Raw genomic sequence first — 144,179 nt, forward strand, 5'->3', positions numbered from 1 at the left:
ACGAACGATCGAGTAAGAGCAAATAACATTTTACCTCTTGCTTCCTCATCCACCTCTAAGCTCAATGACTCCTCGAAATTTTCCTCCTCTTAATGTTATCATTGGCGGACTAAATTTACAATGCCGGAACGATGGCCGTTTCATGACCTCGCCTCCCAGTGCACGGGGAAATTCTCTATCTTGCGTGGGCTGGTGCGTGACTCGGGAACTGACATCTTTCTCACAATTTCACTGTTACTGCGGTTCCCCGCATTGGTCGCACATCCTTCCGACGTTCTCCATTCCTAAGTTGCTGAGAATGCAGCAACATAACACTTCTTTGTAACCGCTCCTTGTGCGTGGGGCCTGGAGAGTCTTGTGTTTCTGCTTCGCCTAAGAATCTGCTGTAGTTTGTGGTTTATAAGCGTCGTCCTTCCCGTCCAGATAACGTCTTTTTAAGCAGTGTGGCGTGCAATGATATCGCGGTGTTTTGCTAATCTCGAGCAGGACTACAACAAAACCAATTACTTATTATTAGCGTAACGTGAGGTTTCATTTAATCGCTGCCTCTCCCGGCTAAAGATAGGTATTCTGTTAAAGAAGTCTCCACCGGGGAACGTGTAGCAATGTTGTCTGTTAAGCATTGTAAATAGCACTAAGTTCATGCACAAAAGTGATCTCATACAGTTTACCGCTACTGTTATTTAAGATGGCAACACTTTTCTTTAAGCAAAATGAACAGTTTTTACACACAATACCACACGCGCACAACACTAATGTACTCTTTCCTGTCAAAAATATTTCATAATAGTTGTTACGAAATACTCAGGCTCCATACATTAGCAGACAACAATTTTTATCACGAAAGATGCTGTTTGCACTATATTTAAAGATTACTCACAATCTAAGAGGAATTTATTACCTCTGAGTATGTTCTGGGACACCAATACACAATTATTATCGCAATAACTGATCATCAAGATTTATGTCTGTTTAAAAATTCAGTTTAAAACTGCCGCTGCATTATTTCACTAACAAGATGGCGGCTAACATAAGACAATCACTTCTCGAATCTGGTTCAAGCATTGTTTTACTATTAACAGATAATATATATTAAATCTTTTCGGTACCTTTACTATATCCATCCCCCCACGAACCATGGACCTTGCCGTTGGTGGGGAGCCTTGCGTGCCTCAGTGATACAGATAGGCGTACCGTAGGTGCAACCACAACGGAGGGGTATCTGTTGAGAGGCCAGGCAAACGTGTGGTTCCTGAGGAGGGGCAGCAGCCTTTTCAGTAGTTGCAGGGGCAACAGTCTGGATGATTGACTGATCTGGCCTTGTAACAATAACCAAAACGGCCTTGCTGTTGTGGTACTGCGAACGGCTGAAAGCAAGGGGAAACTACAGCCGTAATTTTTCCCGAGGGCATACAGCTTTACTGTATGATTAAATGATGATGGCGTCCTCTTGGGTAAAATATTCCAGAGGTAAAATAGTCCCCCATTCGGATCACCAGGCGGGGACTACTCAAGAGGACATCGTTATCAGGAGAAAGAAAACTGGCGTTCTACGGATCGGAGCGTGGAATGTCAGATCCCTTAATCGAGCAGGTAGGTTAGAAAATTTAAAAAGGGAAATGGATAGGTTAAAGTTAGATTCAGTGGGAATTTGTGAAGTTCGGTGGCAAGAGGAACAAGACTTTTGGTCAGGTGAATACAGAATTATAAATACAAAATAAATTGGGGTAATGCAGGAGTAGGTTTAATAATGAATTAAAAAATAGGAGTGCGGGTAAGCTACTACAAACAGCATAGTGAACGCATTATTGTGGCCAAGATAGACACGAAGCCGATGCCTACTACAGTAGTACAAGTTTATATGCCAACTAGCTCTGTAGATGATGAAGAAATTGATGAAATGTATAATGAGGTACAAGAAAATATTCAGGTAGTGAAGGGAGATGAAAATTTAATAGTCATGGGTGACTGGAATTCGACAGTAGGAAAAGGAAGAGAAGGAAACGTAGTAGGTGAATATGGATTGGGGCTAAGAAATGAAAGAGGAAGCCGCCTGGTAGAATTTTGCACAGAGGATAACTTAATCATAGCTAACACTTGGTTCAAGAATCATGAAAGAAGGTTGTATACATGGAAGAACCCTGGAGATAAAGGGTTCAGATAGATCATATAATGGTAAGACAGAGATTTAGGAACCAGATTTTAAATTGTAAGACATTTCCAGGAGCAGATGTGGACTCTGACCACAATCTATTGGTTATGAACCGTAGATTAAAACTGAAGAAACTGCAAAAAGGTGGGAATTTAAGGAGATGGGACCTGGATAAACTGAAGGAACCAGAGGTTATAGAGAGTTTCAGGAAGAGCATAAGGGAACAATTGACTGGAATGGGGGAAAGAAATGCAGTAGAAGAAGAATGGGTAGCTTTGAGGAATGAAATAGTGAAGGCAGCAGAGGATCAAGTAGGTAAAAAGACGAGGGCTAGTAGAAATCCTTGGGTAACAGAAGAGATACTGAATTTAATTGACGAAAGGAGAAAATACAAAAATGCAGCAAGTGAAGCAGGCAAAAAGGAATACAAACGTCTCAAAAATGAGATCGACAGGAAGTGCAAAATGGCTAAGCAGGGATGACTAGAGGAAAAATGTAAGGATGTAGAGGCTTATCTCATGAGGGGTAAGATAGACACTGCCTACAGGAAAATTAAAGAGATCTTTGAAGAAAAGATAACCACTTGTATGAATATCAAGAGCTCAGATGGAAACCCAGTTCTAACCAAAGAAGGGAAAGCAGAAATGTGGAAGGAGTATATAGAGGGTCTATACAAGGGCGATGTACTTGAGGACAATATTATGGAAATGGAAGAGAATGTAGATGAAGATCAAATGGAAGATATGCTACTGCACGAAGAGTTTGACAGAGCACTGAAAGACCTAGGTCGAAACAAGGCCCCGGGAGTAGACAACATTCCATTAGAACTACTGACAGCCTTGGGAGAGCCAGTCCTGACAAAACTCTACCATCTGGTGAGCAAAATGTATGAGACAGGCGAAATTCCCTCAGACTTCAAGAAGAATATAATAATTCCAATCCCAAAGAAAGCAGGTGTTGACAGATGTGAAAATTACCGAACAATCAGTTTAATAAGTCACAGCTGCAAAATACTAACCCGAATTCTTTACAGACGAATGGAAAAACTGGTAGAAGCCGACTTCGGGAAAGATCAGTTTGGTTTCCGTAGAAATGTTGGAACACGTGAGGCAATACTGACCCTACGACTTATGTTCGAAGAAAGATTAAGGAAAGGCAAACGTACGTTTCTAGCATTTGTAGACTTAGAGACAGCTTTTCACAATGTTGACTGGAATACTCTCTTTCAAATTCTGAAAGTGGCAGGGGTGAAATACAGGGAGCGAAAGGCTATTTACAATTTGTACAGAAACCAGATGGCAGTTATAAGAGTCGAGGGGCACGAAAGGAAAGCAGTGGTTGGGAAGGGAGTGAGACAGGTTTGTGGCCTCTCCCCGATGTTATTCAATCTGTATATTGAGCAAGCAGTAAAGGAAACGAAAGAAAAGTTTGGAGTAGGTATTAAATTCCATGGAGAAGAAATAAAAACTTTGAGGTTCGCCGATGACATTGTAATTCTGTCAGAGACGGCAAAGGACTTGGTAGAGCAGTTGAACGGAATAGACAGTGTCTTGAGAGGAGGGTATAAGATGAACATCATCAAAAGAATTTAGTCGAATTACGTCGGGTGACGCAGCGGGAATTAGATTAGGAAATGAGACACTTAAAGTAGTAAAGGAGTTTTGCTATTTGGGGAGCAAAATAATTGATGATGGTCGAAGTAGAGAGGATATAAAGTGTAGACTGGCAATGGCAAGGAAAGCGTTTCTGAAGAAGATAAATTTGTTAACATCGAGTATTGATTAAAGTGTCAGGAAGTCGTTTCTGAAAGTATTTGTATGGAGTGTAGCCATGTATGGAAGTGGAACATGGACGATAAACAGTTTAGACAAGAGGAGAATAGAAGCTTTCGAAATGTGGTGCTGCAGAAGAATGATGAAGATTAGATGGGTAAATCACATAACTAATGAGGAGGTACTGAATAGAATTGGGGAGAAGAAGAGTTTGTGGCACAACTTGACTAGAAGAAGGGATCGGTTGGTAGAACATGTTCTGAGGCATCAAGGGATCACCAATTTAGTACTGGAGGGCAGCATGGAGGGTAAATGGAGGGTAAATATCAAAGAGGGAGACCAAGAGATGAATACACTAAGCAGATTCAGAAGGATGTAGGCTGCAGTAGGTACTGGGAGATGAAGAGGCTTGCACAGGATAGAGTAGCAAGGAGAGCAGCATCAAACCAGTCTCAGGACTGAAGACCACAAGAACAACAACTATATCCATTAACATTTAAAAGTAATTTTCAGTGTTAAACACTTATTATTCAGCATTTTACCAAATAACTGCGCTGTAGATCAATAGCCGCTAATGCCAGCGCTCCACTGTAGCTGAACAAAAAAACTTACCATTTATATACGACGAGAATCATATAAAAATAAAATTTCAAACACACGAATTTTTTTTTCAAATATTATTTAACAACATGATAAAATTTTTACAGACCTCCGTGCTACAAGACATCAATCACGTCCGATCAGTAAAACAGTTCGAACAAGAAGGAAGATTATTCTAGAAGAATCATAGATAACAAAAGACGGAGATTTTCATTATCTTTTTCCATAGGCATAGTCTGAGATACAGGTTTTCACAGAATATTAAATTATGTCACTGACAATAATTACTTATTATTTTAGTAACGATGAAGTCCTTTCTTATTAATATCACGAGGATGTTCACTCAGATGCCACACACAATGGTGTCGTATTTTCTGAATAAATATTTGCGTGGATATTACAGCAGGCTGACTTCTTATGTAGTTCTTTAGTCTCAGACATCTCCCTGTGTGATTTCTTGGCGCTTTTGTGTCTATGCCCTGTCCCAGTGGTTGCACGGGCCCATCAGTTTTCGGCACGTTTCTTACTGTCCACCAGACACTTTGCAAAGTGTCCAGTCTTAAGCATCCTCCCTCCTACCCCATGAGTGTTTGCAGAATGACTGTAGTGTCCGTGTCTCGGGTGTTCCTCTCGTGGGGTCCATTTTTCTCCTCGTCCTGGGCTGCTGGTGCTGTGAGTTGGCGAAAGTGGTCACCAACTGGGATATCACACAGCTCTTGGTCATTACTTTTAATCTTTTGGTAAGGAAGGTTGAGAGTCAGGCAAAGTGGCGTATCTGTGTTTACCTGACCTGTCACACATCCTCTTCGAAAAGGAAAACAAAAATTTCGCTCCTAATAGTAACACTAACGCTTAACTCACTAATATGGGGTTTTGCAGGGATATTACATTTTCAGTTGTGCCCTAGCGTATCAAGTCACTCGACTATTTACACAAATGGTTGCCTTTAATAAACAGATACAACACATTCACAAATACACAGTTTTGAAAACAAGTAAACAGTACATGAGGAACACAAATCAAATTTAATGTACTGATATCATCACAGATATATATGAGATATATGCAAATAAGCGTGGAACAAAGACATTTGAAAATAAATATGAACCATACACAGTAGTACCGTTCATTATGGAGATATGTGTCACAAATGAAAAAAACTCTTCATATTCAAGGCGCATTGGGTTAAGACATGTGAAACAAAAATTAACAATGCACTGCAATAACGAATATCAATGTGTTCTATGTCACAAGTACCTACGTGGAAAACACACAAGACACTACTAGTACATGTGGCACAAAAATTAACTTTACACAGTAGTAACGTTCACCAAAGAGCTTTGTGAAAAGGATATAAAATGGATGTCAGTTCAAATACTTGGTCACATGAAACCATAAGTTTTTGATGGCATACGTTATTGGGCAGCCATGGGCCAAACCGGACAAAATTGGCTGACTGACACCTTAACATTTTTACCAACAGAGCACAATATTCCATCTCAGTGAGTTTTGTAGTTTTAATACATACAACAATAAGATCAGTACCTTCTCTTCTACCACAGAGCCTACAATCATTAAGTATGATGTACTGTAATGCCGGAAATGCATATCCTCCTATTTCCATTTATTGTACTACAAACTTTTTACTTATTTTGTCACCTGAAGATATGACATCTCTGTCTCTTTATATATTGTAATTGTTTTACTGTTTGTATATATATATATATATATATATATATATATATATATATATATATATATATATATGCATTTACGTCGATGTATAATTGGTTTGTTTTGTAAATATTATTTGTATTTTTACGCTGGGTCTTGCCTAGGGAAAACTATGCTATCGAACGATTACATCGATAGGTCGTGTGGAGAACCAAAGTGTTTACGATCTTTGAGAGTGTTAACTCTGCCGCGTGGAGCGCAAGCAGAGGAGAGTCTGGCGGGAGTAGGGCAGTGGAGAAGGTGTGTTGTGTGACGCTCCCGCGAGTTGCCGCGCTTTCGGTGTTTGGCAGCATGTAATTGCGCTCGACTTGCTATGTTCGTTTCTGACACGGTGTCGCGGACGGGAAGCATTAGCTGGCGCACATCAAGAGCCCGTTTCGCCAGGTGACCGTGTCAAGAAGAAGGCGCGCCAACATACAGCTTTTGCAACAGCGACGGCCGACAATGAGTGACTGTCGCCATCTCCCCGATCGACGACTTCAAACCTTCAATCAACCAACAAGGAAGACTGGAAGCACGTAAAGTTTTAGAACTGTATGGCAGACCTCAGCTTTTCAAACTGTTCAAATCACAAAATTACAGCAACATAGCATGAACCTTTGTTGCTCATTGTCCCAATTGCATTACCGAGCAGGGTCCCTTCCTTTTCCGGAATGAACCCGAGTGTCGTTGAAATTCAAACGCCAGCTATAAAGTAATATTATTCGATTTCACTGCTTTAATTCCAAAGTTCAGTTAAGGTATTCCTAGCTGGCTACAATATTTAGATTACACAAGCACAAATTAAGAGTGTGAGTTTTGTTACCATATTTTAGCTTACCTGTGACTGCAGCTCAGCTTGGTATGTACTAAATTTTACTATTGTTAATTGTTCAGAATCATTTAATTCAAGTTCAAAGTTAAATCTCTTATTTCTAAATTCTGTAGATTCAAGTAGCTTTAGAAATGATTCTTGAGGTAACCCAAGACTAACCTTATTTTATTGAATTTTGTAGTGCTTCAGAAACAAAGTTCACTGTTAATTTCAGTCACTAAATTAACTTTCAATGTTCTGGTTTTATTAATTCTTTTGCTAAATTAAGTCAGAGTCTAGCGAAAAACATTCAGTTTTCACACAACACATGTCAACCTTCAGTTGCCACGCTTTTAGTGCTAATTATATGTGCATTAATCTTTCATTTTCAGTTATTATAGTAGTTGTCCATAGGATTGGCGACCATAATTTTCCCCAAATTTGAAATATCTAATTAACGCCAATTAATTGTTAATGTAACGACCGCACATTTACTTTCTTTATTAATTTTACCCTTTTCTCAAGATTATTTTCCACCAATTTCATTTGCATTTTTCCTTTCATTTAGATGTAACCTTTTCCTCCCTCTTTACCGACAAATTAACTTCGGTGACGATTGCTTTTCCCAAATTTCCACTAGGTGTACACGGTTCAATTTTTCATTGTCATTAAGGTCGGTAAGTGAGGGGGAGGTTACACGTGGTGACCTGGTGACAGGACAATCTTCGGATTTGAGGTTGTTCTGGACACGAATTTTGCTTTGTGCATATCTCGTAACAAAATACTGGTTACGAACAGGTCGTTACATCAGCGAGAATAAGTAGTGGGAGGAATCCTTATTAGATTTGAGATTTGTCATTTATATTGAAAATTTGTAAAATGAGTGAAGGCAACAACTACCAGAATTTGGTAGACTTAGGTACGGAACAATGGGTCGAACAGTGGGAAACGCGCACCGCGGAACCCATTGTTCAGGGGCAGGTGGCTAGCATGAAAGACGCGACCGCCGAAACGCAACAAAGAGCAGAAATGGAATTCCAAACTTTAGAAAATGTTTCGGAATCGGAAGTGAAAATCAAATCGGAACCCCTTGATGACGAATACGGGGGGACAATTAGAGAGGAAGCCGCTACGGAAGTAAAACCGGTAGTTTCCGGGAATTTAACTGATTTATTGAATGTTTTGATTAACGAAATCAAGAGTCAATCGGCAGAAATTAAAGCTCAGTCTGCCAAGCAAGAAGCACAGTCTGAAAAAATTGACAAGAAGCTAGACAATCAGAACAAAGCTATTAATGTTGTTAACAACAATGTTGGAGTTGTTAATACAAAAGTTGATAAAATCAAAGAAGGTATTGTTGTAATTAATACCGAAATCGGTAATCTTAAACAGGAAATGATAGGCGTTCAGGCGGAAATTGCGAGCATAAATACTCGTTTTGATTCCGAAATTAGCAGAATCGAGAAAAGTGTAGGAGAAGCGGTTGCTCCGATCATCGAAAATAAGGTGACGGAACAAATTCAATTAGTGAAAAAAGAGGATCAACAGAAGGTGGAAACTTTAAAGGCTTTGGCGTCCGAAGTAGATACTAAAGTGAGGAAGCAGGCTAATACCTGCGAAGAGAAAAAGAGGGAAGTGGAAACGCTTGCGACAACCACTTGCCAAGAAATTGCGAGTATGTCGGAAGTAGAAAAGGAAATTGATGAAAAACAGAGCTATGTGCCAATTTGTGCACATAGTTCGGAATTGTTGACGAAAGAGGAGCGGTTCGACCCCTTGAAAAAAGGCGGTGTTCACGCGACGGATTTCATTAAAAATTGTGAAATAGTTTTACCCAGATCATGGACTAATGTGAGAAAAATTAGTGCGGTTATTGACGTGTTGGCTAGTGATGCCAAGCGTTGGGGCTTAAACCTCAACATCACGAACCTGACTTTCGACGAGCTTAAAAATTTGTTTTTGGCTGAATACTGGTCAGAGCAAAAACAACAAAGTGTCTGGCGCGAATTTGTCGTATCGAGGCCTTTCGATGCGAATTCGCGTGGCTCGATGAAGGAGTTTTGTGAGGGCTGGATCCGCAAGTTGGAATATTTGCGTGATCGCCGCACGGAATCCGAAATAGTCTGGGAACTCTACAAGACGCTTCCAGATGATACAAAACGCTACGTATGATGCAATTACAAGACAATCAATGATTTCCTGGAAAGAGTTGAGGACGAGGACAATTGGTGCAATAATCGCGATAGTGGTAGAGGCCGTGGCAACAACAACGGGTACCACAACAACCACAACAACGATAACCATGGGAATAATGCATACCGCAACCATGGCAGCAATACCAATAATGGTTCGGACGGTAATAACAATCGGTACAATGCAAATAATAACAGGAATGACGGAAACCAGTATCATACTAACGTGATACGGGCTTCACAGAATAGTAATAACGCCAGAGGGAGCAGATCTGCTGGGACGAGACAGTGAAACCATTAGCCGCGCCGGTGAGGGGCCGACCGGGCGTGGAGAAATTTTGGCGGCCCAATAACAGGAGAAAACCCAGGTGTCGTTATGAAAATTCCGTATGGAATAAGCAACGGCGGGAGAGTGTGCCAGTGTTAGGAGAAAGGGGTGCGCCCACAAGTAGTAGATCAGTTGTAGACACGGCAGTAGAAAATACATTCAGTCAGTGAGAACAATTTAAGTAGTGTTCCGAAAATCGATTGTAAAGTGGCAGCTGTAACACCCACAGCGGAACTGGAGATTGAGTTTAAGAATGATTCGCAAGTGTTGAGAGAAGATCAGATGTCGGATAACACGTCCGTCATCAAGCGAGGGGATGCAGAGAGGGATGAGGTCTGGTTAAGGCAGTTCGGTCGCTTATACGACGAACTAGGAGAGTATAGGGGCCTGTGTGGGAGAAGTGTTTATGGGGAGCGCGTGCAGGATTTTCCGCGTCTCGTCCCGCAGGAAGATAGTGTTTGTGAAGTGATAGAAAGTTCTGGCCCTAACCGGCAGACTTTACCAGAAATAGTTGATGTTAATGGGGAGCACGAGCAAGATTCGTCGTGTTTCGTCCAGCAGTAGTTGGATGTTGAAGTAGTAACGGAAAGTTCTGGCCCTGACCGGCAGACTTTACCGAAAGTTATAGTGGTAGAAGTGGCCGACCCATCCGACGCAAAACTCCCATTTAAACATTGCGAGAGTATTAAGGAGAAAGATTACGAGAATTTTAGTGATAGCCGGACACGCTTGGTAGAAAAGCACGTAGATTACAGCGTGTATGAAGTTGGAGCTGGCGTTATACGGTCGGGCGGTAGCAGTGTGGGTTGCGCAGATCCAGAGGAAGTAATTCGAGATACTACTGGGCCCATTCCTCCAGGTAGATTGGCAGATGAGATCAATCTGGCCAAAGAGGAATCAACGAAGATGACAATTAGTGGATTGATAGCACAGCAAGACTCACTAGTTGACGAGTTACAGGAAAAGGTTTCGGTATTGGAGGCGAAGCTACAGACTGAGCCTCAGGACAAACGTATTGAAATTAAAACTGTATGTGAACAGAGGCTGAAAATGCCGCCAGATAAGCCGGATTTAGGATCAAAGCCGGATGGTTTTTTCTGGAATGACCTGGATATAGACGAGGATTTATTGTGGGAAAATAAAGAAAAAGTCGAGGGCAAGTGTAGACAGATAGTAGTGTCTGTTAATATGCACGACCTACAACTAAACGTGTTGATTGACACCAGTGCAGAATTGAGTGCTGCATCTGGGAAAATATTTCAGTTACTGAAAGACAGACCTGATATCGTAGTTATGCCAGTAACAGGAGTGAAAATTATCGGTGCTACTGGGAAGGCCAGTAAACCGGTCACAAAACAAATTTTTGTCAACTTCGAGATACGTGGGGCACGATTTGAACAAGAGTTTGTCGTCGTGCCAGACTTAACTACGGAAGTAATTATCGGGTTAGATTGGCTATTAAAGTACCATGCAGTGATTAATTGCGAAAGCAAAACTTTGACATGTACACTACAAGATAAAACAATAGTAGTTAGTTTTGACGAGGCAGGAGATAGTTTACATAGGCAATACCAGCCGATACACATTATTAACTGGCTGGATGCCATTGACGTAGGTATGAATTTGAACTACTGTAACGTGAGGAATCTCGGCATTGACAATAGCGTAGAAAGTGAACTGGAAAGTATTGTAGACGGTGTGTCAAACGTAACACACGAACAAAAACGAGGCCTGTATGAAGTAATAATGAGGAATAAGAGTGTGTTTTCAGACAAACTGGGACTTGTGGAAGGATATAAATGCAAGTTGCATGTAATTCCGCACGAACCATTCTTCGTGAGGCCGTATGCTATACCCCTGTCCAAAAAGGACAGTGCAACGGGAGATAGATAAGATGATCAAATGGGGAGTGACTGAAAGAAGTACAAGTCCATACAATAACGGTTTGGTCATTGTAGCAAAACGGGATGGTAGTGTGCGTATTGTGATTGACGCACGCACGTTGAATAGGGTCGTTCAACGCGAGACAGACAGACCAGAGAGTATGGAGGAGATTTTGCAACATTTTCATGACGTTAAGTTCATGACTAGCCACGATCTGACGGCTAATTACTGGCAAATAGAACTTGAAGAAGAATCTAGGCCATACACCGCCTTCTTGTTTGCAGGCAGATGTTATCAGTATAGAGTACTGTCGTTTGGACTTAATATATTTGTGTCTGTATTCATCAGGGCCCTAGATAAAGTGCTAGGACCAGCTTTGAGTTCAAGATTAACTGTATATGTTGACGACCTTTTGTTGGCCAATGCCATTTGGCATGACCAGTGTGACCTGTTATATGAAGTTTTTAGAGCATTGCACCGTGGCGGAATGACTCTAAAGCTAAAGAAATGCGAATTTGTGAAGCAGGAACTAAAATTTTTAGGGCATGTAATTACCACTGCTGGTATTACGAAAGACCCAGAGAAACTAGAGGCAATAAGGAATTGTCCTCCACCCAAGTCTAGGAAACAGTTAAAAAGTTTTCTAGGGCTCACAGGATTTTACCGTAAATTTGTAAAAGGACAAGTGTTTAATGATGAAAATTTGAATAACCTCTTACGCAAAAATGTTCCGTTTGTGTGGACTGACGGATGTCAGGCCGCTTTCGAGAGATTAAAGATCTAACATACTATTTCATCCTGATTTATCGCTGCCCTTCCATCTGGGAACGGATTCGTCGAATTACGGGGTGGGGTTAGAACTGTTCCAAGAAGTTGGTAAAGGAGAGGATAAGGAACACCGGACGATAGCGCTCGCGAGTCGAACTTTATCAAAAAGTGAGCGAAACTACACGATTTCTGAGAAGGAGTGTCTCGCTATCGTGTGGGGATTCAAGAAGTTCAAGGGTTACCTATGGGACCGTAAGGTGATTATTCATACGGACCATAAGGCGCTCACTTATCTGAAGGATTGTAAACTACTTCACGAAAGACTGACTAGGTGGTCGCTGTATTTACAACAATTTAACTATGACATCTGTTACGTAAAAGGGACCGACAATTGCGTAGCGGATGCGCTGTCGCGGTTGCCCGAGTCTAATCAAGATGTATTGAAAGATGAGTCAGATGGAGTGGTCAAATTATACTATTTTAAAGAAGCTGAGGCACGTAAATTAATAGTGAACATCTGTAAGAATCTACGTCGTCATCAGAACGAGGACGGTTGTTTAAATATGGTGAAAACCCGATATCACGAAAGGAGTCCAGAAGGAGAGAAATTAAGGAAGTATTACAAGATATACGATCATATCTTGTACATACATAAGGGCGTATGGTCACTGTGGACCAAAGAAATGTACGGAAAAGCTGAGTGAAGTAGTGCATTTTAACAACATGTTAAAACGCATTACTGACAGAGTGAAAACTTGCGATTTGTGTCAGAAGGTGAAGGTTACCAACTGCACGAGTCGTGGTCCTATGCAAAGTATGGCCTAACGACACCTTTGAATTACTGTGCGTGGACTTGTACGGACCTTGGCCAAAGTCATCAGGAAACTTTGCCTACATTTTAGTAGTGCTAGAAGCTTTTTCCAAGTTCATCAAACTATACCCGATTAGGAAAGCTACAGCCAAAGCGGTCTATAGCAAGCTTGTGAACGATTATTTTGTTCATTTTGGTAAGCCCAAGGCGATTCTATCAGACAATGGGGCACAATTTACTTCTAAGTTGTGGAATGAAGGCATGGCAAGTAATGGGGTCGAAGTGATCCATATTTCAGCTTACTGTCCGGCTGGAAATCCCGCTGGGAGGTATATGCGCGAGCTAGGCCGACTTTGCCGTACCTATTGCCATCACAACCATAGGGCATGGGGCAAATATGTAGCAAAATTTGAGAGAATTATAAACACCTTCAGACATGAGTCTATGGGATTTTCTCCAGAGGAAATCCTGTTACATGACAGCAGTAAAAGTTTAGTGGAAGAGACAATCAAATTCCCTCCACGGATTGACATTTGTATTGGTGTGAAAAAAGATAGTTTGCGAGAAATAATGAAGCTAAAAGTCGATGCTCGCATACGTCGTCATGACGCTAAAGCGCGTTTTGCTAAGTTTGCAATCGGAGACTTAGTACTTGTAAAAGCTCATGAGAAATCGAGCGAGATAGACAATGAAATCTCTAAATTTAAGTTTGTTTATGATGGACCATATAAAGTCATTGGTATACCTCACACAAATGCTTATTGCTTAGAGTATCCAAGCTCTGGAAAACTATTAGGTATACGGAATATTGTAGACTTGAAATTGTACCAACCTAGGATTGATTAATACCACAGAATGGGTAATTTGTACAGTATGTAGATATAGAGTGTGAGATTTAAGAATTTGCTAGATTGCCATGCTTTTGCCTGACCAAGAGGTCATTAAAGAAGTTGTAATTAATAAGTAATTAATTTTGATTAAATGATTTAAGAGTAACTGACTATTAATCAATGGAAAAATCCAAGCTGCTAGTTAAAGTTTTCAGATGAGTCACAGTAGATTAAGGAATGTAAATATGATTTTATAACTAGCTGTAAGATTTCATGAATATGTGGTTTACTAGTCATTGCCGATGTACTTAGACGATGTTTTAAGTTTCAGGCTAGTACATGCGTGTGATGATGGACAGTGTTGAGTTATCCACTGTGATAGTGTTAATGGACTCCTTGGGATTACTCGGGAGTGAGATTTTCCGAAAGAATTCAGAGAAACGGACGTTCTGGAAATGCCGTTAGACAGGCGAGTGAGATCAAGCGTGCCGCACAGGCGGGCGCAACAATACTGGCGAGGCGGAGCCGCTGTCGGCTCTTGTGCTGTTGACGGCATTCTTTGTACTTGCGGGTACGGAAGGCGGAGTAGTTTTTCTTCCTGGACAGCTGATGTGAAAGAATTCTGCTGTCAATATTTATGTTTTTTCGATCTGCTGAATATTATTTTCTTGTTTAGCGTTAAGTGGACTCTCACGGCGAGAATTTTAATTATGAAAAGGTTACATAAAAATGTGTATTCTAGGTAATTAATTATTAATTTGCGTATTTTTATGTACCTGTTTTTATGACCATATATTCTGGTTAATTTTGTAAATAGTATTCCATTTCTTGATACTGTTAGGAATTTTATGTTTTCTATGAATTTTAATATGTTGTCAACCTGTTTTCTTTCGTGTAAGATGACAGACTGGAATAACGTTAGGAGTGTCTCCACTCAATTATTATGGTCTAAAAATTGGTTTATGGTTAATTAGCCTAATGCTAAATTTTCTTGATATTTTGAGCATATGCATTGCCGGTGCTTTTTTTCCTTTTTGGGACATTATCTGAGTCTATTTAGGTTACACGAACATCCGCAGACAATGTGGGGCACATATAACGCCGGAAATGCATATCCTCCTATTTCCATCTATTGTACTATAAACTTTTTACTTATTTTGTCACCTGAAGATATGACATCTCTGTCTCTTTATACATTGTAATTGTTTTACTGTTTGTATATATATATATATTTATGCATTTAAATCGATGTATAATTGGTTTGTTTTGTAAATATTATTTGTATTTTTATGCTGGGTCTTGCCTAGGGAAAACTATGCTATCGAACGATTACATCGATAGGTCGTGTGGAGAACCAAAGTGTTTACGATCTTTGAGAGTGTTAACTCTGCCGCGTAGAGCGCAAGCAGAGGAGAGTCTGGCGGGAGTAGGGCAGTGGAGCAGGTGTGTTGTGTGACGCTCCCGCGAGTTGCCGTGCTTTCGGGGTTTGGCAGCATGTAATTGCGCTCGACTTGCTATGTTCGTTTCTGACACGGTGTCGCGGACGGGAAGCATTAGCTGGCGCACATCAAGAGCCCGTTTCGCCAGGTGCGCGTGTCAAGAAGAAGGCGCGCCAACATCCAGCTTTTGCAACAGCGACGCCGACAATGAGTGACTGTCGCCACCTCCCCGATCGACGACTTCAAACCTTCAATCAACCAACAAGGAAGACTGGAAGCACGTAAAGTTTTAGAACTGTATGGCAGACCTCAGCTTTTCAAACTGTTCAAATCACAAAATTACAGCAACATAACATGAACCTTTGTTGCTCATTGTCCCAATTGCATTGCCGAGCAGGGTCCCTTCCTTTTCCGGAATGAACCCGAGTGTCGTTGAAATTCAAACACCAGCATTGAAGTAATATCATTCCATTTCACTGTCTTAATTTCAAAGTTCAGTTAAAGTATTCATAGCTGGCTACAATATTTAGATTACACAAGCACAAATTAAGAGTGCGAGTTTTGTTACCATATTTTAGCTTACCTGTGACTGCAGCTCAGCTTGGTACGTACTAAATTTTACTATTGTTAATTGTTCAGAATCATTTAATTCAAGTTCAAAGTTAAATCTCTTATTTCTAAATTCCGTAGATTCAAGTAGCTTTAGAAATGATTCTTGAGGTAGCCCAAGACGAACCTTATTTTATTGAATTTTGTAGTGCTTCAGAAACAAAGTTCACTATTAATTTCAGTCACTAAATTAACTTACAATGTTCCGGTTTTATTAATTCTTTTGCTAAATTGAGTCAGAGTCTAGCGAAAAACATTCAGTTTTCACACAACATGTGTCAACCTTCAGTTGCCACGCTTTTAGTGCTAATTATATGTGCATTAATCTTTCATTTTCAGTTATTATAGTAGTTGTCCATAGGACTGGCGACCGTAATTTTCCCCAAATCTCAAATATCTAATTAACGCCAATTAATTGTTAATGTAACAACTGCACATTTACCTTCTTTATTAATTTTACCCTTTTCTCAAGATTAATTTCCACCAATTTCATTTGCATTTTTCCTTTCATTTAGATGTAACCCTTTCCTCCCTCTTTACCGACAAATTAACTTCGGTGACGACTGCTTTTGCCAAATTTCCACTAGGTGTACGCGGTTCAATTTTTCACTGTCATTAAGGTCGATAAGCGAGGGGGAGGTTACAGTACACATTATTGATCTTCAGGGGGCCTCTTTCTTATTTACTACGTCACATAGTGTCAGCTGTGCGAGCCAACTCAATGGACTCGAATGTCCAAAAAAAAAATAAAAGTCTTGCATGCACCCAAATTTGCATATTCGAGCGATCCTAGCATGACCATAACTTCTAACATGCAAAATAATCTTATTTCATAAGTTTAATAGTGTCGGCTGTGTGAGGGTCACAAACTGACTGGAATGTCAACAACAGTTTAAAAAGGTCATGTGTGTACCTAACTTTGTAAAATCAAGTGATTTCAGCCTACCCTTAAATTCTGACATACAAGATAATCCTAGCATGCTTCAGACCACTTTTCATCCATTAATTTTCAGAGGTAAAATATCTTCACCGCCGACTGCAAAGCACGAGTAGTGTTTCTCTGTATACGGTGGTGCATCTCAACATGTTCTCTCCACGACCTGTCTCTGCTTCCGGCTCAACTCTGGGTCATCTTGTATACTCTTTGTGAATATTCCAATCGGACCAATCTTCACATACTCCACACCCACTTCTGTCTGATTGGATGTAGACACAGCATAATCTACCGTGTCCCTTGTTTCTGAGTGAGATGTGATCAGTTTATCTCGACACATCGAAGCGTGGAAACACCTTTGTTCCACCGTAAATCGTCTGACTTTTGCGTTTTTCCGACTGAGGACGGAACAACACTATTTTCTACTGCCGAAGAGTAGGTGTATACTGTACTCGTACTTTCGTGGCGCACCTCACTGTGCTTCTCAGCCACTCGGCAATTTCCTTCGCATTCCCCATGAGTTTCTCAGATGCTGTGGATCTTCACCTATAACATTTGCCATTGTCTCAGCGCGCTTGCTGTCTCGGCATTTGACTATGGTCGCTCTCTGCATACTACTATGTTTCTTTTGGAGCATGTCTTCTGAACTCGCATGAGCGGCGTGGGGTGTCATGGGAGCTTATTCCTTAACGGCCTGTGGCTCTCTTAAGCCCTAAAAGTACATGTGCCACGGTCTCTAACCAATGACCAGTCGCATCATATTCGTCAGATTCTCTTTCGTCGTCTGTGCATTTGGAAGTATCATCACAGACAGCAAACTAACTTCATGTGGAAACCGTATTCCCCCTAATAAATCACCTTTTAGCTCCCGTGGCTCATCTATGAAAATTTCCTTGTACTCCTTACATGTAACTAAATTAATTGTGCCCGAATTGCTATCTGCACCCCATGGTGACCTGATCTCCGAAAAAATTGAGCATGGTTTTAGTGGTCCAATCCATGTTCACTGCTCTACTTGAAAGTATAACACTATCGTTTGTAAAACGTAGCGACAACCCACAAATGAAAACTGCATTCTTCTGGAAGCCGTCTCTTCCGTTGCCAAGCGACATCAACATCTGTTTTTCTGCATTCTTCGTTTTCGGCCCAAAAGCGGGAATTGATGACATTCCTTTTATAGGTATTTCAGCTAATTTACTGCGACTTTCCTCCAGTTTTGAGTGAAAAGACGTCGAAAATGCTCACTTCCGACCCAGAAGTCAGACATGCTCCGGTCTTAATTCCTTCCACTGTTATCTCAAAGAGGGCACACCGAATGTCCGCTTTTTCCTGCAACTCTGGATCATCACAATACAATTCAGTATCAGCTTGCACTTACGATTGCCAGTACTGCACATTGTGTATGTGATTTCCTTACCTACTGATGCATTCCCTACGATATCTCATTGTCTTAAGTCATTCAGCACGTGATCTGACGCACCTCTGCCTGAGGCGGGACCTGTGGCGGTGAATCTCCATTACTCACTCGCTCTCTCTATCACTGCGCGATGCTTGCACGCAGTTCACGTGGCGTCTGTGGTCTGGCACTTCGTTCCTGCCCTGCTCTTCCTCGTGTGAAGTAGGGTGTCTATCTCGCTCTCGCCTGTTCCCTCATCCTCGTCCCTTCTTGTGCCATTTCTGCCTGTCATTGCGCTGCAGAGACCCTTGTGGCGACCTACTTTCTGTCCTCACTGCGCCAACGTATGCCGTTCTGTATTTCTCCTCCTTTCCAGTGTCGTCTAAGAATCTTAAAAATTGAGGAACTGTTCTCTCGACAGTGCCCCGACGAGTGCATGTTGTACGCGTACAGGTAAATGTGAGCATGTCACGGTACACTTCCTCATCTGTCACTTTGTCGTCTAAGTAGCCGTCCAGAATGACAAAATGAGCAGCATATGATGTCATGATTGCTGTGTCCGTGGCTCAAACTTTTCCTAATATATGCTCACCTTTTCGCTTGACTGTTGCAGCCGGGTTCCAGAATGTTGCCAGAAACTTAGTGCTGAAATCCTTGTAACTACCGTTCTCGCAAACCGTACGTCAAACCATGCAGTATCCTCTGTGTCGAGCGTCTGCCATGCAGCGAGTGAAGATTTATATTCTGTCAGTCCTTTCACACGAAGATACACGTCTAAATTCTTTAGGTATGCCTTTGGGTGGGTATTGCACGTTCTAGTGGTATGTCCACCCCCTACATCAGAAATGTTGTTGTTGTTGTGGTCTTCAGTCCTGAGACTGGTTTGATGCAGCTCTCCATGCTACTCTATCCTGTGCAAGCCTCTTCATCTCCCAGTACCTACTGCAGCCTACATCCTTCTGAATCTGCTTAGTGTATTCATCTCTTGGTCTCCCTCTTCGATATTTACCCTCCATGCCTGCCCTCCAGTACTAAATTGGTGATCCCTTGATGCCTCAGAACATGTTCTACCAACCGATCCCTTCTTCTAGTCAAGTTGTGCCACAAACTCTTCTTCTCCCCAATTCTATTCAGTACCTCCTCATTAGTTATGTGATTTACCCATCTAATCTTCATCATTCTTCTGCAGCACCACATTTCGAAAGCTTCTATTCTCCTCTTGTCTAAACTGTTTATCGTCCATGTTCCACTTCCATACATGGCTACACTCCATGCAAATACTTTCAGAAACGACTTCCTCACACTTAAATCTATACTCGAAGTTAACAAATTTCTCTTCTTCAGAAACGCTTTCCTTGCCATTGCCAGTCTACATTTTATATCCTCTCTACTTCGACCATCATCAGTTATTTTGCTCCCCAAATAGCAAAACTCCTTTACTATTTTAAGTGTCTCATTTCCTAATCTAATACCCTCAACATCACCCGACTTAATTCGACTACATTCCATTATCCTCGTTTTGCTTTTGTTGATGTTCATCTTATATCCTCCTTTCAAGACACTGTCCATTCTGTTCAACTGCTCTTCCAAGTCCTTTGCTGTCTCTGACAGAATTACAATGTCATCGGCGAACCTCAAAGTTTTTATTTCTTCTCCATGGATTTTAATACCTACTCCGAATTTTTCTTTTGTTTCCTTTACTGCTTGCTCAATATACAGATTGAATAACACCGGGGAGAGGCCACAACCCTGTCTTACTCCCTTCCCAACCACTGCTTCCCTTTCTTGTCCCTCGACTCTTATAACTGCCATCTGGTTTCTGTACAAATTGTAAATAGCCTTTTGCTCCCTGTATTTTACCCCTGCCACGTTTAGAATTTGAAAGAGAGTATTCCAATCAACATTGTCAAAAGCTTTCTCTAAGTCTACAAATGCTAGAAACGTAGGTTTGCCTTTCCTTAATCTTTCTTTTAAGATAAGTCGTAAGGTCAGTATTGCCTCACGTGTTCCAGTATTTCTACGGAATCCAAACTGATCTTCCCCGAGGTCGGCTTCTACTAGTTTTTCCATTCGTCTGTAAAGAATTCGTGTTAGTATTTTGCAGCTGTGGCTTATTAAACTGATTGTTCGGTAATTTTCACATCTGTCAACACCTGCTTTCTTTGGGATTGGTATTATTATATTCTTCTTGAAGTCTGAGGGTATTTCGCCTGTTTCATACATCTTGCTCACCAGATGGTAGAGTTTTGTCAGGACTGGCTCTCCCAAGGCTGTCAGTAGTTCTAATGGAATATTGTCTACTCCCAGGGCCTTGTTTCGACTCAGGTCTTTCAGTGCTCTGTCAAACTCTTCACGCAGTATCGTATCTCCCATTTCATCTTCATCTACATCCTCTTTCATTTCCATAATATTGTCCTCAAGTACATCGCCCTTGTATAGACCCTCCATATACTCCTTCCACCTTTCTGCTTTCCCTTCTTTGGTTAGAACTGGGTTTCCATCTGAACTCTTGATGTTCATACAAGTGGTTCTCTTCTCTCCAAAGGTCTCTTTAATTTTCCTCTAGGCAGTATCTATCTTACCCCTAGTGAGACAAGCCCCTACATCCTTACATTTGTCCTCTAGCCATCCCTGCTTAGCCATTTTGCACTTCCTGTCGATCTCATTTTTGAGACGTTTGTATTCCTTTTTGCCTGCTTCATTTACTGCATTTTTATATTTTCTCCTTTCATCAATTAAATTCAATATTTCTTCTGTTACCCAAGGATTTCTACTAGCCCTCGTCTTTTTACCTACTTGATCCTCTGCTGCCTTCACTATTTCATCCCTCAAAGCTACCCATTCTTCTTCTATTGTATTTCTTTCCCCCGTTCCTGTCAATTCTTCCCTTATGCTCTCCCTGAAACTCTGTACAACCTCTGGTTCTTTCAGTTTACCCAGGTCCCATCTCCTTAAATTCCCACCTTTTTGCAGTTTCTTCAGTTTTAATCTACAGGTCATAACCAATACATTGTGGTCAGAGTCCACATCTGCCCCTGGAAATGTCTTACAATTTAAAACCTGGTTCCTAAATCTCTGTCTTACCATTATATAACCTATCTGATACCTTTTAGTATCATCAGAAATGTGGCCTGCAAATTCGTTGGCGTGACGTGCCTTACATGGACATTACTTTGTCATATTGGAGACATTTCTTGCTCGAGGGCTGACACTCTTGTTTGTGTTTTATTGGATGACCTACATTCCTCAGCCATGCACGCAGAGATGTCAGTCATCTTTGTGTTTACCCGCGTTTCTAGGTAGTCAACCTTCGGTTCATATGCTTGTCTCGCCTTGTCCAGGCTGTCAGTGACCTCCGTCCGTATCTTTTTTATTTCAGTCCACAGTTCAAGGCTAACTTCAGAAATCCGTCCATCAGCATTCTGATTACGAAGTTTTAGCTCGGCTTCCAGTCTTTCAAATCATGTTTTATTCTCTGCCATCATGGCTGCTAACTGCGATGTGCAGTTTTCTAATATCTAGAAAATTCCATCCAGTGGACTCTGACTTTGTTTAAGGACGTGCCTTGTGTCTCCTCGATCACCCTCTAACTCTCCTCAACTGTCCTGACGGTGCCTAGTGTACTCCCCAAAGACGGGTCTGGCGTTTCCTCACTCACACTCGGCTTTCCTCCAGTTTTTTGTCGGTTTCCATATCTATCAATGTCCCAGACCTCATGCGAATCGATGCTGATGGCAACTCTGGTATCCACTAACAGAACATTGGACACGTGAAACAGAATATTCACAACAATGAACTATACGTTCCAATACTACTTCACAAAATACGAGGAAGGCTATAGGACTTGGAACTCTGCCTTATGCAAGACACCTTTTCAGTTTTGTTTTACCCAGACATGTTTCAGCACTTTTTGTACTATCTTCAGTGAGTTATTTTTTATTTTCTTACCTGTAAAACTGTTGTTACATATTAACATTTGGCGAAACTTTTGGTATATAATATTTACAATTATGAATGAATAACAGTTGTAAAATATTATACATCGTGTGTTCGTAGTTCACAGTTGATATATGTATAAACGATCTGATGCACTGTGTGTTGTTTATAACATTATGTCTAGTTATAGCTTAATTGGCAAAAGAGTGGATGTATGCTTTAGTTGGTACCGTCAAGTGGGGATAATTTGACTGCAGGTATTACTTTGTCCAAAAATAACGAATAACTTTGAGCATCTCTTTCATAAATATTACTGAACGTAGCTGTGCGCAATCTTTTCGTCGTAGTTCTCCACATCGTCGCTATATAGCAGCACAAATCCCATCACCAAAGAACATACGTGTGCAGTCATAAATGGCAGGCATATTGAACGTTAAATTTCGCTATTTTTTTTGTCTGTCTAAATTTACCTATATCAAGAATATCAGTGGTGATTTGCAGTCTTTGTGTATTGTAGTAAGTACTAACATATCTATTGACAATGTTTATATAATATCTTGCGCAAGAATTTCTCATAAACTTAAAAATAAACATTTTTTTTTGAGAACTGCATGTTTGTTAAGTTACGTGGGGTTACTTTGGCTAGTGGTCAAAGTATCCCCACTACACAAAAATAGCGATTTTAATAGCTTTTCTTCCGTTTTACAGTTTTTTTTTTTTTTTGCTCTTATGTTGTAGGTAGGCCATAACCAAGAGAAAATGACAAGAATTCATAAAAGACTCCCTTAAGCAAGAAGATATAACAGTGCTATTCCAGAAAATATCGAGTCAGCTTTAAATGAGGTTAAAAAAGGTACATTGTCAATCACTGCAGCTGCTAAGAAATACAGTATAGCGAAAGGAACATTAAGTAATAGGTTTCACAACAGGCATGAAAAACAGTCTGACAAGCCCACTGTATTTTCTTATTTAGAGGAGATAGCTTTGGTGCATCATGCTGTTGTTGTTAGTGAATGGGGTTTCCCTTTTGACAGCCTTGATTTACGACATCTCGCTAGGTCTTATATAGATATGCAGGGAAGACCAGTTAAATTATTTGACAGGAATGATTTGCCAGGAATTGATTCATTTCTTAACAGAGATAAAAATTGTCTTACATTTAGGAACTGAGAGAATATCAGGCATGAAACAGCAGTAATTACAGCAGATGTAATAAAGAAGTATTTCATTAATCTGGAAGTCAGTTCAAGACGAAAATGAAGTTACTGATGTACCTCCAGAAAGAATTTTTAATTTTGATGAAATGAACCTGTGTGATGATGCGGGTGTGAAGAAGTGCATTTTCAAGTAAGGGGTGAAATATGCAGAACAGGTGAAGGACTGTAGCAAAACCAGCATTTCTTTGCTGTTTTGTGGCTCTGCAGCTGGAGAGGTTCTACCTCCATACGTAGTTTATAAGTCTGAACATTTATGGCAGACCTGGATGGAAGGGGGTCCCAGCAAAACCAGGTACAATCGAAGTCATTCTGGTTGGTTTGATGCCAATATTTTTACTGACTGGTTTATGAAATTATTTCTTCCACATGCCAAAAAGCTTGGGGGCAAAGTTGTGCTTATTGGAGACAATCTATCTTCCCACTTCACTCCTGAAGTCATACAGGCAGCTGTAAGCAATAACAATGCATTTTTGTGCACCCCAAAACACACCACACACATGTGCCAACCACTGGATGTGGCATTTTATGGCCCCTTAAAAAAATATTTGAGACTGATTTTGGACAACTGGAAAAGTGGCTCAAAAAAGAGGTCACATATTTTGTCAATGATAAGATCAAAGGTTCACCTGAAAATGAAGCTGTAAGTCAGAATCTTATTTCAGGATTCAGAAAATGTTGTATCTGGCCTTTTAATCCAGAGCAGGTACTGAGCCGTATACCTGGTGAGAACAACTCTGGCTTGGATGAAATTAGGCCTACAGTGTCCAATGCATTGATCAATCTTTTGAAATCGATGAGACATGGAGAGAATGCTGAACCTAGCTGACAGTGTTCCTGAGTAAATGTCATAGCAGGAAAGAGTTTGTGTATGGAAGACCTTGTAGATGACCCAGACTGCTCTTCCAGTGAGGACAATGATCCAGATATTCATTTATTAAATGCAGGTAATATAATGTATGATTATGTAATCACTTATTAGCTTATTTCTGCTTTATCTTGGTTCTTGTTATTGCTCTTTGGAATCATCTAGGTTATTTTATTTTATTTCTTTTTCATGGCTGAAGATAATGTAGAAAGAATGGCTGGAGAGACTGCTGAAGGTCTGGGTAATTCAAGGATGACTCAACAAAGTGTAAAAACCAATGACTTTGTGATTGTTTGTGTACCGACAACACACAATACACACCAATACTTTGTGGGTGAAATCAAAGAGACAAATGGCTCAGAATTTCTTGTTAAGTTTCTAAGGAAACAGAAAAAAATTTTGTGTGGCCAGAAGGGTTGGATGAAAGCTTAATACCACTTGAGCAAATAGCTTTTGTGCTCAGCAAACCAGATATTTTGAAGTGTGGTGTTCGTTTCTCAGAAAAAGAATTTGAAGGTTTTTCTATAAATTGAGTGGTTTAAGGAGGTTACTGCTACATCATATTGCACTAGATTCAAATGTAATTCAATTAGCTTGTATAATATTTTTAGCTTAAATGGTGTACGACTAATGATAAATGTACTGCAGCTTCATTGCAGTTACTTAAAATATTTTTTGAAGTATAAATATACATTTACATATCATGGAGTTGGTCAATTTACACTCCAGCTGGGGATATTTTGCCCAGGTAAATATTTTTCATTACGTTTGTGGAAGTGGTCAAAGGAACCCCAACAATGGGGTAACTTTGACCAGTGAAAAAAAAATTATTTTGCTTGATGTACATCGTTTTAAATAAAGTTAGGTAAATTGATCATTAGCTCGGTCGCTAGCCCCCAAACTACAATATTCAGTTTCAGGAAACTGTTTGTGTGTGTTCCGATATCGCACTTAAATTGAAAATTTTGGTCAAAGTATCCCCATTTGACGGTATATAAACTATTGCATACATCCACACTTTTGACAATTGACCAAAAGAGTGGCTGTATGCATTACCGTAGTTGGTATGTAAACTAATTCATACATCTTGACGATGCAGTTTAGTAACATGATCGTATATATCTCCCAATGTCCTTAGGAAACCTAAGAAAAGACATGTGGCATATTTATCTTGTCGTTGCTGCAATTTATTGCGCTACGCTACGCTCCCATTTGTAAAAACCAATATAAACGATTACTATTCACTTTCGCTTTCACGATCGCGCCGAACTCAAGAGCTTAAACTTAGTGGCTGCTTGGCGCGCTGGAGGCGCATTAGGCAACAAAATCGAGGCGAAGTGTCGCGACTGGTATGTCAGACTGTGGTGATACTGCTGAGTACATACGCAATACATTACCAATATCTAAACGCAAAGAACGAACTAGTCAGGCCACATTCCAAAGATACATTCATCTCAAAAGACGTATGGCTGGTTAACTGCACACAAGAGATTTTCTCCCAGAGCGAAGTCTCCACTAGTGAGTTATAGTATTGACACAGTCTAACATAACAGTCGCGACACTCACTGCTACCATTTGACAGCTGGAGAGACATTAGCGCTCCAAGCGGCGAGTAAGGTGAACATCAGACGCGTCGTAAGCATAATGTTTGTTTAGCATCCATTTCCCACGTAATGTACGAAATATTTGAGTTATTTTCTTGCCTCCAAAGGTTTGTGTAGTATCAGAAGGCATATATGTTTCTAAAAATAATTCTAAAATAAGCGCAAGTATGTACAAAAACCATGAATCGAGTGGCAAGCTACAACACATTGGTAAAGAAACACTTGTGATGTTGGATAGAATTGCAGCTTACCTCATTGATATCAAAAGAATATAAACACACAGATTCACACGTAAGAAGCACAGACATGTACCTCTCCATGCAAAAGCGATCGACAACTCATTTATCGTTCTGTAGGCCTACTGTTTGTCATTTACAACCTTCATCTTTATATTATTCTAAGTGGGACAAGCAACTGCCAAATAGCGGGTGAAATATGTTGAAAACATTATAATGAGCTGATTACCTTACATTTCACGCAAAACCAAACATTTGAATAATTTTCAAACACACTGTCAGTGAACAAGGTGCTAACAAAATAGTGTCATCACACGAAGGAAGCAAGAAAAATTAAGTGACTAACAACAGAAGTGAATGAAATACATACCAAACATTACGCTTTGTAAGATACGAATAACTTCTCTTAATCTAACCACTTCATCGTCAAAGCAGGTCTGTGTTGACGATTCACACGAATCTGGCACTGATAACATGGAGAGCTGAATTGGCTGCTTCCGTGTCATAGGACTGTTTTACAGCTTTAGATGGATTGTCGAATCTTTGTGGCAGTTTGAGATGCCAAACAGTATGGGTACTGCATTCCATAGGAGTTTATTATTGTCTTCGTTCATGAACTGGTTTTAATCGAAATGTAGCGAACAAAACCTAATATTATTATACAGATAAACTGGATCTTTTTTCATAAGGTCTTCTCGTCTGTTATTAACTAACCATTTTCTGCTCCTAAAACGAAACATTAATCATTAATACACATGTAGTTTGCAAGTGAATCATGACAATACAGTTTAGTAACGTGGAGGTATATACCTCTCAGGATCCTTAGGAAACCTAAAAAAAACAGCTGTGGTGTCTTCTTCCTGTTTTTATTGCAATTTATTGCGCTACAAACGCTCCCGCTTGTAGAAACCACTGTAGAAATCAAATAAACAACCACTATTCACTTTCACGATCGCGCCGAACTCACAGTTTAAGTTACTGGCCGCTTGGGGCGCTGCTGGCGCGGTAGGCAACAAAATCGAGGCAAAGTCTCGCGACTGTAATGTTAGACTGTGGTATTGAGCTAACTGATTCTCTAAACTTAAATGTAAAATGTTCTGTGGACAAATAAATAATAAACCAAGTTAAACACATTCTTCATAAGACATTCGTCCAGCAGTCTTTATATGGCCTTAGTTCTCGTATCTGACAGTACTTCTCATTTGGTTACATGGAGAACACAAACGCAAATAACGGTGTTGGAAACCTTCATTATGATGTAGTTTATTTTATATTCGGAGTTAATTAATTTTATGTTATATATATACCCAGATTTTTATAAATGTTTCATTTCTAATATTTTATTATTCAATTAGAGACACAGCACCTTTGTGCAGGGTTACCACAACCCATTGCGTAGGAAGCTACGTACTACACAGGTTAGCCACATATTTAGTTATATCTGTGGCGTGGAAGTCGTGCCCTGTGAATGTACATGAAAGTGCAAAGCCGGTTTACGTATTTAATTTAGGAAAAAAATGAACTTATTTTTAACAAAAAACGGCATCGGATTTACACTTCTCTACCACATAATAGTAAGTTAAAACGTCATTTGTTAAATGCCAGCAAATTAGTGTAGCATGTTGTTGACACATTATAAATAATGTGCCACGACACAAGCATATCAGCAGCGAATAAGTGGTTTCATATGTCATGAAGTGCAGAGCTACATTTGAACAGCATTTAGTACATATTTTCATCGTATACTTCTCAGTTTAATATTTGCTTCAAATAGTTTCGAGTGAACGTGTCTTTGCAGCAGTGCATTACCTGGCGTCTAGTTTCGTGGACAGTAATAAAAATAGTTTGTTTACGTTGTGATTGTTTCAGTAATTTGTATGGCACACGACAGATATCTTCCGTATTGAGTACTATATAAAAGCAGAATGTGTTATTGATTCCTATAAATACTGATGTTTACATTTGGGAAAACAGGTATATTATGTAGCAAATAAGCAAAATCCGAAGAACAGCATCATCATGGAGGAATTTTTCGGTTTATAGTTTTTGAAAAGACTTATCAAAGTCGCATGTTTTTAGTACTAACAGTGGTATTCATGTGGTGAATACTGCCGTTCTTTAACAGAACTGCTTCGTTTCACAACGGCCGTTGCAGTGTTGCTGTAGAATGCATTAATAGGATGTAGGCCTACGTCTTGAGAGGCACGAATTATGATAAAACCAGGCGTGCCTTCAATTGTGCAAAAGGGTTTAAATTAGTATAATATCTTTCAGGCGTTAGATAAAAATGTTGCCAGTTGTTACATGGGATTAAATGCTTTTATATAAAAGTTAATTTGGTGAACCAAAGTAAACTTTAGTGGAGATGATCAAACTGGAATCTGAGTAGTGACATTAACATACTACATAACTACTGCATAGAGTTCTATTTTTTCCATGTCATTTAGTTCGAAAATCATAGAGGATTAAACACTGTCATAAAATATTTCCATTTACACTTCTCTCACCCTGTAACCTGTAAATTTATTTGTGATCTGTGCTCAGGTGTTATCTTTTCTTTGTTTGGCAGGTTGGCCTATTTGGTCTTGCTGACAGTGGTGCTCTACAGCTTACACAGGCAAATTTAGACATAACATTAGGTAAATTGTATTTTTATAATTATTTTTGTTTTTCTGTGTATGTAATTGAAAGTTTTCAAAAATGTGATAGCACTGTTTGAGACTGACTGCTCATCACAAATATCCAACGATTATTTATATAGTTAATCATTTACTTGTGAGAGATAGTGGTAAAGTCAGACAGTAAAGATAAATTTTATTGCTGTTGGCAGTAATTATTAAATTATGTTACATGGTCAAAACCAAACATTGTTCCTCTCTTTGAACTAATGTTGACTTAGACAGAAAACATGTTTTTTGTGTACATTTAACCATTTTCAGAGAAAATTCTGTGGCATACCAATTTATCATTATTCAGAAAATATTTTTTAAAAATTTTAACCACATCTATTTGTTCTTTGAAAATATAAAAGTAGTTATGGATAAGAAGTTGATGAGCTGTAATAAAGTGTAGATTGACAAGTCTGTTTAGCAACAATTAGTAATAGCAGAAAGCTTCATTGTTGGTTTCTTCTTTGCAAAGGACATTTCTAGCAACACTTCATTAAAGAAATATTGGTAGAAAGGAACGCTTGTGAGGTACCTGCTAAAACAAGAATTTGGTATTGGAAATGAACATTCCAAGGAGCACACTATGCCAACTGAAATTTTACTTTCTAAGACAGAAAAAGTGCTTATGCTGCAAAGGGAAAAAAGTTAATGTATAAGATATGTTTTGAATTAATTTGGGTGAAGAGGAGATATGCCATAATAGTCTTGTTGCAATTCCGTGAATCAGCTGTATTCTGTGATTTGCTTAGCCTATCTACATATATCCTGCCATTTATTATAAGTGCAGAGGATATTCTAAAATTATTCTGACACGTTGCTGTCAGGTGCCTAGAGTGCGTCCTTGTTATAGTTTTATTAAAACATAATATCATGTGCATTCCAGAAATTCTTCATGTCTCTGTCACCATGTTAATAGCATTGCAGGATACCAAAATTTACCCATCTGCCAAGAGTTTTACATGTGAAATTAGTAACGTAATTTTAATTAATGGTATGGCTATTACTGTTGATAATCATAAGTATGTAATGTACTTTTCCTCTGCTTATATCCCAGTAAGATCGTATGGCGACATGTACTGCCACCGAGCGAGGTGGCACGGTGGTTAGCTCACTGGATTCACATTCAGCAGAACGACGGTTCAAACTTGCGTCTGGCCTTCCTGATTTAGGTTTTCCATAATTTCCCTAAATTGCTACAGGCAAATGCTGGGATGGTTCATCTGAAAGGGCACGGCAGATTTCCTACCCCATCCTTCCCTAATCCAATGGGATTGATGACCTCGCTGTTTGGTCCCCTCTCCCCGATCCACCAACCAATTGACATGCACTGCCACGAAGTCATTGGATTGTAATTCAGATGAACTGGAGATGGTATTTATATCTGAAATGTAGATATGAAAGAGTAATAAAACCTAATGGGATTGCAACTGATTCCTGTGTGTCTCACTCCTTCCTGAGAGTCTGCAGTTGCTGTGCACAACAGTTCCTTATGGAATCAATGTTGGTTAAGTCTTGATAAAGCTTTCATGTTTACATAGGACACAGGTGGTATCACAAGAAGAGATGCTTCAGTTTTGTGTTATTAAGCATCATAACTTTGCAAGCTTTGGCAATACATGACACACCAAACTTAAAGCCTGTTTTACTTAAGTGATAGTTCTGAATTTTGTCAAATTGAAGTGTTTTCTGTATGAAGATGACATCATGAAATCTTTTATTGGGGTGTCTGGCACAGTCTGCTATTTTACTTTTAAATAAATATCAATACCATTGTTTTGGATGGCACTGACCACTGATGGCAGTTTCCATATAAAAAGACAGCTCATTTGAGGAAAGAACAACACATCTTGTATTCTAAAGCTAGACTGTCAGTGAATTAGTTATATCAATTTTTAAAGTGTCTGTTCTTCAGAGCACACAAATGCAGCACATTGTTTTCACCACCTCATTAGCCCTTTAACTGCTCTGGACGTGTTAACGCACACCTTTGTACCTGTCCCTGCATGCTCTGAACGTGTTTACACTTACCACCAGTCCTTCTACCTGGTACTCTGAACATGTCTAAGTATAGACACGATCAGAGTGCCAGGTAGAAGGCCCGGTGGTGCACATAAACATGTTCAGAGCACACAAGAAGAGGTACAAAGGCGTGCGCGTTAACATGTCCAGAGCAGTTGAAGGGTCAATGCTTGGCCTTATTCAGTCCACTACTCGACACATATGTTCTTTCATCATATTTAATGTCCCACCTGCAAAAAATTATTATATAATAGAAATGTTAGGATGGAAAAAATAACCAAAATTAAAACTAATTCACTATCAGACAAATGATGGCTAAGTCTCTCTCTCTCTCTCTCTCTCTCTCTGTGTGTGTGTGTGTGTGTGTGTGTGTGTGTGTGTGTGTGTGTGTGTGTGTGTGTGTGTGTGTGTGTGGCTTTTTTTTTTTTCCACGGTGCTTTGTTAGGCATGGTCCTGGGGCTCCCTCGCCTTCTTCCAACTCCTGAACTGAACTGACTTACTCAGCTAGTTGTAGGAGGACCTACAATATAACATGAACTGCAAACCATGGTTCTAGTCACCATTTTTTGCATTAACTAACATTACCAGACATGAAAGGAGTTGTAAGTGATGGATAAAAATCTTAGGACTGACCAGTCCCTAGACCCGAGATTTCTGGATTCACAGTTTGGCGCTTAACACCTTAACCACCAATCCACACAAAAGCATATAATTAGAAGACCCTATTAATTTTTTTAATATGCAACTATTTAGCTTTAGAGAAACCATCAGAGGTTTTTAAGTGGTTAGAGGCTGCACAGAAACAAAATTGAATCAGAGATTCATATAACTGCAGATGACCAGTTAATGGTAGATTACAGTACAATAAATTTGTGGTGTTTGTTGATAATGTAACAGTTGCTTTATTTTTTTCAGCTTCCAATGAGTTGGTTCTCATCAATTTTTATGCAGATTGGTGCCGTTTCAGTAACATGCTGGCACCAATATTTGATGATGCAGCCGATAAAGTAGCTGCAGAGTTTCCAGAACCTGGACAGGTTGTAATGGGGAAAGTTGACTGTGATAGAGAAGGTATTTCTGAGTAATAGGGTTAAATATTTTTTTGGCCATGTTGAGTAATGCTACTTGAATGTGTGTGGAAACTAATTGTTACATGTGGTAACTATGAGATAAAATAAATTAGTTCATAACACATTTTTACTTGGAGTTGTAATATTTTAAAGCTTTTTAAGCATGTAATGTTTTTGCAGTCTATTATTTTGTGTGTGTGTGTGTGTGTGTGTGTGTGTGTGTGTGTGTGTGTGTGTGTGTGTGCGCGTGTGTGTGCGCGTGTGTGGGTGTGTGTGTGTGTTCCGGTGAAACATATTTTTCTTTTTGTTGTAGGTGCAGTTGCATCAAGATTTCACATTACAAAATATCCAACACTAAAAGTAATTCGTAATGGCCAGCCCACCAAAAGAGAATACAGAGGGCAGAGGTCGACAGAGGCATTTGTTTCTTACATTAAGAAACAACTTGCTGATCCAGTCATAGAGTTCAAAAGCTTGAAGGACCTCCAGGACTTAGACGTATGTGTGATATGTTTTCATTTTGTTACATGCTTGCTGTTCTTGCTTTCATGGCTATTTTGAGAACTACTGGTTGCTATAATGTCTTTTTTGGTTTCTGGAAGATATGTTAAAAAGAGATTTCTGTGATGTTGGTGAAACAGCATTTGTTCACAGTTAAGTACTGTACTAAGACAAAGTGTTAGGGCATGGAAGCTTCCTTCTCAACATTTACTCAATACATTTTCATAAAATTTTTTATGATTTTCTGAAATTCTCAATGTAGGTAAAATGTTGTGCACTTTTAATTACTTAAGTTTCCCTTGGTAGCTGTCTTTAGATTTTAGTATACTTTTTGTGCAGTTTTTCTTAAGCTTTCTCCATTTATTCTCATGCAGTTGTACTGTTGAGAGCAATGGACTGAAACACATAACAAGATAATAATTTATTTAATAAATTTTGGCCCACTGCATTGTTCTTCTTATGCTTATATATACATAACAGCCATGCAGCTTGTGACCCATCAAAGGTAAATTTTCATTGTTGCCTTATTTGGGCAATTGCAAAATTCAGGTAATGAAATAATACTTCTATTAAAAAGTGCCTGTAAGGAGGTCATTTCAGAGTAACACCAAAATGACCAGAAGCAGACAACTACACAATAAAGAAAGGAGGAGGACTTGTAGGTTTATAAGCTATATAAGTGACTGACATAAAATGGTTTTTGACCTGCAACTAAATTTGGGTGTGTAATGTATTCTGTCCAGGAAGAGACTGAGAATATTATCCTGTACCATCTTTTCACTCTCATCCTACATGGCATTTTCCAGTCACTCCCTCTTCTGGTTACTAGCAGTAATGAAGCTTGTTTCACATGGGGCGCTGCCTGTTTTTGACATCGGGGAAAAATTGGTACACCTAGGATTTATTACTCTTTCTTGTCAATGTTGTATTTACTGTTTCCATTGACACCCTTAATGGGTGCTACAGTAACAAAATAACTGTTGACAAATGTGGACTACACACACACACACACACACACACACACACACACACACACACACACACACACACAGAGTCCCTGGCAGCTGAAGCCAGACTGCTAACAGCACCACATGATGGGAGAGGGAACTGAGTGGAGGTGAGGGGGGGGGGGGGATAGCAGAGTAGGAGTGGAGAACAATAAAGTACTGCTAGTGGGAGCAAGCCGGGAAGAGGTTGACAGAAGGTAGGGCAGCTAGGTGCTGTCAGGAGGTTCAACGGGGGTGAAGAAGAGAAGGGGGGTAATGGAAAAAGAGAGAAGTAAAACAACTGGTTGCATTGGTGGAATAGACGGCTGTGTCATACTTGAATGGGAACAGGGAAGGCGCTAGATGGGTAAGGACAATGACTAACGAAGGTTGAGACCAGGAGGTTCTGGGAACATTGGATATATAGCAGGGAGAATTCCCATCTGCGCAGTTCAGAAAAGGTTGTGTTCGTGGGAAGGAACCAGGTGGTGCAGGCAGTGAAGCAGTCATTGAAGTGAAGAACGTTGTGTTGGGCAACATATCTAGCAACAGGGTGGTCTCCCCCCACCCAGGGAGCTTGTCACTTTTTGGCGGGTTTGTGCTTGGCTACCATGGTGCCCCAGCCTTTGCAGCATCTTTTCCCTTCTGTGCTGCACGTCTATCATCTAGCTATGCTTTTTCTGCTACCTTGCGAACATGTCTGGGGTGTTTTTGAAAATGTTCCGCATTTTCCATAGCTGACAAAAGAACAATCTTCACGACTGTTCTTCATTTCTTTTTTTCCTTTCTTTGTTCATCTTCTCCTATCCTTCCTCTGCTTTGACATTTGAGACTTCTCTTTTTCTTCTTCCTCCTTGTGTGCTCCTGAAGGCAGCCCACACGTCTGACACATAACAGGCAACTGGGTAACGTGTAATTGCCAGCCCTGGGGTGACAGGTAGGGATCGCACATACCCTCTGGTAGCAGGCCATTTCCAGGGGGGGGGGGGGGTGATTCCCTGACCTGCTACCTACCCAAATTGCCAATTTGGTCCCCCTGTCAGGTGTTTTGGGAGGTGTGAACAATCCCCCAAGACGTGTGAGCCCCCCTGTGAAGGGTCCCCAGTTGTGTAAAGAATGAGCAATCGGAGACACTGACAATTACGGGGGATTTTCTTGCAATGAGCCAATCATCATCTATGCAGTCTACGTCTACCAAACATAACGGAATGAAGCTCCTGATTCAAAGACCCTCTCAACTGCACCATGGTTCCTCGTGGTTTCACGTACTGAAGATGGGCAGTCCTTTGCAACAGTAAATCCGTTTCTAATTCAGAAAGATGTTGATGCAATTGCCGGTCATGTGAAATCCTGCTCTCGTTTACGCAATGGCACTTTGCTTTTGTAGACTACTTCTGATTCTCATGAATAATAACTGCTTGCCACTTCGCTTCTCTCGTTTCTACCAGTGTCATCATTTCAACCACATTCGAATGACACCCAGCCTATTTTGTAATCTGTGTTAGGCATGCACATGAGGACAGTTGTCTGCCCCCTTGTCCCCACTGTATCAACTGCAATGGCTACCATGCTGCTGCCTCTCAAGATTGTCCCATGTATCTTGAGAGGGGGCCATCCAGGAGATCTGGATAAAGGAAAAAGTACCTTACCCAGTCACTTGCAAGTTATTGGCTAGTCGTAAACCCTGTGTTCTTCTGTCTGGCACTTGCAGTACTCTTCTTGCTGCATGTTGCTCCATGAAGGGCATGGCCACGCAGACATGTGATCTCAAATTCAGCACTTGAGGTTGTGAATCACCCAGTGTCATGGTAGCTCATTCAGCTGTGCAACAAGCCAGCAAACATTCTCCTCCCGGGGGGAAGTCACCTGCTGCCCCACTGCCAGGTTGGAAAGGACAGAAGAAATACTCTTGCGAAGACTTAACAAGTATCTTAGTTTTCTTCTGCCAGCCAGAAAGGATCCAGAAGTCAAACAAAGGTAAAGAGTTCTCCTTTGCCAACTTGAAGATCCTATCCGACGGTGTCGCCACATGAGGCCCTCACCCGGCTGACCTCCGTGTCACCCGTGTGCACCACCAACCGTTTTTTTTTTCCCCCCCTGGACTCTGCAGGCCAACAGAAGAAGAATGTGGACACTTTTGTAGACCTCATGGTGCAGGATTGTCCTGCCTATATGCCCTGTAGCAGCAAGCCTTCGAAGACACTCTCTCAATAGTCGCCAAGGTGATGCCTCTTCATTTTCCCCCCAGAGGGCTTGCTACTCTTTGGCATGTTAGTGCTTGGCTACCACGGGGCTCCAGCCTTTGCAGCATCTTTTCCATTCTGTGCTGCATGTCTCTCCTCATGCTATTCTTTTTCCTGTCCCATGGGGAACATGTCTGGGGTGTTAATGGGAATGTTCTGCATTGTCTGTCACTGACATAAGAACATTCTCACCACTGTTTTCCGTTACCTTTTCCTTTCCTTGTCTCCCTTCTCCTCTCGTTCCTCCACTTTGGCGTTTGAGGTTCCTCTCTTTCTTCTTCCTCCCTGTGTGCTCCTGAAGGCCAGCGCACACATCTGATGTGTAACAGGTGACTGGGTAATGTGTAATTTTCAGCCCTGGGTCGACAGGTGGGGTTCGCATGTACCCCCCTGGTACAAGGCAGGCCCAGGGAAAGGTGATTGCCTGAGCTGCAGCCTTCCCAAATTGCCGATTGGTCCCTCTGTCAGGTGTTCGGGAGGTGTAACCTGAGGTGTGAACAATCACTTAAGTCGGGTGCACCCTCTTGTGAACTTGCCCCCAGTTGGGAGCAGCACACCATCGGAGATGCTGGCAATTATGGACGATTTTCCTCCAATGTGTCAATCATCTACACAATCAACGTCTATGAAACATAAACATAATGAGGCTAATGATTCAAAGACCCTTTCCATTGCACCACGGTTACTTTCTGTCTCGCATACTGAAGACGGTCAGTCCTTCTCCATGGTAAATCTATTTGTTATTCAGAAAGGTGTTGATGCAATTGCCAGTGCTGAGAAATCCTGCTCTCATTTACGGAATGGCACTTTGCTTTTGGAGACTACTTGTGATTCTCAAGCACAACTACTGCCTGTCGCCTTGCTTCTCCATGGCTACCCTACTCGTGTTGAGGCCAGTAGAACTTTGATTTCTTCCCTTGGTGTTATTTACACTAGGCTGCTCAACAGCCTAACTGAGGCCGAAATCCAATCTTACCTCTCCGATCAGGATGTCATTGCCTTCCATTGTGTAATGAAAAAGTTAGATTCCTCCTTAGTGCCCACCTGCAATCTTTGTCTCACCTTTGATAGAGTGGTGTTTCCGTCCAAGATCAAAGCAGGCTATGAAATTATCACAGTGCGGCCGTACATTCCAAACCCGATGCACTGCTACCAGTGTCATCGTTTCAACCACACAAGTTTGTCTTGTTGACGCCCTGCCAAATGTGAAGCCTGTGGTAGGGATGCTCATGAGGGCAATTGTCTACCTCCTTCTCTCCACTATATCAACTGCAATGGCGGCCATGCCACCTCCTCTCGGGATCGTCTCGTGTCTCTTGATGAGCAGACTGTCCAAGAGATCCGGATAAAGTGCCTTACCCAGTCGCTTGCAAGTTATTGGCTTGTAGAAAACCCTGTGTTCTCCCATTTGGCACCTATAGTTCTGTTGTTGTTACCCCTTGCTCCATGAAGTATGTAGCCACACAGACATGCGATCTCCAATTCGGCTCTTGAGGTTGTGAAATCGTCCAGTGTCAAGGTAGCATCGCCATCCCTCCATTCACCTGTGCAACAAGCCTTCAAACTCTCGCCTCAAGGGGCGAAGCCACCAGCTGCACAACCGGTAGGCCAGAAAGGACAGGAGTAGTACTCCCTTGAAGATTTCCTGCTTCCCTCCAGCCCATAGAACTTTGAGTTCTTTCCGTGATGTTATCTACACTAGGCTGCTCGACGGTCTAACCCAGGCCGAAATCCAATCTTACCTCACTGACCCTAATCTCCCTCTAACCGGAAAGGCTCCCAGAAGTCCACCAAAGGTAAACAGTCTTCTTCTTCGCCGACTGGAAGATCCTGTTTGATAGTGTTGCCACAGATACCTTAGCCCGTCCGGCCTCCGTGTCACCAGTGCTCACCACCAACCATTTTTCAGTGTTGGATTCCACAGACCAACCACACAAGCAAGGCGACGCTTCTGTGGACCCCATGGAGGAGGATCCTCCTGCTCCTGTGCCCGTTAGTAGTAGCGACTCTTCACAGGCTGTCACTTGGCAGCTGCCGAGGTGACACCCCTACATCTCTTCCTCATCATGGCTTTCCTCCAATGTGACATTTGCGGCCTGTGGTCCCACAAAGAGGATTTATGGCTGCTTTTAGCATTGCAGTGTCTCCTTATACTCTGCTTTCAAGAAACGAAATTGCACCCTCACGACTGCTTTGAGCTTCCACATTTCTTACCGGTTCATTTTAACCTTTCCCCTGAGGTTGGCATTCCATCTCATGGGTTCGTCATGCTGCTCATACAGGATGACATTCATAGTCAACCCATCTCCCTGGCTACCCATCTTAAAGCTGGTGCAGTTCACATTTTCCTTTCCCATCTGACTTTTCTCTCTGTACCATTTATGTCCCTTCGTCATTCAATGTCACCACGGCAGGCTTCCTTCAGCTTATTGGGCAGCTGCCTCGGCCATTTTTGTTACTTGGTAACTTTAATGCGCATCATCCCCTTTGGCGTTCTCCCAGGACCTTTCAAAGATCCCCCTGCGGGTCCGGGGGTTAGAACAGGCCCGAGGTATTCCTGCCTGTCGTATGAGGTGACTGAAAGGAGTCTCACACTTTTCAACCCTATGAGTTCAGGCCCCATTCTGTGGTTTGACCTGCCACTTTCAAAATTCAACAGAAGTGTGGGCCATATGGGGAAGGATGCCTTACATGGTGCACGAGTTATAGTGCCCTTAGATTCAATCTCCTGAATCTCTTGTCATGGCTTTGCATCTCCACCTGCGGTTCATTTATTTGAGCAAGGACACATTACAGGGTATGTCATCTTGTTCCGTTGTCTCCTATCCTCTTTTGCCCCCATGAAAATATTGGATTTCTCTGCACCCATTATCCAGCATGGTAACCAGTCCGTTGTGGTGGGGCCATCATGTACCAATGTGGTGGTAGCCCCATGACAAAACAGAGATCGCACTGCTGATGCCTGAGCTGTAAATTCCCCACGTATGCCAAGGAGTAGATGCCTTGTCTTGCTGGGGCATCAGGACTCCCGGCAACAGCCATCATGCCAATTGGCCTTTGCTGTGGCTGGGTGGCACCCGTGAGGAGAGTTCCTGATCAGAGTGGGTGGCATCAGGGCAGATGACTCGCAATGAAGCAAACTAAATCATCTTTTGCTGGTGACCATACGGAACCAGCAGTCTCTAAGAATGGCAAGATGGGTTACAATGTCGACAGTTATGACCCTAAATCGTTTCCCCTCCCTCGCTACACCATGGAAGGAACGTAGAGCTACAGAACGGAGAGAGCCATATTCGCCTTGGTTTTTAGTCTGAAGCAGAACCGATGGGTACTCTTTTCTATCTACGAAGCCTCAGTTTTTTTGTTGAACACCTTGAGGATAAGTTTGGGGAAGTGACAGTGCTGCCCAAGATGCGAAATCGTGCAGTATTGATTCAGACAGCATCCCCAGCCCAATCCTGAGCATTACTCACCTGTGACAAGCTTGGTTATATTCCATTTTCCGTCACTTCCCATAAAAGCCTCAACATGGTGCAGGGGATTATTTTCCATCGTGGCCTCCTCTTGCAGTCTGACGATGAGCTCCGCGCCAATTTAGAATGGCGGGGTGTTATTTTCATCCGGCGCCTTTACAGGGGACCCAAAGATAACAGGGTTGCTACCGGTGCCTTCACCTTCTTGGCTTTAGAGGGTGATTCATTACCTGAAAAGGTCAAGGTGATGGTTTACCGCTGTGAAGTTAAACCATACGTCCCTCTCCCCATGCGGTGCTTTAATTGCTGGAAGTTCGGGCACATGTCTTCCACTGCACTTCCAGTGCCACATGACGAGGCTGCGGACACCCACTGCACCCATATACTTCCTGTGCGCCACCTCCCACGTGCATCAACTGTGGAGAGCGCCACTCCCCCTGCTCGCCAGACTGCCCAGTACTCCAAAAGGAGTGGAAAATCATGGAGAATAAGACCCTGGACTGGTTGACTTACACAGAGGCTAAACATAAACTCGAAAGATTACACCCCATTCGGTTGACGTCGACATATGCTGCAGCTACATCATAATCGCCATCTCAAGTGCCAGTGCCAGTGGTTCCTCACTCTGTGTCACAAACAGGGGGCGTTCTGGGCCACCAGAATACATCTGCCCCCTTGATGGTAGGGGGCAAATCGTCCTCCGTTACTCCCAAAGCACCTGCTTTGAGAGTGAGCCCTCCCCCCCCCCCCCCCCCCCTTAAGGCAGGGGACATCAGTTCCTTCCCCACTGCCGGAAAAGCAACAGCCTCCTCCAGCTCCTCTCATGTGGAAGGAGTCCCTTGGGGCCCTCTCTCGCCACAGCGGACACTTGCCAGTGGCTCAAGGTGCCAAAAGCTGCTGGACGAAGAGCTTCACGGTCTTCCTCCATGCCTGAGGCTGCTTAGGTGAAGTCTTCCCAGCAAGTCCCTAAAGAGAAGCGAGAGAACAAGCAAACTAAAAAGAAGTCTGCTAAGAAACAGGACCCTCTGGTGGCCCCAACTCCACCACTCCCTATCAATTCTGCATCTGAGGTTGCAGTGGAGATCTCAGTGTCCGCTGTGGACCTGGATCTCACTGACACCTCATCCACTGTAGGAATGGTTACAAATACTCAGTCGGAGGCAGCAGGTGACCCTGAGGCATAACCTGGCTCCTTGCGCGCTTCAAGCTTTCCCAGCCTCACAATATCGTCGTCCTCCAGTGGAATTGCGGCGGTTTTTTCCACCACCTCGCTGAGCTACAGCAACTGTTAAGCTTTACACCTGCTTTCTGCATTGCCCTCCAGGAAACCTGGTTCCCGACAGTGCGGACCCCTGCCCTCCGTGGCTATAAGGGATGTTACAGGAACCGTAGCGACTATAATATAGTGTCAGGTGGAGTTTGCGTCTATGTCCTGAACTCAGTATGTAGTGAACCTGTGCACCTTCAAACCCCTCTTGAAGCTGCGGCTGTCGGGATAAGGACGACATAGGAAATAACTTCCTCCAGATGTTGCAGTACCCCTGAACATAATGGCCGCACTGATTGATCAACTTCCTAAACCTTTCCTACTTTTGGGAGATTTTAATGCACATAACCCCTTCTGCAGTGGCTCCATGCTTACTGGCCGAGGTAGGGAGGTCAAAAATTTACTTTCACAACTCGACCTCTGCCTCTTAAATACAGGTGCCCCCACACATTTTAGTGTGGCACATGGTACATATTCGGCCATTGATCTCTCGGTTTGCAGTCCTGGCCTTCTCCCATCTATCCACTGGAGAGCACATGATAACCTGTGTGGTAGTGACCAGTTCCCCCATCTTCCTGTCACTGCACCAACGCCAGGCCCATGGACACCTACCCAGATGGGCTTTAAACAAGGCGGACTGGGAAGCCTTCAACTCTGCTGTCATCGTTGAATCTCCCCCACGTGGTGCTGTCGATGTTGTCATTGAGCAGGTCACTACATCAATCATTTCTGCAGCAGAATGTGCGATCCCTCATTCTTTACAGTGCCCCCGGCGAAAGACAGTCCCTTGGTGGTTGCCGGAAATGGCTGAGGCAATTAAAGAGCATCAGCGAGCTCTACAGCGATGTAAGTGGCACCCTTCCCTAGAGCACCTATAGCCTTCAAGCGGCTCTGAGTCCGCGTTCGCCAGCTTATAAAACATCAGAAACAGGAGTGTTGGGAGAGGTACGTGTCTACAATTGGGTGCCATATGTCACCTTCCCAAATCTGGGCGAAGATCAGATGTCTTTTTGGGTTGCATGCCTCAAAAGGTGTCTCTGGCATCAACATCAATGGCGTGTTATCTACCGATGCAAACGCGATTGCCGAGCACTTCGCTGAGTACTATGCTCAAGCCTCTGTGTCGGAGAGCTACCCCCTAGCCTTTCGCACACACTAACAGGGGATGGAAAGGAAAGTCCTCTTGTTCACTACACGCCACAGTGAACCTTATAATGCCCCATTTACAGAGTTGGAGCTCCTCAGCACCCTTGCACATTGCCCCGACACAGCTCCTGGTCCGTATCGGATCCACAGTCAGATGATTAAACATCTCTTATTTGATTAAAAGTGACCCATCATCATCATCATCATCAACCAGATCTGGTGTGATGGCGTCTTTACATCGCAATGGCGGGAGAGCACCATCATTCCGGTGCTCAAACCCGGTTAAAACCCACTTGATGTGGATAGCTACCGGCCCATCAGCCTCATCAACTTCCTTTGTAAGCTGCAGGAACGTATGGTGTGTCGGCGGTTGGGTCCTGGAGTCGCGTGGCCTGCTGGCTCCATGTCAGGGCGGTTTCCGCCTGGGTCGCTCTACCACTGATAATCTTGTGTCCCTCGAGTCTGCCATTCGAACAGCCTATTCCAGACACCGACATCTGGTTGCCATCTTCTATGTCTTACTACATGACCTGGCGACATCATATCCTTGCCACATGGTATGAGTAGGGTGTCTGGGGCCTGCTCCCGATTTTTATCCAAAACTTCCTGTCGCTCCATACTTTGTGTGTCAACTCATTGCCTCCCGTAGTTCCCCACGTATTCAGGAGAATGGCATTCCGCAGGGCTCCATATTGAGTGTGTGTCTATTTTTAGTGGCTATTAATGGTCTAGTAGCAGCCATAGGGCTGTCGGTCTCACAGCCTCTGTATGCAAAGGACTGGTTTTCGATGCCTGATTGACTTGGATAACCAGCTTAAGTGGAAATGCTGGCAGCACCTCAATGCCTGAGCAACACCAACTGGGGTGCAGATCACTGTACGCTGCTGCAGCTCTACAAAGCCCTTGTTCAATCCCGCCTTGACTATGGGAGTCTCGTTTGTGGTTCAGCGGTGCCCTCATTATTGGGTTTATTCGCCCCAATGCACCACTTTGACGTTCGCCTAGCGATGGGAGGTTTTAGAACGAGTTTGGTGATCGGTGTCCTGGTGGAGGCGGGAGTCCCTCCATTGAAGATTAGGCGTGCACAACTGCTGGCCAGTTACAATGGATACATTCGTAGTCCTCCTGTGCATCTGAATTACCGTCTCCTTTTCCCAACCACTTGGCAGTTTATCTCCCGCATCGGCGGCCCAGGTCATGGCTTACGATTACGGTTTGCATCCGGTCCCTTCTGTTTGAAGTGGAGTCCTTCCTGTTACCACCTCTCTTCGAGGTCCATTCACGTACATTTCCATGGTGTTAACCTAGGCTGCAGATTCTTCTGCATCTTTCACATGGCCCTAAGAACTCTGTTAACCCTGCGGCTCTCCGCTATCACTTCATCTCGATTCTCGACGTGTACCGGGGCCATGAAGTGGTTTACACCGATGTCTCGATGGTTGATGGTCATGTAGGCTTTGTGTATGTTCATGGAGGCATATTGAACCGCACTCCTTGCCAGATGGCTGCAGTGGTTCCACTGCAGAGCTGGCGGCCATATCTCATGCTCATGACCACATCCGCCCATGCCCTGGCGAGTCATTTCTCCTGTGTACTGAGTCCTTGAGCAGCCTAAAAGCTATCGACCAGTGCTACCTTCGCCATCCTGTGGTAGCGTCCATCCAGGAGACCATCTATGCCCTGGAACGGTCCGGTCATTCAGTGGTGTTTGTGTGGACCCCAGGACACGTCGGAATCCCAGGCAACAAACTTCCCGACAGGCTGGCCAAACAGGCTATGCAGAAACCTCTTCTGGAGATCGGCATCTCTGAAACTGACCTGCATTCTGTCTTACACTGCAGGATTTTTCGGCTTTTGGAGACTGAATGGCATACCAGTATGCACAACAAACTGTGTGTTATTAAGAAGACTAGGAATGTGTGGAAGTCTTCGATGCAGTCCTCTCGCAGGGAACCAGTTGTCCTCCGCCAGCTCCGCATTGGCCATACGTGGCTAACACATGGTTACCTCCTCCATCATGAGGATCCACCTCGGTGTTACTGTGGCTCACAAATGACGGTCGTCCACCTCTTGCAGGACTGCCCACTTTTAGCCGTTCTGCAGTGGACTTTTAACTTTCCAAACACCCTACCTTCGGTGTTGCGCAACATGCTTCAATAGCAGCTTTAGTTTTTCGTCATATTAGTGAGGGTGGGTTTTATCATTTGATCTAAGTTTCGGCACGTGTCTTTTGTCCCTCTGTGTCCTCCACGCTAGTGCTTTTAGGGTGGAGATTTTAATGTGTTGCAGAGTGGCTGGCTTCTCTTTTTAATTCTCATGGTCAGCCAGCCATGGTAATCTGCTCTCTTGTTTTGATATCTTCTACATCTTTCTTTCGTCTCTCTGTGGTTTTCTTGTCCGATTTTGTCAATTTTAGTGTTTGTTGCCCTTCTGTCATTCTTGTGGTTTTCTTGTTTCTTCCAGGTATGTTTTGTATGTCTCGATTATTTTCCTCCCACCCATATGGAATTATTTTAATCGGAACGTGGGATTGATGACCTTTGTCTCTTTGGCATCACCAATGGTCCTCCATTCACAGGAATAAGCTCCGGCTTATTAAGCCTCTCCCAGCAGCTTGGTCGATCCCCTCTCGGCCCTCCTGCCAGGAGGAGGTCTTTTTAACTAGGCTGCTTGTTGGGCACTGCCTTTTTACTGCTTGTTGGGCACTGCCTTTTTAGTCATCATCATTTGATAAGTGGCACTATCCCAACACTTTGTACTCATTGCACCCAAGCTTTAACTTTCCACCACTTCCTGACGGAATGCCCATTTTTAACCATTTATGTTTTTGATTGAGTTTGCTGTCTGGGTCATTGGCCATTTTAGCAAATGATGCGTGGGCTGTCGACCACGGTTTGCTTTTTATCTGCCAAAGGAATATGGCGTAGGCCATTTAATTTTTAGTTTTGGACCTCCGTTTCTGTATGGTGTCTTTTTAGCCTTTTTGCCACGTGCCTGTTTTCAGCTGTCATCTGTAATGTCAGTTGGGACTGACATATAGTCATTTTTTAACTCCCCTCGGTCTTAGAGTTCTATAGTTTTGACTTGGGCGTGTATGACCCGTTGTTGTTTGCGCCTTAAAGTAAAACAAAACCAAACCCTTTCATTTCTTCCACGTCATGACTCTCCTCCACTGGAACATTCACGGTCTTTGATCCAACAAAGAGGATTTACAGCTGCTCTTAGAATCAAAGCGTCCACTTGTTCTCTGCCTTCAGGAAACAAAATTGCATCCTCACTACCACTTTGAGCTGTCTCATTTCTTCCCAGTCCATTTTGACCTTCCCCCGAGGATGGCAGTCCATCTTATGGGGCAGTCATACCGCTCATAGAGGATGACATATATGGTCAACCCATCTCCCTGAGTACCCGCCTTCAAGCTGTTGCAGTTTGCCTTTTCCTTCCTCACTTGACCTTTTCCCTTTGTACCATTTACATCCCTTGCCTCGATGTCACCTGGGCAGACTTCCTCCAGCTTATTGAGCAGCTACCTCACCCCTTTCTGCTGCTCGGCAACTTTAATGGGCACCATACCCTTTGGGGCTCTCCAAGAACCTGTCCAAGAAGTGCCCTCTTGGCAGATCTTCTCAGTCAACTTAACCTCTTCTGTCTTAACCCAGGAACACGCACATTCCTTTCAGACTCCACACACAGCTGTTCCCATTTGGACCTATCCTTAGGCACTGCCCAGCTTTCCCATCGTCTCGAGTGGTCTGTTATCTCCGACAAGTACTTGAGCGACCATTTCCCGTGTGCTATCCATTTGCTGACTCCTACCCCACCTACATGCACACCCAAATGGCAGCTTTCTAAGGCCAACTTGAGGCCTCAATCCTTCCTAGCGACCTTCGACGAACAACATTTCCCCAATTGTGATGACCGGGTAGAATATCTTACAAACATTATCCTTACCACAGCAGAATGTTCCATTCCTCACACTTCCTCTTTACCACGCCGTGCCCTGTTCCCTTGCCGCGACGCAATTCATGCATGGAGATGTGCTATCCATGTTTTTAAACATCAACCATGTTGTTGAGTTTTTCGGAATAGCAAAAAAGGTAGCTGGATTTCCTTTACTAGTTCTTTTAACAGTTCCACTCCTTCCGTCATGTGGGCCAACCTCCGATGGCTCTCAGGGACCAAGGCCCATACCCCAATATCCAGCCTGACAGTAGCAGACAATGTCATAGTGGACCCTATTGCTATTTCCCAATACCTTGGGCCACTTTTTTATTTGGAGATTTAGACGGGCAAGCACTTTCTTCTTCATGTGTACAGTCACATCTGGACAGAGGCCATGTTTCCAGAAGCTGGAGTGAAGCCACTACCATACACTTACGGAAGCCCAGTAAGGACAAACCCCTTTCTTCTAGTATCACCCCATTTCTCTCACCACCTGTGTTTGCTAGGTGATGGAACGTATGGTTCATGCCCACATGGTATGGTGGCTAGAGTCTCACAATTTACTGACCACAGCACAGTGTGGATTTCAAGCATACCATTCTGCAGTTGACCATCTCGTCACTTTGTCAACCCATGTCATGAATAGTTTTCTGTGGAAATACCAGACTGTAGCCATGTTTTCTGATTTGGATAAAGTCTAAGGCACCCGATGGAGGACTGGTATCCTCCTTACTCTGTACACATGGGGCTTCCGTGGCCACATGCCCCATTTCCTTCAGGAATTTTTAAATACTGTTTTCGAAGTACCTGTGGGTTCTGCCTTGCCGGATACCTTTATTCAGGAAAGTAGTGTGCCTCAGGGTTCCATCCTGAGCCTTGTCCTCTGTGCTATTGCCATTAACCCTATTATGGCCTGTCTGCCACCAGACATCTGTGGCTCCCTTTTCATTTACAATTTTACGATCTATTTCAGTTGTCCACAGACCTCTCTCCTGGAGCAGTGTCTTCAGCGATGTCTGTCATTTCTACTCATGGAATGGCTTTCGCTTTTCCACTGACAAAACTGTGTGTATGAATTTCAGGGAGTGCAGTTGGTTTCTTTCACCGTCTTTACAACTTGAGCGTGTCACTCTTCTGTTCGTTGAAACTACAAACTCCTGGCCTCGTGCTTGATAGAAAACTTTCTTGGTCCTCCCCATGTGTCTTATCTGTCCACTGGCTGTACGCGGTACTTCCTGGAGAGAGGAATGGACTACTCTCCTCTGTTTGTACCGGTCCCTTGTTGTTCAAAATTAGACTACGGGTGTTTCGTTTATGCACCTGCATGTCCATCCCTCTTAGGCCATCTCGATACTATCCACCATTGTGGCATCCGTTTGGCCACTGGCGCCTTTTATACTAGCCCAGTTGAGTCTGTATGCAAACACTGCCAAACTACCGCTATCATACCACCATGACGTTCTCCTCAGCAGATATGAATGCCATTTGTTTGCCCTGCCTGGTCATCCATATTATGCCAACTCCTTTGATGACTCCTTTGATCGGCAGTATGGGGCATGTCCCTCTTCTCTATTATATCCTGGAGTTCATTTTCGGCTCTTACTCCGGCAGCTCAACTTCAAGCTACCTGCCACTTTCCCAGTGGTTATGAACCCTTTACTAACTTGGCCTTGTGTAGCGGCCCATGTTCACTTTGGCCTTCATTTGCTTCGTAAGGACACTACCCCACCGTCACTCTATTGTCATAAGTTTCAGACCTTTGCACAGAACCTTTGTGTACACTGTTGGCTCGCTGATTGACCATTGTGCTGGGTGTTCCTTCATCATTGGCACCAACGATTTTCACTAACGGCCTCCGAAACACTGCTCAGTATTTACAGCAGAGCTCTTCACCCTGTATCAAGCCACATTAACACAGGCTTTACAATTGCACCATCTGCTCCAACTCTCTGTGCCCTTCAGAGCCTCTGTGTGCTGTACACCATCCATCTCTTAGTGCAACAGGTCCAGGAAACATGTCACTGTGATGTTTATGTTGGTTCCTGGTCACTTCAGTCTGACGGGAAATGAGGCCACTGACGCTGCTGCCAAGGCTGCAGTCCTTGTACCTGAGCCCGCTAGTTCTTCCATTCCCTCCAGTGATATCTGTGTTGCCATCTGTCAGCAGGTGGTGTCACTTTGGCATCACCACTGGTCTTCACTTCATGGGAACAAGCTCTGGGTTATCAAGCCTCTCCCAGCGGCTTGGACAACCATCTCTAGGCCCTCTCGAAATGAGATCATTTTAGCTAGGTTGTGTATTGCACACTGTCCTCTTAGCAATCACCATTCATTAAGTGGTACTCCCTCACCGCTTTGTGCTCATTGCCCTAGACCTGTGACGGTTCGCCATTTCCTGATAGAATGCCCTCTTCTTAACCACTTACGTTCTCATTTATGTTTGCCGTCCGAGTAATCGGCCGTTTTAGCGAACGACATGCGGGCTGTGGAACACGTTTTAGTTTTTATCCGCCGTAGCACTATGGCGAAGGACATTTAATCTTTAATTCAAGACCTCCATTTCTCTGGCGTATTTTACAGACGTTTCTCTAAGCCCCTGTTTTTAGCTGTGTTTCCTTCCTTCACTTGGGCTTAATTTGTTTTTTTCACCTCTTTTTTTTCCCTTTGTGTTCAATGGTTCTGACATGGGCACTTATGACTCTAGTTGGTTTTTCGCCCTAAAACAAAAATAAACAAATGTCTGTCTTCAAGAATCTGCGCAGTTCAGTTTCGTCAGCAGCTCTGTGACATTCTCCCAGACATCAAACAAATCTGTGGCCATTTGTGCTATTTTTCCCTGCATACATTCAGTATCCCCTTTTAGGTCTAGGTCCCACATACTTGAGCAATATTCTAGAATGGGTCGCATGAATGATTTGTAAGCAATCTCTTTTGTAGACTGATTACATTTCCCCAGTATTCGACCAATAAACCGAAGTCTACCATCTGCTTTACCCATAGCTGAGCCTATGTGATCATTCCATTTCATCTCTCTACAAAGTGTTACACCCAGGTATTTGTATGACTAGCCAATTCCAATTGTGACATTGATATTCATAGGATACCATGTTTCTTCATTTTGTGAAGTGCAGAATTTTACATTTCTGAGCATTTAAAGCAAGCTGCCAATCTTTTCCCCACTTTAAAATTTTATCAAGATCTAATAGAATATATGTGCAGCTTCTTTCAGACAGTTCTTCTGTACGGCTAATTGCATCTTCTGCAGAAAGTTTGACGTTCCTGTTGTTATTGTCTGCGAGATCATTACTACAAAACACAAACAGCAAGGGTCCCACCCAAGATAACATGCTTTTTCCTCCCTACCAAAAGTTTCTCAATCCAGTCACATTTTTCTCTTGATACCCCGTATGATCGTACTTTTGAATGCAAGTGTTGATGGGGTACTGAGTTAAAAGCTGTTTGGAAATCAAGAAATATTACATCTATTTGATTGCCTCGATACAAAGCATTCAGTATGTCATGTGAGAAAAGTGAGAGTTGGGTTTCACATGATTGATGATTTCAAAATCCAAGCTGGTTGGTATGGAGGATATCATTCTGTTTGAGATACATCATAATGTTTAAGCTCAGAATATGTTGTAAGATTCAACAACAAATTGATGTCAAGGATATGTGAATCACTTCTACTATCCTTCTTATAAACAGGTGTTACCTTTGCTTTCTTCCATCTACTGGGCAAGGTTTTTTGTTCAAGAGATGTATGATAAATTATAGTTAGAAGAGTGACTAACTCAGCTGCAGATTCGGTGTAGAATCTAATCTGGTAAGGATTCCACCAGGCTCTGGAGCTTTGTTCAGTTATTATGGTTTGAGCTATTTCTCAACACTGCAGACAGCAAAACTTATTTACTCACCTTTTCAGTGGTACAGGGTTTAAACTGGGGCAATTCTCATGGGTTTTCCTTTGTAGAGAAACATTTAGAGTTACGCATTTCAGTCTGAGCTTTGCTACCCTCAATTTCAGTTATTGTTCTTAATGAGCGATTGTACACTAACTTTGGAGCCACTAACGGCCTTTACTTATGACCAGAATTTCTTTGGTTTTCGTGAAAGATCATTTGACAATATTCTTCTATGGTAGTCACTAAAGGCTTGGTGCATTGCTTTCTTGTTTCATTCAGCATTTCTATATTTATAGTGTTTGCTTCGTTTTAAACCTATTATGCAGTAGTCTGTTTCTACATAAGTTCTTCATGGTGACTGTATCCCATGAAGGGTCTCTCTCATTATGAACTGTTCTATTGGGTACGTATGTATCCAGTGCATGCTCAACTTTTTTTAAAAAAATTTGAGCCATAGTGCCTTGACAGTCCTGCCGTGTACTGAAAGTTTCAAGTTCCTCATTCAGATATTACACTACTACTTTTTTATCTAGTTTACTGAACATGTATACCTTTCTACTTTTAATTGTTGCTTGTATTTTGGTTATCAATGCTTGCCACAATCGTGTCATGAACACTGACACCAGTTTTGATGTGGACATCTTAAAAGAGATCAGGTCTGTTTGCTGCCATTAGATAAACAATATATTTCCATCATGAATCGGTCTATGAACTATCTGTTCTAGGTAGTTTCCAGAGAAGACATTTAGTTATGTTTCAAAAATGTCTTGTCACTCACACCACTAATAAAACTACAATTTTCCCAGTAGATAGTTGACGATTAAAGTCTCCACCGAGCTTACAGTATGATTGCAGAATTTACGTACACATGAACTGAGGTTTTCTCATAAATTCTCAGTTACATCAGGAGATGAATATGGTGGGTGATATAAATACCAAACTACCATTTTGTTCCCATCCCTGATGCACTTAGTCTTACCCAAACAACTTCACATGCAGCTTCAATTTCTATCTCGGTGGATGTGAGTTTTCTGTTAACTGTGACAAATACACCACCTCCATTGACTGTGAGTGTATCCTTTGGCTATACACTTAAATTTTTTCCAAAAATCTTACTGCTATCAATTCCATTTTTCAACCGGTTTTCTGTACCTAGCATTATGTAAGCTTCACTGCTTTTCAGGAGTGCTCCAAACTCATGTATTTTGTCGCGAATGCTTCAGCAGTTAACTACTAGGATTTTAATACTCTCGTCGGGGGGGGGAGGGGAGGGATTCTTGATTCTTATGGGTCTTTTATACAACTGTCATTTCTGGACTGGATGGAGAGTCACTAAATTAAAAAATCCTTGTTTGCGACCCACACTCAGTCAGCTGTCTGGGCTCAGCATTGATTTGATGGGTACGGGCTTGGTGGTCCCAGGGTTCCTGAGCTGGGGCTGGTAAACACCACCAATCCCGTCACCGTAAGCTCTGGGCATGCTTCAGCGACCACCGCATGATGCGAGAGTGGAACGTTAAGTGTCTCAGGTAACGGGGATCTTGGATTGACTGCCCTGATCACGAGGACAGGATAAACCTCAATCTCAAGGTGTGCTGTGCGCTGATGGGATGCATGGCTATTTCGGTGGAACAGTCGTTAGCGGGCAACCTCTGGGGAACCTGCCGCACCTCAGTTGTATAAGGTTTACTCAGGCATGCAGGGCTCTTATCTGAGTGGACTGAGATGGAACCTTCAAAATCATCATCTTCTTCTCCCAATGGGAATGGTGTACCGCCTGGGAGTATTCACACCTGTTCATTCTAAAGAATGAGAGAGGCTAATTTTCAGACAAACAGAACCATTTTCACAGGAAACACTCTGTGGCACCAGTTTAATTGCATCGTTCTCTCACTCTATAACTGCCAGATTGATATCTTCTACTGCAGTAGTGCGATTAGGAAACTTACTCGTGATATTCTCCAAGTTTTCTCTGGAGCACCCTGCCACTGTGGCTCCCGAGGCAGTTGGTCTATGAAAGCATGCAGTTACATTGTGTTTTAGCCGCCTTTGATATTACCTTAACTCAGATTATTTCACGTAAACTCGGAAGATCTAGCACATTTTCAGTATTGGCTGTACATACACTGATGAGCCAAAACAGTATGACCACTGCCCACCGCTCCTGATAATGTGAATACTATGGACCGCTGTAACAGGGCTAATGGAGTCATTAATAACAATGTGTTCCTGGTGATAAAGAGGAAGGAGGGGACATTTGAAAAAGTGTCCCTCTTTTATATGGTCAAAGCAGGTAGACCTTCTTAAGGAATCGCAGAAACTGGGCGACTATGATATCGTTGTTGAGATGCACACCTCTCTCAACTCCAGTAAAGGCGTTGTACATGCTGAGATATCATAGACATAGCAGAACTGAAGCAAGAATGGGCATGCCAGGGAATAATCGATGTGGAGCAACAAATGTGCAGGAATAATGGAGCAACTGAAAAGACTGCCACTTTCAGTGTCACATTCAGTTCTCCGACAGTGCCTGAACATCGTATGGCAGGGTTTCTTCAACTTAATGTTCAGCCGTATGTTTCAAACCCTATGCAGTGCTATAAATGCCAGCGTTTTGGCCATACAACCATGAGTTGTGGAGGTAAAAGGATCTGTGGGAACTGTGGAAAGCCATTCATGACACTGGGACTGACTGCCTGTCTCCGGCAATCTACATCAACTACTCTGTGAGCCAACCAGTCTGGAACCAAGACTGCCGTGTTTTTGCTGAAGAATGCAAAATACAGGAGGTAAAAGTGACAAAGTGCATCGCCTGTGCTGAAGCCAAAAAATAATATAAGGCGACGTAACCCGCTGTCTTTGCCACCTCATATTTCTCCATGGTGCAGAAACCTATTCCCAAGGTGGACACTTCGACACAGACGACGCCTAGTGTGCCTGTATCCACCACAAGCACCTGTACTTGCACATTTACATGCCAAGGGAAAAAGAGTAAGGATAAAGCAATCCAGGCAGCTGCACCAGGAAAGACCAACAACAGTTATGCAGTGAGCATCCAAAAGGTACAAGGAAAGCAGAGTACCTCTCAATGCCCCCTTTCCCCCTCATCCACAAAGGGACAGGGTGCAGGGAAAGGCTCACAACGTTCAGATCAAAAGGTGTCCCAAGCGCCATCAGACGTCATTCTTCCCCATCTGACTGATGAGGAGGATGTCGTGGAGTTAGATGCCTTGGATTCAGGCAGCCCCTCTGTTCTGGTGTAACCACAAATGCCAGAACGAAGATTAAGAACACAAGAGAAGAGAAGGTGGTGAAATGACGTCAGCCAATGGTGCGCTGATTAGGACTGCACCATGACACGAGCGGCCTCTACAAGAGGAGAATATAAGTGCTGCTCCTGCGAGCCTCAGCCACTCAGTATTCGGACAGTATTCGCAGAGTATTAGTGCAGTCTAGCAGAGAGTGCTACAATAGCAGTTAGCAGTGATCCATATCAATTGCCTGTTGGGACCTTGTCTGTAGCGAAGAACATTTCTCTTTGCATGTCGGCCATGACGACACTTGTTGTAAATACAAGTTAAGTATTGTCAGTCTTCATTATTTAAATATAAACTATTAAAGTGATTTGCTTGTTGTATAGCACTCCGGGACTGCAGCATCCTTTAGGCACCGTATACGAGATGAGTGGGCAGGACCCCACACCTTCCACTCCCACTCACTCTTCAAGTGCTTCACCTCCACAGTGCAAAGAGAGGGGTAAATTAAAACTGCACCAATGACATGGCTTCCATGCTATAGTGGAACATGAATGAGTTCATAACTCATGTGGAGGAACTGAAATTCCTAGCACACACATGTCCCTTGTGCTTTTGCTTACAAGAAACACATTTTAAAGCTACAGATGTCCCTGTGCTACAGAGATAGACGCTATATCACAAGGATGACCTATTGGGGGAAGGGCCAAGGGAGTTGTTGCAGTGTTTGTCACTAATGTGCACCACTCCTCCCCTTGGCTACTGACCTGCAAGCAGTTGCAGTTCAAATCCATGTATGTCAAAGGATCACTGTTTGCTCTCTGTATTTACCTCCACAAGATACACTAGACTCTGAGGCTCTCACAGATTTTATCGTGCAACTCCTGTGACCATTCCTACTCCTGGGAGACGTAAATGCCCATCATGCCCTGTGGGACTCAACCAATACTTGCCCTTGGGGTCAGGTTTTGGAGGGCCACATGAGGTCTCATGAGCTGTGCATCCTCAGCACGGGTACTCACACACATTTCTCTATTGCTACTGGGTCATTCTTGGCCATCGACCTCTCTTTCTATTCTCCCGCCCTCGCCGACTGTTCAGTGGGAGTGACCTTCATTTCAGTGACCACTTCCCAATCCACCTTCACCTACTAAATGACTCACCACCTGAAGTTAAGCCCCCGAAATGGATGGTCAGAAGGTCTAAGTGGAAGCGTTTCTGCCAGCTGGCTGTGTTTGAAGACTGCGACAGCATCCAAGGATGGGTGGACCACATCACATGAGTGATCCATTGTGCCACTGACCTCTCCACCCCACAGCCCTCAGGTCATCTTAGGAGGTGACCAGTACCTTGGTGGACAGATGAGTGCCATTCCGCAATCCAGGAAAGGCATGCAGGTCTTTGACATTTTAAACGCCGACCAACAGCAGACTGCCTTAGGGCCTTTCGAGTTGCAAGGGCCAAGATTCGATGCGTCATTAGGGAGAGTAAGAAAAGGTCATTGTGAGCATTCGTGGACTCACATCAGTCATTCCACTTCTTCTATAAAAGTGTGGGAAGTCATCCAGAGGATTTCCGGTAAATGCAGTGTTTACCAATAGCAGCAGTGCTGAAACAGGGGTGCCTCCAAACAACTCCCAGAGACATTGCTCAGATGCTGGCCCAACATTTTGCTTAAACTATTCCCAATGTAAGGCAGGATCCGGCATTTCATCGCTATCGTTTGACTGTAGAGAGTCCAACAGTTCTGAGGCCTAAAACTCCCTTCTCTCCATGTGGGAGCTGTAATCAGCACTGACTGAGATTCATGACACTGCCAAACAACCAAATCCGGTACTGCATGCTTTGACATTTGGCAGCGGCATCAAAGGAAATCCTCCTCAAATGTTTTAATATAATATGGCACACAGGCACACTCCCAACTCGTGGAGGGAGGCAATTGTGATCCCTCTTAAACCAGGAAAGGACTGCACATGTCTTAGTAGTTATCAGAGTATCGCCTTGACCAGCTGTGTAAGAAAGACCCTGGAACGAATAGTTAACCATCATCTGGTCTGGTTGTTAGAGACCAGATAACTCCTTAGCCGCTCTCAGTATGGATTCCGAAGATTTTGGTCCACTGTCGACAATCTGGCCCTCCTAGAGGTGGCTATTCAGCAGGCTTTCCTCCATAAGCATAAACTGTATCAGCATATTCTTCGATATAAGTAAGGCATATGATACTACTTCGACACTGTATTCTCGCCCATCTGCATCATGGGGCTTTTGTGGCCACTTCCCCATCTTCATATGGTCTTTCCTGTCTCAGCAGTTTTTTAGGACCTGAGTTGGTGACACACTGTCTAATCGATTTGAGCAGGAGAATGGTGTTCCTGAGGACAGTGTTTTAAGTGTTACCCTCTTTGCCATAGACATCAACAGTATCCCGCCCGCCAAGGGGGCTCGCTGCTATTTGGCAGGTTAGTGCTTGGCTACCACAGGGCCCCAACCTTTGCATCATTTTTTCCCTTCCATGCTGCATGTCTGTCCTCTTGCTATTCTTTTACCCCTCCCTTGGGGAACATGTCTGGGGTATTCTCTGGAATGTTCTGCATTCTGTCGATGATGTGCGAACAGTCTCACTTTTGTTTCTCGCTCCCTTTTCCTTTCTTTGTTTCCCTTCTCCTCTCATTCCTCCTCTTTGGCGTTTGAGGATCCTCTTTTTTTTCCTCCGTGTGCACTCCTGATGGCCGGCCCACACGTCTGATGCATAACAGGTGACTGGTAATGCGTAATTCCCAGCCCCTGTTCGACAGATAGGGTTCGCACGTACCCCTGGGTACAGGCCAGACTCAGGAAGGGTGATTACCTGAGCTGTAACCTTCCCAAACTGCCGATTGGTTCCTCTGTCAGGTGTTCGGCAGGTGTGAGATGTGAACAGTCGCGTAAGGCAGGTGCACCCCCTTGTGAAGGGGGTCGCCAGTTGGAAGGAGCATGCCATCGGAGACGCTGGCAATCATGGGGGATTTCCTCACAATGAGTCACTCATCTTCCCACTCAACTTCTACGAAACGTAAATACAACGAGGCTAATGATTCAAAGACCCTTCCCACTGCACCACTGTTCCTCGTGGTCTCACGTACTGAAGATGGTCAGTCCTTCGCCATGGTAAATCTGTTTATTATTCAGAAAAGTGTAGGTGCAATTGCTGCCCCTGTGGAATCCTGCTGTCATTTACAGAATGGCACTTTGCTTTTGGAGACCACTTCTGATTCTCAAGCACAACAAGTCCTTGCTTCTCCATGGTTACCCTGTTCATGTCAATGCCCACAGAACTCTGAATTCTTCCCATGGTGTAATTTACACCAGGCTGCTCGATGGTCTAACTGAGGCCAAAATACAATCTTAACACTCTGATCAGAGTGTCATTGCCATTCATCGTGTAATGTAACAGGTAGATTTCTCCTTAGTGCCTACCCACATTCTCTTTCTCACCGTTGATAGAGTGGTGCTTCCGTCCAAGCTCAATGCGGGCTATGAAATTATCACTGTCCGGCCGTACATTCTGAACCCGATGTGCTGCTACCAGTGTCATTGTTTTAACCACACTAGAACATCTTGTCAACACCCAGTCATATGTGTCACCTGTGGTATGGGTGCGCACAAGGGTGATTGTCCACTTCCTCCTCCCCACTGTATCAACTGCAATGTCTGCCATGCCGCCTCCTCTCGGGAGTGATCATTGTATCTTGAAGAGCGGGCTGTACAAGAGATCCGGGTAAAGGAAAAGGTGCCTTATCCAGTTGCTCGCAAGTTACTGGCTAGTCACAAACCCTGTGTTCTCCCGTGTGGTACCTAGAGTTCTGTTGTTGTTAACCCTCGCTCCATGAAGGACATAGCCACACAAACATGCAACCTGCAATCACCTCTGGGGTCGTGAAATCGCCCACTGTCAAGGTAGCATCACCATCCCCCTGTCCGGCTGTGCAATAAACCATCAAACTCTCACCTCAAGGAGCGAAACCACCAGCTACACATCTGGAAGGCCGGAAAGGACAGGAGTAGTACTCGCGTGAAGACTTCCTCCAACCATACAACACCCAAGTCTTCATGTACCTGGGAAGGCTCGGAGAAGACTCCGAACGCAAACAGTCTTCTCTTTCACCAGCTCACAGATCCTATTCGATGGTGTTGGCATGTGATATCTTCGCCCGGCCATCCTCCGTGTCGCTGGTGCGCACCAACAACCGTTTTTTTGGCATTGGACTCCACTGACAGACCGCACAAGCGAGCTGTTGCTTCTGTGGAACCCATGGAGTAGGATCCTCCTGCTTCTGTGCCCTGTAGTAGCGCCTCTTCCCCAGCTGTCACTCGGTAGCCGCAGAGGTGAAACCCCCACGTCTCTTCATCATGACTCTCCTCAGATGGAAAGTTCGCGGCCTTTGGTCCCACAAAGAGGATATATGGCTGCTTCTAGTGATGCAGTGTCCCCTTGTACTCTGCATTCAGGAAACAGAATTGTGCCCTCACAGCTGCTTTGAGCTTTCACATTTCTTACTGATTAGTTTTGACATTCCCCCTGAGGTCGATATTCCCTCTCATGGGGCGTCATGCTGCTCATACGGGGTGACATTCATAGTCAACCCATCTCACTGACTACCAGTCTTCAAGCTGTGGCAGTTCGCCTTTTCCTTCGCCTTCTGACTTTCTCCCTCTGTACTATATATGTCCCTCCATCGTTTGCTGTCACCAGGGCAGACTTCCTTCAACTTACTGGACAGCTTCCTCCCCCATTTTCGCTACTCGGTGACTTTAATGCACATCATCCCCTTTGGGGTTCCGCCAGGACCAGTCAGAGAGGTGCCCTCTTCGCTGACCTTCTTAACCAGCTTAATCTCTTCTGCCTTAACACTAGAGCACTCACTTTCCTTTCTGACTCCTTTCACACCTGTTCCCATTTGGTCCTATCCCTCTGCACTGCTCAGCTTTCCCATCGTCTTGAGTAGTCCGTTGTTTTTGACACCTACTCGAGCAACTATTTCCCGTGTGCTGTCCGTTTGCTGACCCCTACCCCATCTGTGTGCATGCGTAAATGGCAGCTTCCTAGGGCTGACTGGCAGCTTCACTCCTCCCTGGTGACCTTCGAAGAACAAGATTACCCCAGTTGTGATGCTCAGGTTGAATATCACACAAATGTTATCCTTACTGCTGCAGAATGTTCCATCCCCCATAGTTCCTCTCTACCATGTTGTGTCCCAGCCCCTTGGTGGACTAAGGCATGCCGCGACACAATTCGCGCATGTAAACGTGCTCCCCGCATTTTTAACCACCACCCTATGCTGGCAAACTTCATTCATTATAAACAGATGGGTACAAAGTGTCATCGTGTTATTCGGGATAGCAAAAGAGCTAGTTGGATTTCATTCACTAATTCTTTTAACAGTTCCACACCTTCTTCTGTCGTATGGGCCAACCTCCAACGGCTCTCTGGAACCAAGATCCATTCCCTAATTTCCAGCCTGACAGTCGCTGATGATGTCATCTTGGGCCCTATTGCTATCTCCAATACCTTGGGCCGCCATTTTGGGTAAGTTTCGAGCTGTTCCCACTATCACCCTGCCTTCCTCCATCGGAAACTAGCGTAGGAGGCTCGGGCGATGCCCTTCTCTTCTGCGAATCGCAAGTGCTACAATGCCATCTTTACTATGAGGGAGCTAGATCATGCTCTCAGTTCATCCTGTTCCTCTGCCCCAGGGCCAGATGCCATCCACATTCAGATGTTGCAGCACTTTTCTCTTGCGGGCAACCACTTTGTGCTTAACACGTACAACCGCATCTGGGCAGAGGGCACATTTCCTGGACACTTGCGTCATACCCATACCTAAGACTGGTAAGGACAGAGGCCTTCCTTCTAGCTACTGCCTCATCTCTCTTAACAGCTGTGTTTGCAAGGTGATGGAAGGAATGATTCATGCCCGGCTCATGTGGTGGCTCGAGTCTTGACATTTACTAATGAATGCACAGTGTGGATGTAAAGTGCGGCGTTCTGCAGTTGACCAGCTCAGTACTTTGTCCACCCATGTCATGAATGGTTTTCTGCGGAAATCCCAGACTGTAGCCGTGTTTTTCAATTTCGAGAAGCTGGAGAACTGGTATCCCCCATACTCTTTACGTGTGGGACTTCTGTGGATGCCTGCCCTGTTTTATGCGGGCATTTTATTTTTACAAGGCTCAATTTTCAAGGTGCGTATGGGTTCTGCCTTGTCGGACACCTTTATCCAGGGAAATGGTGTGCCTCAGGGTTCCGCCTGAACGTTGTCCTCTTTGCTATCGCCATTAACCCTCTGTCTCACGCCGGGCATCTCCGGTGCTCTCTTTGTAGACGATTTTGCCATCTATTGCAGCTCTCCACAGATTTCTGATTGAGTGGCATCTTCAATGCTGCCTTGATCTTCTTTACTCTGGGAGCATTGAGAATCACTTTCGCTCTTCCCCTGACAAAACCGTCTGTATGAACTTCTAGTGGTGCAAATGGTTTCTCCCACCATCTCTATATTGTGGGGCTGTTGCCCTTCCATTATTTGAAACTATGGTATTTATGGGGATCATGCTTGATAGGAAACACTCTTGGACCTCCCATGTGTCTTACCTGGCAGCCCACTATACACGGTCCCTCAATCTCCTATGTGTCCTCAATGGTACTTCCAGGGGGGGGGGGGCGATCGAACCACTCTCATTCGTTTGTACTGGTCCCTTGTCCATTCAGAACTCAACTATGGGTGCTTTGTTTAGGCATCTGGATGCCCAACCCTCTCATGCCATCTCAACACTATCCACCATTGTGGCATCCTGTTGGCCACGGGCACCTTTTACACCAGCCCAGTTGAGAGCCTGTATGCTGAAGCTGCTGAACTACCAGTGTCCTACCACCATGACTTTCTCCTCAGCAGGTATGCATGCCATTTTTCTGCTATGTGTGGCCACCCCTCCTATGCCTCATTCTTCGATGATTCTTTTGATCGTCAGTATGGGTCTCGTCCCTCTTCTCTGTTACCTTGTGGCGTCTGCTTTCGCCACTTGCTACGGCGACTTAACTTCACACTACCTGCTACTTTCCCGGTGGGTGTGCACCCTTCACCACCTTGGCTTTCTGAATTGGCCCATGTTAACCTTGGCCTTCATTCGCTTCCGAAAGACGCTATTGCAGCCTTGGTCTGTCACCTCCAGTTTCACGACCTTCACATGGAACTTCGTGATAGTACCTTTGTCTACACTGATGGCTCTCGGACTGACCATGGTGGTGGATGTGCTTTTGTCCTTGGCACACGTATCTTTCGATATGTGCTTCCAGCACACTCCTTAGTATTTACAGCCGAGCTCTTCACCTTGTATCAGGCCATGGATTACATCTGGCGCAACAGCATTTCTCATTGTGTCCTCTGCTCAGACTCACTCAGTGCCCACCAAAGTATATGTGCACTGTACACTGCTCATCTTAGTGCAGCAGGTCCAGGGAACTGTCATCTGCTCACTCTTTATGTAGCCAGTGTCATGCTTCTGTGGGTCCCTGGTCATGTTGGTCTGCCAGGAAGCAAGGCTGCTGACACTGCTGCCAAGGCTGCAGTCCTTGTACCTCAGCCCATGAGTACCTCTATTCCCTCCGATGATCTCTGTGTTGCCGTCTGTCAGGAGGTGATGTCCCTTTGCCATCGTCAGTGGTACTCCCTTCACGGAAATAAGCTTTGGCTCATTAAGCCTCTCCCAGTGCCTTGGGCGACCTCCTCTCGGCCCTCCCGCCAAGAGGAGATTATTTTAACTTGGCTGCATGTTGGGCACTGTCTTTCTAGCCATCGTCATTTGCTAAGTGTCGCTGCCGCAACACTTTGTACACATTATGCCCAAATTTTAACTGTCCACCACTTCCTGCTGGAATGCCCTTTTTTAACAATTTACGTTCCAGCTTGGATTTGCCATCTGATTTATCAGCCGTTGTAATGAATGACGCATGGGCTGTTGACCACGTTAATGACACACGGACTGTTCACCGTGTTTTACTTTTTATCTCCCGAAGCAATACGGCAAAGGGCATTTAATTTTTAGTTTTGGACCTCCATTTCTGCATGGTGTTCTTTCAGCCCTTTTTCCATGTGCCTGTCTTTAGCCGTCTCCTATTCTGTCCATTGGGACTGATGTATAGCCGTTTAACTCCTCTCTGTGTTCGTGTTCTATTGTTTTGACTTGGGCGTATATGACCCCAAGTATTTTTTGCACCCTAATGCACAACAAAACAATCAACAGTATCACACCTACGGTAAGGAGGCCTTTACAGTGGTCCTTATTTGTAGACAATTTTGCTGTTTCTGTTCCTCCTCCAGTGTTGCAACGGCGAGCCGTCAGTTGCAACTTCCAGTGTGGAGGTTAGAGGAGTGGGCTGCAAAGATGCGATTCTCTGCAGATAAGTGTGTGTGTGTGTGTGTGTGTGTGTGTGTGTGTGTGTTCAGTTTAATCGTTCTCGTAGTGTTTTTAATTTGCCTGCTTTGAATATGGGGGACTCCATCCTACATTTTAGGGACACAGTGCGGTGTCTGGTCCTCATTTTTTACTTCTGATTGTCGTGGTTACCAACCTGAAAGCCAGAACCCTGAAGGCACTGAACAGCATCAAGTGCCTTAGCCACAGGTCTTGGGGAGCGTACAGGCCGCATCTCCATCGGGCTTTTGTGCATTCGCGGCTGAACCGTGGTTGCACGGTGTATGGGTCAGCGAGGCCCCCTTACTTGCGGATCATTGACGCTGTCCATCATAAGGGGATTCGGCTGACCACGGGTGCTTATCCGACCACTCCCATACCAAGCATCTGGGCGGAGGCAGGAGAACCACCACTTACCATCCAGCACCAGCTCCTCATGGTGCATCAGGCGTGTAAGTTCCTTGCAGCTCCACTTCTGGAACATCTGTTTTCCAACCGTCCATGAGCCACAATGCCATTTGGGATCCGCGTGCAGCATGTGCTGGAGTCCCTCAGTGTGGAGCCAGTATGACCCCAAATCCAGGGTTTCAACCATCTGCTGCCATGATTACTGGAGAGGTCCAGAATGAGTTTTAGGTCTGGTACGGTGCAGGAGAGATAGCACTCCTGCTTCCATTTTTAATGTATAGTTTCTGATATTTTATCTGAGTACCATGGCCATGTAGCTGTTTTTATAGATGGTTCTAAGCTGGTGGCCTCTGTTGGATGCTCTGTCGTTTTCACGGATCGTGCCGTCAAGGTAAGACTGCCTCCAGAATTTTCCACCCTCGACACAGAATTATATGTGATCTTGTAAGCATTGGAGCAGATGAGACAATCTCCCAGTGTTAGATTTCTCATCTGCTCAGATTCTCTGAGTGCCCTTTACTCTCTTCAACTTTGTACCCAGCAGATAGTCACCCAGATCATGGTGTGCCATATTTTACTGGACTGCATTTTATTTGCCAACCAGCAGACTGTGACAGATTTGCCATCTATTTCAAGTAATTATCAAATTAATGTGGTTAGGGTTTTTAAAGTTTTGTGAATTGTACGATGTTTTTAACAAGATTTTAGGGAGATGTTCTTAATGTGTCAAAGGGTGGGTGGCTCATCTAGTTTTTTGTAAGTGGTCAGCCAGTCACATTTCCCTGTGCTTTTCTTTTAGTTCTTCTTTGTTTTGTTTTAATTCCTTGATTAGCTCTCTCCCCTCCTAATTGGTTTTAGTGCATGTGAGAAAGCATGTGATGTAGAGTGACTATGTGGTCATTTCGAGTGCATGCGTGCACAACACTTTTAGTTCATCTCCACATTTGTTTGTTTCCATAAGTGTAGGGGCACTGATAACCTCGCTGTTAGGAGCCCATCAGATCCGAAGATGCATGCACAGCTGTCTGGTCAGCAGTCTCTGATGCGTAGTGCACATTTGACCCATTTAGTGGGACCTTACATTTCTCAATGCTGTGGCGTAATTCCAGGAAGTTGCATCGTATCTTGTTACAGAACCTTTGAAGTCTCTTGTTTAGTCCTTCCACTCAACTCAGAATGAGGGGGCTGCGATCAGTTCTGAGGACAACACTAAAAATACTGAGCTTCATTGAAACTCCACGTGCAAGGATGGTTTTCCCAGTCTTCTTTGCCAGTTGTTGGAATGAAAGTATGACCTCTGAGTCCATACGACAGGCATCATTTGTTCCAGTGTATGCCACAGTCTACAGTTGTTCACATCCTGTTCCCTCAGTGGCTGCTGGATTAGCATCTTAAACAGGTTGAATGAACCCCCCCCCAGGTATACACACAGAGTCCCTTGCTGCCATTTCTCTAAGGGGTATCATTATTTCCCTTATGTTTGAATTGCCAATGGTTAATAATTAATAGACCTCTATCCTTTCACATTTGCCTCCTCTGGACATAGGACAAAACAGGTGAAGTGAGTCCCACTGGCTCAGTTTTCTTGAAAGCACCTCGAACTTGTTGGTTGGGAATTGGTATAACACCCTGACTGCTACCTGGTCCCCATCTACCCTGTACAGGCTGCCTAGAGCTACCATTGACACTCCACCAACATTCAAATAATGACAGATCCTGTAATTCCTGCAGAGGGGCTAGAATCCACAGGAGAGGATAGTACTTGAGGTACCTTAGGTGTCGGTGCCGCAGGTCTTCCAGCACACCAATTCACAGCAATTGCCAATCATTTGGCAGTAGTGAAGGTGATTTCCGGCTGCAAATGTCAACAAACTCATCTAGTGTTTGAGTACAGCATCCATAGTCTGACTGCACTGTGTCTGGTGCAGTGTGTTTCAGAACAGTGAACAAATAACTTTAAACTAAGCCTGCTGACTTTCTTTTAGTCTGTTGACAAAAAATTGCTGATTCTCCATAAGAATTGAAGCGAATACATAAAACAAGATTATATTAAGGCAACAGAAAAACCTGTGTTAAAAATTATTAGTTTCCTAAAACTTTTCGATGTTAATTATAGTCATTAGCAAACTCAAAAATAGGGCTGATGTATGATAAATGGAGATAATATATGCTCCTCTTGAAGAGAAAGCTAGATATAATACAGTATGTTAGTTACGATATTTGCTACAATAACTAAATCACTAAAACACTGATCTACTATGCATTAGATTGTGCACAGAACAATAGTAACTTCCAAAAATTGTGAGAAATGTACATTTCTTTGCATTGATGTATATATACACTGAAATTCAGAGTGATCTATTCTTTGGCAGCAACCATGAATGACAAATGTTGACTTGCTATGAAATAAGTTGTCCACAATGCTTGTACCATAACTTACCAAAATTTTCAAAAATATAGTTTTGTAACAGTGCGAAAACTCTCAAAAATAACCTGTTTATCACGTAATTATACAATAAAATTAGGGAATTATTGTTTTGAGTGAGGATAGACCTACTGTTCTCACAAATATTTAAAGAATGTGAATAACACAACTTTATCACGGCACTCGCAGATGTTCGAAATTTCACAGTAGAAATGATTATGCAGAAGTGATGCAAACAGTGAAATCTGCAAATCCAGAATTTCAATTCAGCAGACGAATCTGCTACATGTGGTTTCACACATAAGATAATTCCAGTGTCAGCATTTACATAGAAAGGAACATGCAAATTGCATGGACTTTTTGTATAGCTAATTCTGTGACAACTTCTACACTGGCAGCACAAGTTTATCTCAGTTAATATCGCAAAAATGTGCAAAACCAACAAAGCACATCTTCTGCCTGGAGCAGATGACAATGCAATCAGCTTGGTACCCCCCAGCTGATTTTGATCTGAGACTGATTAGCTAATTCATCATTAGTATTTTAGGATTTGCATAAAGACATATTTTGTAGAATCTTCATTTATCACCTGTAATTGAAGGGCAGCTATTCCTGGAGATCCAGTCTGAACTGTGATTATTGTGTGGTAGTGAAACTTGAAAGATATTCTTATGTGTTAATGTGGAATGACGGGGAAAAAATTAGTTCCAAGTTTGGCCTCCAGGTTCAAATGAGGCACTTTGAGTGCAAGAAAGACACACAGAAATGTTTCCGTATTTAATGGATGTGGAACAGGACATGGGCAGAATGTCAGTCAAGAGAGAAAGACATAATGTTGATTTTATTATTAACTGTTGCTTACCAATTTGTGCAATATGAGCACCAGAGACGATGATGAGGCGCTATACCCATAAAATGATGTGAACAAGAGTTGCTCCCAGCAGTTACAGTCGAATCTCACCAATGTATTCCTCTATACTAGCCTTCAGTTCAGGTAGAGACCAAACTTACCGTGGTAAACACATTCTTTTAGATATCACCAGAGTGAAAAGTCACATGGATTTAGATAATTGATCTTGCAGGCCATACATCTCGAAAACCTTCGTGGAAGGTCGCATTCAGCAGATCTTTCACTGGATGAGCGACATGTGGTGTTGCACCATCTTGCATGAAAACAGTTGTGTTTTTCCAAAACAAGAATGTGCAGGGATATGTTAATAATGTGCAGTTGTCATGGTACACCTGACATGCCCTCTGGGTACATTGTCTTCAAAGAAGAATGAACCTAGAAAAAGGTACTTGTCAATACACACCTTGCAGTCACATATGGCGAATACAGTGGCTCTTCATCCACAACACATGCTTTAACAGTACCCAAAATTCGGCAGTTCTGTTTTTTCACTGGATTCTGCAGTGTGAAATGTGCCTCGTCACTCCATAGAATATTGCGCAGCCACGTCATCAACTATACAATCCATGCCAGAAATCGAAGAGGAAATCCTGAATGTTGCTGTGGATCATGAGGTTTCAGTTGCTGTACCATCTGAAACTTGTACAGGTACCAGTGTAATACAGAGTGAGTCAAAAAGGACTTTACAACTTTGGAATGATATAGAAATTTATTGTGATAACTTACAGAATCATAAATGTGTTATTTTGTAGCAAACAACCTAAAGTTTGAGTCGTGTAGTGCATCAGTACCCCATTCCACCACCAGGAGCACCAGCATAATGCACTTCCACTGGTCGAAGCATGCTCTCTCTGTGTCTTGATTTCATGAAACAAACTCTGCAACAACTTTTCAAACAAGTCATCTTCAACTGTTTAGCATAAATTTCATACCGAATGCACAAAGAACCTCCAAGCAGGCCTACAATGTACTCCTGGCACAAGAACTTTGTTGAGATGGATTGTTCACTACGACAGGATAAATTCCCAGGTCACCTGCATGTTGATGACTTTGGAGAAAATTGTCACTGGTATTGTGTATCTCGATATGCTTGATCACTTTTTAATCCCAAGAATTGATGACCGATATGGGATGGTTTACTGCCAGCAAAATGGTGCACCACCTCATTTCTTCATGGAAGTTCGAGATTTCCTCAATAATCGCTTCCCAGGTTGGTGGATTGGCCGTGAACTTGCTCCCCAGACACTGACACTGCACAAGTTACACTCAGTTTGCTGCAGTGAGTGTGGAAAGAAATTGATTACCAGTAACATGTTTGTCACATAACAAACGTTAGACCTTCTGTAAGTTACCTCATAAATTTCTGTATCATTCCAAAGTTGTAAAACCCTTTCTGCTGCACCTTGCGTACCAAGCAGAACTTTCTGTACTGTTAACCATGGGACAGACAATTCTTATGACACTGCACTAGTATATGCTGCACAGTGAGTTACGGCAACAGAAAACTCATGAAAACTCATCAATAACTTCCACCAAGAGGGGCACCTGCTTATTGCAGGTGCCACACCAAGCTCAAACGTTTTCAATTTCATTGTCATCTTATTTAAGCCATTTAATGACATAGAGCCTATCCTCAAACTTTTCTGTCAGTGGTGCTCTATCAGTGCAGCGGTGTAATTGCTGCCATTCACTAAAATAGTTTCAGTACCAGCACGCAGTCTCTCTCCCCTTGAAAGCCATACTGTTCATTCACATTATGACTTGTCAGATGACAGCATGGATGTCATACCATTGTATAAACAGTGTACAGTGTCAGATCTGCACCTGGTGGCCAAGATTGGAACTTTCTTTTTTTTTTTCTTATAAATTGATTCTACATTAATGCATTAGCATGTCTATTAAGTTTCGCTGCCATATGATAATTACAACCCTCACTGAACCTATGGGAATAGCTGCACTTTAATTATAACCATGCCGTACACACACCACTTCAAATATATAATTAGTCATTCTCTTTCAAGAATAACAATATTTACAGAAAATCAGCTTTGCATACTTTTAGTATTTACAGAAGCCTTGGCAATGATGTAAATTTCGAATATAGTTATGTTCAACACTAATCAAAGATGTGTTGGCTAATCTACTTTGTGACAATGTAGGCCTGAGAAAATGTTTTATTATTTTTAATTTAGAAAATGATCTTTCACTGTGAGGCACTGTGACTGGCAATGTTAGGTACATTCTAAGTGCTGTCAGTAAATTCGAATATTCTGATATTGTTGTCTTCAGTCTGAAGACAGTTTGATGCTGATCTTCACATTACTTTATGCTGTGTATCCCTGCGTAACTGCTGTAACCTTCAACTATTTGAATCTGCTTAATGTAGTCAACCATTGGCCACCCCTCTAAAATTTTTACACCCTCTTATCAGTTGGTCTCTTGTTTTTGTCAGGTTGTGCCATAATACTCTTTTCTCCCCAATTTGATTAAGGGGAAGTGGAATTGACACCTTTGCAATTTATAATTGTGCGTGGCATAAAGTACTTTTTTCAGAATCTATCTCCACTAGAAAGTTATTTTTTTTACAGCTTGTACTTTGAGTCTTCAGAAACGATTGTGTGATCATTTTTGCTATGTTGATTTTTTTTTCTGTAAGAGTTACTTTTTTTTCCAAGTCTTACTTTTATTGCCTATAAATTTCTTATTAGTTGTCTAATAACTCACAGAAAATTTTATGGTTCTATCTTTAGTGAAAGCTTAGAAAATATAGTATATTAAATATGGAAAAAGAAAACTTACAGGAAATTGGGTTCAGAGTTAAAATTGCCATATTGCATAGCTACAGTCTTCATTTTCAACTGCATCCTCGAATCTTCTCAGAGCACCTCTTCTCATCTGCCATATTTTCTTTACTAAACATTTGAGTGAGTGGTTAGCACTTTGTAGCCTAGCATGTTTGAAGGTCAACGTGACACTGTCTTGGAGACAGCAGGAAATCTCAGTATCTCAAGAACCTGGCATTATGTAAAGTTGCCCCATTTAAATGATGGCACAGCAGCATATATGCCAAAATGATGTGTTATAATATCCACAAATTGCTACCATCTGTTATTAGGGTGTCAAATTTTACTCAAATCAGGTATTACAAAAATTAGGCACTAAAGTAATACCCCTATTTCAAATTGCAAAAGAGCTCAATGTTCCACCATTTTACTCAACTTTCCTATAGATCCTACAGTTTTTAATTAGGACTTACATATGTCCATAACCTCATTACATCCTTTTACGTAGTTAAAAATGTTTCTGAAACTACACTGTTTCACTCCCTGTATCTAAAATAGCTTTCTTTTCATGCCATATTTTTTTATGCAAAGACTGAGTGAGAATGTTCCTGAAATAAATCGCCTTCGCCACGTACAAACAAATGCCATAGTCAAAGAAGTCCAGAAAACGAGAGCATGTTTTTCCATCTGGCGAGCAGTGAAATTTCGTGTATGTCACGTACCACACAAACTAATCACTGGAAAGTGGAAGTCTCAAAATGAAGTGAAAGACAGATTTCATGGTAGCCACAAAGTTTTAATTACATGTACCAGTTCAGAAAACTGATAAATTAATATGATTGCATTTGAAGCACAACCATGTGCAATCTCGTCATTTTAAGGATTAGGTCCCATACAATATTTTAAGGAGGAAAAAAAAATATTCATTGTTTTCATCAAAAATCCAGTTCCACATCCCCTTAAATATCTCTACAGTAGTTAACTCATTCTACTGTATTACTACATTCCAAAAGCTTTTATTCCTTTCTTATTTCACTTTCGCACAAGGCTACACTGCAGACAGATACCTTCAGAATTGACTTTCTAACATTTAACAGTTATGAAAAGGATAGATTGTTACTCACCATAAAGGTGACACCTTGAATTGCAGGCAGGCACCGTTATTTATTTATTCCACCTGCTATTTTTTCCTTGTTATTACCAGTCAGAATTTTGTGTAGTCTTAGTCCTTAGTTTGCTACCGAAATAACAAAATCCATCTACTACTTGTAATGTCACATTCCTTAGTACAGTACCAGATTTATTTTGACTACATCCCATTATCCCTGTTTTGTTTTGATTAATATTTGTCTTAGAACCTCTTTTCAAGACCCTATCCATTGAGTCAAAAAGCTCTTTGAGGTCCTTTCTTTGTTGTCTCAGACAGAATTGCAATGTCATAAGAAAACGTCAAAGCTCTTATTTCTTCTTCTTGAACTTTAATTTCCTTTCTGGATTTCTGCTTTGTTACCTTTAATATTTGCTTCCTGTACATACTAAAGAACATCGGGGGTAGACTACAGTGTCTCTGATTCCACTTTCAACTAATACCTCATGTTCATGACCTTTGGCTCTTAAAGCTGTAGTGTGGTATCTAAACAAGCCATAGATAAACATTTCCACTCTGTATTTCATCACAACTACACTCAGTATTTCAGAGAGTATATTCCAGTCGTCAGTCAAAAGCTTTCTCTAACTCTATCTATTCTATAAACAATAGTCTTTCATCAGTCTATTGTGTAACGTAATTTGAAGGGTACGTAAACTAAGAGAGAAGCAACCACCAGCCAGTAGCAGGTTATTGCATGGAGCACAGAAACAGGTAACTGAAAAGGGGTGTGTTCACACTATGTTTCGAGCACTAGCTTTTTTTCTAGCAGAAATACGCACGTTCACACATGCAACCACACAGACACTCAAATGTACACTCCCGTTGCCACTGGTTTTCGATACTTGATTATTGAAATCAATTGCCTAAGCTGATGGAATTGGGGAGGGGATAGGGAAGGCTGCAAGGAGGGGATAGCAGAAAGGAGGCAGTTCTTTGAACAATTAAGTTAGCAACCACAGACAAGATGAAAAAGAGTACAGATAGTAGAGCAAAAACAGGGTGTATACGGCCCGGGAGATCTGGGAAAAACCCGGGAATTTTTTCATCCGGGAGAAACCCGGGAATTTTTTCATCCGGGAAAAACCCGGGAATTTTTTCATTCGGGAAAAACCCGGGAATTTTTTAGAATTCCAGGGTTTTTCATTGTTTTAGATTTCAGTTAAATTTTTGTAGGTTTGACGTGTAAGATCTGATACGCTGACAAAGAACTTTAGCCCACTACTGCTGAATAATACTGCAGCAATGAAACAAATCAGAGGATAACACCAAAATAAAAGTTTAGTTGCATAGAAAATGGGTAATTTACACAATGCACAGACCAGTTTGCCGACACCGAAAAGTGTCAAAGGCTTTAGGTCGAAGATTATGCAGTATGTCTGTAACAACTAACGTGCATTCAATGTGCGTGATGTCACAATTGTTTACATTTCTAACAGATCACTGGAAAATATTACGAATAGTGGCTTGAGAAGCGTTACTTTCAAAGTAAATTTCCACGCAAGATGATTTATGCTACGTGTGAGAATGTGCAGTGAATTTCTTAAATCACAGGGCGTTATAACTCTCAAATGGTTCAAATGGCTCTGAACACTATGCGACTTAACTTCTGAGGTCATCAGTCACCTAGGACTTAGAACTAATTAAACCTAACTAACCTAAGGACATCACACACATCCATGCCCGAGGCAGGATTCGAACCTGCGACTGTAGTGGTCACTTGGTTCCAGATTGTAGTGCCTAGAACCGCACGGCCACACCGGCCGGCTTATAACTCTCATTTAAAACGTGTAACACATGTTAAAAAAAGACCGAGCTTCAAGTTAGTTTTCATATTTAATGTTGTTCTTTCATAGATAAATTATGCAATCAATGGCAAAAAGTATAATTTACCTTCCAAAAAAGGGCATAATGTTACTGAGCAATGTCACAAGTCTCTTCATGCCAGAACACTTCAACTTTTCTATAGTATAGAAATGATGAAGTGTTCTGGCATGCAGAGCAATACCAGTTCGCTTCTTTTGTACTTTTTTTGCCGGTGAATTGTATCTTCATCTCCGAACAGCTCTAACGTTCGCTATTACTTCTAACTAATCCAATAAATGGGCAACAGAAGGCAGCACCAGTCAAGCGACAGGTAGCGGGACATCCGTACCTTGCTCTCGTACGATATTAGTCCAGTTTTAGAGCGAAAACCTGTCTCAAGCGCAGCTGCTATATTCCCTGCTGTAAAATTTGCTTTCAGTAAGGACAAGTATGTCTTTTACCTCTTCCATTCCTCAATTTTTTCTGATTTTATTATTGTTTTTATTTAAATACGAAAGCTTGCAGTTTAATCGTTGTTAAAGATCTTTAATTACTTTCTTTCGTTTTAGAATAATAAGAGAATTTTTCAGTAAAATATTGTGCGCATTTTTATTAAAGAAGCATTTTAATTATTATTAGACAATACAACAAATAATTTAGAAGGAAGTACCATGTTTAACAACAAATACTGTAATTTAGGAATTGACTTTGGAGAATAACTCACTTGATTTGTTCTGTAATAGATTCCCGCTCTCTCTGAGCGTTTTGAATGGTCTCCTCTCTTCTCTTTAAGCTGTCTTATTTCTGCGTCAACAATCTTCCTTTTAGTCAGATGATCCTTTTTCCTGGATGACTCGTCGTTTCGATTTTTGAGGTCTTCAGCGTATCGATCTTGTGAGTTTCTTACAGAGTGTATAAGGCACTTTGTTATAAGCACTCCTTGGACTCTGGCGTGTGTCTTGACTGCGTCGTACACCAGTCTTCTGCTCACTACAGATTGTTCCCTCATATTCTCGAAGAGGCACTCTTTGTTCACCGAGAATCCTCGCTCCGCAACTGCTTGACCGTGCGACAAAATGAGCGCGATTTCCATTGCCTTCTGCAGCCCGTGGCATGTTGTATTCTGGTTCTTGAGAAATTTCATCCAGAACTCATCCAGTCGTTGCTCCTTTTTGTTGAATGTTTCGAATTTTGTTTTGCAGTTCTTCTTCACAACAGAAGCGTATTGCACTTCTGCTTTATCGGCACATCCACCGTCCATCCAATTGCTCTCCACCAAAATCTGTAGAAAGGAATGAAATCATTTGGGTCCAGCCTCCCTGCACGCTATTGTGGGATCAAAGCAGCTTACAGCTTTTGTCAACCTAAAGTGTAGGGGAGATTTCTCCATCAACTTTGACACGAGCTTGATCATTTCTCTTCTGCATTCGTTCCGGAACTTAGCGATTTCAAGGGCTGTGAGAGACCTGCACTTTCTGAACTCATTCTTGATGGTGAACCCAATCTTGACGTGGTTCACACCCAAAAGATTGGGTTCTTTGTCCAAATTAACTGACGGCGAGATCTTCGTCGGCTGGACAAATCGTGTCATCGTTGTCTCCATTATCTCTGTCAAAGCAGAGTGGAGGAACGGTGCTAGCAGCCAATTGGATTGGAAATCCTCTAGGAAAGGTGTCAAGTCTCCAGCAAGAGTCTTGAAAAAGGCAATTTTCGGACCGAGTAGCTTGTCCTTGAGGTGATCCTCCACTACTCTGTAGCTAGCACATTTTGGTTTGTTTTTTTTTTCTTCTTCCAGTTTTCCAACAAATATTCGCAGAAATGGAAGCTCGCTCAGCAACTTCCACATTCTCCAGTCATCGGATCGCGCAAAACTTTAAGGGAAACAGTTCTGATTCCATTGTTGAAATATTCAGAGCTCTTCTGGCAGGGACATCCTTAAAAAGATTGTGCACGGCACTTAAAAGCTGAATTATCGTCCACTGTGTTTCCTGAATTGCGGACTTGAAGGCGCCGTGAACAACGTGAAACCCACATGTTCCAATTTCCAGTAAAATGGTGTCTACTCCTTCAATTTCTTTCAAAAAAAATTTAAGTTCCCTTAAGAACACGAAGTTGACATTAGGGCCGTCCATCGATACTTGTAAAAGTGTTTTCATCGCTTTGCCGGGAATTTTTTTCTTGAAGGACTCTAGTAGCTTAGCTGCCGTCAAACTGCCTAGAAAAGCGGATGCGTAGTAACGGGTGCACACTAGATTTTGTTGATGTCCCAATAACGCACTAAAATGTCCATCTGGATTCTTTTGCACACCTTGTTCAAGGATTCGTCAAAACAAACAACAATCCTTGATGCGTTTACGAGGTCAGATTTAATTTCAGACTCAAAGAAGGGAGCTAGTCCATATTGCACGACATAACCGATTTTGTCCTTTTGTGAACGCATGCTCTTGGCCACTTCACTATCAGGGAACATTGCGAGGAAATGCAACACGTCATTCGCAGAACTGCGCAGTGACTTGTGTGAAACGATGCACTCCAAACACCACAGTATTTCCGCTTTTGTTACTTCGTCCTTTATTGTCATCCGATCAATTCCTCTCAGTTTATCCCCGGGTTTTGACATTGCAGTTACATCCTTCTGCAGAGGCGCAACAATTCCAGAGGCCAACGCCACTGTTGTTGGCCCAGCTGAATCCGCAGATGTGGTAGTGGAAGTAGAATCTGTCTGTCGAGTTGAATTGGTCGCCGCCGGTCGGGTGTAGACGTAGAAACTTGCTGTGCTTCTCATGGTACTTGCTTTGGCAACGTACTTCTTGGATTTTGTCATGTGACTTGTAGGAGCCGATCTTCCCATGGTACGGATGTTAATGAGGGTCCCTGGACATAATCCAAATTTAGCTCTATAAAGGTCTGTGGGTACTTTCACCAACCAATCCTTGAATGCTGGCTCTGAAAGCCAGCTATCTTGAAAACCAATCGACATGGTGCAGTCGCAGTGATTGTTGGTGGACAACCTTTACTGGAGAAAGAGGAACGATGGATGTAAATAAGTCTGCTCCTCGTTATTATGCATTATGAAATATGACACAATGAGTGTTACCTACCTTGTCAGTTTATAAAACTTTATCCCGCACGTGCGCAGAACTGAATTCAAGAGATGAGCTGAACACACTGACTACTGACAGACTGTGTGATTTGAAAAGCGAGCGAGGCATGTTTGACAACACTGTCTCTGCCAAACAACAATCAGCGTTAATTATGTTATTATTAGTAGCACTGCGTTTTTTGACCCTGTAGGAAACTATGAATGAGAAGACTTATCAATCAGTCTTACTCCAGTAATCTGTTGCAAGTTTCTAGCTAATTTTGTGTGTACAGTACAGCACCTCAATTATAAAGACGAAAGATATTTAAGGCCACCGCGCTCATCGACCAAAGTTCTGAAGGCTTCGCCACCTTTTTGTTCTAGCTTATTCTTTATCCTGAGGCTTCTCCTCTCTCTCTCTCTCTCTCTCTCTCTCTCTCTCTCTCTCTCTCTCTCTCTCTATCGGCTGCTATTGGTTACTTGCTCTCGTCTCCCATCAACAATTTCTGTTATGAAGTCTGCCAGTTACGAACGACTTGGCCTACCAGTTACTTTACAGCTGAGGTGCGCTCTACTGTATGTAAAATTTCCAAAGTGCTTTAGGTCTTGGTAGACTTTCTGTTGTACATATACCGATTTTTAATTTAAAGTCTAGCTTCTGTACCAGCGTACATGTTGATTTACTTGTAGAGGAATGATTTACCCGATTAATTTTAAAATATGGTTTTACTTGACATCCAATATATTGAAAATGTCGCTTTTTATGTATCCCTCCGTACCTAGAAATGTAATAAACGCTCTTCAGCTGTTATTGTTGTCTTCACGTTATGTTTTCTTGCTGTTCTTTGAAGTATTTGCAAGCCCCCTCTCCATATTTTTCTGCTAATCAAGTCCGTAGTAAAGGAAACACTCTGAATGATAATTCAGTTTGTACATGCCTTGTAAAACCTATTTAAGGATTTCCATTCCGGAGTAGCTCTGTTTATTTGGAACAAGGAATCGGAACGGTTGCCCTTGAAGTTTTGCGTGATTCGATGGCTCTAGTAACTGCTTCTGTATATGTGAATGTGTATTGCAAAGATAGAGCACAAAAACAACCCAAAACGTGCTAACTACACGGTAGTCTATGATCATCTGAAGAACATACTACTCGTCTCAATAAACTCGTATTTCAAGACTCTTGCTCCAGACGTTTCTTCTTTAATTATTGACCACCTTACGTAATGTTTTTGTTTACCACTTATCTGCCAGCTAGTATTTTCCTGTAATGCTGTCTCAACATTTTTTTGTCTTTACATGTACCAAGTTACACTTTTTGGCATTGGATGTATAAACGGCAATTGTTTTATTTGTATTTAATCACGGTAACAGCGGCTGTATTATTATGGCATTTCACGGTATTGGTATTTTGAGCAGGCATGTAATGATGTTAGCTGCTGAAAGCGATGGCTCGTCTTTCGTGTGATCGATTGCTGGCTTGGTCACCTCACCTCACCATCTCAGCTGGCAGCGATGTCTCTTTCCACTTCATCCAGTCACTGGATCACTTTGCATTGACCAGCTGACGCCATGGTGACTGCTCCTATTCTCTCCCATCCTTCATTGCCACTCCAGTCCCAGTCAGGCAGAATGCAGAATGCTCTCAAAGATCCCTAGACCTTGTTGACAGTGCTCGCAGCCTTACGTCAGTGGGTGTTTAAATGTTGTACAGTATATTCGGAGTGTCGAATAAAAACAATGTAAAAGTTGTTGCATCACTCTTCGAGAAAACATGACACTGACTAGAGCTAAGTATAAACTTCACTTTATAAAGGTTCTCCTAAATCACTGCAGCCGTCGAAATAAAAACTAAGTAAATTGTGTTATTGGAAAACGGCTTAACCGGCCATTGTGGCCATGCGGTTCTAGGCGCTTCAGTCTGGAACCGCGTGACCACTACGGTCGCAGGTTCCACTCCTGCCTCGGGCATGGATGTGCGTGATGTCCTTGGGTTAGTTAGGTTTAAGTGGTTCTAAGTTCTAGGGGACTGATGACCACCGATGTTAAGTCCCATATTGCTCAGAGCCATTTGAACCATTTTTGAAAACGTCTTATGGAAAGGTTAGGGGTTTTATGCTTCCAAGCACTTTAGGAAACTAAATCCAGCAAAACACAACGCGTTTTGAAAATATCTTCGATTCGCATCGGCATTTGAACTGCATGTTTGCGTAGTAAGAAAGTATATCTATGAAATACATCAAATACAGCAATTTAGTTTCCCAAGCAGTTTTAGGTTCCTGCCTGACCATGCCCTCTGAGAAAAAATAGCAAAACTTTGTTAATGCCCAATATTATATGTGAAAGTTCAGCTTTTCGTGAAGATATAGTGTACTTACATTACTTTAACCCATTAATCTTTCGTCTTTGTATGGTCGTGCAACTAACAATGATGCTGCTAGTGGTTGAGTACATATCATGTCTTACGCACTGAACGAGGCCCATGAGAAAGACAGGCCGCGGCGCGTATGTCACGAAGAACGGCCTGAGCTCGCTCGTTCCCTTAACTCAGCGGGAAAAATGCGTTACTAAATCTGTTAACTCGCAACCGGGTGTGTGCATACTAACGAGAATTGCATCTCGTACTGGAATCTGTTATTATGAAGTCTTACTGATTACTGTTTGTACAACAAAATTTAAAATCAATTCTCGATAGAAATGGTATATAAACACTCATTTATAGCATTTAGTCTCTTCTTCATAACAGTTCTCCTTTCATAGAAGATGTGGTGCCTTATGCAACTGATAATCATTTTGGCATGATTTTAATTGCCAAATTAGATCGTGTTAGTAGGCCTACGGACTTCCTATCATTGTAGGACTAATAATAGTGGATTCTAATAGCCAATGCAATTCTCGTTCGTACATACACGTTTAGTTAAGAGTTAACCGGTGTAGAAACCCACTTTGCTGAGTTCAGCAAGCGCGGCCGCGCCACGCCCTATCTTTCTCGTAGGCCCCATGCTCTGAATAACCGCCGTCATTCGCTAGCGAGATCATGTGCTCCGAATAACTGCCGCCATTCGCTAGCGAGATTACGTGACATGAGCTATGACTGCCTGACTAAAGTGCATCGCTCAACGCAATCTATTTTAGAGCTTCGGAAGCTACCATGCTGTAACATGTAGAATTTGTGTATATACTTTTGCAATACGAAAATAAACTCTGTCCATATTGTCTCGCATCAATCATCTTTCCAAACGCATTGTTTTTCCAGTTTCCTAGAGTGCTGGGACGTCCTCCGCCGGTAAAAGACCTTCACGATTCAAAGGACTGATAGGTTTTACAGCTCCGAGAGAAAGTGTACTGTTGCTTAACACAGATGTATTTTCACCCGCTTTATATGTAATTTCATCCGGGAGAGATTGTTTTTAACCGGGAAAAATCCGGGAATTTTTTTTTTTTTTTTCTTGTCCACGTAGACACCCTGAAAAAGGGGGGGGGGGGGGGTTGAGTTTAGGGATGCATAGCGATATTCGATAAATTGGGTGGATCGCGGAACACTCCTTTGGGTGGTCTGGAGAGGATTTTGGATAGGGTAATTCTCATCTCGGGGCACAAGAAGAGAGAGTCGAATATCTGATAGAGAATGTTCTGTGCTTCTCCAGGCCAGGATGATACTGGGTGATCAGAGAAGTGCTGGTCGGTGGTTGGTTAACAGGTTTACTGGTGTCTGAGGAACAGATGGCACAGGATATTTGTTTATGGATGAGTTTGATTGGATATTGTCTGTCAGAAAACGCTGTGGCAAGGTTATTGGTATATTTTGACAACTCCTGATTTCAACTGCAGATGTTGTGTCCAGGGTGTAAGGAATAGACTTTTGACATGAAACGGGTGACAGCTGTCAAAGTGGGGGTACTTTTGGTGGTTGGTGTGCACTTGATATGGGCAGACATATTGATGAAACCATATGAGAAATGGATATTGACATCAAGGAAGATGGCTCGAATAGTTGAGGAGGACTAGGTGAAACGCGTTGGAGAACATGTATTGTGGTTGTCCTTGCTGTGCGTCAGAGTTCTGAAAATATCATCAGTTTGTCTGAACCTGAAAAGAGGTTTTAGGCGTTGACTAGATAGGAAGGACTCTTCCAGACGGTCCATATATAGGTTGTCATAGAATGGCGCCATCCGGTACCATGGACTTCTTGTAGATTTGGCCTTTGGAATTGAAATAATTGTGGGGCAAGATGTCGTTAGCTAGAGGATTATGAAGGAGGTTGTGGGTTTGGTGTCAGGGGGATGTTGAGAAAGGTAGTGTTCCGTGACCACAAGGCCATGGACATGAGGGATGTTGGTGTATAAGGATGTTACATCCACATATCCAACCTTGGCTCTTCCTTTGCAACCTCTGTTCCTATTCCCAAATCTGCTTTAGCTGGTCCTAGTCAATGCATCAAGCCACCTTCCAAGACATTGATCTCCAACTCTCAGATGACCCCACAAATAAAACTGTTCATATAAACTGCACCAACCACCAATAGCATTTCCACTTTGCCAGCTGTCACTCATCCTATCTTAATGTGTTCTTTACAGCCTCAGCATCTGTGGATGTAGCATCTGCAGTGAAAGCAGGTGGTGGGTATACCTATAATCTTAAAAGAGCCTTTACTGACACAATATCCTGTCCAGCTCATCCATAAATAAATCTCCGATGCCATCTGTTCCTCTGTCACCAGTAAACTTGTTAACTAGCGACTACCCAGCATTCCTCTGAAACCCAATATCAACATAGCCTTGTAAAACTCAACAACATTCTATAGCAGGGCTTCGACTACCTCTCATTGTAATGTAAAATGAGAGTTATCCCATCCAACATCCTATACACATTCCCCAAAGGATTGTTCCATCACCCACCCAACTTAAAGAATACACTTCTCCACATTTATTCCACTCCTGCTCCAGATTTATTTATTTATTTATCGTATGACATGCCAGCAGCATATTTACAAAAATTGTCATTACATTGCAAAGGAATATACAGGGTGTACAAAAAGTCCTGGAACACTTTCAATATACACTACTGGCCATTAAAATTGCTACACCAAGAAGAAATGCAGATGATAAATGGGTATTCATTGGACAAATACATTATACTAGAACTGACATGTGATTACATTTTCACACAATTTGGGTGCATAAATCCTGAGAAATTAGTACCCAGAACAACCACCTCTGGCCATAATAATGGCCTCGATATGCCTGGGCATTGAGTCAAACAGAGCTTGGATGACGTGTACAGCTGCCCAAGCAGCTTCAACACGATACCACAGTTCATCAAGAGTAGTGACTGGCGTATTGTGACGAGCCAGTTGCTCGGCCACCATTGACCAGACGTTTTCAGTTGGTGAGAGATCTGGAGAATGTGCTGCCCAGGGCAGCAGTTGAACATTTTCTGTATCCAGAAAGGCCCGTACAGGACCTGCAACATGCGGTCGCGCATTATCCTGTTAAAATGTAAGGTTTCGCAGGGATCGAATGAAGGGTAGAGCCACGGGTCGTAACATATCTGAAATGTAATGTCCAGTGTTCAAAGTGCCATCAATGCGAACAAGAGGTGACAGAGACGTGTAACCAATGGCACCCCATTCCATCACGCTGGGTGGTACGCCAGTATGGCGATGACGAATGTGCGTTCACCGCGATGTCGCCAAACACGGATGCGACCATCATGATGCTGTAAACAGAACCTGGATTCATCCGAAAAAATGAGGTTTTGCCATTCGTGTAGCCAGGTTCGTCATTGAGTACACCATCGTAGGCGCTCCTGTCTGTCATGCAGCGTCAAGGGTAACCGCAGCCATGGTCTCCGAGCTGATAGTCCATGCTGCTGCAAATGTCGTCGAACTGTTTGTGCATATGGTTGTTGTCTTGCAAATGTCCCCATCTGTTGACTCAGGGATCGAGACGTGGTTGCACGATCCTTTACAGCCACACGGATAAGATTCCTGTCATCTCGACTGCTAGTGATAAGAGGCCGTTGGGATCCAGCACGGCGTTCGTATTACCCTCCTGAAACCACCGATTCCATATTCTGCTAACAGTCATTGGATCTCGACCAACGCGAGCAGCATTGTCACGATACAATAAACCTCAATCGTGATAGGCTACAATCCGACCTTTATCAAAGTCAGAAACGTGATGGTACACATTTCTCCTCCTTACACGAGGCATCACAACAGTGTTTCACCAGGCAACGCCGGTCAACTGCTGTTTGTGTATGAGAAATCGGTTGGAAACTTTTTTCATGTCAGCACGTTGTAGGTGTCGCCACCGGTGCCAACCTTGTGTGAATGCTCAGAAAAGCTAATCATTTGCATATGACAGCATCTTCTTCCTGTTGGTTAAATTTCACGTCTGCAGCACATCATCTTCGTGGTGTAGCAATTTTAATGGCCAGTAGTGTACAAATATATTAAAAATAAATAATGAACCAGTGAATAAAATATTTCAACATGCAAGTGGTCAGTGTGATATGATGTACAGAAATATGACATGTATCATGTGAGACAAAGTTATTGGTTACACATCGATGTCCAGGTCTTGGATCCACTTCATAGCTCGAGGAGTGGCTTCTATGAAGTCCTCTTCTGATCCATTGAATTTCCTAGTAGGGCACACTTTTGTGATGTGGTCCAGAGTTTGCTCAGGTGCTCCACAATCACAGCTTGGGTTATCTATGAATCCTCATTTATAGAGCGTGGCCTTGCATCTAGTGTGGACTCTTCGGATACGGTGGAGCTTAACCCAGTCTTTCATAGCAAGGTCGAACACTTTTAGTGCTTTTGAGGGATCCGTTATAAGGCGATAATTACTGAGTTCTCCCATTCCTTTTTCCAAGCATCTTTAAGGTTGAAGCTATCCTGTCCTCTTATGTAGCTGGTATTCCATACCGGGTTTCGTGACTTCAGTCAGTGATTTGGTAAATTTCTAATGACGTCTTGAATAGGTAGGCATCTTGCATCATCTGTTTGTGTTATTTTTTACCATTCTTTAATAGATAGTTTTTGTCATCTTAGTTTTGGCTGTGCTATGTTGGCGATGATAGAGAGCCATGGTATTGGGGTAGATTTTAATGTCCCAGTAATAATACGCATGGTTTTGTGGAGCTGCACATATACCATGTTGGTATGGTGACTTTCTCTGCCAGAAAGGAGCACAGTATTCCGCAGTGGGGTTGTCTATTGATATTGCTGCTGTTCATAGAGTTGATGCATCTGCACCCCAGGAACTACCCGCCAATTTCCTAATAATATTATTCTGTGTTTTGAGCTTCCGACCAACATTAGGTTAGGGTCCTGTCCAGTGTTACACCCAAGTATTTAGGATGGAAATTGTGTTTCACCCTCTGTTGGTCAAATAACACGGTCAGCCTTTCATTGGCAGCTTTATTGTTAAGATGAAAAGTACAGACTTGTATCTGAGAAGGGTTGGGTGCAGATGCCATCTTCTGTAGTATTTGTTAAGAACTTCAAGGTCATCAATTAAAGTCTTTGCCCCTTTTTTGAGAGATTTGCTTTGCGCTGCCATGACCAGGTCATCAGCGTATCGCTGGTGTAGAGGTTGAATAGTAGTGGTGCTAGGACTGAGGTTTTAGATAATCCATTCTTGATCGTAAAACGAGCTACTGGCGTCCTTGCCACTTGTCACTTTAAAGTTGCGATTGGTGAGCATATTCTTCAGGAGAGTCATGAATCGAAGGCATGGGATCGCTTTCTCCAGTTTCAGCACAAGTCCACCCATCCAAACAGTATCATAGGCAGCTGTTAAGTCTACGAATGCCACTGACGTTTTCAGCCCCCTTTGAAAGCCAGCTTGTATGTATGATGTCAAAGCCAGTACTACCTCGCAGAAACTATGATTATTGCGGAAGCCTGCCTGAAATGGTGGTATATGAGTCATTCCAGCAATTTGTAGCTTATGCTCAGTAATGCTATTGGGTGATAGCTTGCTGGATCTTTGGGTGGTTTACCTGGTTTGAGTATTGCTGTAGTGTGAGCTATTTTAAACTGTTGTGGGATCTTCCCAGTGTTGAGAATGTTGTTGTAGAAATCTCGTAGCCAAGTAGTGCCATTCTACCCCAAGGGGTTTGATGAATTCTGGGAAGATTCCATCCATGCCAGTGGCTTTCCTATTTTTGAGGCTCCTAATGGCTTCTCTTATTTCTAACTCTATCAAAATGTTCAAGTAATAGGGGTGAGGTTGTAGATTTTTGACCATTTTGTCTAACTCTTTCTTTACTTCAGCTGCAGTTTTTCGGTCCAAAGGAACATTTTCAGCTTGCTGTTTAATGTGCTGTGCTATTTGTGAGGCCCGTAAGGTTGGTTCACTAAAGGTATTAGAAGAAGCATAGCCCAGTTCCCATAGTAGTGAGCATGACGTTCTGCTGGAGTGGGTAAAGTTCAGCTCTGATGTTAATGTTTTCCATCTTTGTTTCAGTTTCCCAATCTTGCACATCTTGTAGTTGGACAAGGTGCAAGAGCTGTCCCATAAAATTTACCACCATCTTCTTCTACATTCCAATCACAGGCATCTCCTTCATAATAAAGAGCAGGTTCATGTGTGAAAGCAGTCGTATTATATAGTCTGTATGATAATTTATGGCATAAATGCATGCTGTTGAAAATACATTATAATAGAAGCAAAAAATTGTCAGTAAACATACGAGGGTTGCCCAGTAAATAATGCCCCATATTTTTTTTCTCCGAAATAAAAAATATTAGAAATGTGACACTTTAGGTGCGAGTTATTTGAAGTTTCCCGCGTGTGTACGCAAAGTTTAAATTTCCTCCGGCAGAGAGCGGTGGTGTAGGAATGTTCTAAAATGGCGTCTGCAAGTGACATCCGTCAGAAACAACGTGCAGTGATTGAATTTCTCGTAGCAGAGGAAGAAACCGTGGGCAATATTCATAAACGCTTGTGCAACGTCTACGGAACATCTGCAGTCGATAGGAGTACTGTTGGTCGCTGGGCACAGAGGGTGAAAGCATCAGAGGGCGGTGCTGCGGAGCTCCGAGATTTGCCGCGGTCGGGAAGGCCTCCCACGGCTGTCACGCCTGACATGTTGCAGCGGGCTGATGTTCTCATTCGACGGGATCGACGCATTATGACTCGACAATTGGTACTGGAGTTGTCAGTAAGCAAAGGAAGTGTGGATGTGATTATCAATCAGCTTGGATACTCAAAAGTGTGTGCAAGATGGGTTCCTCGGTGTCTTACTGTCGATCACAAATCCCAAAGAAAAGACATTTCTTTCGATTTGTTGCGACGCTTTCACGTTGACGGGGAGGCCTTTTTGTCACGGATTGTGACAGGTGATGAAACTTGGGTGCATCATTTTGAGCCCGAAACAAAAAGACAATCGATGGAATGGCGTCATGCTTATTCTCCACAGAAGAAAAAATTCAAAACAGTTCCTTCAGCCGGAAAAGTCATGATGACTGTGTTTTGGGATTGCGAGGGCGTAATTCTCATTGATGTGATGCCAAAAGGCAGTACCATTAATTCAGAGGCTTATGTCAAAACATTAGACAAACTTAAGCAGCGCTTCCGGCGCCTTGGGCGTCATGTTAACCCACAGGATGTTTTGATTCAGCATGATAACGCTCGTCCTCACACAAGTTTGAGGACTTGTGAACACATCGCGAAACTGGGTTGGATAGTGTTACACCATCCACCCTACAGCCCCGATTTGGCTCCTTCAGACTTTCACTTGTTTGGGCCAATGAAGAATTTCATTCGTGGAAGACGTTTTGCCGATGACGAAGAAGTGATTCACGAAGTGACAACCTGGCTCCGTAGGCAGAGTAAAGATTTTTACCGGCAGGGAATACACGCTCTTGTGTCTCGCTGGAAAAAGGCCGTCGAACTTGAAGGAGATTATGTGGAAAAATAAAGCAAGTAGACAAAACATCAGTCTTTCACATATGTAAATTTGATTGTTGTGGAATAAATACTTCTGGAGAAAAAAAATATGGGGCATTATTTACTGGGCAACCCTCGTAGGTCCACAAACAAACCACTTTAAAGATAATTGCAACTTTGTGAGATTACCAGACACAACTGATATAATTCTGTGTAAACACTGCCTTCTGGTCCTTGGAGTGGTAGTTTTTTACATTTACAAAATGTGGAGTTATAACCAGAATGGATACAACAGTACTTTACAGAGAGTCCAATGTCAGTTTTTGCAGAGCATCAGTTGGGTTGTGCAAGTGTTGGTGGTAACATGGAACATTACAGTAATGAGGAATATGTTGCCATGCATTTCCTATATGGTAGGGCTGACAGCAATTGGCGGGAGGGTGTGCGCTTGTACGAAGAAACATACCGGGCCCGAAGGCAACCCATGAGTCGAAGGTTTACAAGGGTGTGTTAGCATCTCTGAGAAACTTGGAGCTTTGCACGTGCTGCAGGAGCAAGTATGACTGCTGGAATTACACCTGTGCTTGAAACATATGTTTTTGAACACTGCCCAGATATCTCGACAATGATATTTTGCACAAAAATTTGTGGAATGAGAAAAGTTATTGTTTGGAGTGTAATGCATCGCAGCGCAATGTACCCTTACTATCTCCAACAAGTTCAGTGTTTTAGTGAGGTGGATTTTGGTCCTAGATTAACGTTCTGTCAGTAGCTGCAACAACAAGCTGTAGGCTAACTAAAGATTGTGTTATATTGGCAGGACACTTAGAAAATGTGACAGATCTACTAAGCAGACTGCCTACACTAAGGTTGTCCATCCTCTTTTAGAATACTGCTGCCCGGTGTAGGATCCTTACCAGATACGATTGACAGATGACATTGAAAAAGTTCAAAGAAGGGCAGCACATTTTGTATTATCGCGAAATACAGGAGAGAGTGTCTTTGAAATGATACAGGATCTGGGGTGGATGTCATTAAAATGAAGGCATTTTTTGTAACGGCAGAATCTTCTCACAAAATTCCAATCACCAACTTTCTCTTCCAAACGTGAAAATATTTTGTTGACACCGACCTACACTGTGATCAGAAGTATCCGGACAACCCCCAAAACATATGTTTTTCATATTAGGTGCATTGTGCTGCCACCTACTGCCAGGTACTCCATATCAGCGACCTCTGTACTCATTAGACATCATGAGAGAGCACAATGGGGTGCTCCACGGAACTCACGGACTTTGAATGTGGTCAGGTGACTGGGTGTCACTTCTGTCATACATCTGTATGCAAGATTTCCACACTCCTAAACATCCCTAAATCCACTGTTTCCAATGTGATAGTGAAGTGGAAACGTGAAGGGACATGTACAGCACAGAAGCGTACTGGCTGACCTCGTCTGTTGACTGAGAGAGACCGCCGACAGTTGGAGAGGGTCGTAATGTGTAATAGGCAGACATCTATCCAGACCATCACACAGGAATTCCAAACTGCATCAGGATCCACTGCAAGTACTATGACAGATGGGAGGTAATAAAATTTGGATTTCTTGGTCGAGCGGCTGCTCATAAGCCACACATCATGCCGGTAAATGACAAACGACGCCTCGCTTGGTGTAAGGAGCACAAACATTGGACGATTGAACAGTGGAAAAACATTATGTGGAGTGATGAATAACAGTACACAATGTGGCAATCCGATGGCAGGGTATGGGTATGGCGAATGCCCAGTTGTCATCTGCCAGCCTATGTAGTGCCAACAGTAAAATTCGGGGGCGCTGATGTTAAGGTGTGCACCCCTTGCTGTTTTGCATGGCACTATCACAGCACAGGCCTATATCGATGTTTTAAGCACTTTCTTGCTTCCCACTGTTGAAGAGCAATTCAGGGATGGCGATTGCATCTTTCAACACGATCAAGCACCTGTCCATAATTTATGGCCTGTGGCAGAGTGGTTACACGACAATAGCATCCCTGTAGTGGACTGGCCTGTCCAGAGTCTTGACCTGAATCCTACAGAACACCTGTGGGAATTCCGACTTTGTGCCAGTCCTCACCGACCGACATCGATAGCTCTCCTCAGTGCAGCACTCTGCAAAGAATTGACTGCCATTGCCCTAGAAACCTTCCAGCACCTGATTGAGCATATGCCTCCAAAAGTGGAAGCTGTCATGAAGGCTAAGGGTGGCAGAACACCATATTGAATTCCAGCATTGCCAGTAGAGGGCGCCACGGACTTGTAAGTAATTTTCAGCCAGGTGTCCAGATACTTTTGATCACATAGTGTACTTAGGGAGAAATGATCACCATGATAAAATAAGGGAAATCAGAGCTCTTACAGAAAGACATAAGTGTTCGTTCTTTCTGTGAGCGACACGAGATTGGAATAATGAAGAATTGTGAAGGTGGTTTGATGAACTGTCTGCCAAGCTCTTATATGCGATTTGTAGAGATCCATGTAGACGTAGATGTGCAGTATTGTTACGATTTCCTAACGAGGATAACGTTTACACAGAATCAAGACAGTGGTGGCTGGTAACCATGTAGTCACAATTATCTCACAAACTGTTCATTTTACAGGACTCTGTTTACTATGACTTTTTTGACTCCAATCTCGTTCACTTTCAGTTATATGCATTTGTTCTATTAGTTATGATACGCAGGGTGTATCAGCAATGCTGAGATTACTGTACAGCATTTTATACGGACATGACAAGTAACCAACTGTCGATTCACATGACTGGCCATACCAAACTGTGGCAAACCACAAATTTGACCATACGGTTGCCGAATTTGCTGAACACGACAACAGAAATGTCGTGAGTTGTATCTCCAACATATCCCACAGTCTCACTATCCACCTGGCTTCAACCTCTGCTTACTTGTTCCCACAGCCTCACCATAATTTTTCCCTTCTACAATGTTTTCTTCCACCACTCTTCCTGCTCCTCCCATGCAAGCATAATCTCCCCCCTCTCTCTCCCCTCTCTCTCCCCTCTCTCCCCCCTCTCTCTCCCCTCTCTCCCCCCTCTCTCCCCTCTCTCCCCCCTCTCCCCCCTCTCTCCCCCGCTCTCCCCCCCTCTCTCGCCCCCTCTCTGCCCCCTCTCTCGCCCCCCTCTCGCCCCCCTCTCGCCCCCCTCTCGCCCCCCTCTCGCCCCCTCTCTCCCCCTCTATACCCCCCTCTCCACCAACCTCTCTCCACCCTCTCTCCCCCCTCTCCCCGTATCCCCCCGCCCCTCCCCCTCTCCCCCCTGTCACACCCTCTCTCCCGCCGCTCCCCCCTCTCCTGCCTCTCCCCCCTCTCCTGCCTCTCCCCCCTCTCCTGCCTCTCCCCCCTCTCCCGCCTCTCCCCCCTCTCCCGCCTCTCCCCCCTCTCCCGCCTCTCCCCCCTCTCCCGCCTCTCCCCCCTCTCCTGCCTCTCCCCCCTCTCCCGCCTCTCCCCCCTCTCCCGCCTCTCCCCCCTCTCCTGCCTCTCCCCCCTCTCCTGCCTCTCCCCCCTCTCCTGCCTCTCCCCCCTCTCCTGCCTCTCCCACCTCTCCTGCCTCTCCCCCTCTCCTGCCTCTCCCCCATCGCCCCCCTTCTTCCAGCGCTCTCCCCCACTCCCCCTCTCTCCCCCACTCCCCCTCTCTCCCCCACTCCCCCTCTCTCCCCCACTCCCCCTCTCTCCCCCACTCCCCCTCTCTCCCCCACTCCCCCTCTCTCCCCCACTCCCCCTCTCTCCCCCACTCCCCCTCTCTCCCCCACTCCCCCTCTCTCCCCCACTCCCCCTCTCCCCCTCTCTCCCCCACTCCCCCTCTCTCCAACACCCTCTATCACCCATTCTCCCCCCTCTCTCCCACCTCTGCCCCCCTTCTCTTCCCCCTTCTCTCCCACCTCTGCCCCCCTTCTCTTCCCCCTTCTCTCCCCCCTCTCACCCCCTTCTCTTCCCCCTTCTCTCCCCCCTCTCACCCCCTCTCTCCTCCCTCTCACCTCCCTCTCTCACCCCCTCTCTGTCCCCTCTCTCCACACTCTCCCCCCTCTCTCCCGCCTCTCGCTCCCCCTCTCCCGCCTCTCTCATCTCCCCCCACTCCCCGCCCTCTACCCGCACTATCCCCGCCCTCTACCCGCACTATCCCCGCCCTCTACCCGCACTATCCCCGCCCTCTACCCGCACTCTCCCCGCCCTCTACCCGCACTCTCCCCGCACTCTCTCCTCCGTCTCCCGCACTCTCTCCTCCGTCTCCCGCACCACTCTCCTCTCTCCCGCACCACTCTCCTCTCTCCCCCCTTCTTACTGTTTCCTTCTCTCTGTTCCCATTCTCTCTCTTCACCTTCACCCTCCCTTATTTCCCCTTTCCTTCCCGCCCCTTTTCCTACATACCTTTTGTTCTGTCCTTTGTATTCTTTTTGTCTTTTTGCGTGGCAGCAAAGTCATCTGGCCGAAGATGCACCTCTTTCCCATAATCCCCTCTTTGTGTCCTTCCTACCCTCACCTCATCTCCATCAGCTCAAGCAACTGCTTTCAATAATTTGGCTTCCCATGGCCACGGGTGTGTGGGTGTGGAATTTTCATTATTATTAGAAGTTGAAGGGTCAGTTTTACCTCACATTTTCATACATATCTCCAAGATGCAAGCTGATTTTTCATAAGGTTGGCTTGCACCACTCATTCTTCTGGAAATACATTAGTATTTTACATCCACAACTGATTAAATTGATGGTTCAGTAATGGGCAGCACCCATGTTTTTTGGGATTAGGATTACTACAAGCTTCTTGATGTCTGAGGATAATATCCATGTCTCGAGTCACACTAGGTGGAATAGTTTCATCATGGCTCTCTCTCTCCAAAAATGTCACTAATTCTTTGGGAATGTCATCTGCTCTATGGGCTTTACTTTAGTCTTTCAGTGCTTAGTCAGATTCTTCTCATATTATTATATCTTCCAGTTCATCTTTTTCTGATTCCTCTACCCATTCAATAATATTGTCTTACAGTTCATTTTCTTTTTATAGCCCTTCTATATAATCCTTCCACCATCCAATGTTCTCCTTTTTCCTTGTATTCGTTTCCCATATTTCAGTCACTTACTTTCTCATGCTCCCTATGAAATTCTAAATGACCTCTGGGTCTTTCTATCCACGTACAATGTTGTTAATTTCCTTCCTTCCTGCAGTTTTAACCTGTCGTTAATAACCAATAAATTATGATCAGAGTCCACATCTGCCTTTTGGAATGTTTTGCAATTTAAAATTTTGTTTCTAAATGTCTATCTTACCATTGTGTATTTACCCAAAGCCTTGCAGTGTTACCTGGGCTCTTCCAGTGAGGTGTTTTTCTTCTTGTGGATGACTTTTAAGTGATCAGTATATTGTGAGATGCCCAGTATTTACCCATTCCCTTGTAATAACATTACCTTCTTTTCCTAATTTTCCAGTTGCCGCCTTGTTTTCTCTTGATGTTTTTGTCTTTCTGTGCAGTGCCACATGTTTAATCACTGATTTCGTTTCTGACTGCAGGTAGGTGAGGGCCATGAGAGAGCTTTTACATTCAAATAACTCACTACGAAATCACAAAACACTGTTCCCATAATTCTTCTATATTCTAATAAGCTATCAACTCACAACTGATAACTGACAAAGCTTTTCCGACAAAGTGTTCATACATGATGCTTCAGTGCTTCACCAAAAATATAAGTTCATACTTAACTCAAGATAGACGCTATAGACTCTGTATAACAACACTCATTTTTGTTTAGTGCTTGACCATTGTCATCAGGCCCCTCTCTTCTTAGGAGCCCACAGTACCCCCAAAGTATGACTGCAAAGTGCAAGCAACCCCTTACTGGCCAATCTAAAGAACACATCTGTCGTCGCTTTCTGCACTGAGCCCGCATTTTTATTTCTCATATCTGCACGTAAATTTCAACAAACCTGGGCACAGTAGACACTCTTTACTCCATTACTAAAGTCATGTTTTTCATGTGCATATCTTTCACTAGTCTCGTAAAAGGAAAGTGAGACATGCTGCTATGCTGTATAGCAACAGGTACCAGTACACCAGGCGTACAACCTTATTTCACTATTATTAAACCAAGTGTTAGCAGTGGATCTAAAATACTAAAATTAAGTCAATACCTCTAATGGCATTGTGCAATCATCAAGGCAGGTTGTTAAAAGTATAAGTTTTGTGGAAAAGAGAAAGCTTCGTAAATCTGTCACACAGCAATGACTTTGGCTGGATCACCCCAAGTGGAATTTCCTACACCCCTTCCCCCAAATTTTGCAGAAAATTGGTGACTACATCCAGTACAAAATTGAGAGCCAATGAAACCTGTCTGTCATGTGTGAGTCTGGAATATAACAGGGTGTGTGCAGTTGCATATCACATCCAGTGGAGAGAAGTTTGATATGTCTTGGTAACAACAAAAGTATGAGGAACCAATTCAAGAGGACATTAAGAAACTTTAAATGTTGTATGTCAAATAAAAGTTCAGTAGGTGACAGTACTTTGTATTGTAAGAGTTTACACAAGGAGTCATAAGGAGAAGAAATCCACAATGTCTGTGGTTAAAAAGCTTACAACAGTATTTTCTGTACTAGAAAAGTTGAAAACTGAAGTGAAAGGCAATCCTGGTATGAGTGAAAGAATCCTTTAACATGTTATTCAGAAATTGGGCTTCAGAAATAAATAACTTCAACCAAGAGATATTTGCAAAATACTTGATTGACTGTTCATTACACTAATGAGACTTCATGTGGAGCAGATCATTCCAAAAGCTTGCATGGGAGAAATGAATTAAGCCTTGCACATGAGAAAATATATGATTATCACAGAGGAAATGTTCAAGAGTGGAATGGCTGTAGAGGAGAGATTTAAATTCCATCAGGTTTTGGAAAGTGTATCACATTGAAAACAGAGATAGGTTTGTGCAAAGAGCTGGCTTCTATTATTGGGAATTCTGTTATTGAGTGCCTGAGAAACAGTAACTAGAGCTTCCATCTAATCCCACATCTTATGAGGTAAGCAGGTCTACTGGAACATGCACTTGAGATCATAAAAATTTCTTTTCATTAGTGTATTGCTTTCAGCAGACAAAGAGAATAATATTCAATGGTTGACTCTGGCATACTGTGAATTAAACACCATTGAGCTTATTCAAGCCTTTGTAGGGAACAAGGCAACAAAGGAGAATAGTTCTATTAAGATAAGTCATACTCTACAGCTGTAACTCCATTCTATAGTGTCCCCCAAAGTGTCTTTAGGAATTCAGTGAGACATGTGTACAAATTCTGAAGTAGATATGCAGAAAGAACTCATGGTCTTCACATAGCTGCAGAACCATTGCTGATTCAAGTAGATGACCATGACAACCAATAAGACCTCAATAAACCATGACAGCAAAGAATGTGGGGTTTTTTACTCATCATTATCTCAGGCATCATTTATGAATTTTTCATTTACTGAAATCCAAAAACTGTTTCATTGTTTGTATTCTGAGAGCTGCTTGTACATAAAGTGTTCTAATGCAATATACTATTGCATAGCCTTTTATGCCTGACAGCCACTGTTGTATTGGTAAGTGTGAGAGCCACTGTTGTATTGGAATATGAGAACGTAGTTGCCACTCTCTGCTCTGGTGGATTGGCACTTAGCATGCATTACAGTAGTGGCACAATGCTGGTATGACAACTATGCTGGACTCTAGTATAGATTGCATCTACCAAAGTATATGCTTTACAAACTCTTAACCCACAGTGTGAGGATTGTTCACAAGTAATGACATATCATGAAACCAACCAAAGCTCAAGCTTTACAATCATGTTTTCTCCAAAGCAGTAGATAAGTTGGTAGGCTCAATTACATTACTACAACAAAACAACTAATAGGGAAACATTGAAAATGTGCCATTAAATGTGGAGAAGGATTATATCTTTAAAAACAATGTATGGAAAAGATAGATTGCTACTCACCATAAAGACAACACATTGAGTTGCAGACAGGCACAACAAAAATACACTTATGCATTAGCTTTTGGCCAAAGCCTTCTTCAGGAAAAGAAACACGTACACATAAATTCACACAAGCAAGCACACCTCATACACACATTAGCACCATCTTCGGCAGCTCAGGCTGAAATGAAATGCAGGTGCAGAAGATGGTGGTTGTGTGTGTGTGTGTGTGTGTGTGTGTGTGTGTGTGTGTGTGTGTGTGTTCATTTTCTAAAGAAGGCTTTGGCCCAAAGCTAATGTGTAAGGGTCTTTTTGTTGTGCCTTTTCCTTATGTTGTTGATATTCCAACCTGAAGTTTCCATTATTTAATTGTGCATAAAAGGTGTTCATGAAAACATTGACTTGCATATGTGGATCTTCAAAGAGACAAGTTCTCTAAAAAAAGCTTGCTTTAATGTAAAACTATGTCCATGTGTATATCCCTCCCCTACACCTTCATTTCAACCAAACTGTAAATGTAATATTCACAAATGAAATAAAAGTAGACATTTCATGATTCCAGCAAGGTGCATACACCAGTGGTTAATATGCAGTGGAGCCAAAAGAGAAGCTTAAAGCAAGGGCAAATGGAGAGTGGTCAGATATTCACTGCAAATCTAAAATGGAACCGTAACAGTGAGTTCACGTGGTTGGTGTTGTACTCCTTTTTCAAGGAGGAATACTAATGTGTAAGGTGTAAAGATAATGTGGGTATATTGGGGACCAAATTTATTGACAGGAGAACCCCACCACCACCACCACCACCACCACGCACGCACGCATGCGCGCGCGCGCGCCCACAAACACACACACACACACACACACACACACACACACACACACACACACACACACACACACACACACAGAATTGTTTAATTCTTCTTCCTCACAACTTGTCCAATTGCATCCACATAGTTCTAACAAATCCACACAACTGATGGCGCTCTCTGGACTGTAGCAAATATTTAAAAATTGTGCTGTTATCATTCCAGAGCGATATTTCATTTGTTGTGTTGGAACCGGTATGATGACTTGTGTTCTTTGTTTAATCCCATTTCTCTTGCTATTTTTATCCACAGGAAAAAAAAAGAGTTGTAATTGGTTATTTTGATCGGAAGGATGTACCAGAATATACTGTTTTTAGAAGAGTTGCAACTAATTTGAAAGAGGACTGCCAGTTCTATGTTGGCTTTGGGTAAGTGTTAGATAACTTTATAAATGTTGTTAATGCAACATTGATGTTGGATGAAAATAAATACAGTATTAGTTTCTGGATGTATAGTGATTTTGATGAGCAAAGACAATTTGTGGAATAAACACTTACAGTTCTGTGTGTTGTCTCTCCCTGTGTTAAGCATTCTGGGCAGATTGTTAAGAAAAGTGACTATCAGTAACAAGAAATGCAAGTCTATGTCTCTGCAATCTACTTATAACAGTATTCCTTCCTTGTTCATAATGTAAAATCATCATCTCTTTTTTTTCATATGCTTATGTGGCTCATGGTTGTTTGTTTGTTTGTTTGTATGTATGTATGCATGCATGCTTGTTTGTCTGATAGAAAGTGTTTCTTCAGTGTGTGTGAAGTCGAAAATACCAACCACCATACTGAAAGTAATGATTTTAGTTATATTGGGTCACATTTCTTAGTTTTGTAACAGCGTACCAGTTTTGATGTAGTTTGGGCATGTCAATTTTTCATAACAGAAAATGTTTGTATTCAGATTTGATCACAAGAAACTAAACCATCTTATTTTCTGTGAATTTGTGTCTGCAATGTTTGAATGTTACTTGAAAGTCATTCATTTTGAACATTATGCTTAGCCCCTCGGGCCCAGGGGTTAGAATAGGCCTGAGGTATTCCTGCCTGTCATAAGAGGCAACTAAAAGGAGAGTGACATGTTTCGGTCTTTATGTGATGGTCCCTTTTGGGGTTTGACATCCATATTTCAAAATTTTCCCGGAGAGCAAGCCAATTGCGGAAGTCGCCTTACATGGTCCATCGTGCGCTGAGATCTTTCGCATCCTACGTCGGTGTGGATCTGCACTTCCACTCATTTTCCAGCTGTTGAACGAGGTCCCCTCCATCCATTGTGCAATATCGTTTTCTGCACTGACAGTGGTAACGGATTTGTTTGCACCTGATATCCAGCACAGCAGCCAGTCCTTTGTGGTGGGGCTGCCTGTACCCTGTTGGTTGTAGCCCCTGACCACACAGGGATCGCTCTGCTGATGCCTGTTCTGTTAACTACCAACGTATGCCAAGGGGTAGATGCCCATCCCCCTGGGGCATCAGGACTCCCGGAAATGGCCATCCTGCCAGGTGGCCATTGCTACAGCTAGGTGGTGCCCATGGGAAGGGCCCCTGGTCAGAGCGGGTGGCATCAGGGTGGATGACACACGATGAAGCATAGTACATCATCTCTTGCTGGTGGTCAAACACCAGCGATCTCTAAGCGTTCATGGGCTCAATTCAATGAACAGAAGTACGACCCCAAATTGTCCCTCTCCCTGGCCACACCGTGGGAGGAATGTCAGGCTAAGGATGGTAGGGGCTCTTATTCACCCCCTTACCTTGTATATCCAAGAGCTGATGGTGATTGTTTCATGACGAAGCCTCAGTTTTTTGTTGAGCATTTAGAGGACACGTTTGGGGAGGTGGAGGGATTGTCCAAAATGAGATCTCAGTTAGTCTTGATCAAAACAGCATCCTCTGCCCAGTCACGGGCGTTACTCGTTTGTGACAAGCTGGGGGATGTTTCTGTAACCATCACACCCCATAAGAGCTTAAATATAGTCCAGGATATCATATTTCACAGGGACCTTCTTTTGCAGTCTGACGATGAGCTGCACGCCAATTTAGAGTGGCGAGGTGTACATTTCGTTCTGCGTGTCCACTGGGGTCTGACGGATAATCAGGTTGCCACCGGTGCCTTCATCTTGGCCTTTGAGGTTGATACATTACCCGAGAAGGTCAAGGTGATGGTCTACTGCTGTGATGTAAAGCCCTATATCCCTCCCCCAATGCAGTGCTTTAAATGCTGGAAGTTCGGCCATATGTCTTCCCTCTATACTTCCAGCATCACATGTCGAGATTGCGGATGCCCATCACATACCAATACTCCATGTGCCCTGCCTCCCATCTGTGTTAACTGCGGAGAGATAATATAAAGTGATAATAGCTGGGAGGGGGCGGAGGGTTAAGAGGTAACCCATTAGACTACAGACTCAATTACAGAATTTTTGATGACATCAGGCACATCACAGAGTATACTGTTCACTCTAGAGCGGTGATGTCCCCCTCCTCATTATGATAAGTGTTGAATTAAAGCATTCTGTGGAACATGCTATTACAGAGCTTGGAGAGTCACATGGGAGAAAGGAGCATCCACATACAGGTATCTCTGAAGCATAGCCCCTCAGTTGATGTAATCTGAAAGTTTGTGATAAGAAACTACTTGCATAGCTAATTACGAGAAGTATCCAGCAACTCTGTGTGTGTGTGTGTGTTCCCTAGGCCATGTGTAGAGTAAATTTGCTCAATAGACAGACTGCAGAATAAATATATACTACCTGAAAAAAATGACTCACCCAGAAGGGAAGGAGGAAACAAAACGAAACTTAACCTTTTGAGACAATATCTGAAATTATTGTAGTGATTGCAAATTCAAGTTATTTAAAATATAACTTGGTTCTATGAGCCTTCTTATCAGCATGATGGTGAACCCCACCTGCTAAGGATGCATCCTGGGAAGGGTATAAGAAAGCAGTTAAATCATCTCATGAGGCAAACTGTCCCACAAGCATTGTAACTGGTCTGGATATCCTGGACAGAGTTGACATCCGAGCTGGTCTCAAACATGTTCTTCTGGAGACAGGTTGGAGGATCTTGATGGCCACAGGAGTACATCACACACACACACACACACACACACACACACACACACACACACACACCTTCATAGGCATCTGTGTCATGTGTATGGTTGAGCATTGTCTTGTTGAAAAAGACACCATTGCATGAGAAGTAACACATGAGTAAGCAGGATGTCTGTGATGTACCATTGTGCTTTGAGTACCCACACTCGCTACCAGTTGTGAACTGAAATCTTACCTGATGTCTCCCCACACAACACTAAGAGTAAAAATGCTCTCTCTCTCTCTCTCCAAAACTTTGGAGAATGAGACCTCTTCTCAGGTTGCCACCATATCCTCCGATGATCATCCAGGGTAGTAAAGAATTGTGATTCATTGTTGAACACAATACAATGCCATTCATCAGCAATCCATGCTTCCTGATCACAGCACCACTCTAAATACAGCTGTTTGTTTTGTGGTCATAAATTTAGCTGAAGTGTGGGGGAGTAATTCCCTGACCCAACACCAATGGTGAGGGATGACACACAACGTGACAGGAGTCTGTTACTCATTTTCGGATGGAAGTTACAGGTGTGTAGGAGTTGTAATGTGGTTGGTGCAGAATATGGTGCGCAAGTAGTTGACCGAACTTTGACAATGAGTGTACCCACCTCCATGTTCCCAAGTGATCAGACATTGATCAATCATACCTGAACACCCCACAAATCTGGATATTGCAAAATTCCACCAGACATCCAAATGAAGAGAAACAGTGATGACCCATTCATATTATGTCAGGTGTTGATAACATTGTCCCACAAAAGTTTGCGACGTCTCAGTGTCCTTCACAATGACTACTTGACACCTTCATGCCCCCTACATATCCTACCAGGCCTGGTAACAACACAAAACATGAGCAGTAGTAATACATTCTGGTGAACATTTTGTGTGTTGCAGGGAATTGATCATTTATTACCTTCCACCAAAACATCAGGAGCATCATTTGTAAAAAGGATGAACTTACAATACCCATACAGGAAAAAATGAAAGGACAAGTGAAGTGGAATGTCAGCAGATGTGCACTTGTAACATCACATGGAAATGACCAAAATCAGTATATACATTTTGATGTACCTCTATAGAACCAGTAATAGGAAAAGGAGAGCAGTTATTTAAACCGAATATGAAATTCTAAGCCCTTTAACTTGATAACTATCTTGTTCAACAGGTGTTTGAATGCCTGATCCACAGTAGTGGATCAAGAAACAAGCAATCTGATAGTGCTCATAGTTCGCGTGTGTCTCTCAGGGAATACCTGAAGATTCATAAAGTAGCCAGAGAGAGTTTTAATAAGATTATGCATGCTTAACTGTAACTGGAGAATAATTATTTATGGAGACTTCAGTGTTGGTTTTTTTATGATATTATTGTTCATGATCAAGGACAGATAGTGCTGCTGATGTCTAACTTTGATTCATTCTCCCCAGCAACATTCACAGCGAGGACTGGACATTGTGCATCAACCATTGATTATTTGGTTTTAGACCTGAGGTATTTGAATGATGTAGGGTTAAAAGTAATAACGAAAGGTTTATCTGATAAATGATAGTGGAAAATAAACAATAAAATTTGCTGATCAGTTATTTCACATCATAAAAATCTGTATTACAGAATTGTAAACCACAACATAGTAAACCATGCCACAATCTCAGTGTGCAAAGAAAAGTTACGGGAAGAACACAGGAAATAGATTTACAAAGCAGACAGTTAATAGCGGAACAGTTTAACTCTTTCTGGAACATATTCCTGCAACTTCGTTAAGACTTGTTCACCCTAAAAGAAATGAGGGTAAAAATAATAAAAGCAAAAACCAGCCTGTGATTAAATTGTCTCACACTGTAAAGAAACTCCTCTAGCTAATTAAAGCCAAGAGCTGACATTTCAGTACTAATAGTATTCAAAAGAATGTATAGTCGGGGCAACCACAGTTGCAAATATGCATGTTGGTCATTAGAAAACAGTTTCAGCTGTATGAAAATTCTTTATATTGGACTCACAACCAATTTTGTGACATTTCAGCCACATCTTTGGGTGAACATCTAGGTATAAACACATAACAATTACATTTATTCTCTTGTATAAATGTATAATCTTAATGTAGCTGTATTAGAAGGTACTGAAGTATCTCAGATCATAAGGTGAGCAATGCTGGATATATGGAGGACTCAACATTTTTAGAATGAAAACTAAAATGGTAAGGAGGCAGTAGTTGAAAAAATTACATCTGCAATGTATGATCCTATCTCCAATTAATTGCTAAGACCTATTGAAATACTGTGTGACAACCAACAAAACCATGCACAGTTTAGTTTTCATTGTGGGTCTTTCAAACCAATGTTGCTTATCTTATGACCTGAGGTATAATTACTTTCTAGTACAGTCATGTTTGAGATTACATGCATATATCAGAGGGCAAATATAATGATTATATGTTTACATCTAGATCTTCACCTGAGGATGTGGTTGAAATGCCGTGAAACCAGTCATGAGTCTAATAAACGGACTTTCATAAAGCTGAAACAGTTTTCTAATTTCCAAGACCAATAGTATTGTTCTGTATTCTGTTATTAAGAAGTGAAATGCAAATTTTATGCACAAAAATAAACACTCCAAAAGTATAAAACAAAAATAGTATGGGTTATTACTAAACAAGAAACAACACGAATGGTATAATTCTTCAGACTTTCCCTGTGACCTATTGAGGTGTTGTGTATCCTGTTATTGTATAATTGTTTCATCAATGATCTGAAGATCAGATATAGCCTTTTACCTTTGGAAGAGGAGAAGCCTCATTCAGCTGTAGAAAGAAATACGGTACAGCAGATTATTAATAAGAATTTAAGATACTGGTTAGAAGCCTTATTCAGTAAAAAAATGAAAGTGCTTGATGCTAGACAGCAATTATGGGTGGGGATGTAGCAAACCACTCAAGGAGAAACTAGGATCACTGTATTGTCAAACCTAGCATTACCTTGATCATGTAATAGAGTAGGCCTGTGCCAAGCAACTGACTACACATTTGAGTGAAGAAGACCAGGTGGTGGAGTAGGCAACAATCATGCCAAGAACAGAGAACACTGTATCAGCAATGACCTGGAAGAGCTATGTGCAACCACCTCACAAACAAATGTTGGCATCTTTAGGGTTCCATATCGGCACAGTCCACACCTACTACAGTAGTACAAGTTTATATGCCAACTAGCTCTGCAGATGACGAAGAAATTGAAGAAATGTATGATGAAATAAAAGAAATTATTCAGATTGTGAAGGGAGACGAAAATTTAATAGTCATGGGTGACTGGAATTAGAGTGTAGGAAAAGGGAGAGAAGGAAACATAGTAGGTGAATATGGATTGGGGGACAGAAATGAAAGAGGAAGCCGCCTGGTAGAATTTTGCACAGAGCACAACATAATCATAACTAACACTTGGTTTAAGAATCATGAAAGAAGGTTGTATATATGGAAGAACCCTGGAGATACTAAAAGGTATCAGATATATTATATAATGGTAAGACAGAGATTTAGGAACCAGGTTTTAAATTGTAAGACATTTCCAGGGGCAGATGTGGACTCTGACCACAATCTATTGGTTATGACATGTAGATTAAAACTGAAGGAACTGCAAAAAGGTGGGAATTTAAGGAGATGGGACCTGGATAAACTAAAAGAACCAGAGGTTGTACAGAGATTCAGGGAGAGCATAAGGGAGCAATTGACAGGAATGGGGGAAATAAATACAGTAGAAGAAGAATGGGTAGCTTTGAGGGATGAAGTAGTGAAGGCAGCAGAGGATCAAGTAGGTAAAAAGACGAAGGCTAGTAGAAACCCTTGGGTAACAGAAGAAATATTGAATTTAATTGATGAAAGGAGAAAATATAAAAATGCAGTAAATGAAGCAGGCAAAAAGGAATACAAACGTCTCAAAAATGAGATCGACAGGAAGTGCAAAATGGCTAAGCAGGGATGGCTAGAGGACAAATGTAAGGATTTAGAGGCCTATCTCACTAGGGGTAAGATAGATACTGCCTACAGAAAAATTAGAGAGACCTTTGGAGAAAAGAGAACGACTTGTATAAATATCAAGAGCTCAGATGGAAACCCAGTTCTAAGCAAAGAAGGGAAAGCAGAAAGGTGGAAGGAGTATATAGAGGGTCTATACAAGGGCAATGTACTTGAGGACAATACTATGGAAATGGAAGAGGATGTAGATGAAGATGAAATGGGAGATACGATACTGCGTGAAGAGTTTGACAGAGCACTGAAAGACCTGAGTCGAAACAAGGCCCCCGGAGTAGACAATATTCCATTGGAACTACTGACGGCCGTGGGAGAGCCAGTCCTGACAAAACTCTACCATCTGGTGAGCAAGATGTATGAAACAGGCGAAATACCCTCAGACTTCAAGAAGAATATAATAATTCCAATCCCAAAGAAAGCAGGTGTTGACAGATGTGAAAATTACCGAACTATCAGCTTAATAAGTCACAGCTGCAAACTACTAACACGAATTCTTTACAGACGAATGGAAAAACTAGTTGAAGCCAACCTCGGGGAAGATCAGTTTGGATTCCGTAGAAACACTGGAACACGTGAGGCAATACTGACCTTACGACTTATCTTAGAAGAAAGATTAAGGAAAGGCAAACCTACGTTTCTAGCATTTGTAGACTTAGAGAAAGCTTTTGACAATGTTGACTGGAATACTCTCTTTCAAATTCTAAAGGTGGCAGGGGTAAAATACAGGGAGCGAAAGGCTATTTACAATTTGTACAGAAACCAGATGGCAGTTATAAGAGTCGAGGGACATGAAAGGGAAGCAGTGGTTGGGAAGGGAGTAAGACAGGGTTGTAGCCTCTCCCCGATGTTGTTCAATCTGTATATTGAGCAAGCAGTAAAGGAAACAAAAGAAAAATTCGGAGTAGGTATTAAAATTCATGGAGAAGAAATAAAAACTTTAAGGTTCGCCGATGACATTGTAATTCTGTCGAGACAGCAAAGGACTTGGAAGAGCAGTTGAATGGAATGGACAGTGTCTTGAAAGGAGGATATAAGATGAACATCAACAAAAGCAAAACAAGGATAATGGAATGTAGTCTAATTAAGTCGGGTGATGCTGAGGGAATTAGATTAGGAAATGAGGCACTTAAAGTAGTAAAGGAGTTTTGCTATTTGGGGAGCAAAATAACTGATGATGGTCGAAGTAGAGAGGATATAAACTGTAGGCTGGCAATGGCAAGGAAAGCGTTTCTGAAGAAGAGAAATTTGTTAACATCCAGTATTGATTTAAGTGTCAGGAAGTCATTTCTGAAAGTATTCGTATGGAGTGTAGCCATGTATGGAAGTGAAACATGGACGATAAATAGTTTGGACAAGAAGAGAATAGAAGCTTTCGAAATGTGGTGCTACAGAAGAATGCTGAAGATTAGATGGGTAGATCACATAACTAATGAGGAAGTATTGAATAGGATTGGGGAGAAGAGAAGTTTGTGGCACAACTTGACCAGAAGAAGGGATCGGTTGGTAGGACATGTTCTGAGGCATCAAGGGATCACCAATTTAGTATTGGAGGGCAGCGTGGAGGGTAAAAATCGTAGAGGGAGACCAAGAGATGAATACACTAAGCAGATTCAGAAGGATGTCGGTTGCAGTAGGTACTGGGAGATGAAAAAGCTTGCACAGGATAGAGTAGCATGGAGAGCTGCATCAAACCAGTCTCAGGACTGAAGACCACAACAACAACATCGGCACAGTCCAGGTATGCTGACCTAAGCTGACCAGGTTCCTGCTGACTTTAACTGAGCTCACATTGGTGTTGTGCCAGTTGCTACTATTAGGAGATGATGGTGCACAAGAAATAGCACACACCCAAAAATGCAAGGGGGAAGATAGATTGACTTAAATAATAGCTGAAAACATAGAGGAGAGGCCAGGGGGGGGGGGGGGTTGTGTCTCCATCTCCATGGTCGAATTCCTATGGTTCCCGGTGTCACAGGTAAATCTTTTTTAGCCTTTCCATGTTGGTAACATGGGTTCCCAACCGATCACCATACTTAGACAATGTTTGACCTGGCTAGTTCATGGATGGGTGACCGTCCAGGGAAAATTGGGTGCTTTGTTTCAAGGACACATATGTTTAAATTGCCAAAGCGCTACCCAGTTAAAGGGCTTGCACCAGCCTGCAGTGCCACACGACATTTATTTACGCTAAATACCTCAAGACTGGCTGCTCTGAAAGAACTCCAGGTAAATGAAGTGTCACACAAAAGAACGTTCTTTTAATAAGCTTAAAGTGATGCACCAAAATGTTAGAGGCCTAAAAACATAGCTGATAAACTTAACTGTTTACATGAACTGTAATGTCAAAGGTAGGTTACGTATTCTTTCTGACTGAGCACTATGTAAATATAGGAATCCATTTCTAGAAAGATCGTGTGTACAAAACCTTAGCACAGCACTCTAAAAATAAGATAAATCTCAACTTTGATCTAAACAAGGTCTCTCCATAGAATGTGCAATTTTTCTGTTCATGAATCAGGTTCTAGAAAATTTAAATAGCAAAATATTGCAAACTAGTATTTTCTGCATTGTGTCAAAAGCATCTGATTGAGCAGTTTATAGCTCACTGGATATGCTCAAATATTATGGTATCAGAGATCTTATTCTTAACCAGTTCTTGTAACTGTGAGGATGCAGACTGTGCTATAAAAAAATTAAAAAAGAAACAAAACAAAAAACAGGGAGTGTTTAAATTGAAACAATGTCTTCAGAATGGGGAATAATCACTACATTTGTGCTACAGGGATTGATCTTGGGTTCACTCTTGTTCTTGTTATAAATAAATGATCTGCCATCACATATTCAAGAAGCAAAAATGGTTCTCTTTCCTGATGTTAAAAGTATTACAATGAAACATAATGGAGAAGCATCAACATTTTAAAATGCAAATAAAATTTCCATGAAAGATGATAATGACTAGTTCTCTGCAAATGAGCAGTCACTGAACTTACATAAAGGATGATGTATGCAACACTACACTGCCGATGACCGAAGTACACTATGTGATCAAAAGTATCAGGACACATGGCTGAAAATGACTTAAAAGTTCATGGCGCCCTTCATCGGTAATGCTGGAATTCAATATAGTGTTGGCTAATGCCTTCATAACAGCTTTCACTCTCGCAGGCATATGTTCAATCAGGTGCTGGAAGGTTTCTTAGGGAATGGCAGCCCGTTCTTCACGGAGAGCTGATCTCAGGAGAGGTATCGATGTCAATCAGTGAGGCCTGGCACAAAGTCGGCGTTCCAAAACATCCCGAAGATGTTCTGTAGGTTTCAGGTCAGGACTCTCTGCAGGCCAGTCCATAACATGGATGTTATTGTCGTGTAACCACTCCGCCACAGGCCGTGCATTATGAACAGGTGCTTGATCGTGTTGAAAGATGCAATCGCCATCCCCGAATCACTCTTCGACAGTGGGAAGCAAGAAGGTGCTTAAAACATCAATGCAGGCCTGTGCTGTGATAGTGCCACGCAAAACAAGGGGTGCAAGCCCCTCCGTGAAAGACACGAGCACACCATAAAACCACCACCTCTGAATTTTACTGTTGGCACTACACACACTGGCAGATGACGTTCAGGCATTCGCTATACCCATGCCCTGCCATCGGGTCACCACATTGTGTACCATGATTCGTCACTCCACACAATGTTTTTCCACTGTTCAATCGTCCAAAGTTTATGCTACTTAGACCAAGCGAGACTACATGTGGCTTATGAGCAGCCACTCGGCCATGAAATCCAAGTTTTCTCACCTCCCACTTAACTGTCATAGTACTTGCAGTGGATCCTGATGCAGTTTGGAATTCCTGTGTGATGGTCTGGATAGGTGTCTGTTAATTACACATTACAACCTGCTTCAACTGTCGGCAGTCTCTCTCTGTCAACAGACGAGGTCAGCCTGTACGCTTTTGTGCTATAAATGACCCTTCACGTTTCCACTTCACTGTCACATTGGAAACAGTGGACCTAGGGATGCTTAGTAGTGTAGAAATCTCCCATACAGGCGTATGACACAAGTGAAACACAGTCACCTGACCACGTTCGGTATCCTTGAGTTCTGCAGCTCCATTATGCTCTCTCATGATGTCTAATGACTGCTGAGGTCGCTGATATGGAGTACCTGGCAGTAGATGGCAGCACAATGCACCTAAAACGTATGCTTTTGTGGTGTCCAGATACTTTTGATCACATAGTGTACATCATTGGACATAATGCATGAAGGGAGGTAAATAAATGAAACAAAATATTGTATATTTGTAGGTATATATGTACTGTTACGAAACTGAACTGGAAGTGACACATTACAGGTTATCTTAAACATCCAAGTTCTGCAATGTCTGTGTTACGGATAATATCAGATTATGGATACAAAAATGTGAAACTTGTACTTTTCCTGTTTTCATTCACCTAATGCCTTATAACATCATCTTTTGTGATTAACTCATCACTAAAGAAGAAAGTGTTTCTTGTAGAGAAGCGTTATGACTAGAAAGAAATGAGAAACTATCCTTCACTCAGCATTGGTGTGGCACAGAAAGGAGTTAGTTATTTGCCATAAAAATTTTAGAGCATTTATCCCATAAAGAACTTAACAGAAAATGAAACTAGCTTCAAATGCAAAGTGAAACCGTATTTTCTTGACAGATCTTTCTACTTCACAGAAGAAATTTAGTATGTGTGTGTTTTTTAAGTGTGGTGGGAGGGAACTGAATGGACTGACACACCCATAGACACACAAGTAACTAAACCTAATGCATCATTATTTAGTTATTTATTTTTGGGTGCAATGTTTGCTTCCACTGCGAGAAACCAATAACTGAATTTTGTGGCTAATGATTTAAATATATATCATTTCTGTTATATCTATTTTCTAGAACATTAAATTTCAGTTGCATGACTATGTGACATCTTGAGGCATCAGGTATTCTCCAGATATCAGCATCATTCTTGCTCGACACATTCCACTGATGAGCAGTCTCAGGTAGCACCTAATGAATATAATGAGTTATGTTGTTGAAATATCCTACAAGAACAACACTGATATCTGGCCCTGTTATCTTTTTCTACTTTCCTTTCATTCCCTTCCCCCTCCTTTCCCCCTTCCACTAGTCTAATTCTGTTTTCACTTTAAGTCTCCAGTTTCATCTACTACTTTTGACAGATGTTTACCCCATTCTCATATTCTTAAGCAGTGATCACAGCATTTATTCACAGTTCTAAGAGTTCGTAAATTTTCAGTATTTCAATCTTTTGTAGTATCTTTCAGGAAGAACCATCTTTTTGTTTTCCTCAGAAAATTTCATTTCATATGTTTTGCAGATTTGATTGAGAAGATTGTTTTCCTGTTTTGAGAAGGCTTTATTTTCTTTTGATTATCAAATTGTCTTCATATAAGAAACAGTTTCTTGATTGTGTGCTAATGTGTATCCCAAAATTAAAACTGATTTTCATTGTGGATGGTACCTTGATGTGCTCTTGTCTCGCATCTTTATTGTATCAAGATGCCATTTATATTAGAGAGATTCTTTTTGGATTGATCTGAAGCATGTTCCATATTGTTTCATTCCTTATACTGTTCCTTCCTGTCTTACACAGGATCTCACATAGAAAGCACATTTTTATACTATTCCTCTAAAGTTCTCACAGAGAGAGAGCCTTGTCTTCCTTCTTAAAAATAGGTAGAATAATTGCCTTTGCCCTATCATCAGAAATTTCTTTATAGGTCAATCTATCCTCATTATCCTTTATAGCCACTGAATCGCAATAGATCCTACTGCTTTAATCAATGCCCCTCTGATGTCGTGATTTGCTAGGAGCTTTGACATTTTTCACTTCTAATACAGCTTTTTCTACATTCAGCATCATCAAAACTTCTCTTTCCATTTCCTCCACATTGCTGTCATTTCTTTCTCCTCCCTCTATTTCATTACATGTATTTGTTGCATGCTGTCCTCCATATAAATTTTCAAAGTACTCTTTCAAAACTGTTTCTTCTTCCTGCAAGGGCTTTCCTTCTTTGTTGATGACTTTTGAAATATTTTCATTTTGCTTCCTTCTGTTACCTAATATGTAGTATATCATCCTTTATCATCCATAAAATTGTCTTTTACTTCTTTCAGTATTAATGAAAAGGAAAGGAGCCACTCACTAAATAGAGGAGATACTGAGTTGCAGATAGGCAAATAAGGACGTGCATACGCACACGCACACGCACACACACACACACACACACACACACACACACACACACACACACACACACACACACGACTGCAGTCTCAGGCAGCCGCAACCACATTGCGAGCAGCAGCACCAGTGCATGATGGGAATGGTGACTGGGTGGTGATAAGGAGGAGGCTGGGGCAGGGAGGGAGAGGAATAATAGGGTAGATAGGGTAGGGGTGACGGACAGTGCAGTACTGCTCGGGAGTGCACAGGGACAAAGTGGAGAGAGGATAGGGCAGCTACGTGCAGTCAGGAGGTTAGATGGAGGACAGGGGAGAGGGTGGGCGGGGGATAGTGGAAAAGGAGAGAAGTAAAAGGACTGGGTGTGATGGTGAAATGAAGTCTGTATAGTGCTGTAATGGGAACAGGGAGGCTGGATGGGTGGGACAATGAATAACAAAGGTTGAGGCCAGGAGGGTTACGGGAACATGGGATATATTGCAGGGAAAGTTCCCTCCTGTGCAATTCAGAAAATCTTTTGTTGGTGGTAAGAATACATATGGCATGGGCAGCGTGCTGTGCAACAAGGTGGTCCACTTGTTTCTTGGCTACAGTTTGTCGGTGGTCATTCATGTGCACAGGCAGCTTGTTGGTCGTCATGCCCACATAGGTTAAAGCACAGTGGTTGCAGCTTAGCTTGTAGATCACATGACTGATTTCACAGGCAGCTCTGCCTTTGATGGGATAGGTGATGTTTGTGACCGAACTGGAGTAGGTAGTGGTGGGAGGATGTGTGGGACAGGTTTTGCATCTAAGTCTATTACAGAGGTAGAGCCATGAGGTAAGGGTTTAGGAGCAGGGGTTGTGTAGTGATGGACTAGTATATTGCGGAGGTTCAGTGAACGGCAGAATGCCACTGTGGGAGGGGTGGGAAGTATAATGGACAGGTCATTCCTCATTTCAGAACATGACGTGAGGTAGTCAAAACCCTGGCGGAGACTGTAATTCAGTTGCTCTTGTCCTGGGTGGTACTGAAATAAGGGGAATGCTCTCCCGTGGCCGGACGGTGGGACTTCGTGGTGTGGTTAGAGACTCGAAAGATAAGGCACGGGAGATTTGTTTTTGTACAAAGTTGGGAGGATAATTACGGTCTGTGAAGGCTTCAGTGGATCTCGGTATATTTTGAGAGGGACCACTCGTCACTGCAGATGTGATGACCCTAGGTGGCTAGGCTGTAAAGAAGGAACTTCTTTGTATGGAATGGGTGGCAGCTGTTGAAGTGGAGGTATTGCTGGTGATTAGTAGGTTTGATATGGACGGAGGTACTGATGTAGCCATTTTTGAGATGGAGGTCAACAAATGGGGGGAAGTTGTTGAGGTTCTGGGAGGAATGTGGATAGGGTGTCCTCACCCTCGATCCAGATTGGAAAGATGTCACAATAAATCTGAACCAGGTGACATGTTTAGGATTCTGGGTGCATAGGGAGGATTCCTCTAGGTGGCCCATGAATAGGTTGGCATAGGATGGTGCTATGCGGGTGCCTATAGCCATACCTTGGATTTGTTTTTAGGTAATGCCTTCAAAGGGGAAGTAATTATGGTGACTAGGAAGGAGGTTGCTGGTTTGGAATCCATTGGGCTTTGAGAAAGGTAGTGGTCAATAGTGGTAAGGCCATGGGCATTAGGTATGTTAGTGTAAAAGTAGGTGGCATCAACAGTGACGAGCAGGGCACCGTGTGATAAAGGGATAGGAACTGTGGAGAGTCAGTGGAGGAAATGGTTGGTATCTTTTATATAGGAGGGTAGGGTCCAGGTAATAAGTTGAAGGTGCTGGACTACGAGAGCAGAGCTTCTCTCCGTGGGGGCACAGTAACCGGCCTCAATCGGGCATCATGGGTGGTTGGGTTCATGGACTTCAGGAAGCATGCAGAAGGTAGGAGTGTGGGAAGTGATAGGGGTGAGCAGAGAGATGGACTGCAGAGAGAGGTTCTGGGACGGGTCCAAGGATTTGAGGAGTGACTAGAGATCCTGCTGGATTTCTGGAATGGGGTTACTGTGGTAACGTTTGAAGGTGGCTGTTTCTGACAGCTGGTGGAGTCCTTCTGCCATGTAATCTTTGTGCGGTTCAAAACAACAGTGGTGGAGCCTTTGTCAGCAGGTAGGATTATAAGGTCAGGATCAGTTTTTAGATGGTGGACTGCAGTTCTTTCTGCAGATATAAGGTTAGTTTGCATGTTGAGGGATTTGGGGAATGGTAGTGAGGCAAGGTTCAAGGTTAACAAATTCTGGAAAGTCACCACTCGCATCATGCACTGGTACTGCTGCTCGCAGTGTGATTATAGTTGCCTGAGCCTGCAGTCGTGTGTGTGTGTGTGTGTGTGTGTGTGTGTGTGTGTGTGTCATCTATTTTTGACGATCACCCTACAGGCCGGAAGCTATATTTATTTTCATTGTGCCTATCTGCGACTCAGCATCTCCACTATATGGTGTGTGGCAACTTTTCTTTTCATAATATTGTTACATTCCATCCTGGATTTTCCATTCTTTTACTTATTTTGTGAATTATTCCCAAAACATCTTCTTACAGTGTTATCATTTGTCATGATGCTGTGCTTTATCATTTTCTTTGTCTCTATTACGTTCCATCCTGTCTTTGAACCATTCTGGACATGCATTATTCTTTGCCTTGATGCTTCTGCACTTATACTACCATGGATTTTTTTGGTGTCTGACTTTGGTTGATGTCCTTTCATATGTTTTTCCTCTGCCTCGACTAGAGTCTGTTTGAAGCTGTTCCATTTTTCCTTGGCATCCTTCCTCTCGCCTTAGGGTAGCTGTATCTTAATCTTTCCCCTATATCTCTCTAGGTTGTGTCTATCTTTTAGTTCCCAGCACTTGATTTTTGCATGTCTGTCTGTCCCTATGTACCCTTTCTGAATTTCATCAGTGTCCCTACTAATAGTCTGTGGTCACCATATAGATTAATTCTTGGTATCACTATCAGGCATCTTGTGACTTCATCAGTTATTGTGACATAGTCCAGATGTCATCAAACTTTTTTCACAGCTGGCCAGATAACTGACAAATTGACAAGTGCAGTCCGCACCATCATTCTGTGCAATACTTAAAAGCCAGAACAAAAGCTCTGGGGAAAAACGATGTAAAACTAAATTCAGCATTCTGTTTTAATGATGGGTGAGTGGCAAGCAATGTACAAAAAATGATGACACGCTCAACATATTTGTGAATTAAAAAAAGTTATCAAAGCCAAGTCACTACTCTGTAATGATGCAAGTAACAGAGTTCAGAATCAGGTCATTCAAGAAAAACCTGAAACTGACAGTGATGGAACGCATGTCTATGTCTGAAGTTCACGCAATAATTCCCTCTTTCCCATAGAATTCTTGCTGATGGATGATGCCATGTATGAAAAGAGCATCCTGAATTTGAAAACTTTCCAACTGAGTCCTGATCTGCCCCACCAAACCCTTCTTCACTTCAGCCCTGTCACCCCCCTCCCCTTCCCCTCCGTCAACCATAATAAATCAAAGTTGACTCCATTGGAGGTTATAGTCTTGCAGAATCTGTTACGCTTCCGTGAAAATAGCTTTTCCATTTGGTGTATGCGTATGTGGTCCCGGGTTTGGTTCCCGGCGGGGTCAGGGATTTTTACCTGCCTCGAGATGACTGGGTGTTGGTGTTGTCCCCATCATTTCATCATCATTCGTGAAAGTGGTGTGATTGGACTGAGCAAAGGTTGGGAATTTGTACGGGCACTGATAACTGCGCAGTTGAGCACCTCACAAACCAAATCATCGTCATCATCATCACCATCAACATCAACATGATGTTCCATGCATGCTGCAAACAGATAACACTACTTCCATTATGTGAAAGTACAAGTTCAAATTGACGCCACAAATGAACACGAGAAGTTGTGATGTACTTGGGACATGATGTATTTGTGACATCAATAGACTCATCCAGCGCCAGAGAATAACACAAAAAGTTATTGGCATTTTGCATGTCTGTAGCACTATGTTGCCTCCAATTTCTTCTTCTCTCCGCTTGGCTGAACTTGCTGAAAGGCTGATACTTCCAAACAAAATGGCTTTCTTGCAACACAAGTCATTTCCTCCTCCCACCATAGAATCTTTGAGGAAGTTGCCATCAGCAAATTGTTTTCTTTGGTCTGCCATCTTGTGAACAATTTTGTATATTACAAGGGTGGCAGATTCATTTCCAGCAAAATTTCTTATGAGGAGATTTCTTTGGGTTTTTAAATTCCATTAGTTGGACTGATATTTCTCAAAACATAACTTTCCAGAAAACTTTGAATATGTTGAGAGATGTTTTGTTTCATAGTATGTTTCATAGTTTCAAAACAGCAACAATAGTTTTGTGGTCTTTTGTATCCAAAATGAAGTACTTTACTCCCCCCTCATTGAAAACATGACACCTGGCTTCCACTTTCCTTTTCGTAGTAGCCATGATGAAGTAAACAGATCTGCAAATGAAAGAGACATTGAATTATAAACATAATTAAAGTGTTTGGTTGTTGCATAGCAAGCAGACGTTACAAGAAACAAGAAAATCTAGGTTCAGTAATTTAAAATTGAACGTAGCTGTTTAAGGCACATAGCAACCAGTAGGTATCTGCACATGTGAAAATCTCCCACTATTCTAGACATAATATTTGAATGTAAATTGTGTCATAACTTTTCGTGTTCCAAACTTTGTATCAAGCAAATTCAAGTACCGTCGGGGGGCTGTATCCGGCCCAAAGGCTGTAGTTTGGTGATCCCTGATATAGTCCGTTACGGATTTCTGGTCCAAATTCCAGCTGTATCTGGTAATTTTGTGACTATCTCTTTTCTTATACCATCTGTTACCAATCATCCATTTATTTCTCAGACATATGTCTAGTAAATACACCTCCCTGTCCCCATTTCCTTCTGGCTCTCTGCTTCTTCCTGTAACTGTTTCATATCCTCTTGTACCATTCTCAGTTCAAGCTTTAAAGTCTCCTTTAATCACAGCCATGTGAGATTTGACAGCATCTTCCAGTTTAATGATAAACTCTTCCTTTTCATCATCCTTTTCTAAGGATACAACATACAGTCCCAATTCTTCTATATTCTTTAGACAAATCCCTCTGTCATGGGAGCCATGTTGGCCACCATACCTGAGAGATACGCACAAAGGCTTTTTGTCACTTTCGGTATTTGTTTTGGTCTGAGGCTTCTTTTGATTGTTGAAAGCTATTGGCTTGCTGGGCCTATCATAGCCTTACCAGAGCCTCATTGGTCATTAATTGCCAGGGTTCCTGTAAGACATTCAGAGCTATTGCAGTGGCCCTGAGGCATGCACAGTCTCCACTGTACTTCATCCCTGGAGGCAGTTCCTTACTTTGCGCCGTTGCTTCTCCAATAATGTGAACAAGGGGGTTGGACTTAACAGGATACAATTGTTTTATTAGTATCCTTATTAATCTTTACTGTGTGATGATTGTCATCATTTACATTGCTCATCAGCATTTACATAATTCTTATTTCACTTTATTTTCATTAGTCATCTTTTTTACAAATTCTTGATACTGTTCTTGTTCAAAAATACATTTTGTGCACTTCTGAGATTTATACATATATAGGTACAGTAATTTACTTTTCAATTTTGTGTACAAGTTGCTCTATTAGGAACTGTGATGATGAAACTTGTTTTATGTTACTGTTTATGTATCCCCCATTGACAAAGTGTGTATATGGACCATCAAGAAAGGTCAACTCATTTATGAGGACTGGGTGGGTATAGGTATGCATGAAATGAAAAAGTTTCATTGTGTTTTGATCCTGACTGGAGTTTACAAGTGAAGAAATAAAGATATTGGTCAGCTTTGTAGTGTTGAGAATGGCCAACCACTTTTCAGTGAAATTATGTCTCTCAGCTGCTTCCATGCTATTCTGAGGGTGTTGCTCTTTGACAATAAAGCAACCCGACATGAACATAGGTCAAGTGAAAAATTGAAACCAATCAGAGAAGTTTGTGAAATATGAGAAATTCCCCTTATGGACGCCTACAATCCAAGATGGTGCATGACTCTGGATGAACAGTTGGTCACATTTCGAGGTTGATGTCCATTTCAACAATACATCCCATCAAAACCTGGTAGGTAGGAAATAAAAGTTCTGGACAGATTGCGACAGTGAAACAAGGTGCTGCTGGAAGATGAAAGTGTATTTGGGGAAGGAGGAAGAAACTAGAGCCGTGTGACTTGAAGAGAATGTTTTGAAAACTCTGGTGATGGAACTTGAAAAGTCTGGACATAATATCATCCGTGATAATTTTCTTTACATCTCTCGGTTTAGGTCCTTATTTGTTGTCAAAAGATCTGACACTAGTCGGTACTATCCAAAAAATCATAAGGTGAACTTCCTGCCAGTTTTTATTACACCTAAAGGATGTAAAGTACGTTTTTGGTTTTTAACCAGGTTTGGTGTAGCTTCTTATGTTCGTAAGAAAAACAGTGTTATCATCCTTAGCACTCTTCATGGACAAACAATGGTGTCATCACAAATAAAGAAGCATGATGTTATAATGAAGTACAGTGCCACAAAGGGCAGCGTTGACACTGTGAACCAGAAGACACGATGATACAGTGTGAAGAGAAAAAACAGGGCACAGGCCATTGGTGGTTTTCTTCAACATGATTCGTAAGTGTAACGAATGCGTACATAATTTCGATGATTCTGGCTACCAATAAAATAACATACATCAGGCTTTCATCATAAATGTGGAAAAGCAACTAGTAGTGGTAAAGAAGTCAATGAATTCATTAGTAGAACCAGCTAAGCTACCAGCTAATAAAAGGATTGTGTTGAGAAGAAAGATAAAAAAAAAGTCAAATTATATTTCGGAAGTGCACCAAACCTGTATGCTTGGAACATTCTGCCATTGTTCGTAGATAAGAATAAAAGCCACCAGTAAAAGTATTTGTACCTCAACAATTTTTCACGTTGTAAGTAGTCAAAATATTGTCTATTTATATCAATTTAAACAACACAAGCCTGAGACACCCAACTGGTAAGCAATACTAGACAGAATGAGATTTTTCACTCTGCAGTGGAGTGTGCGCTGATATGAAACTTCCTGGCAGATTAAAACTGTGTGCCCGACCGAGACTCGAACACGGGACCTTTGCCTTTCGCGGACGGCACACAGTTTTAATCTGCCAGGAAGTTTCATATCAGCGCACACTCTGCTGCAGAGTGAAAATCTCATTCTGGAAACATCCCCCAGGCTGTGGCTAAGCCATGTCTCTGCAGTATCCTTTCTTTCAGGAGTGCTAGTTCTGCAAGTTTCGCAGGAGAGCTTCTGTAAAGTTTGGAAGGTAGGAGACGAGATACTGGCAGAAGTAAAGCTGTGAGGACCGGGCGTGAGTCGTGCTTCGGTAGCTCAGATGGTAGAGCACTTGCTCGCAAAAGGCAAAGGTCCCGAGTTCGAGTCTCGGTCGGGCACACAGTTTTAATCTGCCAGGAAGTTTAATACTAGACAGGTTTTCTGGTAAGCAGAGCGTTGTGTCAGTCAGATGTGGATTAATGAGTGCAATGATCATTGGTGCTATTTCCAAATCGCCTTCTCTGGTAGAAAAATTCACTGTGAGAATTAGGTTAAAGCAGAATTAACTCAGTCACAGATACAAGCCGTTCATTAAAGTTGCCAAAAGTCTCTTTCACCTTACATCTTTATTGCTGTGGCAGAAGATTTAATTGCCTGCTGAAGCATGTGAAATCATGATACAGTGAGCACATTTAAATTAGAGCAGTTAATGAAAATTGACAGGGTCATCCATATCAATTGTACAAACCTCAAAATATTGCTCCAGGCAGTATTAAATGAATACTTTCTACTGTATAAAGCTAGTGAGGCGTAGCTACAAAGTTCGAGAAAAGTAGTTGTGAGTCAACTAAAAAAGGACCTTAGCAAACTCATTATTAGGTGCTTTGCTTTGGTCATCTTGAATTTGATGTTATTGCGTTAACGCTGCTGAAGCCCTTTAAGAGGTCTAAGTTTTTTTAAGTTGTTGTCACTAAAAAGTCTCTTAAGGTCTGCTAACATTTACATCAATAATACATGTATCTCAGACGTTTGTAAGTCATTTTGCTGATAATATAGTTCATTTAAATGCTGGTCTTGTGTGTACATAACTGGTGTAAAATAAAACCATTACTAAAATTGCTACAAGGAACCTAAAAAATTTCCTGTTAAATTGTAGACATGTCCACTCTCATACTTTACAAAAAGCATATGAACTTGCAAGAGACTCTGAGCTGTGGTAGCTATATTCACAATAACTGCAACATAGTTCTGGTGATATATTTACCTGCAAACTTTCTTTAATTGTTGTTCTCACTAATTTGTGCGTGCATCGTGTGCGCGTGCGTGCGTGTGTGTGGGCGCGCACGCGTGCATCGTCTGCATCTTTCGTTGGCATATACGTACATTAAAGCATTGAAAAAAAAATTGAGTATATATAATTTAACATGCAGTTGTGATTCCTCATCAGATATTTGATCCAGAATGTGGAAAGAAACAAACATTTCAAACCATAACACATTTTGAGCCACTTGGCATTAATTGGCTAATAAGAAAATTTTGTTGCAGCTGTGCTATGTGGCACAGAATCGCAGCATGTTGATATATGTTGTTCTTTTTGTTTATCAGTGATGCAAGTGCACAGATGCACCCACCTGGTCAACCAATTGTTGCCTTCCGACCAGATAAGGCACGTTCCAATGAAGAAGATGAGACATTCAAGGGAAATCTGAGTGTCTATGATGAATTCAACATATGGGCATCAGAAAAATGTGTGCCACTAGTCAGAGAGATTACATTTGAAAATGCTGAAGAACTAACTGAAGAGGGACTTCCATTTTTAATTTTGTTTCACAATCCAGATGACAATGAAATAGTGAAAAAATTCAATGATGTTGTCCAGTCAGAACTTCTATCTGAAAAACGTTAGTATTTCCTGTGATATAAGTAAATTTATATTCAGTGAAGGATATTATTTTATTTGGTGTTATTTCTCTCGTCTTGCCTATTAATTACTTGTTGTTACAAAATTTCAGATTCCATCAACTTCTTGACAGCCGATGGAGTAAAATTTACTCATCCACTACATCATCTAGGTAAAACGTTAAGTGACCTGCCCTTAATAGCAATTGACAGTTTTAAACATATGTACCTATTCCCAGACATCAAAGACATGGAAAGACCAGGAAAGTTAAAACAGTTTCTAAATGACTTGCATACGGGGAAACTGCATAGAGAGTTCCATTATGGACCCGATCCTGTAACTGACCCACCACGAGTTGATGGCAGTAGTGGAAGCAGTAGCACAACCAGCAAGAAACCTACAACACCACCAGAATCAACCTTTAAGAAGCTAGCACCATCTAAAAACCGTTATACTCTGTTAAGAGATGAATTGTAAAGCATTGTAGTGATGAACACAATTTTAAATGTGAGTGAATGATTGAAACTTTGTCAAGCCTGGTAAGTGGAGACAACAGAACTGAAAATGCTACAGCCAATAAATGAGTGAACTATTGGATATTGAACCTTAATTTTATTTTGTGTTAAAAAAGTAACCCTCAGACAGTGTTTTAGATTTTGTTTACATATTGTTGAACATGGATGTAATCACATCACAGCTAAGAACCATGTTGGTGTCTCTTAGCACTTGACACTTGTGAATATTTAAATTAAATGTATACATTGGTAAATTGGCATATGTCTTACTTGGTGTGTTGTAAATGGGGTTGGCCACCAAACAGAGACAATGATCCTGACCTTAAACTTGTAATTCTTTTTGTCCCCAAGAGTAACACTGATATGATTTCTCCAGATTCAATGTGCATAAAATGAATTTGTGTCATTTTGACCTCGCATTTAGTGGCTATTGGTTTCAATTTAGATACATGCCTGCTAAATACTGATGGATTGTGTAGTAAAATACGGAACTGAGTCAGCATAGTGGATTTGTCTGAATGAAATTTGCCACAGATTGAGGATGTAGTCAGTTTCACTAACTGGTTACTCTTGAGTGTTGTTATAATTGAGTGATTGCTGTCCGCTTGTGCAATGATTGTTTTTTTCATTTCCATAATTTATTGTACTTTTATATGTTATTACGTAGAGCTTGTTGTATAGAAATGGTTATCAGTAATTCACTTTGTTGAAAAATTAATAGTCTAAATTTGTAATATTTTGATTTCATAAATGTTGTATGGTGCAGTGTGTGTTTTGTTGAACAACTGCAGGGTGATGCTGAGTAAATACTGCAAATATTGAAGGGAAGGAAAGAAAAATACATGTCGCCAATTCAGAGCAAAGGAAAGGGCAGCCGCTGGCCGCTTCTAATTCACTGTAACTGTATATAACAAATTGTAGTGTTTTTAGTTCACACACATCTGATGCAGATAAATAAAGTTACTTGAAGTACTGTAAAAATATTACTGAAAAATTCAATGTGTGTGTTTTGGATTTATATACTAATACTATTAACTGTTCAGTTAATTGAGAGCTGCAGTTTAGGAAACCAGTTGATCTAAAACAAAAATTATTTACTTGACTGCCTGTCATTAATAATAATAATAATAATAATAATATCATCATCATTATTTTCCTTCCTTTCATGGTGGTCACACAACAGCAGCAACCCTTGAGATTGAATATGGTACATTTCCCTTCACTAAAATCTGAAAATGAGGTCTATGTTTCCGTAATCTATTTCTCCGACATAAGATGAGATAACGTACATGTGTACATGTTAAGGAAACACATCAAAATAAAAAGAACTGTATATGATTGTAACTGTTAAAGAGTATGAATCACTTTTCTTCGCTGGGAAGATGTGGGAATGTTTGTGCAGTTTGATGCATTATCAACAATGGGAAGCAACAACACAATTTGTTTAAAAATTGTGTGACCTTAGAAGAGAAATGTATAAAATATATTTTTCCATCTAGATGTAAATAAAGTGAATGAATAAAAATGTACAGTTGTTCATGTTAGATTTCAGTATCTTTAGAAATTAGTTGTGTAGAAGTGTGAATGATGTGTATAATCATAAAAACATTGAAATCAGTATTAATAGGTAGCCCTTTTAATATAGGTACATATTTTCTTTTGCTTGCATTATAAGAGTATTTTTTGTTTTAAGAGAGTATTAAACTGAAAATTTAGTTGGCACAATATTGACAACTTTATACTTTTCTTGGCTATTACAGAAAAATTACAGTAACTTACTAAGTTATTCATTCTGAATAAGAGTTGCCTTATTTTCACTCCTTGAACCAAATTGATAATTAGTTCATGTAATATAATGTATCAGCTCTAACGAAGTGTCGTGATCTACAAATTGTTCTGTTTATGTAAGTATGCAGTATCTGTCGGTTCTCTGATTTAATTATGGCACATTTGGTCCTACATTTCGTGATTTGGCCGTAACATGTATCCATTTAAAAAATGTACCTTATAAAAAAAAATTTGGAATATCGCGACTCAGCATCTCCGCTATATTGTTACATTGAAGTTATACATCTCAGATGTTTAAAAAGCTGTTTTATGTTTTGCACTAATTATGATGAGAAACAATACATATGCCTTTGAGAATAGATGACAGTCTAACACTGAGATTTCTGAAAAAAAAGGACTTTCCTTACAAAAAATGTTGTAGAATAATGGAATGTTTTGTACTTAAAGTCAAGTTAGCAGTTTTTTATTTGCTCGTTTCTGTGCATTGAGCTTATTTATGTGAGCGAGCCCACAGATGTATTACATGCCACTTACCAGGCTGGTTCATAATATATGTACAATGTGATACTTCTGCCAAAAGTGAACAAAGCAGGGTAAATAGTAATGTGAGGCTCGTAGCCCTAGAAAATTAAAAAAAAAAAAGAAAGGAACTGTTTGTTAAAAGCTATAATGATTTTGAGACAGGAATTTAATTCGAAAAGTGCATTTAATGTTCAGGTTATTACTCTGTCTGAGAATATGCTGAGTATAAACATCGGTTACAAAGTGTATGTCATCATTCTTAATTTGCTTGCACCATGTAACAAGTTTTACACCATTATATTGCAAAAATTCTCAGGTGAATAATGTTGCTGTCTATGCTGGTAAAAAGTGTTACCTATCTATAATGTTGTTACATCTGCTGTATCATTGTAATTTAATATGCAGTGCTATCCAGTGTGTAAAAGTCGACTAGTAACTTTCAGCATTAGAGATCACTACGAATCTACATTTATTAACTATGCACAGTTACAGTGACAAGTGAAATATTGTTATTTTGGAAAGCTTACTGTGCTTCTCATAAGCATTTTTGCGAACTTTGAGTTCTTTGCAGTGATATATATAACAGCAGATAATTTTAATGGGTCGTTCTTAATAATTATTAGATGGACACTCTCTATGATGCAGTCAATATTTTTCGTGTGTGTGTGTGTGTGTGTGTGTGTGTGTGTGTGTGTGTGTGTGTGTGTGTGTGTGTGTGTGTTGTAGGGAGAGCGAGTGCTCTTTGGTTAAAATGGAGATGAAGAGTCTCTCCCTCCCCCCGCTCCCCTCCTTCCCTCCCTCCACATCTCCATTTTAAACAAAATTATAGTCTTTTTATATAATTTCACAACAGTTACTTTCTTTCTTCTTTTATATCATTATATTTTCCAAGATGTAGATCATAATGAACATGGACTTTTAATTGAAATACCAGTGGCATTTCCACTACAATTACTGGCAGTTTGCCATAACTGTAATGATTCATAAAAAAATAGTAGAAATTTGAATTGTCATTTCGACATGATTTTGTATACAGGAAAAGTGAAGAAAACCAGTACATTTATAATAAATGAAAAAATGACCACTTTTAAAAATAACATGTTTAATATTTTATACTGTATCAGTTCAATCTCATTCAAAGTGCTTGAAATGTGTACTTCTGGAGAATATTGTATCATTACACTTACCTTTATATATCTCTCTACTGACAGCCCCATCAGGAAAATGAAATATTTTAATTGTGAAAATGAAAAATAAACTAAAAAAATCAGAATGTGCATATGAAATTTAAAATTATATAAAAATTCTATCAAGAAAAATTCAATCTAGAAAACTAATAAATTATGAGACAAAATCTATGTAATATTGTTGATGGACTCACAAAAAAAGTAGCAGTGGTCCACTTCAATTCCGCAATTTGATATTTTCACCTGTCAGCTAAATTCAGCATCTCATGTTTTATCAAAAGATTTCCACTGGGTCTTGTCCTTTTGCGTACCTGTCATATTGGCTACTTCATCTCTCGAAGCTACCCATTTCCTCCATTTTAGTTAATTGTTGCCTAATGCCCATCTTCTTGATTCCCTGCCTTTTTGCAGTAGTGTCTCCAGTTGTTAAGAAATAAATCATGATCGGAGTTCACATTACCTGTCCTACTGAAACTTTCACCATCGCCCCACCTCTTCCACGTGTACACCAGTCTCTTATGGCACCTAAACCAAGTGTCTGCGATGATTAAATACACTCTGTGTAAAATTCTACCACTTAGCATCCCCTTTTATTCCTTTCTCACAATCTGCATTTCCCTCCTTTTTTTCTTTCCTTCCTTTTCCACTATCAAATTGAAGTTCCCCATGATAATTAAATGCTCACCTCCTGTAATGATCGGAGTAATTCACTATGTCTCATCATATATTTTTCAGTCTCTTCATCTGTGGAACTAGTAGAATTATAGACTTGTAGTAATTTAGTGGGTGTTGGGTTGTGCACTCTTTCATCTGCGATAATGCATTCAATATGCTGTTCATAGTAACTTGCCCACATTCCTGTTTTCTGACCAACTCCTGCTTTACCTGTATTTGATGATATGTTGATAACCCTTTACTTACTGACAAGAAGGCCTCTTCTTCTTGTCACTGCACTTTTTTAAACTCTGCTATATCTAACTTCAACCTGTTAATTTCTATTCTTAAATTCTCATATCTGCCTACCTGGTCAATGGATCTAACATTCCATGCTCCACTCTTTAGAATGCCAGATTTGTTTTTTTGGTGACAACAACCCCCTGAGTAGTCTACATCCAGATATCTGAAAAGGTAGTTATTTTACCTCTGGAATATTTTAGCATACAATAGAGTTGCATATCCTCAGAAAATACAACCATATATTACTCTGTCCCCTCAACAGATATCCCTCTTAATTGGTTGCTCCTATAGTCTGGTTATCTGTATCTTTGAGACATACAAGGCACCCCACTGTTTCAAGGCCAACAGTTTGTAGGATAGAGTAGTTTAAATAAAATTGTCACAAGGGAAATGTTCATTTCCAGTTTTTGCAGTTTATTATTAGAAACTGGTTATTAGTCCAGGGAAACATATCTATCCTGCAAGTACAAATTTAGTAATTTTTTTCCTGAGGGACCTTGATTTAAGCATCTTACTGAAAAGCAGCAGGAAATTGTGCTGCTAAGGCAATGATTAACAACTTTGGATGTAGATCCACATGTTCAAACAGGGAAAGTGATGAAGAAATGTGTGTTCTTGGAATGAATCTGAAACACTTTTTATATGCTGTTGACATACTACATGCCTTTAGTGCACAAAAGCTGATGGAAGACCTTAATGTGAGGGACAATGAAAAGGTTTCCATTTGAGGGCATTGTTGCTGCAGTGTGTATGCAATGTAGTACAACTTCAATGCAGGTATACAAGTACCAACATGTAGGCAACAGGATATTGTGGCATTCATGTCTCTTTTTGTGTGTGTGTGCAGTAAAAGTGGAAACATGAACTGTGGCAATGTTATTAGCAAATGCACCTAGACAGGAACCAATGTGCTTTTTTTTTTTCGGTCAAAGGACAAACACCAGCAGGCATCCACTGGAGAATAAAGAATGTGAATGGGACAGCACGTCTGTTGAAAATAACCAAGTGCGCAAGTTCTGTGCTGATCACGATTTGGCAAAAGATGCTGGCCGATCTGGGAGGCCACCTTCATCAGTCACGAACCAGTGTGACACACTCAAGCACCTGCCCTATAGTCCTGATCTCTCCCCATGTGATTATCATGCCTACAATCCGTTAAAAAAAGGCCATGAAAGGTTGACGTTTCGTGCCAGACGAGGTGGGCAGCGGGAAGTTATGAACCACTTGACGCAGCAGGACACACTTTTTTTTGCCAAACGCACATCTTCAACCTGGTACATTGCTGGGATGATTGCCTCAATGTTCAGGCAATTTTACGTAATTGTCACATTGATTCTGGACTCTAAAGCCTTTGAATGGAGACTTTTTGGTCGCCCCTTATAGATCAAGTTTGAGAATAGTGTGGAAAGCCAATTATAATAAGAGTAAAATAAAACACTATTAACACATTGAGAACAAAAAATTGTACGAATGTACATTGAAGTCATAGAAGTAGTCTAAGAGTTTTTGTATTTAGGGAATTTGAAGATGCCAACATGATGGACAGGAAAGTAAACATAAGAGTAGAAATGACGTTTAGTGCCTGTACTAAACAAAGTAGGGTTCCCAAAAGTAAGCTTCTGGAGTGTGTCAAAAGGAAAGTTCTGTGTAAGTTTTTTCTACCCTTTTAAATAATGGCAAATGCAAATGTAAAAACTGTTCTAAAATGTTAGGGTTCCTCAACAAGCAACTAAGCATGCGAGGAATTACTTTTAAAGATAGAAAAACAAACAAATTGCGTGGGGATTCCAGTGTAAGAGGACTGAAAATGAAAGGGTGGAGGACATGTAGTGAGACAAATGGATAGGTGGCCCAAGAAATATATTTGCTGAATTCCAGATCAGGGAAGAATAAAAGAAAAACTAATGGGAGGTGGTAGATGAGGTGTGACCTTCAGAGAAAGTGACATTTTATTCCCTCTAACTTAACTGATGAAGGATAGTCATGATTTGGGCAAGCATATTGCTCTTTCAGAATGTGTTTGATTTTGGAGCATATATTGTGTGCGTAATTTTTCTGTTCTTTTGCACATCGTGAGAACAAGAGTGGTTGCAGCAGATCTGTAATTCTGCACTTGGAGACACCACCTGGATGCAGCAGTTATTCCATGAGGAGGAGATTAATTGTAGACCACAGAAGCTCACCGGGCATGACAATTGTCATGATGACGCACTCCATCAGGAAATTTGTGTACCACAACCCACAACAAGTGTTGCAAATAACAGTACTGTTTGTGTAAATTTGAAACCTTTTTATTATTGCATATCAACTTCAATCAGAGTAATCATCTAAAAAATATAACTTCAAACATGGGTGTTCACAGTGAAGATCATTCCAACCATCAGTTAAGATTGCCGGAGTTTCCTTTGTTTGCAATAACAGTCATATCACTTGTCAAGAGAAGGGAAGAGCTGATGCCCAGAGCATCAAGGTTAAAGACTAAGCTGTGTTGTTAGCTTCTAAAGTTGTATGCTTTTGTCAGTAATAATATGGAATGTATGGTTGGGAATATAGATGTAACATATGAGTGATAAAGAAATAGCACTTGCATTCATTTAGTAGCAGGTAGTATTTGAGATAATTTACTGCTGGTATGGACATCATATCTTCAAAGTAGTAGTCTGCTGCCTCAGGATAAAGTGATGCAGGTATTTCCTGAATTGTTTTTGTGTCAAACAGTTAGTATAAATAACAGTGACCACAAAACATCTGCTTAGTCCATCTCCTTACTGTGCCTGAACAAACGCAGGTGCTTTACATTAGGACACATACAAGAGAAATTTAGATGCAGACTATAGTGCAGCAGAAGTCTGAATATCCAGTATTGGATATTGAATGGCTGGTGAGTATATAATTTTTACATCAAATGTCATTTTGATGCAGCATACTTCCCACTACACCCGTGGGCCAATTAGTAAGATGAGCAATACAGTGCAAAAGGAGACACTGCACTTGCTGTGGCAGCCTCGTGGGCTGAGCATATGGCGATTTGAATTTCAAACCCACCTATGCCCCACAATCTGTAAAGGCTCATTGAACCAAAGAAGGCTGTCTGACCATTAAGCAGCCAGCCTAGAACAGGTACATCACTGTATCAATGGCAAATTATCTGTAAGCTAATGAGAGAGACTCCAGTGTTCCAGTTGCTAGCTGCAAGATCGGGGGAAGAAATCATCTTGCTGAGCACTGGATCACTTGCTAATTCATGAAGTACCATATCTTGCACCAATGAGGCATAGGTGACAACAGTGTCATATTCCTGAATTCTGTCAACCTCTCATTTACTCCTGAGGCTTGATTATTTAGTGTACAGTGGCTATGAGGCTGCAGTGAAACCCTCAACTCATTTCTGTGTATTACACTTAATAGATCATGTTTTAGTTGCTGATCCTGGACAACAGTTAATTTCTAGAGGATTTATTGAGTATTGCTGTTGTGCACAGTTTTCATTTAATGCCGGTACTTAACATTGTAATGGTCTTAAGTACAGGGGCTATTCAAAAAGTATCCGACTTTATATTATTTATTGTTGAAACGAACAATGGTATCGGATGCACACACTGTCTGTTTGTAGGCATACGTAGTGCGAATGCTCAATTAACAGTCTGCCATCAGTATATATAAGAGTCACTTTGACAATGACAGTGACTTTGACAATATATTATTTGTAATCATCAATATCAGGAAAAGGATACGTTGCTGTTCACAGTAAGGATGACCTGTTGAGTTGCAGATAGACACAACAAAAAGACTGTTACCACTATTGCACAGATTTTTATATGGGTATGACTACCAACTAACTGTCCATCAGGCTGAAACGGTCTTCACCAAACTGTGGCCAGGAGCAAAGTAGACCACCCTGTGCAGCAGGCCATAACATGCCTTATTTAAATGGCTTCTTCACAAACGGGGTCAATGGGATCCTCCCCTCCACCACCAGTTTTTCTGAACTGTGCAGGTTGGAGCTACCCGTACGCCACCTCTGCTCACAAAATTATCCTATAGTAACCTACTGCTCCCACACCCTCTACCTAACAGTTTCTGCTCACTTGTCCTATCAACTGCTCCCTTTTCACATTACCTCACTCTCTTTGTGTGCTACACTGTGCCAATGTACTCATCCATCCTTTCCCCTTCCCTCCTCCTCTCCTTTTCTGCTCTCACCTTTTCTGCTCCTCTCCTTTTCTGCTCCTCATTTTTCCCTCCTTATACTGCACCTGGCAGTCTCTAGTCCCCACACACCTCACCAGGCAATGCTCCTCCCCCCCCCCCCCCCTCCCTCTCCCATCCATACCCTAGTATCACTCCCCATTCTCCACCCTTCTCCAGATTGCAATTAATGTGACAGTCACATTCCGGTCAGTGCCGCTGACGGTAGTGGTCATGTGTGCATGAGGTGTGCTTGCTTATGTGAATGTGTGTGTTTTTTCTTTGCTGAAAATGGCTTTAACTGAAACCTGTGATCTGTAACAGTCTTTTCATTGTGCCTGTCTGCAATTATTTGTAGTCAGATGGTTAAGGAGCCACTTGTATAATTATTACCTTTTCTAATTTTTTTGAGGATGCTTGCAAAAGTAAAGTTGTGCTGGTAGTGTTGACACAAAAAAAACTAAAGTAATACAATAAATAAATAAATAAAAAAGTATGAATTTTACTTGTGCAAAATATGTCTTGCCCTCTTTGCACTCAAGATCGCACATATCATAGACACAAGCAAAAGCAAATTCCATGTGCCTCTGGGTACACTAGCTAATAGTGAAATATCACAATGTATTATTACTCACTTGACCTGCTCAGATAGCCATGAATGTGTTAACATGCCATTTCTGGAATTCATGTAGGCGCCCCAGTAACAGATCAAATTATGTGGTGAAAAAATGACTGGGGCCATTGTACCTGCCAGACTGGACGTGTTCTTAGGAAGTATCCCACATCCAATTAGGTTAATAGCAGGCTGGTACCCTTGTCCCACCTCAGTCACATGATACTTGACTTACTGCAGTAGGAACAAATGCTCTCTTGGAGAAGGTGCATGTTTCTGCTCAAAAAATTCTACAGGGAGTCTGAGAGCTTCACAACATATGAACTCTGTTGCAGAGGTTCCATTGTCCGGTCTAATGGCTGCACATTGTAGGAGGAGATTACTAATTAATGTCCGTTCGACAATGAGGGCATTAGAGGCGGAGCATTGGCTCAGATTAGGGAAGAGCAGGAAAGGAAATCGGCTGTGCCCTTTCAAAGAAACCATCCCAGTATATGCCTGAAGTGATTTATGGAGATCATGGAATACCTAAATCAGGAAGGCCTGAATCGGGTTTGAACCTTTGTCCTCCTGAATGCAAGTCCAGTGGGCTAACCATAGTGCAACCTCACTAGGTTTGCACATATTCCTAGTAGCACCAGCAGCAGGACAGATACCATTAAGTACTGTGAAACATTAGGGAAAAGTTCAGTGTCCAATGCCACTGCTTCACCACCCCATTACTACCTGGGTGTTATAGTCTGTCTGTAAACTCAAGAGCGAGCAGCGCTTTTGGTGGGGCAAGTGGCCTTTACCGGAAGAACGCTGCCACCGGCCTACAGGGGCACCCAAAATCTGTTGCCCGTTATTGGTCTAGCGGTGTAGATTGGCGTGCAGTGATATACGTCATTTCTGTTCGTGGGATCTAAGCTGTCAGTGTCAGTGTGTTAACTTTGTATACTTACTGATGTACTTCGATATCCGAAAGTGATGGATAATCATGTAGCATTGCAAGAAAATAGGCAGAATATGAAGAAGTGGAGGTATTTGCGGGGTAACAAGCGTTCGATTGTCTCTAATGTTATTACAGCGTGTATTAAAGAGGCGGCCCAAAAAGAACTGTTGGCTAATATTACCAGTCCCAATGAAATGGGTGGAATCCATGCAAACATCAGCCTCACCCAATAGAACACATAAGTAAGGAACGGAAAAATAAGCCGCATGGTTTACTGGGATCACCACGAAGGAAAACTTAATAATTTTGGGAGGAAACCCATCGTTACAGACAGCTTCAAAATCGCTTGAAACCTTTGATGCTTATGGAACACTAAATCTGTATCTCGGTCATTATTCACCTGATTCTAAGACATATTGCTTAAAACATGTGCGCAATACCTATTCTAAGCACTACTGAAATTTCGTTCGAAACATGTACACCGATTCTGGACTTCTAAGCAAAAAGCCTGACGTTCGAGGTGCTTTCACATATTCATTTTTATTTTTTGTAAGAACTTTATTTGTTAATCTACAGCAATGTTATCCTCTTCAAAATGTTCCCCATTACATACTATACACTTATGCCAATGCTTTTTCCAATTCCCGAAACACTTCAGGAGCTGTTTCTTCGGGACAGTTTATATGTCTCTTAACTGTGCATTTTTAATCTCATCCATGCTTGTAAAACCGTTGTCCTATAAGGCCTGCTTTGAAATGTTTATACCACTTGTCTGCCCTTGGTTTACTCGTAACAGGCTCACTAAAAGCAATATTTACCATTTCTAAAAATTTCATACACTTTATTCCATTCTTATAACAAAATTTAATACAGATTCTTTAATTTATTTTATACAAAACAAATAATTGTTGATGGTACCAAAACACATGTAAGCTTTCTGACAGCTGACAACAGAGTAAACACCCAATATGGATAACATTGTACACATACTTTAGAGGCGTGTTTACAAAGACAGTGACAAAAAAGTAGTGCAAATTGGACTAATACAACACACAAAATTATTAGTTTCTACTTACTTTTTAAACACTCTTTGTGTTGCAAGAATTGTTAAGTTTCAATGCAGTCCTTCAAAGAAAACTTCTACCTCTTGGTAGATGAATACACTAAGCAGATTCAGAAGGATGTAGGTACTGGGAGATGAAGGAGCTTGCACAGGATAGATTAACATGGAGAGCTGCATCAAACCAGTCTCAGGACTGAAGACCACAACAACAACAACACCTCTTGGTAGAAACACAAAGTAAGAACAGGCCTTAAATTCTATAGACTGATTGCGTTATATGGGGTTCGTTTGATGAATAGCAATAGAGGGACATACATTCACATGAACAGGCATTCGGTTCTCTGTAGTATAATCCTGACTTCCGTTCCTATGTTAATAATATTTACTCTATAATGTTGTGTTTCGGAAGAAGCTATCATTTTTTGTTTTCCTTATGGTCTTAATGCATTTATCTAAAAAGAAACGCAGCCGAGACTTATCTGTACACAGCGTCGCCACAGATTTAAAGTGCGCACCGTGGCAGGGCCGGTACTACGTTGTGAAACAGCGTGTAGAAGCGCCCTGTGACGTAGCTGGGTTGGCAGAGTGGGGACTCGCTCGCTCACTCTTCAGTTTACCGACAGACTATAGTTGGTAGTATGGTGGTATCTGAAGCAACAGAGGTGTGCCAGTTCATTGGTTCAAACAGGTATTTTTGATCGGTCAAAACTGCAGGAGAACAAACTGTTATGTCCTTGCCATTGAAACATCACATTACTTCTGTATGTTTGCAATATTCCCCAGATGTGTTGGAGGCCTGTTGGCTGCTCAAGTAGGGCACATGAATCTGGATCACAATGTTATGACCACCCAAGGACTTTGTAGTCAATTGCAGTTGTGAGCATTTTGACATGAGAGAGAGCATCCACTGGAATATTCAACTCACCCTGTTTGTGGATAACATTCTTTGTAAACTGACTGCCAGCCGTGGTGGCCGAGCCGTTCTAGGCGCTTCAGTCCGGAACCACGCAGCTGCTACAGTCGCAGGTTTGAATCCTGCCTTGGGCATGCATGTGTGTGATGTCCTTAGGTTAGGTTAGGTTAGGTTTAAGTAGTTCGAAGTTTAGGGGACTGATGACCTCAGCTGTTAAATCCTATAGTGCTTAGAGCCATTTGAACCATTTTTTGTAAATTTACTGATATAAACTAAGTGGTATAGCTGTCATGGTGATGCCTTGCCTGGCTTCTGAAGAAAAGCAAATGTCAGTGGTTTGTGGTTGGTACTCAAAGTAAACTGCTGCCCTTTGAGCATATGGTGAAACCTTTTTACAGCAGCATATACCGCATAAAGCTCACGATCATACGTAAACCAGCCTTGTGCTGGTGAAAGATTTTGACTGAGAAGTGCAAGAAGTTGCCAACACTACTCTATTTGTTGCTGTATTAGGGCACCTATAACTGTTGCTGACACATCTACCATCAACATGATGGAGGCCTGAGTGACCGGGTGCACTAACATTGTACTTTCAGTGATGGCAGTTCCCACTTTTTTGAAAGCTGCTTCAGCCTCGATGATCCACAAGATTTCATCCTTCAGTTTCAGAGCACCTCGCAACAAGTCGTTTAATGGAGCTTTCGACTGTGCATAATTACATACAGAATGTTGGTAGAAATTTATTATACCAAGAAATCATCACAATTCCCAGACTGTGACCAACCATGGGTATTTGAGTATGGATTCCACTTTCTCTTGAGGTGGCCAAATTCCTCGGGCATCAGTGGTGTATCTGCTATCTGTTGCTAGATTCCAAAACAAAAGTTGTCAAAATTAATCAATATATTCATAACAGAAATCAAAATTAGGTGTTATTTCACCCATGAAAGATTGGAATGTGTGTGTGGCGTCGAAGAGTGCGAACAACTTTCTCATGGATTTGAAGAGGTTGAACGGAGTAGTAATGTCAGTTTGTCTATATCTTCAGGTGTGTCAGATATTTGATAACAAGTACACACTAAATCAATGGTAGAAAAGATGCATTTGCCCTGTATACTGTGTGCAAAGTCCTCAGTGTATGACACCAGATACCTATCTGGGATTGTCCTCACATTGAGTTCTCAGTGGTCATACAAGGATGCCAACCATTTAATGTTTGGTTTGTGGGGCGCTCAACTGTGCAGTTATCAGTGCTCATATAAATTCTGTCTTTACACAGTCCAATCTCACCACTTTAGCAAATGATGATGAAATGAGGACAACAAAAACACCCAATCCCCGGCAGAGAAAATCCCCAACCTCGCTAGGAATCGAACCCGGGACCCCGTGATCCAGAGGCCAGCTATTGTTTTTGGTACGACGTGTAATGGCACAACTCAGCTACTGCGTGCAGTTCAACAAATTCCTTGTGCTGATGTGGATGAAAACTGTTGCTTCACTACTTTTAACTTCTCAGGTGTTAAATCACTGAAGCCACACAGTGTTCATAGATCCTCACATTTGTGTGTCTTTTCTTAAAATACTACAGTATCTTTTGTAGCATGTAAGTACAAGGTGTACAACTTTGCTTCCGCCATTTGCCGATAGGTGGTGACAACAATAAGTAGCGGTCAAAAGAAACAGGTCGCTGACATCAGGCAGTTAGCTTAGACCTCGGTCAACGTAACCTCATTCAAACATTAGTCGATTTGTGTCTGCATCATAAAGTTGTTCTTGATTGAAAATGTCAGTTTATGAGCCTAATTCTTGTCATTTGTTTTGTTTCAATATGAAGAAAATAGCGGCTGAGTCTCATCAAATGCTCTCAAGTACGTATGGTTAGGATGCTATTAGTGAAAGAACGTGTCGTGAGTGGTTTCAACACTTCAAGAACGGTGATTTTAACTTCATAGACCAGCATAGTGGTGGAAGAGAGAATGTTTTCAAAGATGCATAATTGGAGACATTGCTGAGTGAAGACTCGAGTCAAGCTCAAGAAGAACTGGCACGATTAGTGGGAGTGACACAGCAAGCCATTTCAAAACATCTCAAGGCTATGGGCATGATTCAGAAAGAAGGAACTTGGGGTCCCGTGTGAGCTGAAACCAAGAGACATTGAACAGCGTGTGTGTGTTTGTGAACAGTTGCTTCAGATGCAAAAACGGAAGGGATTTCTGCATCGCATTGTGACCAGGGATGAAAAATGGGTTCATTATGATAAGCCTAAATGCAAAAAATCAAGGGGATATCCCAGCCATAGTTCCATGTCAACAGCCAAACCAAATATTCATGGCTCCAAATTCATGCTCTGCATTTGGTGGGACGAGCTCAGCGTCATGTACTATGAGGTGGTAAAATCAAGTGAAACAATCACAAGTGCTCGTTATTGAATGCATTTGAGCAGAGCATTAAAAGACAAATGGCCGCATTCCAGTGAGAGGCACGACAAAGTGATTTTGCAGCACGACAACGCTCGACCCCACGTTGCAAAAGAGGTCAAAACGTGCTTGACAACATTAAAATGGGAAGTCCTACCCCACCCGCCATATTCTACAGACATTGCTCCCTCTGACTATCATCTGTTTAGATCAATGGTGCATGGCATGGCTGACCAACACTTCCCATCACGTGAAGAAGTCACAAATTGGACTGATTCGTGGATAGCTTCAAAAGATGAACAATTTTTTAGACGTGGGATTCGTACACTGCCCAAAAGATGGGAGAAGGTAGTGGTCAGCGATGGAAAATACTTTGCATGATACATGTGTAACCAATGTGTTTCATTAAAGCCTCAAACGTTGGGGAAAAACCGTCGGAACCAAAGTTGTACACCTTGTAATATTGGATCTTGATTTACTCTGGCCTTTTTTATAAATTTCCCTCTTTCTCCTACATGATATTTTACTCCCCTTAGTTATCCATAAGATGAACATCAACAAAAGCAAAACAAGGATAATGGAATGTAGTCTAATTAAGTCGGGTGATGCTGAGGGAATTAGATTAGGAAATGAGGCACTTAAAGTAGTAAAGGAGTTTTGCTATTTGGGGAGCAAAATAACTGATGATGGTCGAAGTAGAGAGGATATAAAATGTAGGCTGGCAATGGCAAGGAAAGCGTTTCTGAAGAAGAGAAATTTGTTAACATCCAGTATTGATTTAAGTGTCAGGAAGTCATTTCTGAAAGTATTCGTCTGGAGTGTAGCCATGTATGGAAGTGAAACATGGACGATAAATAGTTTGGACAAGAAGAGAATAGAAGCTTTCGAAATGTGGTGCTACAGAAGAATGCTGAAGATTAGATGGGTAGATCACATAACTAATGAGGAAGTATTGAATAGGATTGGGGAGAAGAGAAGTTTGTGGCACAACTTGACCAGAAGAAGGGATCGGATGGTAGGACATGTTCTGAGGCATCAAGGGATCACCAATTTAGTATTGGAGGGCAGCGTGGAGGGTAAAAATCGTAGAGGGAGACCAAGAGATGAATACACAAAGCAGATTCAGAAGGATGTAGGTTGCAGTAGGTACTGGGAGATGAAAAAGCTTGCACAGGATAGAGTAGCATGGAGAGCTGCATCAAACCAGTCTCAGGACTGAAGACCACAACAACAACAACAGTTATCCATGGCTTACTTTCCTTTTATCTTCTGGGTGATTTTTTAGGAAAGCAACTCCCAAATACTGGCACAAATTTACTGTGATATCAACTGAATTTAACATTAGCATTTCTTTCGACATATACCTCATCCCGTAGAACCCTTTTTAGCAAACTCTTAAAAACTTTGTATTCTTTTCTCATTAATAAGCCTCACTATTTTATATGAACATGTGTCTTTGTTCTAAGGTGCCATACTGTTTATTTCCCATAATTGTGCATAGTAATCAGATAGTCCATTTGGATAAACATTAATTGTTTCAGCTTGAGCACTGTCTATAAAATATTATCAATCAGTGTTCTACTATTTTGCTGCACCCGAGTTGGAAAATTGACTACTGAAATTAGATTGAGACACCCAAATAGTAATTCTAGTTCATTTTTCCTGCCTGTATCTTTTATGAAATCTGCACTGAAATCTCGACAAATTGCTAACCTGACTGGAAGCTCAATAATGCATCTAGATTTCTTATAAATTACTGAAAGTTTGCCAGAGATGATCTGTAGACTGTTACAATTATCAGAGATGTATTCTGTAGTAACAACTCACAAGCACATGCTTCAGGGTTCTGATCAACACAAAAACTATTTGTTTCAATATTTTTTGTGTCCAGCTTTTACACATGTTGCAACTCCTCCTTTTTCCATGATAACTGTACAAAAAAATGATGCAAGTCGATAATCCCTGATATTTAACTTCTCCATGCCTGTGGATGCATGGTGTTCAGAGAGGCACAGAACATCTATCACTTCAGGATTTTCCATGTTTTCTAGGCTTACAATAAGATCCATCTACCTTGTTTTTCGACCCTCTTTTGTTCTGATGAAATAAATTCATTTTATTTTTCTGGAACTGTTACACATATTATGGTCTTGCACTGCTGTAATTTCTTTCAGTACTCCCTGTCTGTAACCTGACCCATACCCAAAAAATTGCCCCTTTGATCACAATAATCACAGGGAATTTGTCTTGTGTGCATGTGGCCTCCATTACACTTTCTGCAAAGTACTCTGCTTATCATTGCTTCCCCCTCCTATTCAGATGCAGGCCATGATTAATGTATCCCCATCTCCCAATCACAGCAACAGGCATGGCACAAATATGAGACTTTGTTTCAGTCAAAACTTAGCTCTTTTTTCACATAGCTAACAGCTGGTCATTTTACTGTAAAACCTTGACAAACCCTGCACAAGTGTGTGCTGTTCCTGCTATTATTTCCTCTAGGTCTCCTTTAATGATATATTCTAAGCTTGGTGCTAGGTATCGTGATGCTTATGAGCTGGTATTCCACGCCTAGCTTTACCTTTAGCAGTTGGCTTCCATAACTGCACCCTAGTAACCAGACTCTTTTGTTTCTATGTGACTTTTGTACAGACCTAGCTTTAAGTCATTCCTAAAAGACTACTGCACTCTATTAAGCTCAAAAGCTGGTTGACACTCTTCTCCTCCTACTACTACAAGGAGCAGAAAGATACATATCTTCAGGAAACTAGATCAAAAATCAGCTCTGTCATATCTCAAGGAGGAATTTGAAACTTTCAGCACAGGGCAGGAGCTTGTAGAGAAACTGTGGCTCAAATTTAAAAGAATAGTTGACCATACACTGGGTGGATATGTACCCAGTAGAATGTTCATAATGGGAGGGAACCCCCATGATATGCAGCCACTGTAAAGAAACTTAAGAAACAGAGATTAGTGCATAATAGGTATAAAACAAAGCATAGGGTATAGATAGAGAGATGCTGAATGAAATGCATTTGGCTGTCAAGAGAGCAATGCTTGGTGCCTTCAGTGACTACCAAAGCAGAATACTGTCAAATGCCATTTCACAAATCCAAAGAAATTCTGGTCACATGTAAAGGTTGTCAGTGGAACCAAAGTTAGTGTTGAGTCCCTAGAAAATGAGAAAGGAACTGAAATTGAGGGTAGCAAAACACTGAGTGAGATGACACAGTGGCTAGCACACTGGACTCGTATTCGGGAGGACGACGGTTCAATCCGGCGTCCAGCCATACTGATTAAGGTTTTCTGTGATTTCCCTCAATTGCTCCAACAAATGCCGGGATGGTTCCTTTGACAGGGCATGGCCAACTTCCTTCCCCATCCTTCCCTAACCCAATGAGACCGTTGACCTCTCTGTCTGGTCTCCTTCCCCATAAAAAGAGCAAAAGAGAGGGTAGCAAAACAAGACCTGAAATGCTTAACATTGAAAAGGTGAATGAAGTTAGTGTCAGTGGTGCTGAGAAACAGCTGAATCGATAAAACTGAACAAAGCTCCAGGGCCCAAGGGAATCCCTGTCAGAGTCTATAATGAATTTGTGGTTGAGTTAGCCCCTCTTCTAACAATAATCCATAGGAGCTCCCTTGCCAATCAACCTGGATACCAAAAACATCAGGCATGTGAAGCGCAATGCACACTTTTCTCAGGTTACGTACTGAAAACTTGGGATCAAGGTAGTCAGATAGATGCAGTACATCTTGATTTATGAAAAGCATTTGACTTAGTACTACACCTATGCTTATTGTCAAAAGTATGATCACATGGGGTATCAAATGAAATTTGTGACTGGATTGAGGACTTTTTGGTAGGGAGAACGCAGCATGTTATCTTGGATGGAGTCATCTTCAGATGTAGAAATCATTTCGGGTGTGCCCCAGGGAAGTGTGTTGTGAACCTTGCTGTTCATGTTGTATATTAATGACCTTGCAGACAATATTAAAGATAACCTCAGACTTTTTGCAGATGATGCTGTTATTTATAAAGAAGCTGCACAAATATTCAGTTCAAATTTGACGAGATTTCAAAGTGGTGCAAAGGTTGGCAACTTGATCTAAATGTTCAAAAATGTAAAATTGTGCACTTCATAAAGTGAAAAAATGTCATATCCTATGACTATAATACCAATGAGTAACTGTTGGAATCAACCAGCTCATACAAATTCCTGGGTGTAAGACTCCATAGAGATGTGGAAAAGAATGATCACATAGGGTCAGTCATGGATAAAGTAGATTGTAGACTATGGTTTATTGGAAGAATACCGGGGAAGTGCAATCAGTCTACAAAGGAGATTGCTTACAAAGTGCTTGTGTGACCAGTTCTAGAATATTGCTCATGTTTGTGGGACAAATACCAAACAGGATTAACAGAGGATACTAAACATACACAGAGAAGGGCAGTATGAATGGTCACATGTTTCTCTGTTCCATGGGAGAGAGTCACAGAGATACAGAAAAAACTGAACTGGAAGACTCTTGAAGATTGTCTATTAACAAAGTTTTAAGAACCAGTTTTAAATGATGACTACAGGAATATACTACAATTGCCTATGATATCCCATATGGCAGCACTTTTGACAATGAGCATAGGTATGGTCTGAATCAAATTTTTTCAGAAATCAAAAAATTCTGCACCTACATGACTACCTTGATCCAAAGCCTCATCATATGAGAAAAGTGCGAGCTAGGTTTCACTGATCGGTATTTTCAAAATCCATGCTGTTGACATGAAGGAGCCATTCTGTTTGAGATACTTTATTATGTTTGAGCTTAGAACATGTTCTAAGATTCTATGTCAAGGATATTGGACAGGTGTTTTGTGGCTCACTTCTTCTACACTTCTCAAGAACTGGGCATGGTTTGTTCAAGGAATCTTTGATAGAATATAGTTAAAACAAAGGCTAACTCAGACACAAACTCTGTATAGAATCTGAAAGGGATTCCATTGGCCTGTGGACCTTTCTTCAATTTTAACAGTTTCAGCTGTTTCTCAACACCACTAACACTAACATTTATTTCACTCATGTTTTCAGTGGCACAATTCCCCGGGTTTTCCCTTCGCAAAGAAACATTTGAAAATGGAGTTAAGCATTTCAGCTCTTGTTTTGCTACCCTGAATTTCAATTCCTTTCTCATTCTCTATGGACTGAACAATAACTTTGGTGTCACTAAGCATTTACTTGTGATCTGAATTTCTTTGGGTGTTGTGAAAGATAATTTGACAATATTTTGCTATGATAGTCATCAAGGGCTTCACGCATTGCTCTCTTGACAACCAAACGTGCTTCATTCTGCATGTCTCTATCTATAGGACTTTGGTTTGTTTTGCAACTATTATGCACTAGTCTCTGTTTCTTTAGAAATTTATTTACAGTGACTGTATATGACGGAGGGATCCCTCCCATTTTGAGATGGTCTACTGGGTACATATCTATCCTGTGAATGGTCAGTTATTTCTTTTAAGGGGAGCCGGAACGATCCATCTCCTCCATGCTAATTTTAGCAAATAGAAGGAACATTTTTTCTAAAACCATTAAACATAATGCTCTGAAATTTGGACTACTTGTTCAGTGAATATTTCTCTACAAAGTTATAATGCCATGTTAAGAAATATTTATTGGTTTTTGTTTTACAAATTTTTTTGAACAGATGCTTATTTTTTTCTTTAAAATTTTGCACTTTTTCTTCTATAACTCTTGAACTATACAATTTTTTTTTTGCAATTGGTTATAAAAATGAAAGAAAAGAAGTAAACAACATTGTGTATAAATTTCATTGATATACTGTTAGTAGTTTTTGAGAAAATGTTCCTCAAAGATGAAAATTTTAAAGTTACGGGAAATGGCTTCCAAAGTTTTTTAATACATTCCTGCCCATATGATGGATTATCAGCATCCTCTTCTTTTTCCAGTGTTAGTTTCCTTTTCACTGGTCTTTTCTTCCCTTTTGCTGCATGTTGTAGGTTTTTGTCTCATCTTCCTGCACCTCTTAGTCTTTCATTATCAATTAGGCACATTGTGAAAATGGTGTTGTGTCCTGGTTGGAAACCTAAATGTTTCAGCACATCATATTTGATAATGCTTCCTTCATTGTATGTTGCCACTGCATCATACCCTCCAAAATGCAATGTTTTTATCTGTACAAATACTCTTTCGGGAATCGTAATCCAAATTAAATTATTTACACTCTGGTTTGGATTTTGTGTTTTCCCCTGTAGGTACTGAGCGAGGTGGCGCAGTGGTTAGCACACTGGACTCGCATTCGGGAGGACAACGGTTCAATCCCGCATCTGGCCATCCTGATTTAGGTTTTCTGTGATTTCGCTAAATTGCTCCAGGGGATGGTTCCTTTGAAAGGATACGGCCGACTTCCTTTCCTGTCCTTCCCTAATCCAATGAGACCGATGACCTTGCTGTTTGGTCTCTTCCCCCAAACAACCCAACCTTTCCCCTGTAAACACTTTTCCAATAAACTTGGCTGTAATAAATCTCTGCATGTGGGCTTAATTACATCAATTACAGCATTTGGCAAACTGTTTTTATGGGCATAGTCCTTTCCTGATTGGTACTTACAACATGAGTCATCACCTGTGGGGCACAGTGCATGTTGTGGGTGCTCATTTGTTGATGCAGTATGAAAAAATAATGCCCACACTGCTCTCCTCATATGCTCAATGCTTCTTGTATTTTGCTTAATTACACACCCATAATATCTCTGCTTCATCTGCCAATCTTCCTCTTCCTCCAAGGGTCTTACCATCTCTAAGCTTCTGGGATCCTAATGTGTGCTATAGTTTGCGCAAGCGAGCCGCCATGCGCTTCTGCACATGTCCAATGCACTCCTGTTTTTTAATGTGAATTTCATTGCCATAAGTTTTGAGTTCCTCTACAGCTTTATATCCCCTAGAATCACCATCTCCTAGATAATTAGTGTATCGTACATTATACCATTCCTGTGATCTGGAAAAAATTACTTTCACTCCCTCTACTTCCATAGCTCCACTCGTGCCGTGAAAATTTGCTTCACAACTTTCTCTATATTCGTCTTTGGTATTGCCCTTACATCTACAATGTTTTGAGAGAATAGCAACATCAATTACTTTGCAGCTGTCTCCACTGGTAGCTGTCACAACTCCGTTTAGAGATTTGTGACCTCTACGTTGCCATGATCTATCTAAAGCAACAGTTAAATCTCTACAATTCCCATTATCTGTCACAGCTTCTTCAACTGATTTCCTCATTGTTGCTTGAGCAATATCTTCAGCAGAAGATCCCACCAATTCATTATAAAATCCAAACTTGGTTGGTGGGTTTTGGCAAGTTCATAATTCCACATAACATTGTCCCTCCAGCACTGCCCTTGCCAATGCAACGCAAGCCATACACTAGCCTAACACTTATATCATACACGTTCTTTCCACTATTACCACTATGACGAATACTGTTAGAATTAGAAAATGAAACTTCTGCAGCACATTTGTTACACTTCAATAACATTTTGGATGCCAGAGCAATCTGTGAAGTTATTTTCAATTCCAGTCCTCTTTCTTTGCAAACTTGGCATAATACGTTATGTTTCAAAATATTAGAGATCAAGGAAATGTTAATTATTTCATTCACATCATTATTGTCACTTTCATAGTTTTCAAATTTTTCTTTGCTGTCACAAAGTTTCTTGCTGGAAGAAGTTCTATCACATTCATTTGGAGTAGTTGGTGAAGCAGTCTGAGCAGCATCTCCCTTCGAAACAACAAAAGATTTCTTCTTCCACTCATTGTGCCTTTTCTTAAACACTCAATTGCTGAAATGTGGCATATTGATATCCACAAAGCAAATACATAAAATAGGTATGAGCAAAATTCGTCAAATAAGCAAAATTGGACAGCAAACACAAAGCAAACTCCACAAGTCAAGACATACAGTATAGCATTTATGTTTACCGATATGAACATTGAACAGTCACTTGTCACAGAGATAAAGCCATACAACGTTGGAAAACAAAACACTGTCTAATTCCGCAAAGATACCCTGCTAACAGCCAGCGAGCCGCGCCGTCAGAGGTGACACACCAAGTCGGTACAACCGTTTACGTGGCGCGTCAACTTTGCAGCAATAAAAAACATTCACTTAGAAGGGTGAAACTTGATTTGTTTTATTCAGAAAACTCTAAATAATTTTATAACAAAAAAACCAAAGAACATTAATTTTGTCATTTTCATCATTCCAGTTCCCCTTAAACTTGAGCCATAGCTCCTCTGCATGCTCCTGCCCTACACTGAAAATTTTAAGTTTCTCATCAAGATACGACACTTCCAGTTTTTTATCTATTTTACTGAACATATGTATCTTCCTGCTTGTTTTAGTTGTCCTTTGTGCTTTGGTAATCATTGTTGCCACAACTGCATCATGGTAACAAACCAGTTTCGATGTGTACATCCTCAAAGAAGTCAGCTCTGTTTGTTGCAATTAGATGCAATCTGTGTCCACCATGAGCAGGGTTCCAAACCAACTATTCGAGATAGTTTTCAGAGAAAAAATTTACTAATTTTTCACAGGATGTCTTATCATGCCCACCGCTAACAAAATTGTAAACTTCCCAGTTGATGGTAGGATGATGGATGATGGAATTTGCATACAAGTGAACTAAGGTTTTCTCTAAAGTTTTTGGAGATCAGTCTGGTGGGTGACAAAAGTATCCAATTATCATTTTATGCCCACCTCTGATACTGCACCTTGCCCAAACAATCTCACATGCAGCTTCAGTTTCTATCTTGCCAGATTTCAGTTTCTTGTCTACTTTGAGAAATACACCACCTCCATGTCCCATTTGCCTATCCCTTGGACATACACTTAAATCTTCTCCAAAAATCTTACTGCTATCAATTTCAGGTTTGAATCGGCTTTCTGTACCAAGTATTGTATGAGTTTCACAGTTTTTCAGGAATGCTTCAAACTCTGGCACTTTGTTGTGAATGATTCAGCAGCTAACCATTAGAATTTTAAAACTCAGTCTGTGGGAGGCATCTCTTTTGATCTTACACTGATACTTTTGGGTTTTCTACAGCTACCATTATCGACACTGGCTGGAGAGTTGCCTAATGTAAAAAACCCTTTTGTGCACCCCACACGCTGTCAGCTACCTGAGTAGCAGTGTCTGATGTGTAGAACACACCTGACCCATCTAGTGGGGCTCTACAGTTCTCAACCCTACAGCACAAGTCCAGGAAGGCACAGCCTAGCTTGCCAGAGATCCTTCAAAGTCTCTGGTTCAGTCCTTCCATTCAAACCAAAAAGCCACCATCAATTCTGGGGACAATGCTACAAATTGTGAGCTTTATTGAAACTCCAAGAGCAAGGCTCAGAAAATCCTCTCTGCCAGTTGCTGTACTGACCCAAGTATGACCTCAGCACCCAGTTGACAGGTATCATTCGTTTTAATGTGTGCCACAATCTGCAGTTGGTTGCAAGCTGTTCCTTCAATGGCTACTGAAATAGCCTCTTCAACATATTGAGTGAGGTCCTTAGGCATACACACTAAGTGATCCTGGTGTCCCTTCCTGTACCTTGCTGCCATTTCCCCAAGGGATACCATTATTCGCCATAAGTTTGAACTGCTGATGATTAGTACACCCCCTACTCTATTGCATTTGCGTGACAGGTGGAGTGATACAGCATCTCAAACGTGTTTGTTAGGGGTATCAGTACAACACACCAAATCCTCCCTAGTCCTTGTCCACTCTGTACAGAACACACAACTCTACCATTGAAATGCCACTCACAGTCAAATAAATGAGTAATGACAGATCTTGTACTTTCTGTAGAGGTGACATGGTCTACAGGAGAGGATAGTACTTGGTATACCTTTGGGACCATTACCAAAGGCACATGACTCTCATGAGCTCTTCCAGCACACTGATTCACAGCAGCTGCCCACTGTTTGACAGTAGTCAGGGCAATTTCCTGCTGTTTACGAATTTCAGTCAACTCATTCCTTGTTCAAGAACAGCATTGGCAAGGGGGAGGGGGGGGGGGTGCATTTTAGCTGGTGCCCTGTATTAGAGGACAGTGAACAAATGACTTTAATTTAAGCTTGCTGATTACCTGTTAGTCTGTTGAGCAAAAAGGTTGCCAATTCCCTATATGAACTAAAGCAACTACAGTAAATGATAATATATAGGACTACTTCTGTTTAAGGTAAAACCAGATGAAACACAGTATGTTAGCGTATCCACTTCAGTAACTAAGTCACACACACCAATTTACTACAAATTAGACCATGCGCAGGACAATGATAGCTTCCAAAAATTCTCAAATGTATATTAATTTGTGTTGATATACAATGATCCCTATATACTGAGGAAGAAATATATCTGCCCCATCATGAAATCCCTCAAGACTTCTGAATTCTGAAACATCCATAGATGTCATGAAAGTCCAATGATATTATACACTGAAGAGCCAAAGAAACTGGTACACGTGCCTAATACCATGTAGGGCCCTTGCAAGCACACAGAAGTGCTGCAACACGATGTGGCAAGAACTCGACTAATGTCTGAAGTAGTGCTGGAGGGAATTGACACCATGAATCCTGCAGGCCTGTCCATAAATCCATAAGAGTGCGAGAGCGTCCCAGATATGCTCAATAATGTTCATGTCTGGGGGGGGTTTAGTGGCCAGTGGAAGTGTTTAAACTCAGAAGACTGTTCCTGGAGCCACTCTGCAGCAATTCTGGATGTGTGGGGTGTTGCATTGTCCTGCTAGAATTGTCCAAGTCCATCAGAATGCACAATGGACATGAATGGATGCAGATGATCAGACAGGATGCTTATTTACATTCACCTGTCAGAGTCATATCTATACATATCAGGGGTCCCATATCACTCCAACTGCACATGCCCCACACCATTACAGAGCCTCCACCAGCTTGAACAGTCCCCTGCTGACATGCAGGATCCATGGATTCATTAGGTTGTCTCCATACCCATACATGTCCATCTGCACGATACAATTTGAAATGAGAGTCGTTTGACCAGGCAGCATGTTTCCAGTTCTCAGCAGCCCAATGTCAGTGTCGACAGACACAGACAAGGTGTAAAGCTTTGTGTCTTGCAGTCATCAAGGGTACATAGTGGACCTTCAGTTCCGAAAGCCCATATTGATGATGTTTTGTTGAATGGTTTGCACACTGACACTTGTTAATGGCCCAGAACTGAAATCTGCGGCAACTTGTAGAAGGGTTGCACTCCTGTCATGTTGAATATTCTCTTCAGTCATTGTTGGTTCCATTCTTGTAGGATCTATTTCTGGCTGCAGCAGTGTCAGAGATTTGATATTTTCTGGATTCTTGATATTCACGGTACATTTGTGAAATGCTCATACCGGAAAATCCCCACTTCATCACTACCTTGGAGATGCTGTGTTCCATCACTCAGGCATGGAGTATAACACCATGTTCAGACTCACTTAAATCTTGATAACCTACCATTGTAACGGCAGTAACCACTCTGACAACTGCGCCAGACAGATGTTGTTTTATATAGGCATTGCCGACTGCAGCACCTTATTCTGCCTGTCTATATAACTCTGTATTTGAATACACATGCCTATACCAGTTTCTTTGGTGCTTCGGTGTAGATATCCAATAGGTTGGATAGGTGGGATGCCAGTGCTAAAGAAACTGCTGTCCATGGTGCCCCATCCATGGAGTGTGATATCTGTGATACAGTTTGGTTTACAACATTGTGCTGTGCTGTCATGATGTATTGGAATTAAGTGTTATTAATCATAACCATGTCCCTGTTTATGTAGTGGAGATCCACCACATTGGTGATGTATGACCCACGCGACAACCACTCTGGATGAATTTCATTCACTTTGTTCTACTACACACTAACAATGTGTTAGTGCTGCATTGGACACATTGATTGCTTCATGTGATAACAGTGTATGGAGTCTGCTATCAGTGCTTTAATAGACAAACATTGATTAAACTGGAGCTGTGTGCATGTGTGTAAGCAATGCAGCTCAAAGCTGTTGCAATTGTGATGCCACAAAAATGGCCACCATTGTATGACTTAATATCAGACTTCGCACAAAATCCATCAATCCAGAACTGTACATGTTGCCCCTGGAACTCAATAACTCAATGTTAAAACATTCCGACCAATTCTGGACCAGTCCTGTCAACCACACTACAATCTCCCATATCAAACACTGTTGCTATGCACAATGTAAGACAATGGTCTTCTCATCTACTAGACAACATTACGTGTTTAGCATCCACACCATGAGTGTTGCAGGACTTTGCTATCATACCGCACATGTTTTCCAGACCATCACAAACAGACACCACAACTGTCCTCCAAAGACTTTCTAACCAACCCAAACTGCCCCTGTTCTGCCCAAAACAATCACCCATGTGGTCTGCATTGGCGGAATGTATGTTTGCATTGTTGGGAACCCTGGACAATGACTGCAGAGTTGTCACATTGATCTGTCATCTGGCTGAACATGTCGATGTCATTAGTGATGTCTTCCTCATGTCCCCTGTGCATAGTAAATACACAACAGCTAAATCTGCCTTACTGCAAATGCCTTGGCTGGTACACGAGAACAATGGTTACAACAGGCCATATATGATGAAGAGTTACAGGATAAAACTCCATCACAGTTCAGGCACGAACTGCAAACTTCATTAAACACAAACCTCAAGCCAGACAATATTCTATGGACTCTCTGATCCATCAGGTTTCCATCTTAACTGGATCAAACCATGATCATTCATGAAACTGAACCACTAGACAGAAAACTTGGACAGGTTGTTCATGGTACAACATTTTCACTGTGTGAACTTCAAGAACACTGTCACACCACAGCATGTCTGAGTGCAGCAACCCATATCACACACAAGTTGCCCCAAACAGGACCAAGAGCAGCCAGCAGTGACATCACCATTAAGACCCAGGATGTGGCTTGATGGCCTTCGCATGGCCCCAATTCTGCAGCATACAACGCTACGATGCCTGACACTGTTACCACTACAATACAGCCATGCAGTTACCATGTACCGTTTGGCAACATCAGACATGACTGATGACCTCTCTTCGGGTTCCTGAATACAAGAGCAGTCTGCTGTATGTGCATCTGCCCACTCACAGATTACAAGCCACCTTCACATACATCATGTCAGATGCACATCTTTGGCAACAGACAATCAGTCACATGGCAGTCTGCATATCCTTTATGACAACTCATGTGCATATTTTCTTGTGGAAGATGGTTCTGATGTTACTACAGTGCCCAAGGACATGTTCACAAAGTTTAATGGTATACCATCAATACAACTCTGAACCACTAATGACTCCATCATCGAGCTACATGGAAAGGTTGATCATGTGTTGCAAGTCAAGAAAAATCTTTACTGCCCATGGATCATCCTTGCTGTCACCATTAGCAAGCCAGTGTTGGGGATCAACTTTTTCTGGCACCTTGCCTCTCACCATAACTCGATCAAGCAGCTATCATACACCACAGGACCAAACATCTCATACCAGGGCTTTTTCGCCAGTAATTCCTCCTCCAATGCATGCTCCCTCAGATTCTGCTGGACCACCTAACAATGTCAATGATGAATGCTCAGCTATCATTCAAGAATGCACAATAATCATTAAGACATTTGTGACTACACTGCAATATAACCTGGAAACTCAGAAGTATCAGAGGCTCTTTGCACATGGCTTCAAGAGACCTTGCACATTTGTACACACACACACACACACACACACACTCTCTCTCTCTCTCTCTCTCTCTCTCTCTCTCTCTTGAACAGTACAAGGAGTTTGCAGCCATCCCCACACGTGATGACTGTACCCCACCAAGCCATCAGGAGGCAGTTGTGCCACCGAGGCACCCAAACACAGCAATGCAAGCCATAGGTTAGTGTGCCTTCTTTGGCTTTAACTTTCAGTCCACTGACCTTACAACCCACTCTGTCCACCATGCACATAAATGCCCACCAATGCACCATCTGTGATGGCACAATACATTATATCATTTTTTCCCCCTGTGCTGTATGGCACACTGGTTAGCTTCCACTCTACTTCAAGTGTCTAAGACAGTGATCAACTACCTTCTACAGTCAGGTGTTGTTTGCCCCTCAGACAGCTCCTGAACCTCGCCTATAAACTTGGCCCGAAAAAGGACAGCCCTGTCCTACATTGTGGCGACTACAGAGTACTCAGTTCTTGAACTCTACCATTCTCCATCCCTAACATCCAGTATTTTACACACTCACTTGTGAGTGTGAGAATCTTCAGAGTGATAGTCTGCAAAAAGGCATCTCTTCAAATATTAATGTGCCCAGAGG

General features: G+C 41.9%; 1 protein-coding gene across 1 annotated transcript; it reads left to right on the forward strand.

Moving 5' to 3' along the window:
- Window positions 1-27,530: 27,530 nt before the first annotated feature.
- LOC126474149 (endoplasmic reticulum resident protein 44) lies at window positions 27,531-117,667 on the forward strand. The gene is made up of 7 exons (XM_050101608.1): window positions 27,531-27,674; window positions 28,670-28,739; window positions 31,704-31,859; window positions 32,172-32,356; window positions 92,588-92,703; window positions 114,370-114,665; window positions 114,777-117,667. The coding sequence occupies exons 1-7, from the start codon at window positions 27,618-27,620 to the stop codon at window positions 115,139-115,141; spliced, it is 1,245 nt and encodes a 414-aa protein (XP_049957565.1). The 5' UTR covers window positions 27,531-27,617; the 3' UTR covers window positions 115,142-117,667.
- Window positions 117,668-144,179: the final 26,512 nt, after the last annotated feature.

Source organism: Schistocerca serialis, chromosome 1 (genome assembly GCF_023864345.2).
Source record: "Schistocerca serialis cubense isolate TAMUIC-IGC-003099 chromosome 1, iqSchSeri2.2, whole genome shotgun sequence".
NCBI lineage: Eukaryota > Metazoa > Arthropoda > Insecta > Orthoptera > Acrididae > Schistocerca > Schistocerca serialis.

Excerpts from the sequence above, each read along its gene's own strand:
- LOC126474149 (XM_050101608.1), top strand. The coding sequence starts at position 27,618 with ATGAACTTATTTTTAACAAAAAACGGCATCGGATTTACACTTCTCTAC. Across the intron at positions 28,740-31,703 it reads AAATTTAGACATAACATTAG|CTTCCAATGAGTTGGTTCTC; the intron begins GTAAATTGTATT and ends TATTTTTTTCAG. Across the intron at positions 114,666-114,776 it reads AGAACTTCTATCTGAAAAAC|ATTCCATCAACTTCTTGACA; the intron begins GTTAGTATTTCC and ends ACAAAATTTCAG.